A 144,179-nucleotide genomic window follows, 5' to 3' on the forward strand; every position below is an offset into this window, starting at 1 on the left:
ATACTAAAATTATATGAAACACAAAAAAGATATATAATTCACCTAGGGAATTGCTGTTAATTGAACTTTTATTTATAACTAGTCATCCATATTTTTGCACTTTGTATCTTTGTATCTTTAAAGTGTTTAAAGAGAGACGCCTGCAGAAAAGTAGCTCTGAGACTCTGTCTTTCCCTCTTCACTGCTCACACTGCACTGATCACAAATCAAGGAGCCCAAAGAGTACCAGATAAAAGAGACCCTAACAAAAACACTCCAAGACATATCATAGTTAGAATGATTGATGCTGCCAATAGAGATTATTGCAAGCAGCAAGGTCAAAGAAGGAAATCACATACAAAGGAGCTCCCCTTAGATTCACAGCAGATCTATCAGAGGAAACCCTCCAAGCCCTAAGGCAGTGGCAAGATATAGTGAAAAAAAACTCACTGAAATGAATGCTTCACCAAGAATACTCTATCCGGCTAAACTCTCACTCAAATTCGAAGAAACGGTACACTATTTTCTAGACAAACAGCAGCTCAAAAACAAACCTAAAATAAGGGCTAACGGGGCTACTGTAAGACAGGACAAACCTTACAACCACAACACACCCTTACAGAAAGATGACACAAAACTTCATAACAAGAATCTCTCTGAATGTCAACGGTCTAAATTCAGCAATTAAGAGACACAGAGTGGCAAAATGGATTCAGAGACAGAACCCAACATTCTGCTGCCTACAAGAAACTCATCTCAACAGCCAAAGCAAACACAGACTCAAAGTCAAAGGATGGAAAACAATCATGCAAGCTAAGAGCTCCCTCAAAAAAGTTGGGGTGGCCATACTAGTATCCGACAGCATTAATTTCCCGTCGAAAAAGATTAGAAGGGACAGCAAAGGCTATTTTCGCTTCATCAAGGGACACATACAACAGGAAGAAATCACACTCTTAAATGTATACACACCTAATGAGCGAACAGCTAAATATTTAAAACAACTGCTAACAGATTTTAAGGAGAACATTGCTAGCAACACAATAGTAGCTGGAGATTTCAACATCACCTTATGATCTCTGGATAGATCAACAAGAACAAAACTCAGCAAGGAAACCTTGACTTTGAAAGAAGAAATAGAAGACAGAGGGCTTATAAACCTATACAGGGCTTTCACAAGATCACAAGCATCCTGTTGTTCGTGGATCTCCTCTAGCAGGCACCAGTAATGTCTCCTTCTTCCTAGCCCTGAGATTTTAAAAGAGCCATTTCAATGCTCTTTCAGGGTTAGGAGAATGAGACCCATCATTGTTACTGGTATTTGGCATATTGAGTACGACACGGGAAGTTTGCCAGACTCTTCCATGCAGGCAGGATTCTTTTGGTGCCTGCCAGGTTCTCCAAAAGCATTTGCGGCCGCGCGCTTCCAGGAGCTGGGTTTTATAGTCTCTGCATCTTGGCCGTTGATGGGACCAACCTGGTGCTGGCAGCAGCTGATGGGTATGATGCCTAACTACTGGAAGATGAGGGGTCTGGTTGGAGAAGGCCCAGTCCCAATCCAAGTAGGCTTGGAGACCTCAGCCCCAGGACCTGCATGCCTGGGTTCCTCTGCCAGTTCCTTCATGCATGAGGCTTGTCCGGACATGTGGAGAGTGGTCTCAGCATGGCTTTGGCTGGCTCCAGAGGTCCTCAGCTGCTGGGGCTCTGCTCGGGGAAGGGGGGCAGAGAGAAACTCAACTATCACCCCTCCAAGGGGCCCGGTGAGGACAGCCAGGCATGGGGGCTGGAGACTGTATGAAATACTACTGTTAAAAAATATTGTAAAATTATCAAACAGTGGCTAAAATGAAATTTAATACTAAATATTTAAAATTTTTTTAATATTCAAATTGCTGTCTCCAATAATTGGTCATTTTACAACATGCCAACTTAACTATACCTAGTATTATTCCTTGTACTGAAATCCACTGTATCTATTTCAGTTTTTTTAGGAGGGTGGTGTTGGGTCCACTCCCACCTTGCTTAGGTGGTACTCCTGGCTTTGTGCTCGGGAGCACTCTCCAGGGAGCATATGTGGTGCCTGGGAATAAATTGCAGCTGGTGACAAGCCAGACAAATGTCTAAACAATTGTGTGCCTTCCCTGCCTCTCTTCAGGAATTTGAAACACAGTGTTTGCTTTTTCCACCCCCAAGTGCAGAGCTGTTCAGTCTTTATGGTGCTGGGGACAACCAGGCCATACAGAGAGTGCTCTAGTGCTCTGGGGGTCTCCAGTATCTAACCTTGAGGTGGTCAGGGGACTCTTAAGTCTATTTAGCTCCCAGTGTTGAGGGAGGGGCGATGTAGTGCCCATATCAAAGTCAGGTTCAGCACCTGCGAAATATGCACCACTGACTAATGAGCTATCATTGATTAAGAACCTAAAAATAAGGGTCATGCTAATCCAGTCAAGACCTATTGAAAATTAGGGTACTAAATAAATAAGGCCTCTAATAAAGTGTTTTCTGTCCAGTCCCAGTCCTCAGGAGCAGTGGCCACCAGCTCTGTGCTAGCAGCAGGGCTAATGCAACAGCCAAAGTCAGTGTCAGCTCACTGCACAGAGGTAACCGACTTCGACCTCTGGTCAACGCGGCATTCCTCAGCTTCTGCACTGCTGGCCAGATAGTTCCCAGGATGTGACTGGGGTAGTGCTAGATCTTTTCGGTCCCTGGAAATCCTCAGGAGTAGGTTTCTCAACCTGAGTGGTGAGTCTACTGGGTTTCCTTGAAGTAAACCTACTAAAACACACTCACACACTCGGTGAATGCAAGCTCTAAATAAGATAAAAGAGAATGTCTGACACATTGCTTTCTCTTCTCCTCTGCTAGTAATTCACGAAATAATCCACAAAGTAATGGGTTACGTTTACTTCTGATAAGTAGTGCCACTTATTTTGCATCAACACATTAAGAAATACACAAATTCCTTTCATCTAAAATGTAAAGAGTTTCTTTGGACTCAGTGTAAAAGTTTAGAGCAGGGTGATTTTTTCTGGGGACATCCCGTCATATTCCCATACTAGAGACCTTCAGGTCGGTTTTGTTTAAGCTTTTCCTGTCCTATAATGTCTTGTCAGTTGTTTCCTCTGGGTCAGAATCTGTCCCGTGATTGTGCTCTTCACAAATTATATTACTTTGGCTTCAAGTGTTCAGAAACAAGAGTTCTCATGACAGACAACAAAGCAGTAGTAGACAGAGAATCAATTCAATAATAGAGAGAGAATCAACTAATAGTTATCTGGGAATAAAAATAACTGAGTGACTTGGGAAGAAAAATCAGCCACTGCCAGATCGAAAGTCCGCTTCTCCCGAAAAGGAGCATAACTTGAGACCCCCATAACCATGCCACTGGACTCCGCACCAGGCTGTTTCACACGGAGCACTTCAGAGGGGGGCAGGTGAGAGCCCTCCCTGCCCCAAGAGACCCAGCTCTGACAGCCAAAATCTCCACAACCCTACCACCCTACTGCCATGACGCTCTGGGGTCATTCCCCACGTGCTCAAGTGGAGTCTCACACGTGAGTGAACATATTCCTGGAAACAGCATAAAACACCCCCTGCCCAAACTCCATAATTACCACACCACATTTGATGTGGTTCAGATAGTAGGAACAAATCATAGAGGGAAATATATATGCATATATATATTTCTTCACAGTTTCCTATATGAATAATGTTTGTAAGCATTTTCAGCAGTACTACGTAACAGACAATATGAAATATATTATTTCTGTTGTGTTTGGGACAGGGATTGGGGCTTGGGATGGAAACATCCTGAATTTGGTGGTGGTAATATGTAATGGTGGTGGGATGGGTGTTTGAATATTCACGATCACAATCATCCTGTTGATCATAGATTGCCTTGAGCAGGCACCAGTAACTTTTCCTTCGTCCTAGCCCCGAGATTCGAAAAAGTGCCACATTCAAGGCTCTTTCAGGTTTAGGGGAATGAGACCCAACATTTTTACTGGCATTTGGCATATTGGGTATGCAACGGGGAGTTTGTGAGTTTGAATATTAAATGTAATCAAATATTGTGAACTAACTTATAAAATAAAAAAAAATCTTGACTTTCTTACTGAATACATTTAGCAAGGGCTAAATTATGTACCATTGCATTTCTAACATAAAAGCTCTGCTTTAATTTTTTAATTTTTTATCTCTGTAAAATGTTTTATCAAGTATAAAACTACAAGTGCCATAAGAATTATCTTTGCAGATATTTGTAAGAATCTATTTTGGCTCTGTAAAAATACTTGCTGTTGCTGAGGTTTCTTGTGCTCTACACTACATAGATGTTCTACACTAGAACTTTGTAGAAAAAAATTTATTTCTTGTGGGTGAGGAGGCCATCTCATGTGGAAGACAGGGTAGCAGAATGCTTGCTACATGACAATGTTATGTCCCCTTCTACTCATGCAGTGCAACTCCTTCCACATGAGCGCATGCAATGGTGTTATGAAATAACATGAAAACCTGGTCACAAGGTCTCTCATGCCATTTACCAGATATTTGCAACATAGTTCTAATAATAAAATAGTAAAGGTATTTAGAAACCTGTTTTAAAAACCACCTTTTCTCAAATTCTAACACATGAACAGACAAGACAACATTGTGGTAAAGCAAAAGAGACAAAACCAAGTTTCCAGTGTGACAAAGTTTAAATCTGAAACACAGGTACAATAAATTTTGCAAAGGATCAACGATTTTACATACAATTAAATATCCTATGATACAGAGTAAACTAGGCAGAAAGTCTGCTCTGTATTGCAAATTAACCGGGATACACTCTCCAGCCTTCAAAATTTAATTTCTAGGAAGACAAATGTTAAAGGGTTTAATAAAGCATTCACTTAGATGATTATGAACAAGCAAGACTTTTGGGCCGGAGCTATAGTACAGCAGCAGGACATTTGCCTTGCATGTGGCTGGCCGGGTTGGATCTTTGGCATCCCATATGGTCCCCTGAGTAATGCCAGGAGTAATTCCTGAGTGCAGAGTCAGGAGTAACCCTGAGCAATGCCAGGTGATCCAAAAAGCTAGGAAAAACAAAACCAAAAACACATAAAAAAAAAACCACAAAAGAAAACAAAATAAAAAACCAAGACTAGTTTTGGACATAGTAACAAAGCTGACACATAATAAAATCATCTTCATATATTGCACTTTCAGGTACTTTGCAAAATAATTAGCAATATCATTTAACACTGATTACAATAGTTTCCCACAGTTCTTGCTCAATTATTTAAAAAAAATTTTATATTTATAAAGTTGTTCACAATACTTTATTACATACATTCACTATTTCAACACCAATCCTACCACCATTACACCTTCCCACCATCATTATTTCGAATTTTCCCACCCCCACCCAAGCCTGCCCCAAAGGCAGAGGCTAAATAATTGATTTTGTATTACTTATTATAAATAATAAACTTAAAATTATCCAAAGAGACTTCCTTAGAGGAAAGTGTGTGAAATTTGTTGTATCTCAACATTAAGCCCCTCTATAGGAAATGACTAACATGTTGTTATCGGTTGAGCCTTGTATACATATATATATATATATATATATATATATATATACAGATCAGTTGCCTTCTACCTTACATCTCATCAAATGTAAATCTCTGACTTCTTTATTTATTATGATGATAACTGATGCTACTTGGCTCAGTGTTTGGGTAACTCCCAGCATTATTTGGGGAACCATGTGTTGCTAAGGACAGAACCGAGGGCTCACATATGTAAAACATGCACAACAGTCCTCTTAGCCATCTCCCTGATGATCCTTCCTTATATTTATGGGAGGTGACTTGCACTAAATTTTGAGAATGGGGCGAGGTTTAGGTAAGCTTCCCAGTTTAGTGGGGTTTTTTGAGTATTAGAAATGATGCTTTCTGAAATGCTCTCATTCTTTTTCTTCTTATAGTTTGTTGTGGGACTTCTCTTTGTCTTTATTCCCCCCATCCTATTCAATTTTGTTTTTATCCTTAGGACTTTTACTTTGCATGTGGGCCCTGGTCTGGGAAGGGATCTTTGGTAGGTCACTTTCGACTGTTCATGAGGCTAGACTAGACCAACTCTTTCGAGTCTTTCTAATCCAGCCTATTTCTTATGTCATCATGACATGGGTACACCTTTTCTAGTGCCAATAACTATTCTCAAATTGGCTGGTTGTATTTTTCATTAAAGTTCCTTTTTTGAAGGGGTGGCAGACCCTATCAGATGCAGCCTTTTATTCTCCCTGGCTTCTCCTTTATTGAGACCTCTATTTACATGCAGGTTTTGTGGCCATTGGTGATTTGCTAGTATTCATTTGTAGTTTGTGGTTCCTTTTGTTATGAACTTTGCCCGAGTTTTCTTATTTCTCTAGTTCCTTTAGATAGAATAAATGCTTTTCTTTGAATGCACAAGGATATTAAACTACAAAGGGCAAAATATCGTTGTGAAAGATATAGATAGGGCTGGTGATAACCAATTTCTATATGGGGACAGTCCCTGGCATTGCCCAGGTACCTAGTGGTACTCAAGCCCTGTGCTGGAGGCCCCTGTTGGCCCTGCAGTGTGTGGTGTCAGGAAGTGTTGGGAATGAGCCCAGGCCTCCCACGTGAAAGGCATGTTCTCTGCTACTGGATCCATTTCTCCAACGCAAGAACCCATTTTTTTATTTTACCTGTTAGTCAACATTTTTTTTGACAGGGGTTGGGGTGGTATTTAGGTTTGGGGATCATATCCAGTATTGATTAAGGTTTATTACTACGATTTTTAAATTAAATCACCATGAGATACACCGTTAGAAAGCTGTTCATGGTCCAGTTTCAGTCATACAATGTTCTGACCCCCATCCCTCCTCCAGTGTAGATTTCCCACCACCAGTGTCCTCCAGTTTCTTACTGCCATCCTCAACTCCCAGCCTACCTCTATTGTAGACAGTTTTCCTCTATCTCTCTCTCTCACACACACACTATAGTTTGCAATATAAATATTGAAAGGTAATCGTATTTGTTCCTTTACCTACTTTTAGCACTCAGTTATTATCCGAGTAATCATTTACAACTATCCTTGTCATAGTGGATTCTTCTCTATCCCAACTCTAAGTACTTTCCTAAAGGGATCACTCCTAGCAGTGCTCACGATGTTGTGCTTCCATATATGGTGCTAGAGATCAAACTGGGGTTGGTTGTGTTCAAGGCCACTTTTTTTTTAATATTTCTTGACCCTCAACTTTTTAATTAATTATTTTTTGAGAGAAGGTGGGATTGCCAAGAATAGAAATCATTACTTCATACATTGCAAGCATGTATATCATGCATATATACACATGTATATCACTGAGTAACAACTAGGCTGGTAGTACAATATGAGGACCTGAGATAATTCAGACCTGTTTTGTGGACCATGTGGTATCAGGGATTGAACTGGGGTTGGGCACATATAAGGCATGCACCTTAACGTCTACTGTCCATCTGTCCCCCATCTAATCTTTTAAATTGCAATAAAATACAGCTTTAAAAAATTCCAGAATATACCTATTTCTTATATAGTAATTAAAAAATACAAATTAGTCAAATTCATATCACCCATAGTTTCAGGAATCACATATATACCACTGATATCTATTTATATCTCTATCTATCTATCTATCTATCTATCTATTACTCTTCTTACACATTTCATCCCATCTAACTTATTTCCAGACATCTTGGAAAATTTTAATTATCAATAATAAAGTATATTTTGAAAAAGTTGGAAGACTGACCAAAAGTTTAAACGCTTCTATTCATGCCAGTAGTCAAAGGTAAGACTTCCGGGTCTTCTCTTAGTTGAGGGATGTTTTTGGTTTCAGGGAACCAGGGGAAGAAACGTAAGTGAATTTTGGGTAAGTGGATATCAGGTTGACTATACGGATTCTCCTGGTAAGAGAAGCAGAGAACTCCTGGAACTGGAGGAAGCATTCAGGGAACTAGGACTAGACCCAGACTCTGCACCTTTTTGTGAACTCAGTCCACAGTAATGTGTTTATTTTCTTCTTAAACTGACTTACTCTTTCATTCCTAGTGACTCAAATCTTTTCTTCCTGATATTTCTGCTTACCTTTTTAGGTTCCCTATTAGAGAGCCTGGCAAGCTACGGAGAGTATCCTGACCACATGGAAGAGCCTAGGAAAATCCCCGAAGTGTATTTGATAAGCCAAAAACAGTAACAATAAGCCTCACAATGGAGACATTACTGGCGCCCGCTTGAGAAAATTCTCTGCTTGGGAGGACAGTGCTACAATGCTGTAGTAGATCAGTAACATGTTGTTACAGGTTGAGCATTGTGTGCTAATATATATATATATATACATATAATTATTTTTTTTATCAAGATCGGTTGCCTTCTACCTTACTTCCATCAAATGTGGTGTGCTACTCTTGGTATATCAGTGGCACACAGTATGAAATGCCCAGGAATTCTAAAATTTTAAATATGGCGCTAGAGCTGAAGTTAAATTTTTAACTGGATGGTGGTTTGCAGTTCGGAAGCATCTCTGTATCATGTTGGCTCTCTTCCAAAATTTATTTGTGAGTCTCTGGATCATGGTCATTAATGAGCTTAAAAAGGTCACTACTTTTTTTCTATTTTAAGGAGCAAACAATGAATTCCTAAGCTGGAGACTTCCTCCAGTCAGGAAGTGAGAGAAATACAGAACAGAGCTACTTCTAAATTTACTCAATAACACTAAAATTTAAACCACAAGAAAATCTCAAAAATAAACTATTCCTAAGTGTAGTCTATTTTGGTGTATAACTTTGCCTTTCAACTAAGTGAAACTGACTGAAATTAGTTAACACATAACTTTATTTTACAGCTATATAAGTCTAAACTCTCCTTCCCGCCCCCCCCCCACCATTTTTTAAATGACAATGCCGCCCATGAAACTCCAAACAGGCTTGAATTTATAAATAGCAAATTTCATGGATTGTGCTAGAAGCTCTTCTCAGACTGTCATCCCCTTTTATTTTCTTCGAATTCAAGTTTTTCTGTAGAGTTTAGTTCTGGGAATCCCTGTTTTCCAAAAGTTACCACAAAATAATATTTACTTATGTATTTCAACAGAGAATTCCTCAGAGTATATATTTTTCTCCATTAGAACACTAAACATCAAAATTGAGTCTTAACCCAGTAAAGCTGGAATCATTAAAGTTTCGTCGATTCGTCGATTGCCTCGAGCAGGCCCCAGTAACGTCTCCTTCATCCTGGCCCTGAGGTTATATTCAAGGCTCTTTAGGAGAATGAGACCCATCATTGTTACTGGTATTTGGCATATTGGGTGCGCCACGGGGAGTTTGCCAGACTCTGCCGTGTGGGCAGGCTACATTCGGTAGCCTGCCAGTTTGTCAAAGTAGGAATGAGATGTCATAATAAGATGTCGAGCGGCCGCGAATGAGGCCGCGCGGTTCCGGGAGCTGGTTTTTATAGTCTCAGAGTCTTGGCCGCTGATGGGATTACACGGCGCCAGGGGGCCAGTTGGTGGGTGTGACCCCCGCCTACTGGAATTTGGAGGATCTGGGTGGAGGATGCTCGACTCCAATCCGAGTAGGCTTGGAGATCTCGGCCCCGGAACCCACGTGGCTTTGTCCCTCTGCCGGTACCTTCAGGTGTGCGGAGAGTGGTCTCAGCATGGTGGTGGCTGGTCCTGGAGGTCTTCGGCTGCCGGGGCCCTGGCCAGGGCAGGGAGGAAAGCTCAACCCGCTCCCCTCCAAGGGGCTCCGGCGAGGAATAGCCAGGCGCGGGGGCAGGAGACTGCGCTCTTCTCCTCCGGGAGCTGGTTTTTATAGTCTCAGAGTCTTGGCCCGCTGATGGGATTACACGGCGCCAGGGGGCTAGTTGGTGGGTGTTGGTTTAAGTTGCCAAAAAAGGTTAAGTTGCCAAAAACCTGACGTGATTCTAAATATTTTAAACATTTTGGTCTACTTTCCTTTCTTCAATCTAAATTAGAAGCTACTGATACTCATGTCTTCACAGGCTGAGCTTTATTAATGATGCAGCTTTCCTTGAGGGCTTCTACTTCTGCTTTCAATCTCGCTCTAACTTTCTAGCCTTTACACACAGAAAATTGGACAAACTGACGGCACACATGTGCAAACTCACATACACACACATGCATACTCACAGTCTGTTGATTGAGTTTGCTGCTTCTCTGATCCCTCCCCACTCCAAATGGCCAGAAGACTTCAAGGTAGACCAAGAAAGATAGGGTGTTCCCCAGGGCAAGTGGAGCCCTATTGGCCTACTGAGACCATCCAGTGTCCCTTCAGACTCCCACCCCCCACCACCTTCAAATGCCCCTCTGCCCTGTCTGTCTCTTAGGGAAACAGGTCATGAAAGAGCTCTCTTGGCATCAAGTTGGCAAAGATAAATCATGAACAAGTAATTACTAAACCAAGACAGTGGTACATAAGCATTCTCAGCTTTTCTAGTTCTGAGCGAGGCATTTTCTCAGCAAACCAGGAGTCTCAAGGTGGCGGTCTTTCTGCAGCTTAAGTTGCAAAGGTGGAGGGGCTGCAGCCTGCTGAAGAGGAAGGAGGGCGGTGGGCACCACCGACAATAGGGAGGCAGGGAGAAGGTGGGAAGGGGGAGTATACCAGGGATATTGGTGCTTGGAAATGTGCACTGGTGGAGGGATTGGTGTTTGATCATTGTGTGATTCTAACCCAAACATGAAAGCTTGTACCTATCTCATGGTGATTCAATAAAATTTAAAAAAAGACACCTCTCTCTTTAGAGAGAGAAAGCCAAAAAGTATTTCTCTTATCTCATGTCTCAGATTAGCTCATTTTTACCCTATTTCTTGGGTCTAAATCAGTGTTTCAAAAAAACAAACTCAAAATCTCAAAAGCCCAAGTGTTGGAATTTTCTGTATTAGCCCTTTAAGTCCATATATTTTGAGAATAAGAAGTGTAAAGTAAGAATTTCTCAATGTTCCTTGGGCAGGGAGGGCTTTCACCCGCCCCCCTTGGGGTGCCCCAAGTGAAACAGCCTGGCTCAGAGTCTGGTGGCATGGCTATGTCAGGCGTCATGTTACTCCCTTCCAGGAGAAAAAGCTGGGACCAAGCCCTGGTAATTGAAAGCCTCCAGCCCAACTGCCACCACACTCAAGGCTGCTCCCCACATGCTCAGGCTGACTAGTGAACATATTCCTGGACCACGCGACACATCATAAGACACTCCATACCCATTCTCCATAAGTACCACACCACATTTGATGGGTGCCTACAAATAGTAGGCAAAAAATCATTTTGGGAAATATATATATGCATATATACATATTTTCTGATATATAAACGAAAGCTCATATCACTGAACCTTTAATAACATGTTAGTGATAACCTAAAGTATGTTTTAATGGCCCCTGCCAAAATAGAACAATCTTCACACTGTTTCCTCTTTGGAGACATTCTTGTAGCATTTTCAGTGGTTTTTCAAAACAGACAATAGGTAAAGGTAAAGGCCCTCCCGTTGATCATCGTTTTGTTCGAGCGCGCCCAGTAATGTCTCCATTGGAGACTTTGTTGTTACTGTGTCTGGCATATCGAATACGTCACGGGGACGTTGCCAGGCTCTGCCGTGAGGGCGAGATACTCTCGGTAGCTTGCCGGGCTCTCCGAGAGGGGTGAAGGAATCGAACTCGGGTCGGCCATGTAGGCTGCGTGCAAGGCAAACGCCCTACCACTGTGCTATCGCTCCAGACAGACAATACAAAATATATTATTTCAGTTGTGTTTTGGGCTGGAGCAATAGCAAAGCAGTTAAGGCATTTGCCTTGCATACAACTGGCCCAGCCAAGCAGGGTTCGATTCCTTCGCCCCTCTCGGAGAGGCTGGCAAGTTACCGAGAGTATCTCACCCACAAGGGTGAGATTGAATATAATATATATTCAATATTCCAGACACAGTAACAATAACTCTCACGATGGAGACGTTACTGGGCCTGCCGCTTGAGCAAATCCATGAACAACTGGAGGACCGTGACACTGTTTTGGGACAGGGACTGGGGCTTGGGATGGAAACATCCCAAATCGGGTGGTGGGAAGGTGTAATGGTGCTAGAATTGGTGTTTGAATATTATATATAATCATTTATTGTGAACTACCTTATAAAATTTAAAAAAAGTGATTGTTTTTTGCTTTTATTTTTTTTCTTTCTGGGTCACACCCGGCAATGCTCAGGGATTACTCCTTGCTCATGCACTCCGGAATTACTCCTGGCGGTGTTCGGGGGACTATATGGGATGCTGGGAATCGAACCCGGGTAGGCTATGTTGGCTGCGTACAAGGCAAACACACTACCCGCTGTGCTATCGCTCCAGGCCCAAACATTTAAAAATATAAGAATTTCTCAGCGTTCTGTGTAGGAACCTGTCAGCTAACAAGTTTCAGAGAAATGACTAAAGCAACTTGGATGATGCCAACAGAGAGGAGGAGTTCTGGTTCTCTTGCCACTAAAAAACAAACTGTCAGGGACCCCTTATGCTCTCTTCCATGGAAGCTATTAACCCCTTGCTTCCTGGGGAATGGAAATCTTGGTAAAATAACGGTGAGTTTCTGAGGATAGGTAAGAAAGATGAGTAACTCCAAAATATTTCCTCCCAGCCCCCTAAGACAGAAAAGTTGCTCACTCCTCCACAGCAGAGTAATACGAAAAGAAAGCCCCAGCTCACCAGATGAAGTGTGGTAACAGGAAAGAGAAAAAGATGGTGAGCAGGGAAATGAATACCAGATCCTTGGGAATTCCCCAAAAGAAAAAGACAAACACTACACATGGGTGACTCATTAACCCTTCCCCACACTGAGTAGGTAGGTGATCAGTCTCTCCCAGGCCCCTGAGTGAGAACCATTGTGAAAGCACTGCTCAGAACAGGCAGCACTCTGTGGGCCGCTTGGGGCCAGTCCTGGCACCTGAGAATCAACTCCATCCAGAAGGGAAACTCACTCCCCACATTCTGAAAAGGACTCAGAATCCAAACTCTCCCTGGGACAGGAGCTAAGGGCTTTCCTGGAAGTCTGTCCAGGTAAGAAGGTGTTAAGGAAGGTACCTGTTGTCAGTGAATCTCATTGATCCCTTGCCCGCCTGGCCAACTTCTCCTGGAGTCTGTGGGCTGCTAAGGAAGGCTGGTACCCTCAGGCACCTTCTATAAGGACCCAGGTCTCCTTTCACCCACCAAGCCAGGAATTCCAAGTTGTCTTAGCATCATACCAGGGCCTCCAAATGTAACAGTTCGATTAATCCATCACAGCAAAACAAACTTTAGGACATTAAGCAATGAGAGTGAATTATTTCATGTCAAGACTGACCACAACCAGGCAATCTTCTGGAACTGTAGCCAGACAGGGGCACTGAGCACTTGACATAGGAACATTCCTGAAACCACTCACTGGGGGCAAAGAGAAGAGGAGCAAATAAATGGGGCTTCTCAACTGGTTGTGTTGTGACAATACACTAAGTTACACTGAAGCAGGAGGGGTCTTAGTTGTGGTTCCTGTTGCTGGAAATCTTTGTTATGGACATATTCTTTTAGGTCCCATAGAGACATATATGAATTGACTAATTGTGTCTGTGACCCTTCCCTACTTCTCCATCTGGGTAACAGGTGGGTGTGGGTCCTTATGCTCCATTCTGAACCAAGACTTATTACTGATGACCTATTCTTCTCTGCTAGGTTCCTAGAATGAGCCACTCAGAGTTCCTGCCTCTGGCTGTCTCCTGGTTGCCTTTGCTTAGATCCCCTTCACATTTCTAACTTTGCTGTCACTATAGCAATACACCATGAGAAGGTATTTCTTAATTCAAGAGGTACAGCAGAAGCAGAGCAAAAGTACAATTTAACCCTTACATATCAAAGCAGCCTGAGACATCAATGGGAACAGTACATCACTGCTCAGACCACCTTGAACCCAGAGTTAAACCAAAAACTCACATGAAGCACTAGTAATAATGAAAAAAATTAAGAAATTTCACCATTCTTTGGACAGGGACAGAAGCCCAGAACACTTCTCAAGTGCTTCATAAATTCTGACACAGACTGACATGACCTAAAGCAACAAAATGCTCTTCATAACCACTGAACTACTAAAGCATCACAAGTGTCAATGAACATATAAAAAGACTGAGGGGAGAAACAATAAGTAATTGAACAGAAGAGGTAAAGAATACAATAGTAGGACTCAGCATTAGAATGGAAGAAGCCAAAATTGAATCAGTGACACACGTGGCGGGGGGTGGGGGGAGTATGATACAGCCAGAAGTTCAACCTGTACCTTCTGGGCGAGTGCATCAGCAGCCTGCTGTTGTCTTCATTGCTGCTGTGCCTTTGGTCGGACCCCTACAACTTTGGCCCAAGTTTGCCAGGAAAGTAAACCGCCAAAATTTACGTATTTGGGAGCCATACAGACAAACCACCGCTGGCTCAGCTATACAGGCTCATTTATTGGCCTTATTTTCAGAGACCCATAAATTTCGAAAGAGAACAAAAACCATAGTTAAGGGCGGTGGTGCACTGTTGGGTTGCAGGCGTGCCCTGCATGGCATATGCCAATTTCTCTGGAAAAGATGGAATCAAGGGCCATGATCCAGAGACACAAAAGAGTCTCGAACAGAGCAGCTCACTGCAGAGATGCCTCCAGAATTCAAGCAGACCAACTTCACTGACATGCCCAGATTTGGGGGGGGTGTTTGGCAGGAATTGTCCCTCCACTTTCCCCCTAAACCCCACTTCCCTGGCGGTTGCCAACTTTCAGAACCCAGAGAGAAGTGCAGGTAAGTGGGTTCAGAGACAACAAACTCCTGGCATCAAGGGATAGGGGATGGGCCGGTCCCTCTCTTACCCCATCCCGATGGGACCCTGGATGTCATGCCCACAAATTGCCTCTGGCTGCTACTAAAGCTTTTTAATGGCCATGATCCAGAGACACACAAAAGAATCTCGAATTGAGCAGCTTGCTGCAAAGATTTCTACACACCCTACTTATCTAGAATGTTAGAATTCCAAGACCACGCTAAGGCCCTTGTGACCACGAGACATCTTATGTGAATCATAACAAGAAATTCAAAAGGGAGCATAGGGGAGAATGTCTGCCATAGAGGCAGGGGGAGGGGTGGGAAGGTGGGGATACTGGGGACATTGGTGGTGGAAGATGTGCATTGGTGGAGGGATGGGTGTTTGATCCTTGTATGACTGAAACACAAATAGGGTAGTTTTTTAATTATCTCACAGTGATTCAATAATTTTTTTTAAAAGACAGTACACATGTCCTCATCAATAAGCAAGAGATGGAGGCCAGAAAGATAGCAAACCAGGTAGGGCACTTCCTTGCACATGACTGATCTGTTTGATCCCTTGTTCCCCATGTGGTCTGCTTAGCCAGCCAGGATTGTTCTCTGCATGCAGAGCCAGGGTAAGCCCAGAGCACCAGTGGATGTGGCCCACAAACAATTAAAAAAGAGGTCTAGAAAAGAAACATTTTAAATAAATAATGTAAGCTATTTAAATGACAACAGAAGAGAAAAATCACTGAACTATAGAATTTCTGGAAGGACAGTAAAGAAACAAATGCAATAGTGTAGTGGGTAAGGTACTTTCTTGCATGAGGCTGACTTGGATCCAATATTCAATATCACCCAGGATCCTCCAAGTCCCACCAGGAGTGACCTCTGTGTACAGAGCCAGAGCACTTAATAGCCCTGAGCACTGCTAGTGTAGACCCCAAACAAAAATTAAAATGAAAAAAATCAATAAAAAACCTCCCCAAGCAAAAGTACAGATCCAAAATGGATTTATTAACACAGAAGCAAGCCAAATTAGATCTTCAGCACCCACATGTTTTCCCAAGGCCCCTGGGTGTCACTCACAATCACTGAACCAGCAGTAAGATCTGAGCTCCTCTGGGACTGATGCAAAAAAACAATAACCTAGAAATCAAACTAATATTCACAACAAATGCAAAAAACTACATGAGTCTTATCAGTCATTTTACAAAGGAAAAGGAAAGGAATCCCGGAAATGGGAAAATACTACATGTTTATGGGTATGAAAAATTAACATTGCCCAAATGATAATGCACAAATTATACATATTTAATGCAGTTGTTCAAGATTCTGATGACATTCATCAACAATTTAGAAAAACTTTCAGTGAAATTAATACAGAATCATAAAACTCCCTGAGAACTAAAAGCAATTCTAAGAAAAAAGGAGGGAAGTATTGCTTTTCCTGGCTTAATATTGTACTATAGTAAATTTTCTCGTTATAGGGTGTATGGTTGTTAGTGAGACCCCAGAAATACCCAAAGGGGCCATGGGTGAATATTAGTTAACTGGAGGTGGTGGTGGTGGTGGGGATAGGCTAAGACTATAGGGTTAACCAATAAGATAGGAAGATATAGGAAGAATCAAGATTGAAAGGGGGCACATTAAAGATAAGGTCAGAAGCAACGTTGCAAAATATAGTAATCAAAACTGTGATCTATTGAAAAAAAAGCGAACTCTCCGGCCATGGGGTAGAATTGACAGCACACAGATATAACTCGCATATTTATTGAAAAATCTACGACAAAGTTGCTTGGTACATAAAGTCGGGCAGGCAAGTCCTCTTCAACTAACATGTGGGGAAAACTGGAAAATAAAATGTAAAAAAAGAAAAAGAAATACATATCTCGTATCCACCCAAACTTAACTCAAAGTGGATTATAGACTTTGAAATTGGACCATAATCCATACAATACATTTTTGAAAGCATATACAGACCTGTCTAGGAAAGGAACCTCATAGGTGTGTGCAATGGTTTGATTTTACTGGTAAAAGAAATAAAAATACAAAGGGGATTAAAACAAATGTACAAGTGATTACAGAACAAATGAAACTTGAGATAAAATTTTAAAACTGCCCTACTGAGTGGGAGAAAATATTTTCAAACATATAAAAAATAAAGCACCAATATCAAGATGTATAAAGCATGCAAAAGCTCAACAAAACGCAAATCATCACATCAAATAGGAGAGAAGTGAGAACCATCCACAAAGAAGACATACAAATGATCAATAAGTGTATGAAAACATGTTCAGTATCAACTATTACCAGGATATTGCAAATCAAAACAATGAGATATTATCACCCACCAGTGAAAATGTCATATGTCACAAAGAGTAGAAACAACCACTGTAGGCAGGAATGTAAAAAAGGTTCCCTCACCTCACTGGGAAACTGAACTCGTTCAACTTCTAGTTAAAACACGCCAGAGATTTCACCAAAACAATAAAAATATAATTTCCATATGTTTCAGAGATTTCACTTTTTGGCATTGACCCACTAAAAACAAAAAATATTAATTTGAAAAAATATATGTATACCTGTGTTCATCGAAGCACTAATTAGAATAGCCAGGATATGGAGACAACCCAAACATCAATGAAGGATGAATAAAGAAGTTCGGACACATGTGCACACATGCAGATGTCCACAATAGAATTTTACTAAGCTATTACAAAATAATGAAATCTCTGACTGGAGCTGGAATAAGTCAGAGGGATTAAGACAAAAGCCTTAATTTCAATAAGTAAGTTAGTTGAAATAAGTAAGAGAGATTAAGACAAAACTCATACAATCTCTCTCATGTGTGATATTGGGAGTCAAAAAACAAGGAAATAGAGAGTGCCAAATATGGCAACCCCTTAACCTTGAATTCCCAGCCTGAGATTACCATGCACTTGGGGGAGGAGTGGGATAAAACAAGAGGTGAAGCTGGAAGTAGCACATGGATAGTGGTGGAATGTCTTGGGCATTTTGGTGAGATGAAATGCAATGACTGTAATAATAAATACCGTTCCCCCAACAAAGCAGTGGTTAGAACAGTTGGTTATTATTTGTTAACAGGGAAGGCACACATGACCTGCAAAGATTAACCTTAGACCTGTCACTCATCATCCTCATTTAGGAGGACTTGAAATGCTACCGACTGAAGTAGTGATGGTTTGCAATGAGAAAAATTCTCTCTAGCTTTCACATGACTCAAACTATGCACACAGGCTTATTATTTTAACCATCTTAGACATCCATCCTAGCCAATCAGGGCGTACAAACTCAATACATCAGGATCCTTCATGAGCTCTATTGCGCATTCACTACCAAGATCTCACCACTCTACAAAGAAGTAATCATCCATAGCAAGAGAGGGGTACGGCCGGGTGATACCATTTCACCAAAACTTCTCAGTACCACCCTCGAGAACATCATGCGACGACTGGAATGGGACAGCATGGGAGTGAAGATAGATGGTCGGCAACTACACCACCTCCGCTTTGCTGATGACATCGTTCTAATAACACCAAACATCAGCCAAGCAGCACAAATGCTGAACGACTTTGACCGTGAATGTGGAAAGATCGGACTACAGCTGAATCTTACGAAGACAATGTTTATGAGAAACAGCCTTGTTCCTGACGCTCCATTCGCTCTCAACGGAACCACCATCTCCGAATGCAACAGTTATATATACCTAGGTCGAGAAATCAACATGATGAATGACCTGGCACCTGAGTTACGCAGGAGGAAGAGAGCGGCTTGGAATGCCTTCAAGAGCATTGAAGAAATAACTAAAAGGACAAAGAACCTCCAGCTACGAGCACATCTCTTTGATTCCACTGTTCTTCTTGAATTAACACGTGCCTCAGAGACCTGAACCCTACAAAAACAGGATGAGAACGCTATTCGGGTCTCTCAAAGAGGAATCGAAGGAGCTATGCTTGGAATATCACGATTCACTCAAATGAGAGATAGAATCCGGAATTCTGATCTTCGTCAACGCTCAAGAATCAGGGACGCTGTCTCATTTGCCAAGACATCAAAAATCAGATGGGCTGGACACGTAATGAGGTTTACAGACAACCGCTGGACTAGAGCCATTACTGATTGGATTCCATGGGACATCAAAAGATCACGTGGACGCCCACCTACAAGTTGGTCAGACTTCTTCGTCAAGACCCTGAATGATCGGTTTGAGGCTCTGCATATTCCTAGAACGAACAGATACCATTGGGCTACGCTAGCACGCAACCGGGATGAATGGAGACGTTACTGGCACCCGCTCGAGTAAAGCGATGAATTACGGGGATTAAGTGATTAAGTGATTAAGTGATTAAGACATCCATAAACTCCTTTGATGTTCAACCCACTTGGGAGCTAGATAGCAGTGGGTGCTGGTCTCCTGGTGTATTTAGGGCTCATTCAAGCCCGGAATGGGTGGAAGGGAACACAACAATCTATCTGGGGTCTCCACCTATAGAGTCGGAGTGCAAATAACCCAGAGCACAACCAACACAGCAGAGCCAGAGAATCAGAAATGAAATTCAAAGCAATGAAGGAAAAATATACAGGCATACTTATTTACTATACATATATAAAGCAATCAATGCATCACAATCTTCCTAAGTGCACATGGGATATTTGCTAGGACTGATCATTTGTTAGACCACAAAAAATTTCTTAGGAATTTCAAGAAGATCTAAAACATGCCAAGTAACGAATGTGAACACAATTGCAAGAAAGTAAAAATGAATCATAAAGAAAAATTAGAACTACATATATGCATGAAAATAAAAAAAAACTCTGAACAGCCAATGGTATGAGAATGAAAGTTAAGTGGAAATTAGAGGGGGAAAAATGAGACAAATAAAAAAGGAAACACATCTTTCTAAAACACGTGACATGCTGCAGCGTTAAGAGAAATTTCACAGCACTTAAGGCCTACGTCAAGCCCTGGCAGCCAAAAACCTCCAGATTTCAACCGCTGCCATGGTCACAGCTGCTCTTCACATGTTCAGGCAGAGCCTCACCCATGTCTGAACCTATTCCTCGACTGTGCGGCTGCATTTCATACCGGACACAACCCATCTTCCAAGAGTGGCACACCACATTTGATGAAGGCAACCAATTATCGAGGGATATATATCTTTACATATATATATATGTATATCACTGTTACTGTCCTCCCATTGTTCATGGATTTGCTCCAGCAGTCCAGTAACGTCTCCATTTTGTGACTTGTTGTTACTTTCTTTGGCATATCGAAGAAATCGCGGGTAGCTTGCCAGGCTTTGCCTTGTGGGCGAGATACTCTTAGTAGCTTGCAGGGCCTTTGAGAGGGACGAAGGAATTGAACCCGGGTTGGCCACATGCAAGCAAACGCCCTACCGCTTTGCTATCGCACCAGCCCAATATCTATTCAGAAAGGACTGAACCTTTAACAACATGCTCATAATCTCTTATAGAAGGGTTTAGTGGTTCCTGCGTGAAATACAACAATCTTCACACATTTTTCTCTAAAGAAACATTTTGGAGCATTTTAGCATTTTATTCATAACAAATTCGTAATGCCCGCCTGTCCTTCACCAACTACAAAACCAAGATGACTGCCCTCCGACATCATGATGGATCTATCACATCTTCCAGAAGGGCAATGGAGAAGATTATTCATGACTTCTACTCAGATCTCTTTAATAGCCACATCCACTTGCCCACATACCACATACCACATGATGGATATGTCGTTCCCAATGTTCTCCCTTCCGAAATCCAACATACCATCTCGTCGATAAAGAAACAAAGAGCACCTGGCCCAGACAAGATCAGACCTGAACACCTGAAGAACTTACCATCAGTACTCATCAATACATTGGCTCGACTCTTCACATGCTACCTGTCTGAATGCAAGGTTCCATCCCAGTGGAAAACCAGCAGGACTGTACAGCTATACAAGAAAGGAGACATCCATGACATTGGCAACTATCGCCCAATCTGCCTATTATCTGTCATCTACAAACTATTCACTCGAGTCATCCTGAATAGGATTAGCAGAACACTAGATGAAGAACAACAATGTGAAAAAGCTGGATTCCGAAAAGGATTCAGTACCATCGACCATATCCACACAATAAACAAGCTCATTGAGGTATCTCAGGAGTTCAAGATGCCGCTCTGTCTAACGTTCATTGATTTAAAAAAGGCCTTTGATTCTGTTGAGACGAAAGCGGTCATGGAAGCCCTAGCCAATCAGGGCGTACAAACTCAATACATCAGGATCCTTCGTGAGCTCTATTGCGGATTCACTACCAAGATCTCACCATTCTACAAAGAAGTAATCATCCATAGCAAGAGAGGGGTTCGGCCGGGTGATACCATTTCACCAAAACTCTTCAGTGCCACCCTCGAGAACATCATGCGACGACTGGAATGGGACAGCATGGGAGTGAAGATAGATGGTCGGCAACTACACCACCTCCGCTTTGCTGATGACATCGTTCTAATAACACCAAACATCAGCCAAGCAGCACAAATGCTGAACGACTTTGACCGTGAATGTGGAAAGATCGGACTACAGCTGAATCTTACGAAGACAATGTTTATGAGAAACAGCCTTGTTCCTGACGCTCCATTCGCTCTCAATGGAACCACCATCTCCGAATGCAATAGTTATATATACCTAGGTCGAGAAATCAACATGATGAATGACCTGGCACCTGAGTTGTGCAGGAGGAAGAGAGCGGCTTGGAATGCCTTCAAGAGCATTGAAGAAATAACTAAAAGGACAAAGAACCTCCAGCTACGAGCACATCTCTTTGATTCCACTATTCTTCCTGCATTAACATATGCCTCAGAGACCTGGACCCTACGAAAACAGGATGAGAACGCTATTCGGGTCTCTCAAAGAGGAATTGAAAGAACTATGCTTGGAATATCACGATTCACTCAAATGAGAGATAGAATCCGGAGTTCTGATCTTCGTCAACGCTCAAGAATCAGGGACGCTGTCTCATTTGCCAAGACATCAAAAATCAGATGGGCTGGACACGTAATGAGGTTTACAGACAACCGCTGGACTAGAGCCATTACTGATTGGATTCCATGGGACATCAAAAGATCAAGTGAACGCCCACCTATAAGATGGTCAGACTTCTTCGTCAAGATCCTAAATGATCGGTTTGAGGCTCTGCATGTTCCTAGAACGAACAGATACCATTGGGCTACGCTAGAACACAACCGGGATGAATGGAGATGTTACTGGCACCCGCTCAAATAAAGCGATGAATAACGGGGATTAAGTGATTAAGTGATTCATAACAAATAATGCAAAATAAATTATTTTGGTTCTGCTATGGGGCAGGGGTTGGGGTTTGGGGTGAAAACATCCGAAATATGGTAGTGGGAATGTGTAATGGTGTTGGAATTGGCGATCAAATATAAAATCTAATCAAATATTGTGAACTAATTTTTAAAAATAAAATTAAAAATAAGAAATAAGAAAATTCTCAAGTGAAAGGAAAAATTAGTTTTTTTCAACCCCTGATCTGTGTGGGACGGGCACAGAGGCCCAGCTCTGGGCAACAAAGCTGAACGGCTCCAATTTCAACAGGTACAGCCCGCCCCCAAGGGCCTGGGTTCCTCTCTGGGCACGCGCAGCTAGAAACAGCCCCTAGACAGCCGGTTTTCAACCCCTGATCTGCGTGGGACGGGCACAGAGGCCCAGCTCTGGGCAACAAAGCTGAACGGCTCCAATTCCAAACAGGAGACATTCCCAACTCCTCGCTCAGTGCCAGGGACTTTTTCCGGAGCCGCGGCCGCTAACGCGGCCGCGAAATATTTTCCCACTACATATGCCATAGGAACCATAAGCTAACTTCTTAGATGGAAACTTCTCTATTTTAGCTCAGCCACTAGAAACACAGTTGCCATTAACTCATAAGCCTGTCTTAACTCACACTGCATATCAAGCAAAATAGTAACACTGAACGTGAAGGACTAAACCACACCTCACACAATGGTAAAGCAACGCAAAAGCCCACCAAACATTCATATTGAAGAGTCTAGCCCAGATGACACCAACAATACTGTAGTGTTAGACAACCTCTCTGACAAGGAATTCAGAAGGGAGCTACTTAGGATGCTTAGGGAATTAAAAGAAACATTGGAAAGCAATGCCAATAGAAGACAAGAGGATCTGAAGGCAGAAATGAGGAAAATGCAATCAGAAATGTCAGACCTGAAAAATCTCGTAGGCGAATTGAAAAGCTCAGTGGAAGGCCTCAGCAGCAGAGTAAGAGCGGCTGAGAAAAGAATCAGTGAGCTCGAAGATGAAGTTCAGAGACTCTCCAGAAAAGAGCAGAAAATGGAAAAGAGACTCACAATTCGGGAACAGGTGGCAAGAGAAGATCGTGATGAAGCCAAGAGGGGTAACATAAGAATTATTGGAGTCCCAGAGGGACAGGAAGAAAACCTCGATGAAGAAGAAACTGTCAAAGACATCATTGCTACAACATTTCCAGAGCTGAAGAAAACTTGTGACCACATTCAGGAGGCCCGAAGGGTACCAGCTAGAAGAAATCCGAATAAAAATACCCCAAGACACATTCTGATCAAAATGACCAAAACCTTAGACAGAGACAAAATTCTGAAAGCAGCAAGATCGAAGAAAGAAATCTCTTACAAAGGAGCATCCTTAAAATTCACAGCTGATTTTTCTGATGAAACCCTCATGGCCCGAAAACAGTGGTGGGACATAGTAAAAAAACTCAATGAAATAAATGCCTCCCCAAAAATACTTTTCCCAGCAAGACTCTCATTCATAATAGAAGGAACAACACACAGTTTCACAGACAAACAACAGCTCAGGAACTTCATAGACTCAAAACCATGGTTACAAGAACAACTAAATGGGCTACTTTAAGGCAAGAAAGGCCCCTCAAATACACCAAACTTTAACAGAACAATGGGACAAAATCCCATAACAATAATCTCTCTCAATGTCAATGGGCTAAACGCACCAACTAAAAGACATAGAGTGGCAGGATGGATTAGAAAATTGAACCCAACATTCTGCTGCCTGCAAGAAACGCATCTCAATAGTCAAAGCAAACACAGACTCAGAGTCAAAGGCTGGAAAACAATCCTACAGGCAAACAGCTCCCATAAAAAAGCTGGGGTAGCCATCCTTATATCAGACCACATCGATTTCAGAGTGAGGAAGGTCATAAGAGACAGTGAAGGCCATTTCTTATTGATCAGAGGATCTGTACAACAGGAAGAACTTACAATAATAAATGTATATGCACCTAATGAGAGACCAGCAAAGTACTTAAAACAACTACTCATAGATTTGGAAAAAGACATCAATAGCAACACAATACTAGTGGGAGACTTCAACACTGCTTTGTCACCTCTTGATAGATCAACCAGACTCAAGCTTAGCAAGGACATACTTCATTTGAGGGAAACAATGGAAGAAAGGGACTTAGTAGATATATACAGGACACTTCATCCACAAAAAGCTGAATACACATTCTTCTCAAGCGTCCATGGAACATTCTCCAAGATAGACCACATGCTGAGCCACAAAACATGCCTCCATAAAATTAAGAAGGTAGAGATTGTATCAACAATCTTCTCAGACCATAATGCGCTGAAATTAGAAGTAAATCACACACAAAAACAGAAAACTAAATCAAACACCTGGAAATTAAACAGTGCACTATTGAACAACGAGTGGATTAGACAGGAAATCAAAGAGGAAATCAAAAGATTCCTAGAAACAAATGAAAATGAGAACACGAGTTACCAAAACTTATGGAACACAGCAAAGGCTGTGTTAAGAGGAAAGTTTATAGCTCTACAAGCATTCCTCAGGAAGGAGGAGCGAGCACACATAAGTAACCTAACCTCACAGCTTAAGAGCTTGGAGAAGGACCAAAAAAAGGAGCACAACCCGAACAGGAGAAAGGAAATAATAAAACTCAGAGCAGAGATTAACGAGATGGAAACCCAGAAAACAATCCGAAAGATCAATGAAACCAAGAGCTGGTTCTTCGAGAAAATTAACAAGATCGATAAGCCTCTAGCAAAACTCACAAAGAAAGGGAGAGAGAAAACCCTAATAAACCGAATCAGAAATGAAAAGGGGGTCATTACAACAGAAACCACAGAAATTCAGAGGATCCTCAGGGAGTACTTTGAGAAGCTTTATGCCACGGAACATCAAAACCTCGAGGAAATGGATAAATTCCTAGACTCCTACAGACTCCCAAGGCTGAACCAAGAAGACCTGGAATACCTGAACAGACCTATCACCATCAAGGAAATTGAAATGGTAATAAAAAGTCTCCCCAAGCACAAAAGTCCTGGCCCGGATGGATTCACTAGTGAATTCTTCCAAATCTTTAAAGAGGACTTACTCCCAATGCTCTTTAAGCTTTTCCACGAAATTGAAATATCAAAAACACTTCCAAACAGTTTCTACGAAGCAAATATCACACTGATACCAAAAGCAGACAGAGATACCACAAAGAAAGAGAATTACAGGCCGATATCCCTGATGAACACAGATGCAAAGATCCTCAACAAACTACTAGCAAATAGAATCCAACTACTCATTAAAAAGATCATACACCATGACCAAGTAGGATTCATCCCAGGGATGCAAGGATGGTTTAACATTAGGAAATCAATCAAGATAATCCACCATATCAACAAAAGAAAAGATAAAAAGCATATGATCATATCAATAGATGCAGAGAAAGCATTTGATAAGATCCAGCACCCCTTTATGATGAAAACCCTAGCCAAAATGGGTATAGAGGGGACCTTCCTCAACATAATTAAAGCCATCTACCACAAGCCTACAGCAAGCATCATCCTCAATGGGGAAAAACTGAGAGCCTTCCCTCTAAGATCAGGGACGAGACAGGGATGCCCACTCTCTCCACTGCTGTTCAATATAGTACTGGAAGTACTTGCAATAGCGATTAGGCAGGAAAAAGATATTAAGGGCATTCAGGTAGGAAAGGAAGAAATCAAGCTCTCACTATTCGCAGATGATATGATACTCTACTTAGAGAACCCAATAACTTCCACCAAAAAACTCCTAGAAACAATAGACTCGTATAGTAAAGTTGCAGGCTATAAAATCAATACCCAAAAGTCCATGGCTTTCCTATACTCAAACAGTGAGAGAGAAGAAAGCAACATGAAAAAAACAATCCCATTCACAATTGTGCCCCAGAAAATCAAGTACCTAGGAATCAGCTTAACTAAGGAAGTAAAGGACCTGTACAAAGAAAACTACAAAACGCTACTTCAGGAAATAAAAGAGGACATGAGGAAATGGAAAGATATCCCCTGCTCATGGGTTGGGAGACTTAACATTGTCAAAATGGCAATACTACCGAAAGCATTGTATAAATTCAATGCAATCCCTATAAGGATACCCATGACATTCTTCAAAGAAATGGAGCAAACACTCTTGAAATTTATATGGAACAATAAGCCCCCACGAATAGCTAAAGCAATTCTTGGGAAAAAGAAAATGGGAGGAATCAACCTCCCGAACTTCAAACTGTACTACAAAGCAGTAATAATTAAAACAGCATGGTACTGGAACAAAGGCAGAACTGCAGACCAATGGAACAGGGTTGAATACACTGACATCTCTCCTCAATCATATGCTCATCTAATCTTTGATAAAGGTGCAAGTAATGTGAAGTGGAGTAAGGAAAGCCTCTTTAATAAATTGTGTTGGCATCACTGGACGGCTACATGCAAAAAAATAGGCTCAGAACTCTGCCTAACACCATGTACAAAAGTAAGATCAAAATGGATTAAAGACCTCAACATCAGACCAGAAACCATAAGGTACATTGAAGATAAAGTTGGCAAAACCCTCCATGACATTGAAGCTAATGGTATCTTCAAAGATGCCACGCCACTGGCCGAGCAAGTGAAAACAGAGATAGATAAATGGGACTATCTTAAACTAAGAAGCTTCTGCACCTCCAAAGAAACAGTGACCAAAATACAAAGACAGTCTACAGAATGGGAAAGGATATTCACCGAATACACATCTGACAAGGGGTTGATATCCAGGATATACAAAATACTGGTTAAACTCCAAAGAAGAAAACATCCAACCCCATCCAAAAATGGGGCAATGAAATGAACAGAAACTTTCTCAAAGAAGAAATCCGAATGGCAAAAAAGCACATGAGAAAATGCTCTACATCATTAATCATCAGGGAGATGCAGATCAAAACCACAATGAGATACCATCTCACACCTCAGAAACTGGCCCACATTCAAAAGAACAAAAGCAACCGATGCTGGCGTGGATGTGGCGAGAAAGGGGCACTCCTTCACTGTTGGTGGGAATGTCCACTGGTTCAGCCCTTCTGGAAAACAGTATGGACGATTCTCAAAAAATTAGAAATTGAGCTCCCATTTGACCCAGCAATACCACTCCTGGGAATATATCCCAGAGAGGCAAAAATGTATAGTCGAAGTGACATCTGCACTTGTTTGTTCATTGCAGCACTCTTTACAATAGCCAGAAACTGGAAGAAACCTGAATGCCCAAGAACAGATGACTGGTTAAAGAAACTTTGGTACATCTACACAATGGAGTACTATGTAGCTCTTAGAAAAGATGAAGTCATGAAATTTACATACAAGTGGTACAATATGGAAAGTATCATGCTAAGCGAAATGAGTCAGAAAGAGAGGGATAGACATAGAAAGATTGCATTCATCTGGGGGATATAAAGTAACAAAGTATGAGATTAATACCCAAGAATAGCTGAGATCAGCACCAGGAGGATTACTCCATAACTTAGAGGCCAGCCGGGTATCCTAGAGGAAAGGGCTGTTCAGATAGAGAAGGGAGCACCAAATAAAGGATGTTTGGATGATCCTCCCAGGAGGGGAGATGCATGTCGAAAGTAGACTATGGACTGAACATGTTTGCCACTCAATGCCTCTTTTGCAGACCACAACACCCAAAAGGAGAGAGAGAACACAGGGGATTGCCCTGCCACAGGGACAGGGGGGATGGGGGGATGGGGGTGGGAGGGATATTATCCATGGTGGTGGAAAATGGGCACTGGTGGAGGGATGGGTATCTGATCATTGTATAATTGAAACCAAAGCACAAAAAATTGTAAATCTACAACTTTAAAATAAATAAAATAAAATAAAGGGGAAAAAAAAGAAAAAAAAAAAAGAAAGGAAAAATTAGCCAATTCACCAGGTGGTTCTGGAAGAATAAACAAAATTGACAAGAAAAAAATATCCAAAGATGAATAGCCTAAGATGCCGTGTGGGCAGGATACTCTCAGTAGATTATCGGACTCTCTGAAATATATAAATATATGTAATATTTATATATTTATTTATGGGCTGGAGCGATAGCACAGCAGTAGGGTATTTGCCTTGCACGCAGCCAACATGGCCGACCCGAGTCCGATTCCTCCAACCCTCTCAGAGAGCCCGGCAAGCTACCGAGAGTATCTCGCCTGAATGGCAGAGCCTGGGAAGCTACCTTGTATTTGATGTGCCAAACACAGTAACAACAAAGTGTCCAATGGAGACGTTACTGGGCCCGCTCAAGCAAATCGATGAACAATGGGAGGACAGTGATAAAATATTTATATATTTATATACAAATATATATTTCCTCTATCATTTGTTGCCTACTGTCTGAAACCCATCAAATATGGTGTGGTAATAATGGAAAATGAGTAGGGATGTGACCAGGAATATCTTCACTCGTATGTGAGGCTCGGCCCAAGCATGTGGAAAGCGGCCTGGAGTGTGGTGGCAGTTGGGTAGTGGAGCAAGAATATAGGTTCCAAAAGACCTAGTGATTTCACATTTGCATGTTCCTACCAAAACCCCTTAATAGAAAAGTCAAAATGATATATGCACTCCTATATTCACTGCCGTGCTAAGTACAATACTCAGAAAAACCCCAAATGGACACATAAACGGATAAAGTTGTAGTATAAACATGCACAACAGAACACTACTCAGCTACAAGAAAAGGTAAAATCTTGCAGACTCCTGCAATTTGGATGGATGGAGGGCATCCTGACAAGCAAAAGAATTCAGAGAAAGGACAAATATTGTAGGATCTCAGTGCTATATAAACAAAAGAAAGTAATTAAAAACTCCTGAATGAAAAGATGTCTTTACTTTTGATTACAAAAGAAAACCTCAGTCAAGGAAGAAGCAGACTGAAAGTGATCTGAGGACAATGGTGGGGAAAGGCACCCAGGTCGAGAGTTACTGATGACAACATGTATGACCTTAGTTGTGTGATGCACATATAACATGCAGAAAACCACATCCCATGACCGCTACACAGGGGCCTAAGTTTTCAAACACACCAACACTGGACCTTCACAACTCAGGTTGAAGAACACCCCTCATTCTGTGCCCTGGGAAAGAATCCATAAGAGTTTCCATGACTCGCTACTCCCAGGAGAGATTGGACACACTCAATAAGCTTCTGCCTTGTCTGCCCAGTTCACCATCATCCTTCCCTCTGGAATTTCTCAAGATTCTTTCCAATTGCTCTTTGCTCTCCCCTTTCTACAGCATATATTTCTCATCCTAACAAATTCTTCGTGGGATGAAGGAAACTGAATTAGTGTAGCCATGATACCAGAACCACCACCACCACCACAGGTTCCTCATATTTGATGGATCATCAAGCTCAGCTTGATCTGCTGGGCCCAAAATTTCACTAGCTGCTTCCTGAAGTAAACAATCTGAAATCCCTGTCTCTGTCATCTGGCCATACTACTGCTTTCTTGGAACTGGTAATCACCATACTTAAACTCAAACAGATCTGGGATTGCAGCATTACACCCATGTACTTGTGAGCTGACAATGGCTGGACACCTCTCCCTGGTCTCTATAAATGAAGTGTCTGTGTCCAAAAATACTACAGATGATGAACACACATTTAAGAGGTTTTTAAGGCATTACAATATACAAAAACATAGTTTCACTGTCAGTTTTGTAAGCTCAACTGAACCTTACACACCTCTGTCGATATTTGCTTAATTCTTGCATCTCCTGCCAACCAGGCTACCAATTGCACAACAATTGGATGTCAGATTATGATTGTTTCAATATTTTAAGTCACGAAAACTGTTTCATTTATTGATGAGGGAATAGTGATGGAACCTAATTATTGGTTTCTAAAACGCTTTGGGAAACAAAGGTGAAGCTTTTCTATGTATGTATTTTCTATGTATGTCAGAGCTTCCCATTTTCCCCATTTAGGAGTAACCTGACTTTTTTCATGTTCAAGGGCTAAAGTTTTCAATAAGGAAAAACTTTGTGTTTGCTTTTGCATCCTACACAAAAGGTCCACATGTAGGGCTTTGTTTGCTCTTGCTGTTTTATTACTGTTGTATTTTGGGATTCTTTTGTTTTGGTTTGAAGCCACACTGGCTGTGCTGAGGAATTCCTTTGCACTCAGGAATTACTCTGGCGGTACTCAGGGTACCATCTGGGATGAAGAGGATGGAAGCCAGGTTGGCCATATGCAAGGTAATGGCCCTCCCCTGCTGCACATTCGCTCCGACCCCAAGTAGCAGTCTGAATGGTCCCAGGAGTCCTTTACCACCCTAGCTCTCAGCGTCCAGATCCGGAACCGATCTGGCGCAGGTGTGCGGCGCTGCCACAGCCTGGGGGATACGCGCCCCCGAGACAGCTGGACAGTGCCACATACCCCTCTGTTGAGCCTGACATAGGCGTGGGTGCGACTATCCCAAAGAGGAATCATTACTCCCATAGCTTGTAGGACGTTGGCAGTTGCAGACCCCGCGAGAGATGCAGGTGCGCGTGCGTGTCCGTTACCTCTAACTGCTTAGAACTGAGCCAGGACAGCCCCAATGCGCGCGCACCTACAGGCTGCAGTGGTGCAAATGTCGGCCAGTCATGCACGAGATTGGTGGCTTTTCAGGCATAACAAGGATTCAGTTAGGGACTGCAGAAGTTCATGCTGTGGGGATGGAGTCTCCTGAACAAGAGAGAAGCCGTTTGACCAATATAAAGAAATCACTACACATGCCAGCTGGTAGAACGTACATGTACTTTTAACCAGAGTGGAAATCAGTTATGAGTTCATAAAAAGGAGATCCTTAGGGTTTTCAGTTCATAGTACATGTCTAGAAATATGTTAACAACAGAAAACCAGTTTGGTGTGGGAGAGAACATTGTACTTACAAGGCGAAGTTGAAGGGAACACCCAGCCATGCATTAAAAACACATCATTGAGCCTCTGGCAAAACTTAGCTTTGAACCACTAAAGATATTCCTCGACTCAACATTATATTTAGGAGGCAAATCATCCATAAAATGTATTGCAAATGCAAAGAAGTAAGTTTGAGCTTCGTAGCTGTTTTAACATGAAACTTCATGGCTATTCCAGGAGGGATAAGAGATTCCAGTAGAAAGAAACATTGAAAAAGCTAGTCAAACATGTTAGACAATTCTACATTACTTTCATTCCTAGGGATTGGACCCTAATGAAGGATTAGCAAAACAAACAAACAAAAAAGCAAAACCCACTGTGTTTGCTTGGGAAAACTCCTTTTAGTTTTTGACCTCCATGGGTTCACAAGTCACAAATGACTGAATATTGCAAACACAGAGTAGACCCTGTTGAAGGAGGTCAACAGGAAGAGAGGAAGGAGAGAGATTTGAGGGGCACACAACTAGACTGGTGGATAAAGTATTGAGATACAGCGAAGACCAAGCCAACCTGTGTGCTGAGAATCGGGAAACTTTGTCTTAGTGGCTGGAAGAGGCCATGTGAGCTGCTCTGCCATTGAGCAGTTTGAAGGAAAGTTATGGTTCTGGCCGTCCAATCAGAGCCCTTCATGGAATGTTTCCCCAGCCAGGCCCTCCTGGCCCTCTCCTCCCCCACTGCAGAATGTCTTGGGCCCAAGATTCTGAGGTTTGAATTCAAACTTCACCCTCACCCACTGGGATCCTGAGCGTCTGCGTGAGCAGTTCACTCTCTGATCCTGGTCCTGAGTTTTGCCGTTGTGAAGGCTGATAAACTGCAGTGGCCTCTGGCCACGTCTATGGCTATGGCGTCAGGAGGAGGTAAGCCTGTGAGGGTGTCTGTGTATGTGAGAAAGTCTCTGTCACCCTGAAATCCATTGGGTTCATAGTCACCCTGACTGGGAACACCATATTTTGAGTGGGTGAAAGAGGAGAAAGACCTGGGCTCCATAGATATCTCACCTGTACAGCAAAGGGAGCCCAGGAGAACCTGAGGGGTCTGGGAGGGCATCGTTGGAGGTGTGTCAAATTACCTGGGGGTAGGTCATTGGTATGGACAGAGGGAGGCAGCAGGCATATGGCTGCTTTATATTTGAGTGTCCTGCTGGTGGATGGGGGAACAGGGCCATTTGTCATGTGTCTGGAGGGACTGTTTTGTGGTGGCACAGGAATGCTGAGTCCATGTCTCCTCCTGTGCTCTAGAATAAGTTTAGAAGTAATTAGACTTGGGCTGAGTTCAACCTGATTTGGACAGCTCAGCACAGATGGTCCAGCCTGAGCCTTGTTGAGTGAGGCTGTCTGTGTGTACTTCTGCCATGATGCGTCCTCCCCAGAGCTGGGCTGCAAGTGACTAACTGCCACAGTCAGAGCCTGACACTTCTGCAGACTTAAACTCTCTGCTGGCTTAGCCCAGCAGCTGCCTTGGGTCAGCAGGTTGGGAGACAGCGTAGTTATGACTCAGATTCCTGAGTTATTCTGGATTGTTCTCATTTTGGTGAAGTTTGTTCTTCCATGATCTGGCATCTCATGGTGCAGCCCCAGCAAGCATTTCAGCTCTGAGGTGAAGATTGATTGAGAATTGCATACATCCCTCACAGACAAGGGATAAATGGATGTGTGAGTCTATGTGTGAGTTTGTGAGAATGAGTGTGTGTTTCTGTGTGTGTGTGTGTGTGTGTGTGTGTGTGTGATATGTGGGGTTTTCCTGAGAAAAGTCTGTGAAGGTCTGTTCCTTGAGGAGAGGTGGAGTGTACTGAGGCAGAAAGAGCATCGTCAGAGCAGTTGGAGACATCAGGGACTCTGTCCTGAGCATGATGCGCACAGGCTCTGGGTCGTCTCTAGTGCGAGTCTCTGTGTGAATTCCACCTGAGTAACGATGGTGGCAGACAATTTTCTTTCCTGGCACCTGGTTTATGCCTGATGTTAATTATCCTGTATCTGTCTCTGGGATAAAGTCTTAGATTATTTAGAAGATGTTACCAATTTTCAATCTAACATGATCAGCAGCTCCAGAACTCTGGAAACATCCCCAAGTGTCTGACTGGTGAAATCTCTGGCCATTTCCACACCTGCTGCCAACCCTGATGGAACTCTCCCAGAACACAAGAACCCTAGCCTTAGGATCTCCACGAAATATAACCCAGCTGGAGGGGAGGGATGGCCTGTGCCAGGGACACAGGGCTGAGACAGGGCACACCACCTCATTCCTTTCAAAGGGCCTGATCTAGAGATGGTTGGGCCAGTGAGGCCTTGCTTCCCCCCACACCGTCTCCCTCTCACTCCCCTCCCTCCTCTCCACAGTGTCTCCTGTGCTGCTCCCAGAGATGACCATGAACCTTGGGGTCTCCGGCTCTGCTTTCCGGGTCTTGCCCTTTCTCAATCCAGGGCTCCCCCAGCCACCACCCTGGGAGCCCATCCAGATGCCCCCTCTGGTGACCTCGGCCATTGCTCCTGGCAACCCTCTGGTACTGTCACCTTTCCCCATGATGCCTGTGGTGGCAGGAGCTGCCAGCCATGGTCCCCGCGTTCCTGAACCTTGCAAGGTCATCATCCAGGTCAGCCCTGAGGTGGGGCTTGTGGAATCAGCCCAGAACCAGCCTGTCATCCTGACACAGGCTTCACTCAACTGGGGGGGCCCAGAAGTTCCATCTGCCGTGAATGGGCATCCTGCCCCCGTCTACTTGGTGTCATCTGTGCCGGAGACCGTTATGCCTACCCCAGCTACTACTGTCACCCAGGCTGGGACAGGAGACCATCCTCCTCAGGCTCCACTGCCAGTGGCCCAGGTGGTTCCCATCATCCTCCCATCCAGTGGTGGACCACTGCCCCACTGGGTTTGTGGTGAGAGTGGTCCCGCCAACACCCGGAACCAGGCATCACCTGAAACCTCCAGCAGGCCGAGTAGCGTCTACGAGAACTTTCGGCGCTGGCAGAACTTCAAGGCCCTGACCCGGAGGTACCTTCCTCAGACTCCGGACACTGAGGCCGTTTCCTGCTTCCTCATGTAAGCCCCTCAGGTGTCCTAGACCTAATGGGAGCTTCACAGGAAGGGACTGGGGTGACCCCCAGGGTAGGGTCCATGACAGCATGACCTCAGGAATGCCACCCCGGGGTTTCGGCTCAAATCCCATAGTGACCAGTCATGCCCTAAAGCTTCAACTCAGTCTGCTCATCAGGGTTGGACCTGACCTGTGGTCTGTAGGACAGACATTCTGTTCCTAATACCAGACACAGCACAGATGCACCAGGGTTCAGACAGGCCATGACTGCTCGGCCTTGGTATCTCATGACGTATCCCCAGAGCTGAGGGATCACACCAGCATGGCCACTGAGTGGGAGGCAGAGTCAACTCTGCGCGGGGAGACCAGGCCACCATCGGGGGTCTAGGCATGGGTGTAGGGCAGCGGGGGCTCCCGGCAGATACAGACCCTGACCGAGCCTCTCCTTGCAGCCCGGTTCTGCGCACCCTGGCCCGCCTGAAGCCCACCATGAGCCTGGAGGAAGGCCTGCGCCGGGCCCTGCGGGAATGGGAGGGCACGAGCTATTTTGACCGCATGATCTACTACGACATGGCTGCCAAGTAAGTCAGTCCTGGGCAGAGAGTGGGGGTTGGGGCTGGCTGCGGGACTGGCCTTCAGGGGCTGCTCCCAGATGGCCAAGGCGTCCTTGGCATCCCCGGGAGGCCCTTTCCCTGTGGAACCTTGTCCCTCCTGGGGCCGGGACACTTCTCCCCACCCCACTCTGGGGCTCCTGACCACAGTCTGAGGGTCACAGTCCCTTATTTTCTGTGACCCTCAAAACGCTCCTTTGGGGAATAAATGGGGGCGCTGGGGTCTGTGCCCACCCATTCTCCACCCTCCTGAGCTCTTGGCCGTGAGTGTTCCCTGTCCCTGCCTCATCCAGTGTGGTCCAGACCAGCCCAACTCAATGGGGTCTGTGCTCCCCATACCAGGTTCATGGAGTTTGAGGCTGAGGAAGAGATGGAAGCGCAGAAGCTGCAGTGGATGAATGGAGTACAGGGCCTGCCAACCACTGCCCCACCCAGGCCTGAGCCTCAGGGGGCTCCAGGCCCACCGCTAGGCCAGCAGCCAGGTACCGACCCTGTTCCCCAGCTAATTTTCATAGGTCCAGGAAGGTGCTAGGGTTCCTGCCCTGCCAGGGAGCCTTCACTCTCCCGGGGACACCCAGGCCTATGCTCAGCGGCCCTCTGTTCCTGGGTTTCTCCCTCTCCCTGAACACAGCACACTGCCTGAGGGCTTCAGACTCACCTTTGAAGTGGGTTTGGAGACCCTGGCGACACGGTTGACCCCTCCTCCCTTTGAGGGTCCCCTCATCCCTCACGCCGTTATGGGATTCTATTACACACAGATGTGGACACACACTTGACCTAACACTTCCCACAGGTATCCGTCCCCATTTCTGTGCTCAGTGCTGTGTGTCTAAGGGCAATGGACGCGGGGTCCCCTCACGTCCCACTCCCCTTCTTCCTCCTCAGCCTGTGTCCCTAAGAAATCCAGACCCCGGGCTCGGGCAGCCTGCCCCAAGATGCACAAATCACAGCGGGCCCCCAAAACCAAGGCCCCCAAGGAGATCCCCCCTGAGACCATGCAGGAGAACATGGATATCATGGACGAGCAGCTAAAGGCCCCCGATACAGTCTGCGGGGCGCCCCTTGGCCGAAGGGCAGCGGGCATGAAGGAGCAGCAGGAGGAGGCCGGGACCTGCCCTGACCCGGGGCTCCTGAGCTATGTGTACGAGCTGTGCTCCCAGGAGGCCTTTGTCACCAAGGTGGGTTTTGGGCGGTGCTGTAGGGTTTGGAGGGCGCAGGGTTGCTTCTGTCCAGGGCTTGGTAGTGACATATTTCTACTTGTGTTTGTGTGTATGTGTGCACATGTGTTTCCCTGTGTACAAACAACATTGGGCCTAGTTTGTGAATTTCTGGGTTTGGTGGATGTGTGAACATCTGTGTGTTTCCATCTGTGTACTGTGTGGGCTCTGCGCAGAAACGTGTGGATACATGTACATGTGCCTAGAGGTTGAAGAGTGTGTGTCTTTGTGTCATGTGTGTACATGACAGAGACTATGTGCAACCGTCCAAGACCCTGCACTGTGCTGAGAACGGGTGTGTTTGTATCTTAATTCCTTCCTAGTCCGTATGAGAACCCTCACGCCCGCTTCCCCCTCCCAGGTCGAGGCAGTCATTCATCCCAGCTTCCTGGCGCACCTGCTCTCCCCAGAATCCCAGCTGGATCTCCTGGACCTGGCTGAGGAGCTCGAGGAGGAGGAAGGACTCACCCCCACACAGGTGAGGCACATAGGTCTCTGGGATCCATGCAGGACCCAGGGGAATAATGTGAGGGTTTCCTGTAAGGCAATGGGTAGCTGCCCACGGCAAACAGGGGGCATTTTGCATGTGATTGCTGGAAAAGAGTCCCTGCAGGGGACTCAGGGGACAGGTCCCAGGGCACTCAGAGCAGCAGGTGGGTCATGAGTCAGGGAGGGGCGCCTAGCACTGGGGCCTAGTCACTTGGTGCCCTCCCTGCCCAGGCCATGGCCAGAGGCCACCCTTTGAGTCCTCAGGGAAGATGAGGACGTGAATATGGGGTGAGGGAAAGGTTGGTGGGGGTGAGGGCCCTTAGTGGGACAGAGATCTGGGTTTTCTACTCTGGGAGGAGTCGCGGTCACTCTCTGTCCCTCCCTGCACCCCCACATGCCCACACTCTCATTCCTCCCTTCAGATTGTGGAAAAGCGTCTACAGACTGCGCTGGACAAGGAGGTCCAGAAGGCTTGTCCCCAACACCAGCTGACTCCAAAGGACTCAAGTCCATCTGAGAGTGCCGCAGGTCACTGCAACCCAACTCCTACCTGGGGCCATAAGCCAGGGGCCAGCGCTGAATCCTGTCCCCCTGAGACTGACTTTGGACACGCCTCAAGGCCTGTGCAGGCTGAGGCCACTGGGATGGCACCTCGAGCCTCTGTCCTCTCTTTGGGGAGCCTGGAATCCCCATCCCTTCAGGCAGAACAGGCCCCCTGTCCCCGCCTCGCTGCCCCTACTCTGGACAGCAGGGTCTCCCTCATTCTGGGAGAGGACCCTCCTGGCCAGGGGCCACATGGGGCTGCAGAGGGCTCCAGTGAGGAGGAGGCGGAGCTGCCCTGCGTGGCCTTCCTCCAGGCCTCTCAACACAGCCTCCTGCCCTGGGGCTTCCCCATGAGCCCTGGCTCAGACACTGGACCCCGCTGCCCGAGGGCCTGGGGGGTTTCTCAGACCCAACCCACTCAAAGAAGAGCCTGCAATCCTGCTGCCCCTGCTACTGCCCCTTCCAGGAAGCGTCCTCTGTGTGGGAGCGCAGGACTGGGCACTAGTGAGAAGAACCCCTTCCCTGGGGAGCACCCCAGGCTGTCTGGGGACTCAGCCTTGACTGTAGAGCTGGTGGGCCCTTCCCTGCCCCCAAAGAGAAGGTTCCAGCCTGCTGTAGCCCAGAGGAGTACAGTACAGGATGGGTACAGCATCCAGTAGGTCACCGGGGGGCTCCCTCCGGAGCCTGGCTGCCCCTAGCAGCCTTGTCTTCCACCTGATCTTCATCCAGCTAGGACTTCTCTGTATAATTTGGCGGGCCCAGTGGTGGGGTTGTGCTGGAGCAACCCCTTTGTGTCATTGTGTAAATAGTTAATAAATTTCATTTCATTGAAAACACTCTTGGTATCTCCTGTCGCTCATGCTCCTTGGACAATCCTGAGATGAAAACAGGTAAGGGCGTTACAGGGTTTGGGTCCTGTGAGACATTGTGCTCCCTGGAGCAGGGAGGAGTCCTCCCTACCCATTGGGAGATGTGCTCAGTTTCACCAGACCCACCCAATTCTGTGGACATAGCCGTGGCTCACGTTTGCTGCCTTTTCCTTGGAGTGCATCAAAAAGCACATCAAAGATTGAGGGCAACACGCTGGGAAAAATCACAGCATGGGAGAGAGCAACACAAAGGAGCTCTCACAGATGTGGGAGACAGACTCTTTCTATTTCTTCTCTGAGTTCGTGGGTCACACCCAACAGTGACTGCACTACAGAGCTCCTTGCTCTAGGACTCACTCCTGGTATAGCTCAGGGGACAACGTGGTGCTAGACATCAGTAGAACGAGGGCTGTGCACATGCAACACAAGCACCTTAATGTGTATACAATTTTCCCAATTCTCAACATTCAATTTGATTTGTTTTAGTGTCACACAAAATGGTTCCTGGAGCTTACTCTGGCTCTGCCCAGGAAGTACTCCTTTCTGGGCTCAGGGGACCATATGGAGTGCCAGGAATCAAATCCAGGTTGGCCATGTTCAAAGCAACTGCCCCATCATCTGTACTCCTTCTTCAGCTCCAAAATACCTTTTAAAACAATTTCACCACACTTTAAAATAGAGCTCGTGTCCTCAGAAGGTGTCCATAACCTCCTCCACTCAGCCATCACCCTTTCTCTCCCCATTGATCCTTGAGTCTTGAACCCCATATTCCTTTCTTCCTCTAGATTCCCAGAACCTGGCCATCTAGCGTTCTGTGGCCTCTTTCACTGAGAACAGCTTTTCCTGGACCACCTACATCAGCTCATGTCCACAGTTCAAACGTTAACTACAGAATCATATTCCATGTGCAGAAGGGCTACATCTGGCAATTCCTTCAATGGTTGATGAACAATGAGCTTCTTTCTACTCCCTTGTACTAGCTAACAGCAGATACGCAGATTTTAAGTGAGGTTCTCAAAGAATTTTATTGAGAACGCAAGCCTGGAAAAAACCCTCTCACTGCTGGCAGAGAACCCCAAATTTGGGATTGTGGAGTAGAGATTTGATGCACTGTGTAATGCAACCCAAGCACGAAGGTTCTGATAACTGTATTAGGGATGCAACGATTTGTGTTATCCAGAGAACATGTGTCCTCTCTTGGTGTTTTCTTTACACTAAGACAAACAGCAAGGTCCTTAACCTTTCCTTGTCTGTCCTGTCTCGACTTCTGGAACTGAGCATGGTGTCCTGAACCTGCAGTTTTCTTTATCCCTGATAGTTCAGGATCTATATAGCCTTTGGTGCTCTGTTACTTTCTGCCTATTTGGAGAGAGTTCAAAATCACAGGTAGTTCCTGTCAGGAATGGGGTGGTTTTTTTGGTACGCAAAATAATTTTTTAAATTTTATTTGGTACGCAAAATAATTTTTTAAATTTTATTTTCATAAAGCGTTGGGAGTTTAAGCAACAATGACCTGTCTGGAGAAAGCTCTGCTCTCCACTGCGGAGCACTGAGGAAGCCCTCCAGTCACAGTCAGGGAGCTGAGGGGTCCCTAGGCTCTTCCTCCTCCATGGAGCAGACCCTAGAGGGGCAGCTGGGCTGTGGAGCTGGGTTGGATGGAGGAGACTCTGAGGTGGGGGTGCTGATAAAGTACCTGAAAAGTTGGATCAAGCATCTGGAAAGCCCTGGGGACCTGGCTTTTACCTGTTAGAGCAGGAATGGCAGCTTGCTGAGACCAGCTCTTCATTCCTCTGAAGTGGGAGGGGAGTGAGGGTGGAAAAGGGTCTATCTGGGGCTTGGGAGGTATTAACACAGTTTGCTCCCAAGAAAATGCATATCTCAAAATCCCTGGAGAGGGGACCATGTTTTATGTGACCAGGATAAAGATTGAGGGGTGCATTTTCATGGGATAGGTGGAAAACAAAGGTCTCATTATCAGGCCTTGAGGATCCTGGAGCCCCGGAAGAGTCTTGCTGTTTGTGTCAAGTTCTTGGGATTGGGTTGTGTCAGACTAAAGCCATCCCAGAGCACATGCAGGTACACCTGTGGCCGTGCCTGGAAAACACTTGCAGGTGTTCCTTGAATTGTTGTTGCTTCGACAGGCTTTGGTGCCCAGTTTTCCCAGGGCCTGTGCTCTCTGTATGTGTTGTATCCAAAAGGGGCCACCTCGGATAGGCTCTGGAAATGGCAGCAGCCTCTGCAGTGGCCAAAGGGCCATGTTCCAAACCCCACAGTTGGAACAGCTCTGGTGAGGGTCCAAACTGCACATCCAGTTGTGGGCTAGGTAAGGGCTCATGCACTGGATCATGGAAGGGAAAACAAAACCCGCACCAGAGCTAGGTGAGAAGAGTTTCTGCAAACCTGTGTAGGCAGGTTCAAGCTGTGCAGGAGCTAGGGACTTACATGAGTAGATGGTCCACAACTCTGGGCCAGAGGGGTCAGGACAGGGATAGCACAGGGGCAGGTCCAAAGTCAAGGAGGGCTCATGAGAGAGCTGTGTCCAATGGGGAGGATGGGATTAGAGAGGTCATATTTTAGGGGTCAGAGGTCACAGGGATGCAGCCAGGGCTGAAGCCACTCTGGCCATGGGCATGGAGACTCGAAGCCCCTTCAGGAAGTCCCAGCCCGGCAGCCCTCGGCTCAGCAGGTGCTTGGGGCACCCGGGGCTCAGGTGAGCAGATGGGCTGTGGGCGGGGAACAGCTGGTTTGGACTGGCCCATCAGTCTCCTCTTTTTTCCTCTCTGTGTTCCCCAGTCTTCGAGCGGGCAGCCGGCCACGGCGTCCACACAGTTGAGGCACCCGGCCCACCCTGTCCAGGTCACATGGCCCACTGCCTCCCGGAGACAGTGGGAAGGTGGAGGCAGGACACTAGTACAGCCCCGCACACAAAGCTAGTGTCTGGGCCGGGGGTGGGGGTGGGGGCTGCTGAGGGCATGGGGTCTCCGGGATGCAGCTGTGACCACCTGTGGCCACCACATCCCTTCCGCGGCTTCCCACGGGGCTTGCTCACTGTGCGCTCTGCTGTCCACATTCCTGTTGCCCAGGCAGCAGACAGGGATATCAGACACCAAGCTGCCCTGTCACTCTGGGACTGGTTGACCCCTGCTTCTGCTTTCCCACTGAGAAGTGGTCAAGGGTCTACCTGAGAAGAAACAGGGACCTCCTGTTTACCACATGGCATTGGGATGGTCATCACAGTGTGCGGGAAGCCCGAGGGGTATGGATGATCTCTGGTGGCCACGAGGCCATGGAAGGCCAGTGGCCATGGCAGGCCAGCCTGCAGTACCAGAGCATTCATCCCTGTGGAGCTGTGCTCATTCATTCCCACTGGGTGTTCTCTACTGCCCACTGCTTAACAAAGTGAGTTGTTTCTCAGGTCCTAGCAGCCAGGCTGGCAGTGGGAGAGGGTTAAAATATTAGAGCCCCTGCATCTTCAAGGCTGTGTACTGGGACAATCTGTGTCCTTCTAGTCCAAGTCTTTCTGCCTGTGACCTGTCCTCTCCTGTATTGTCCTCTCTCGTCACCTGATTTTGCTCATCTTCTATCCTCATCCCTGTGCCTTTCCCCTACACAGGTCTGCCCCCTAGATGGCAGTGTTCATCCTGCCTCCCAGGAGCAATGTCAGATGGCTCTGTGTCACCTCACACCACGGCTTCTCTCAATGTCCCTGCAATCCTGGTTGTCAGAGGGAGGCTGGAACCTGGGATGCAGTGGCAGATGCTGTTGTTCTGAACGTCTCTGGCCTGGGGTCTCTGCTCACCACATGTCTATTGGTCAGCTGCATGGACACTAGATATGGAGTCCTTGACCTTGAAGAAGAACAGAGCTGCTCTCTCTCCTGGGTCTGGTTGGGTGTTCCCAGTGCTTTGGGGGGGCAGTAACCAGGATCTGGATCTTTGGTGGTACGTACAGAGGCCCACAAGCACCTGCTCTGTGCTGTTTACCACTGGAGACCCACTGTGGATAAGGTTGGCTTGACCCACCTCACTGTGTCTCCATTTAGTCAGAGAAGAAGTTCCCCCTGTGGGTGAGCAGGGCTGACACCATTGGAGTGGAGAACTCAGATGGGCAGGCTCCAGTGGGCATGGGTCAGTTTGTGGATGCGAGTGTTTGGTCACCAGCTGTGTGGGAAGGAATTTCCAGGTGAGTGAGTGGGAAGGTGGAATGTTTCGTCCCTCATGGTCAGAACACAGGACATCCTGCACGCATGGTCTCCTTTGACCAATGATTTTGTGCAGTTTCAGAACAGGTTAGTACCAAGAAGGAGTGAGAAAAAGGAGTGGTGCGAGAGCAGTTTGGTCATAAGGCGGGTCAAGAGCCAAGATGGAGCCAGGGCGCTCTGCATGTACCCAAGGAAGGTCAGGATTGTCCAGCCCCATGGAAACTGCAGCCCTCCGTGATCCTTTCCAATAGTGGGTGTGTGCTGACTTGTGATTAAAACCGCCCTGATTGCTAGAGAGAAGGTCTGACAGAAAGGGAGAGTTCTGTGCGGTGGTGCAAACAAGGCAGTGCTGGGGGTCAGATGATGGTGGAGAGGCACAAGCTGCCATATGCAGAAGATGATGACTGTCACCTTCCCTCCTGCAGGAAGTCTCATGCCCCTGAGGATTACTGGGTGTGTTGGGGAAGTACCCAGCTCTACCAGGACACCCAATAGGCCAGGAGGGTGGCTGTGAGCTGCATTATCATCCATCCAGACTTTTAGAAGCTCCACCACTTTGCAGCGGTGTTACAACTGCACCAACCTGTGAACTTCAGCTCCTATATCATCCCTGTCAGCCTTCCAACCCCTGGCATGGAGCTGCTTCTTGGAACATCTTGTTGGATAAATGCCTGGGGAAAGCTTACTGAGGACAGTGAGTGGTTATGGTGTGGGTGTGAATGGGACTAGGATTCTAGCTCATCAAAATCTCTAGTTAGCGTGGAGGCCTATGGACCTTGTGCCTCTGTGCCTTATTTCCTGAGAACTGGACTCTTCTCATTCCTCTTGTGAAAAATGTATCCTTCTGAAAGGAGGACAAGTTACTTCAAGTTACTCAGGTCGAAGACACTGAAATTCTGGGTCCTTTGCTTTTGGGAGTCAGGAATCTGGAAATCAAAGTTTCTCTGTCTTGGGTGTAAAAACTTAACTAATAAGTAAATTGATGTAGGGTTTCTCAAAAATGCTGTTTAGGTGGCCTGAGAACTCCTCTCAGTGATGTAAGACCCACCTTCTCAGTTTGAGGATACAGTGTTGTTAGGTTCTGCAGTGACAGGGTTAACCAGGCCACATCAGTGATGCTGGGGAAACCTCTAGGCCACATCTGGTTGTGCTCAAGGGCCTGTAGGGCTTTACCTTGATGCTGAAGGAACATGTCATGCAAGAGATATAACTAGCAACGATTTTGGGAGAAGCATGTATTTCACACTTCCGTTCTCTTCTAGCCCCTTGGTTCTAGTATTTCAATTTGATGTAGATCAGACATGACTTTGTCAACTCAATTTGTCTGAGTGTTCCTCTTTCTACTGTGAAATACCTTAATTTTTCCATGGCCATAGAAGGAACATGTAAAAGTAAGAAAAAAGCTCTTGGAGAACCTCGGGGAAGAACGATGAAGACCTAAAATCATTTCAGTTCCATCACCTAAGTTTTGTTCTTCTCCTTACCTGTGTCTCCTATCTGCATCTTGGATTTGTCAGGTGAATGGAGTAATAGGGTGAATACAGGGCAAAACTTTGTGGAGGTTTTCAGTAAAATGAGAAGAAGTATAAAAATTTGCATAAACATGAACTTGTTCAGAGAAGTGTGTTTATACTTTAGTGAAATATTGATGCATAATGATTAGGGAAAAGGAAATATTGATTTATCTTTTCAATTTTTTATATTTATAAAGTTGTTCAAAATAATTTATTACATTAAATATTTCAACACCAATCCCACCACCATGTACCTTCCCGCCACCATTATTTTGAATTATATCTTTAACTTTATATTTTTATATCTTTATATCTTTATGGGCTGGAGCGATAGCACAGTGGGTAGGGCGTTTGCCTTGCACACAGCCAATATGGCCGACCCGAGTTCGATTCCTCTACCCCTCTCAGAGAGCCCGTTAAGCTACCGAAAGTATCTTGCCCATATGGCAAAGCCTGGCAAGCTTCCTGTGATGTATTCGATATGCCAAACACAGTAACAAGTTTCACAATGAAGGCGTTACTGGGCCCGCTCGAGCAAATCGATGAACAACCGGAGGACCGTGGACCGTGATATCTTTATATTTATCTTTCTTTTTTTCTGTCTGTCTGTCTTTTTCTTTCTCGGTCTCACCCAGCAATGCTCAGGGGGTTGCTACTGGCTCAGCACTCAGGAATTATTTCTGGGGATGCTCAGGGGACCATATGGGATGCTGTGAATCAAACGTGGGTCGGATGCATGCAAGACAAACGCTTTACCTGCTGAGCTATTGCTCCAGCTCCCCAACTGCCTTTATTTCTAAAGTCATTATTTGGTACACTGCTTCTCTTCAAAGGTGCTACAGGCATTTCAGACAGACCATAACATCCGGAAATGGCGTACAAAAGCATTCCAGATTCTTGCCTGAATCAGTGGCAGGAACACTTCCTTCCTCGTAACCAGCCCCCAACTATACATGCACATGCACGCGCACACACACACACACACACACACACACACACACAAACACACACACATGCTCGCAGACACACTCATACTCTCACTCAGTCATAGAAGCTTATGCTGCGCTTGTCTTGAGGTCCAGGACCATGCCACAGACTTATCATTAGTCAGCCTATAGAATTTCAGACAATCAGCTTCTGACTTTTATGGGCTTAGCTGTGACCAGGTGGCCTCACCTCCAGTGCTCCCATGCCAGCCCGCCATCATAAACATCCTTCTGCCCATTACTTCCTCTCCCCGTCTCCTTTCTCTCTAGAAACTTCTTTGTTTTCACTGGGTCTGAAAGTTAGAGTTGTCATTTCTTCGTGATTGCTTGCCTTAGGAAATCACTTTTACATTTGAGCAAAATCTGTTAATTGTCTTTGGATAACTAATTAGTAGTGGTACTTTGGAATCATATGGAGTTTCTGTATTAATTTTTTAAGGACTGCATATCATTATCCCTAGCAACTACACTAATTTCATTCCCAGTACCAGAGCCCTTTTCTCCACATCCCTGCCAACAATCATTTCTTCTTGAACCATTTTCCCAACCATGAGCCATTTCCCTAGTTATAAGTAATTTTGAATTTTTTAATGTGTCTGTTCGCCATCTTTGAGGAAGTGTCTGTTTATGTCTTTTGAATAATTTTTACTGTATTTTTTCTGTTTTTTGGTTATATGAGTTAATATATTCTGGGTATTAATCCTTCCTTAGGCATGATGTTCAAAGAGCTTTTGCCTATTGCTCAGTTGCTTTTATTTGTTTGTTTGTTTATTTGTGTCCATTGTAGTTTCCTTTTCTTTATAAATGCGTTTAGTTTTATGTTGTCCCATTCTATTAGATAACATTGGGTGTCCTTGCTCCTCCTGCAGAGAGATTAGGTTTTTTGAGCTGCTCCCACAACAGTGCCCCTGAGGCATACCCAATTCCATCAAGCACCAATAATCCTATATTACTTTTCTCTTTCCTTCATGCCATTTGCAAGGATTATTTAGCAATGTCCATTTTGTATAGACACAGAAAGACAGTTGATGGCTATGCTTTGTAACATGGAAGTTAATTGGCTCCAAAATAATATTTACTCCTGGTCATCCATATTTACTTGACTTAAGCCTCAGTTTCACTTGGTTCCTAGCTCTCCAAAAGCAGGATCCTGACGACGGGATTGGATGGGCCCAGGGTAAGCTGAAAACTACCCTGGCATTGGAAAGAGACAGGCTAAGTGTATGAAGTATAATAAGTTAAGAGCATCATCAGGGAAAAGACTCTGTCATGACCCAAGAAGAAGTTACTGAATAAGGACCCTGCTGAGGTTAGGATCAACTAGCCTGGCCTGAGGACTGTGGTTTGGAATATATAGCAAGATGTCCCAGGAAGATCCAACCTTTAAGCTTAACATAGTTCTTACTGTGTTCATACAAAACTGACTAGAAATTTTATAAGAAGTTACTATGGTTGTTTAAATGGATTACTTACTAGCTGAGAAAAGGAGAAAGCAATACACCCTAAATGCAATCCCGCCCTTGTACAGCTCTCCTAGTAATCTGGAGTGCTCCTAGTTATCTGGAGTGCTGAACCCTCAGATGAGATTTTGTCCTTGAGTTAATCTCCTAGAACATCCCCTGAATGACTAGCTTTATCTCTGTTTGATGTTCTGATATTCTTCAACCCCTCCTATGTGTACCCCCATCCTTCATGATTTCTATATTACTATACTGTAAGGTGAAAGAAGGGTCTAGGAGGATGAGATTTTGTCCTTGAGTTAATCTCCTGGAACATCCCCTGAATGACTAGCTTTATCTCTGTTTGATGTTCTGATATTGTTCAACCCCTCCTATGTGTACCCCCATCCTTCATGATTTCCATATTACTATACTGTAAGGTGAAGAAGGGTCTAGGAGGATGACAAGGAATCCAAGGACGATGACTGGATGTAGAGGACTTTGAGATCTATGAGGAGACTAGGATGACAGAACTATGATGACTGGGACTACGAGCAAATGTACAACGACGGTTTTGCAGTAAGGAAAGAGATCAGACTACACTGGGGAGGAGAGAGAAATAAACTGGCTACTGACAAGTCTGGGGCCCAGTTCCCCTGTTCCCGCAATTCTTTGTCCATCTCTTGCTGTCATCTAGCTTGAAAGGTGGCTCTCGGCCACCAAACACTTGAGTCCCACATATGTGCCCACTCCTTTATTTGGAAACTCACACCATTCATGTATTCTTGATTGCTTTTCCCTCCCCACTGGAGATGTGTCTGAATGTATCCCTAATGTTGAAATCCCAGAATATACCCCCTAACTTTTCTTCTGTGTGTTTTATGATTTTATAGACAACATTTCTCTGTATGTGTTTCTCTGTGTGCTTGGGCCATTTCTCAGAAATTTCAGGGAAATTTCTGACTCTGGGGGTGAGAGTGTCATTCCTTTAGCTTTAAGGGGACCTGCAGTGTTGGATAGTGACCTTTACTCCTGCATGCAGAACATATGCTCAGCACTTTGACCCAACAGTCTCTCTGACCCAAGATCCTTATGTCCAGGCAATATCTCCAGACAGTTCTCCCTGCCCCATGCTCTATATGATTTAGTGTCCACACAACTTTATGAGGGTTTGCTGGAAGACTTCAATGCATCAAGGTATGAAAAGTTAGTGGATACAATTTCTATCTTCCTGATTCTATTGAGGTGTGTTTTGGGACCCAGCACATAGTCTATCTTGGAAAATGTTCCATGTGCACATTTGCAGAAAAGAATGTGTATTTACATTTTGGGGGATGGAAAGGCCTGTATACATCTATTAGCCCTCTCTCTTCCATTTCTTCCTTCAAAGCCTTTCTTCAAAGCCATTCTTCCTCCAAAGGCATTCTTTCATGCCTTCCTTCTGAGTTTTAATCTTGTTGATCTACCCAGAGGTGATAAGATGGTGTTGAATTCTCTAGCTACTATTGTTTTGCTACCAATATCCTCCTTAAAGTTCCCAAGAAGTTGTTTTAAGTGTTTTGGTGGTCCCTCATTGGATGTGTATATGTTTAGGAGCATGATTTTCTTCCTGCCGTACATATTCCTTGATTATTTAAAAAAATGGCCTTTCTTGTCCCCTAAAATCTTTTTCAGCCTAAAATCTTTGTTGTTGGATATTAGTATGGCCACCCTGGATTCTTTGAGGGAGTTGTTTGCTTGAAGGATTGTTTTCTATCTTTTGACTTTGAGTCTGTGTTTGCACTGGCTGTTCTGATACGTTTCCTGTAGGTAGCAGAATGTTTGGTTCAGTTTCTTAATTCATTTTGCCACTCTGTGTCTCTTAGTTGACATTGAGAAAGATTATTGTATGGGGTTTTGTGCCATCTTTCTATAGAGGTCTTTTGTGCTTGTAGGGATTTGTCTTGTCTTACAGTAGCCCCTTTAGTCCTTCTTTTAAGATTGGTTTTGAGTCTACGAAGTTCCTGAGTTGTTGTTTATTCATGAAATAGTGCATTATTCCTTTGAGTATCATTTTCCTCCTTTCCAGAGGGGCTTGAATTTTGGTGTCAGCTAAATAAATTCTCCCTATAATTTCATCTCCCTACTGAATTTTCTTCACATTATTTTCTAGGTTTAGCTCTAAAATAATCCTTTTTATTTTACTTACATTTTTATCTCTGAACTAAATATATTCTCCTGTATTTTTGTTGTCTAAAGGTATTAATGCGATGGCAGAGGAGTACTGGAAGCCAGGTGGGAGGGTAACAGGGAAGATGGTGGGTCTGTCATTGGATGGTGGAAAAGGAAGATATATTGGCTGATCGGGAATTTCTATGAGAATGATGGGAGAATGGATGGATAGATGGACAAAGGTGAATTGATAACCAAGGGATAGGAGGGTGTGTGAGTGAATGTACACGAGGAGAGAGAGGCCAAAGGAAGGGTGACTGCTGATCTGGAAGGACGGGAGAAAACTGACTCATGGAGAATGAATGGATCTTGAAAGGGGAGTTGTGCTGGTGATTGGTTCTGCTCTGTGTGTTGCATGCATTGGTGGGGGAATTTGACACTTTTTGTGTTTAATAACAGGACTGGGTATTTATTTATGGGAGAGAGATGAACAAAGTAAGATAAGTTAGGAGGCATAGGGAAACAGGAGGAGGCTTTTCTTGCTGGTGGGTAGGGGGCTGAGGCAGTGCTGAGGCTCAGCTGGGCTGAGAAATCTTGTTCTTTGGGAGTGCTAGAGAGTGGCAGAGTGAGGTGGGGGTAACTGAAATGCCAAAAGCCTCCTCTGTCCTTTGAGAGCCGGAGACTGGTAGTGAGTTGGAGGCTACAAGGACTCCTGGTGGGATTTTTAGGGAAAAGGATGATTGTCACATTCCCACTCTCCAAGATTAGCCCAGCTCTCAGGCACCAGGGAAACTGTGACAGCTCACCTCAAAGTAGGTGACTAACATAGTGGAACTGTGTTATGATTTTTGGGTCACACCCAGCGATGAACAGGGGTTACTCCTGGCTCATGCACTCAGGAATTACTCCTGGCAGTGTTCAGGGGACCATATGGGATGTGGGAATCAAACCCGGATTGGCCACATGCAAGGCAAATGCCCTACCCGCTATACTATCGCTCCGGCCCCTGGAAATGCATTATGATTTTGCTGGAAGTGAAAGTCTGAAATCGAGGTGCAGCCTCTGGTTCCTTTGGATGGTGTATGGCACATGGTCGCCTTGGCTATTCCAGCTTCCAGATGCTGGACCCATTCCTGGCCAAGTACCCCTTCTGGCATACTCAGGGAACAAATCTGAGTCTTCCTCTGTCACCACATCTGTTCTCTCACCTAAATCTCCTGCCTCCTTCAGCTGAAAGACGCTTACAGAGTGGAGTATCCTGAGTGGCAAGGGAAGAGAAACTGGGGGAGAGGAACTGGCTGGGGAGAGGGGACTGGAGTCATGGCTGGGGTGGGCAATGGACCCTCTGTTGCTGGTGTGGTGGAGGGACACTGTGTCCATGGACCGCTACCACTGTAGCAGTGGGCAGTGCTGAAAGGAGGTAAAGGGATACGCATGATACCCTTTCAGTAACAGTATTGCAAACCATACTGCCTAAAAGGGAAATGAGACGGGGTGGGGGGAGACAGACAGACAGACAGACAGGTGCTCTGGTCTGGTGTGTAGGACACTGTGTCCATGGTCCCCTATCACTGTAGCAGTGGACAGTGAGCAGTGGGCAGTGTGTGGTCTGGTGCTGGTGTGTAGGACTCTGTGTCTATGGGCCCCTATCACTATAGCAGAGGGCAGTGGGCACTCTGGTGCTGGTGTGCTAGAGGGACATTTTGTCCATGGAACCCTATCGCAATAGCATTAGAAATCATGGTACCAAATATTTTAGAAATATAAAGAATTGCTCATGGCGCCCCCAGATCTCCTGAGCATCATATGGGTAGTCTCCCCAATCCCAAGAGAGGAATCAGTCCAGTGGTTTCACATGCATACTGAGGGGCGCAAAGGCCATGTGATGCACATGCACAGTCCAGCACCACTGCCAGGGTGTGTCCTGTCCTCTTGCAGGCCCAGCAGCCAACATAGCCTTCCTTGGGAACATAGCCAAGGTGCCCTGGGCCTCTGCCCAGGCGCAGCACCCACAGAGGGGGCAGTCCTGTATGGGGCAGCAGACAGGCACCTTCTGAGGCAATAAGGCCCCAGGAGGCCCCAGATGTCTCCCAGGGTTTAGCAGCAATGTAGGGTAAACTCACAGGGTTGGTCCCTGGCACAGTGTACGTTCACTGGAGCATTCAAGAGTGACTCCTCAGTACAGAGCCAAGAGGAGCCCAAGCACTTCTGGGTGTGACTCAACTGCCCCCAAATTGTTTTAATATTTCTTTGTTTTAATATTGCTTTGGGGGAATATGTTATTCACTTCCATCTCCACTAATGTGTCCAAACACCAACCGCCACTGATTTTTGTCATGTCTAGTCTGTCCCTTTCCTCTCTACAATGTAATTTTATATAAAAATTTATATAAATTATAAATTAGCTGTTGATATTTTTTCATACATGATTATATTAGGATTCTTTATTTCCTCAGAAGGTCTTTGCTGTCTCCTTGCCGAGAGCCCTTCCTCACCAAGCACACACCTTTAAACACTGATGATTCAGCCTGCTGGAGCATGCCTAAAGGGAACTTCCCCCTGGAAGCAGCCCCATTACCTGCCTGATTTGGAACACAGTTTCTCAAGAGACCCCAGAAGCAGTGGCTCGAGCCAGGCCCCACCAAGAATGAAAGCCTTGCCTTGAGTGCAGATTCAGCTTCTCACATAAATGGAGATTTGTTATTGTTTGTTTTGTTTTGGAGTCACACTCAGTTGTGCTCAGAGCTTAGTCCTGGCTCAGAGATAACTCCTGACAGTGCTCAGGGAGCCACATAGGATACCTGAAGTGGAGCCTGGGTTCAACATGTGCACAGTAAGTGTCCTACATGCTATACTATTTCTTCAGGCCCCCACTTAGGTATTTAAAATAAACAGTTCCTTATGTTTTTACTCCAGACAGCATCCTAATGCCTGTTGGCTCTCGAAGAGAGATGTGTGTGTACACAGGACAGGAGACGTCACAGGGCAAGAGACTCAGGAAGAGGGTGTCCATCAAAATCCTAGCTTCAAGGTATCTTATCCACACCAATAATTCGGCATTGATTACAGTCAGGTGATCTATGCTTATTTAACAGTCTGTATCCAAAGGGGTTTTGCTGAGGGGATTTAATGTTCCTTTTTTATACATGTTTTTATCCTCCATTGTCAGATATAAATCAAGGGGCTAACTCAGATCTGGCTATTTCATGCTGAAGAAGATCACAATGAAAGAAGTGTGAACAGAATTAATTGATCTGGTGAGGAAAATATCCCTTCAACTGTAAACTACATTCTATCTTCAGAATCCCTGCCATGAAATTCACCTTCAGTCCAAGACATATTTTGCTTTTGCTCTTTCATTTTTGAGGGGCCACACTGGTTGATGTTCAGGGCTTACTCCTGGTGAGACCAGATGGGGTTATGGTGACTGAACCCAGATCAGTCTTTCTGCTCTAACATCTCTCCAGAAACTCCAAGACACAGTGGCAAGTTTTTATTTCTCTACTGTCATATCTTTCAAAATTCTTCAGAAGCTCCATAACTCAAAGCTGTTTCGTCCAATTATTTTAGAAAATCCTTTTAACAACCCATGCCAAAGGTTTAATCTAATCTTACCTAATAGTCTCAACTGAATAATCGCCACCTACTTAACTTCAATTTTCAACATTAAACATAGCCAAACCTATACCTTCACTATAACAGAACACTAGTCATAAGCCTAACCAAAGGCTTGACCTAACCTTATCTATTAGCCTTAAGTGAACAATCTCCCTATACTTAACTCTCATCAAGTAATTGTGGGTGGAGTGATAGCACAGTAGATAGGGCGTTTACCTTACATGTGGCTGACCCAGGTTCGATTCCTCCGTCCCTCTCAAAGAGCCCAGCAAGCTACTGAGAGTATCCTACCTGCATGGCAGAGCTTGGCAAGCTACCCATGGCATATACTATTTTCCCAAAACAGTAACAAGTCTCACAATGGAAATGTTACATATGCCCTCTCGGGCGATGAACAACTGGAGGATAGTGCTATAGTGCTTGTACTTGTACAAGTAGCCCAGTCTATATCCTTACTCTAACAGAACCCAAACCCTAATAACAGTAAACCAAAAACAGCAAAGCCTCATTCTTATAATCCCCAACCTAGAGCCTGGGCATAAACTTACCTATTAGCCCCAACTGAACAATCTCCCTAGACTTTACTTAATTTTCAGTTTTAAAAGCAGTCAAACCCTTATCAAACAAAACTTTAATCCAAACCCAAACCTGAATGCAATCCACATTCTTTTAGTAACCCACACCAAAGGCTCTGCCTAATTAGCCTCAAATGAACCAACACTCTTTCTCTAATAACCCCAACCACGTCCTAATTCACATTGCTATAATATCCCATACCAAATACTTGGCCTAAATTTACCTGTTGTCCTCAGATGAACAATTGCCCTATGTATTATTTTCTCTTTTCAACTTTAAACATAGTCAAACCAATACTTACTTTACAGCACCCTACCCTACGCTAATTCACATTGTTTTATTCTTTTTTTTTTATTGGATCACCATTAGATATAGGTACAAAGCTGTTTATGATTTGGTTTTAGTCATACAATGTTCCACACCCATCCCTTCACCAGTGCACATTTCCGACAACCAATGTCCCCAATTTCTCTCCTGTAGGAGAACATTGGTTTGCCTTTCCTTCCCAGCCACAGGGAGATTGGGGTTGTTGATTGCTCCCTTAACCTGTCGATTACCTTTGCCTCCTGATCAGACTCTGCTGACTTGTAAATATTGTTTTTCTCTCTTAATGTCCTTTGCGTAGTTAGCTACCTCAGAGCAATGGCTTTTTGTATGGACACAGGAAGACAGTTAAAAAGACATGCTTTTGTAACTTGGGAGTTGATTGACTCCAGATAATATTACCTCGTAGACATCTGCTCTCTCAACTTAAGCCTCAGTTGCCCTTACAGACTAGATCCCCCAAATCATGGCCCCAATGAGGGACTGGATGGACCCAGGGCAAGCGGTGAGTTACCCTGGCATCAACGTGGGCCTGGCCAAAGTTGCCTAACACTAAACTATAAGTTAAGAATATGGTCTTGGACAAATTCTGTCATGATCCAAAAGTAATAACTAGATTTCGGTCCTGCTGGGGTTAGGAATGATTGATCCAGCCTGAGCACTGTAGTATGAGTCTGTGGTGAGATGTCCCCAGGAGAGTTGTCCTACAAGCCTAATTGTGTCTATTACTGTGTCCTTACAGAATGGCAATGATTAGGAAGTTTGATTAAGATGTTAATTAACTTTCTGGTCTAAGGAGAGGAGAAACACACCTTAAATGCTGTTTTGCCCTGGTGGGCTTCATGTGGTCAGAAAGGCGTGAAAAACATGTTGATTGTACCTGGGATGGGGGGACACACGGTTTGGGAGGTTTGGTTGGAGAAGAGGTGGTAATAAATGTGGTTGCAGAGAGTTGATGAAAAAAGAAAGAGAGGTAGAGTCGGAGAGAGGCAGAGTTGGAGATGTGGGCAGAGCAAGAGACAGAGTTAGGAGCAAGGGTTGGAGAGAGAATTGTGGAGTGTGTTAAAGAGAGGTTGGAGAGAGTTGTGGGCAAATTCGGGAGAGATTCATGGACACAGTGGTGGATAGAGTTTGGGAGAGACAAGAGATGGAATAAGGCAACTGATTATCAACCAGCTTGGCCCTCGTTTCTCCTATGTCGGCCTCAGTCAAAGGTCATCCCAGGTGGGGAAGCGGTTCAAGAGCACTGAACAGCCAGAGAGAGCCACCAGGAGAGCCCATGAACATCTGCTAATCTGTGATCATTTCTAGAGACACCAGGGTAAAAGGAGTTTCAACAGTCAGGGAAAGGAGCTTAGGGAGGAGCCCTGGAGAGGAGAGCACAGGGAGGAGTCAAGGGCAGAAGAGCACATTGGAGCCCTGAGTGACAGCAGGGCAGGCCGCCTACCAGGTGTGGGGTAGCCTGGGAAGCAACCCACTGCTTACTACCTGTCTGAGGACAGGCAGCGGGGTCTGCCCCAGTAACCTGCGTCTGCACGGTGACCGGGATCTGCACTGTGACTGGATTCTACACTGGGTGACCGTGGGCTGCACCGGGTGACCCTGGTCTACACAGTGACCAGGGTCTACACTGGGAGACCCGCGACTGGAGCTGGACTAGAGGAAGCCGCGCTGGGACCCCTGAGTTCGACCCGCACCGCCTCCTCACTCAGGGCCGCACCCTCAGCTCCCCTCCTGCAACCGCCCGCGTGCCTGGGGTCTTGCAGAGACCCCCGCAGGATGTGCAGACACCGGAGGCCGGTCTTACTCAGTCGGGAGCGAGTGGAGTCGGAGCGACACAGCCTGGCTCACCCTGCGCCAGCAGCAGGACTGGAGGAGGCAGTGAGGGGCGGTACCAGCACTGCGCCTGCGCACTCGGAACAACGCGCCTAGCGTTTCAAGCCCAACACATGATCCCCCAATTACCACCAGAGGGCGTTGCGGAGCCAGGAGTAATCCAGACCTCCACCAGGGATTTCCCAAAATGTCACATATTTCCATTCATATTAAATTGCTTGTATTGGGAAGCTGCGGTTGGGGGGGCCGAATTTCCCTTCTAGCACTACATTCTAATGTCAGAATGTATTTTAATGACTTTTGCCACTATCGTCTAAAGCAACAGGGTTCAGGACTGGACAGATAATTCAATGGGTAGGGATCTTCCCTTGTACATGCAGACCCGAGGTCCATGTGGACCCGAGATCCATGTCTGGAATCCCATATGGTCGCTGAGTCCACCAAGAGTAATCCCTGAGCAAAGCCATGTGTGAACCAAAATCCAAACTATAAAGAGCAGGAGGTAGGATGCTTGCCTTCACGCTGCAGATCCAGTTCAGATCCACAGCACCACCTGTGTTCCATGAGAGCCAGAAAAATAGGAGCACTGTTGGACGTGGTCAAATTGACCCCCCACCCAAATACTATTGATTCAGGTGCAGCAGAAGAGGCGGCAGTGGGTTTCTATGTTCATTCGCAAATCCGGGTTCTTCAATATTTTCAAGAATGAAAATGTTAAATACTAAAGATTCTCAGGCTAGAGTGATAGCACAGTGGTAGGGCGTTTGCCTTGCACGCAGCCAACATGGCCGACCCGAGTTCGATTCCTCCAACCCTCTCGAGAGCCCGGCAAGCTACCGAGAGTATCTCCCGGCATGTCAGATCCTGGCATGCTAACGGTGGCGTATTCTATATGCCAAACACAGTAACAACAAGTCTCATGATGGAGACGTTACTGGGCCCGCTAGAGCAAATCAATGAACAACGGGAGGACAATGACCATGAAAGATTGTCAGAGTCAGAAAGTAGAAATTTTATTGATAAGTAGAAGAGAAAGGAATAGGAGAGTCCCAAAGTGGGAGGGAACTTAGTGTGGGCCTATGTCTCTTTTTGTGAGACTTTTACAGAAAAACCAGGTCTTTGTGTGACAGAGAATGCAGGGAATCTACAGGGTGGTCATGCTGGTTTATCTTTCGGGTCATCTGCCTCAGGTATTGTTCATTATCTTAGCCTTGTGACTCCTAATTCTAGGACAGGAGAATATGGTCCTGGGGATCTCCAGGAATGTTTAAGATTTGAACTTGCAGATGAGGTGGAGTAGATCAATGGGGGAAATGGAACTGCTGGTGAGGGGAACAGTGGACACGCCTCTTGTTGGCAAGGGGAAACTGAGGCTTCCTCTTTTACTATCAAATGATGACATATTCAAGAAGGTGTTTCTTGGTTACATGAAACACGTTATTAAGTTTTTCAACTTTGTTTATATCTATCTAAGTTACAGGATATATCAGTTTGGACTCATTAGTGAGTGAGAAGCAGACTGTCACTATGTATTTGGTGAATGAAAGCTCAATTGAGTCACTTAACACTCTTCTATTCTACTAGATTTTATCAGTTTTTCCTTTAACGTTTTCTCATTTATTGGTTATTATTTATCTATACAACCTCTGAAATGTAATTAATGAAAGAAACATTATGGTAGGGCTGGAGCAATAGTACAATGGGTTGAGCATTTTTCTTATATGCAACCGAACCAGGTTCGATCCCTGGCACTCCATATGTTCCCTTCAACCTGGCCAAGACTGATATGTGAGTACAGATCTGAGAGTAATTTCTGAGTTACTTCGAGGTGTGGCCCCTGAAACAAACCAAAAAAAAAGAATTTTTATGGATCAGTAATATAATGGACTGAGTGCATGCAAGAGTCTCAAGTTTAATCCCCGAACAGATCCCAGGCCCCCCAAGCACTACCAGGAATAATGTTGAAAAACAAAACAAAATAATTCCATCAAACTCAAAATTATTTATTATGATGTGGATTCTGTCTTATCTGGAATGAGAGGCTATGTGTTAGATTACATCCAGGGGATCTTCCACTGGGTGCAGTTATCACTGCACCATAGTAGAGCTCTAGCCAGAGGCAGTAGAGATTTGCTTAAACAAAGGATTATTTTGTAGACATGTGAAACGGTGATATTTATGAACAATTTCTCAGAGTGGAGCTTAATTTATCTGAGTTAGATGACCAGATACGTAAAATTTAACACAGATCAAGGTGAAACTTACCATCTCCTTTCCAAGTTCACTGCCTTAGCAGTGGTAGGTTGGTGTGTGGGTTTGAAGTAGAGCATTAATCACCTTTTGGGTTACTAATTGTTTTTTTCCATCTTTAGTGTTTTGCCTTTCTGACCCTGGCTAATTTGAATTGTATTTACTAATGTGATTGTGTAGTTTCCCCATCTTAGGGGAACATTTGCTTTTGTTTCAATATCTCAGCTGTGCTCCTGTTCTTTCCTCCACCTAAACATTTTCTAAGAAGTATAACTTCACCATAGGAATGAAGCGTTAGTTAACTCTCTCATCCTTCTAAAGGCTGTTCAATTTCTCTGACTCCTTGTAATCCATAAGTAACCCTTTGCAGTGCATCCACATAAGATATAGTTCTGAACTCTGGAGTACTGTTTGTGGCTGACTTTACAGCCATATATTTCTGCGTCAGGTGAACTTGATCTGACACCATTTAATAATATCTAAGCCATTTTGGGGGTTTGATGGTGGTGGAAGGAAGTACAGTAACGTTCTACATGCTAAACGTGAACATTAACAATTATAAAAAGCAATAATCAAATAATAACACGCATATTCGGGGTGTGTGTGTGTGTGTGTGTGTGTGTGTGTGTGTGTGTGTGTGTGTATGTATGTATGCTGATGCCCAGGCATTGTTTTAGCAGAAGAGAAGTGTTTCATTTCTGGCTGCATTTTCTCCCAGTAGCCAGAGTGAAAGTGAACAAAAAGCGGGAGTACAACTTAGCTTTCAGGATGATATGTTCATGGTTTTATCCTGTTTTAACTGTTTTAAAATGAGTCTCACTCAGTATTGTGAAAAAATCAAGTTTCTCTGATGAACTCATTCTAAGGATATTTCTTGGGGATACGGGGGCATGTATGTTGCTACTACCTCCCAAATGGGGCTCTGAAGATCTGCGACCCTTCTTGGCATTTCCTGGACAGCTGGGCATGAAGTTCATTTCAGGATGCTGTTTGGGCCCGAGAGTTTGGCGAGGCAACTCTGTTGGTAGTCAAGGGCCTCCGAGACCAGAATTTATAGGTCCCAGGGATGAAGCTGGAGATGGTTGGGGAACTTTGTGATGTCAGGGATCAAACCAAGTTTGCTTTCATGCAAGGCTTGCACCTTAATCCATGTACTGTACCCTAAACCCTATTCTAAGAATCCTTAGATTTATTAATACGATTTAAATCGTATTTTTAATTATTAAAAATACCCTTCCCCCCCTAACTTCTGAAAGTCTTATATACTGATTGGAAAAGGTAGAACATATTGAAAATTATATGAAAGTCAAAAAAGATCTATAAATCACCTAGATAATTGCTGTTAATTGAACTTTTATTTCTAACTAGTCTTCCATATTTTTGCACTTTGTAACTTTAAAGTGTTTGAAGAGAGACGCCTGCAGAAAAGTAGCTCTGAGACTCAGTCTTTTCCTCTTCACTGCTCACACTGCACTGATCTCGTCCCAAATCCAGCAACATGAAGAAACAACGCAAATCCCCACCACATGGGGAGAACAAGAAAAATAATGCAGAAGAGTCTGTCAATACTGTTCACCTAAGGGACCTCTCAGACAAAGAATTCAGATATGAAGTCTTGAAAATGTTCAATCAACTCAACCAGATAGTTGGACCGATATCCATTAACATGACAGAAAAAAATGACAAATTACGCTAGGAAATGAGAGCAGAAATGTCATGAATAAAAGATTCCGTAGATGAAGTGAAAAACTCAGTCTCGTCTCTCAACAATAGAATGACCGCAGCTGAAGAGAGAATCAGTGAGCTGGAAGATTAGCTGCACCAAGCCAACAGGCAACAACACAAAGTGGCAAGGCACCTCAAATTAGCTCTACAGAGAATCAGAGTCCTAGGAGATGATTCCAAGAGGAACAACATTAGACTCATTGGACTACCAGAAGCTCAGGGAAACAATCCCAATGAAAAAAAAACACGGTGAAACTAATCATTGCTGAAGTATTCCCAGAGCTCCACAATGCAGCCATTCAGGTTCAAGGAGCCCAAAGGGTACCAGCTAAAAGAGACCCTAACAAAAACACTACAAGACATATCATAGTTAGAATGATTGATGCTCCTGATAGAGATACAATACTGCAAACAGCAAGGTCAAAGAAGAAAATCACATAAAAAGGAGAACCCCATAGATTCACAGCAGATCCATCAGAGGAGACCCTCCAAGCCCTAAGGCAGTGGCAAGATATAGTGAAAAAAAAAACTCACTGAAATGAATACTTCACCAAGAATACTCTATCCAGCTAAACTCTCACTCAAAATTCAAGGAGTGGTACAGTATTTTCTTGACAAACAACAGCTCAGGAACTTCAGAGACTCAAAACCAAACGTAAAATAAGGGCTAAAGGGGCTACTATAATACAAGACAAACCCTACAACCACAACACATCCTTACAGAAAGATGACACAAAACTCCATAACAATAATCTCTCTCAATGTCAACGGTCTAAATTCACCACTTAAGAGACACAGAGTGGCAAAATGGGTTCAGAGACAGAACCCAACATTCTGCTGCCTACAAGAAACTCATCTCAACAGCCAGAGCAAACACAGACTCAATGTCAAAGGATGGAAAACAATCCTGCAAGCAAACAGCTCCCTCAGAAAAGCTGGGGTGGCCATACTAGTATCTGATAGCATTAATTTTGCATTGAAAACGATTAGAAGAGACAACGAAGGCTATTTTCTCTTCATCAAGGGACACAGATAACAGGAAGAAATCACACTCTTAAATGCATATGCACCTAATGAGGGAGCAGCTAAATATTTAAAACAACTGCTAACAGATTTTAAGGAGGACATTTCTAGCAACACAATAGTAGCTGGAGATTTCAACATCATCTTATCACCTCTGATAGATCAACAAGAACAAAACTCAGCAAGGAAACGTTGGCTTTGAAAGAAGAAATAGAAGAGAGAGGGCGTATAGACCTGCACAGGGCTTTCTACCCAAAAAAGAAAGAATACACATTCTTCTCCAGTGCGCATGGAACATTTTCAAAATAGAACATGTCCTAGGCCACAAAACATACCTAAATAGAATCAGGAAGATAGAAATAGTATCAACAATCTTTTCAGACCACGATGCACTGAGAATAGGAGTGAATCACACACAGATACGGAGAACCAAATCAAACACCGGAAACTAAAAAACTCAATGCTTCAAAACGAGTGGATCAGGAGGGAAGTCAAGGATGAAATCAAAAGATACTTGGAAACAAATGAGAATGAAGACACGAGCTACGAAAACTTATGGGATGCAGCAAAAACCGTTTGAAGGGGAAAATATATAGCTGTGCAAGCATATCTCAGGACAGAAGAAAAGATGCACATAAACAACCAGACTTCACAGCTCAAGATGTTAGAAAAGGATCAACAGGAGGAGCGGAAATTGTGCAGAAGGAAAGAGACTATAAAACTTGGAGCAGAAATCAACGACGTGGAAACAAACAAACAAACAAAAAAACCAAATCGAAAGATCATTGAAACCAAGAGATGGTTATTCGAGAAAATAAATAAGATAGAAAAACCACTAGCTACACTCACAAAGAAACAGAGAGAGAACCCTAATAAATCAAATTAGAAATAAGAATGGGGATATCACAACAGAAACTAAAGAAATTTAAAAGATCATCAGAGACTACTTTAAAAGTCTGTATGGCACGAAACAAGAGAACCTAGAAGAAATGGATAAATTCCTGGATTCCTATTATCCCCCAAGGCTGAATCAAGAAGATACAGTGTACCAGAATAGACCTACTCACATCAAGGAAATTGAAACTATAATCAAAATTCTTCCCAAAATCAAAAGCCCAGGTCCAGATGGATTCACTAGCCAATTTTTCCAAACATTTAAAGAGGACCTATTGTAGGTTCTTCTCAAGATTTTCCAGGAAATTGAAAAAACAGAAACTCTCCCAAACAGTTTCTATGAAGCCCATATCTCTCTAATACCAAAAGGAAACAAAGACACCACAAGAAAAAGAAAACTCAGGCCGATATTCCTGATGAACACGGATACGAAGATACTCAACAAATTAGAAGCAAATAGAATTCAACAACTCATCAAAAAGATCATACATGACCAAGTGGGATTCATCCCAGGGATGCAAGGACGGTTCAACATTCGGAAATCCGTCAACATAATCCATCATATCAATAAAAGAAAATATGAAAATCATATGATCATATCGATAGATGCAGAGAAAGCATTTGACAAGATCCAGCAACCGTTTATGACGAAAACCCTCACCAAAATGGGGATAGCGGGGACTTTCCTCAAGATATTTAAAGCCATCTACCACAAACCTACAGGAAACATCATCCTCAATGGGGAAAAACTGAGAACCTTCCCGCTAAGATCAGGGACGAGACAAAGATGCCCAATCTATCCACTACTGATGAAGATAGTACTGGAAGTACTTGCAATAGCGATTAGGCAAGATAAAAATATTAAGGGCATCCAGGTAGGGAAGGAAGAAATCAAGCTCTCACTATTTACAACTGATATGATACTGTACTTAGAGAATCCTAAAACTGCTACCAAGAAACTCCTTGAAACAATAGACTTGTATAGTAAAATTGGAGGCTATAAAATCAATACACAAAATTTCATGCTTTCCTATACGCATATAGTGAAAGAGAAGAAAGTGACATAAAGAAGACAATCCCATTCACAATTGTACCCCAGAAAATCAAGTACCTAGGAATCAGGTTAACTAGGGAAGTAAAGGACCTGTACAAAGAAAACTACAAAATGCTTCTTCAGGAAATAAAAGAGGGCATGAGGAAATGGAAAAATATCCCCTGCTCCTCTTTACAATAGCCAGAAACTGGAAGAAACCTGAGTGCTCAAGAACAGATGACTGGTTAAAGAAACTTTGGTACATCTACACAGTGGAGTACTATGTAGCTGTTAGAAAAGATGAAGTCATGAAATTTACATACGTGGTACAACATGGAAAGTATCATGCTAAGCGAAATGAGTCAGAAAGAGAGGGATAGACATAGAAAGATTGTATTCATCTGGGGGATATAAAGTAACAAAATATGAGATTAATACCCATGAATAGCTGAGATCAGCACCAGGAAGATTACTCCATAGCTTAGAGGCCAGCCAGGTATTCTAGGGGAAAGGGCAGTTCAGATAGAGAAGGGAGCACCAAATAAAGGGTGTTTGGAGGATCCTCCCAGGAGGGGAGATGCATGTTCAAAGTAGAGTAAGAACTGAACATGTTTGACACTCAATGCCTCTTCTGCAGACCACAACACCCAAAAGGAGAGAGAGAAAAAAAGGGAATGCCCTGCCACAGATTCAGGGTGGGATGGGGGGAATGGAGGTGGGAGGGATACTGGGATTCATAGTGGTGGAAAGTGGGCACTGGTGGAGGGATGGGTATTTGATCATTGTATAATCTAAACACAAGCACAAAAATTTGTAAATCTACAACTGTACCTCATGGCGTTTCACTAATAAAAATTTTTTTAAAAATCCCTTGCTCATGGATGGGGAGAATTAACATTGTCAAAATGGCAATACTTACCAAAGCACTGTAAAAATTCAATGTGATCCCTATAAGGATAGCCATGACATTCTTCAAAAAAAATGGAGCAAACAATCCTGATATTTATATGGAACAATAAGGCCCCAGGAATAGCTAAAGCAATTCTAGGGAAAAAGAAAATGGGAGGAATCAACATCCCTAACTTCAAACTCTACTACAAAGCAGTAATAATTAAGACAGCATGGTACTGGAACAAAGGCGGAGCTGTAGACCAATGCAACAAAGTTGAATAGATTTACATCTTCCCCTGTGTAAACACACAAAAAATAAAAAGGCCAGGGGTCAGACCGTTTCCCCACTCCTGGGAGGTCGATGGCAATAGTCAGGCGAAGGAAGGAAACCAGGGCCAGGCTGGTTGGTCTTAGCAGCGGTTTATTACATGGAAGAGATATATGTCATGGAGGCCCCAGGATCTCTCAAGCACGTGTGCCTTTGTTCTCTCAGCTTCTGTCCTCAGCCCCATCTTCCTAGGTTCTCTGATGCACGTGTCCCCCAGAGAGCCCTGAAATCTCCCTTATATAGATCATAGTACCTCTAAAGGGCACAATATAGTGATGTCATCAAAAGGAGTTACAGAAAGAACATTGAGGTGGCAAAACATACATTGTTTCTTTACATCTGCAGGTCAGTAAACCTGGCCTCACCTTTTACAAGCTACAAGCACTGGGATTAGCACATCAAAGAAGAGTCTGCTAGAGCTTGGAATCTAAATCTCCAAAATCAGCCAGCCTGGAGCCAGGCATCTACATCCCAAAGATCAGGCCTGGCTTAGCACCTGGGATCTGCATACCTAAGGCCATCTAGGTTCCTGTGAGATAAGAGAAACTGCCTCAATATACTGAAATCATTTACTGAAGGCAGTTTGAAGGGGAGAAAGTTCAGTCTCATCCAAAGCTAGTCAGAACACAAAGGAAAGCTGCTTCTAAGGCAGATTCTCATTTAGCAGATCAACTCCCCTAGAACAGATTTCCCTGGATGTGTTTCTCCTCTCCTTGTCCGACCAACATATAAGCATACATGATATAAATCATTTTGTATGGACAGAGTAAGAAATACTTTGAGCATATAGAATTGCTCTCCTAGGACCATCTCAATCTCAGACGGCAGTGCTCAGGCCAGGTAGCTATCCTATTCTTAGCAGCAGGGTCCTAGTCTCGTCGTTACTTTTGGATCATGATAGCATTTGCCTATGATCAATCTCTTATGTTATAGTTAAGAATCATGGCACCTTGGCCTGGCCCATCTCGATGCCAGGGTAGCACATAACTTACCAGCTTGGCCTTGGTTCCATCCAGTCCCACGTCGGGACCCTGCCCTTGGAGTGCTAGGAAGTGAGGGCATCTGAGGCTTAAGTTGAGAAGGCAGATGCCCAGGAGTGAATAATATTCAAGGCCAATTAACTCCTAAGTTACAAAGAATAATATTAACGGTCTTCCTGTATCTATACAAAAAGGACATTATATTAAAGTAAACTATTCAAAAGCCATAAGGAGAGAATATTAACTTACAGTACAAGTTCAGTGTCCTAGAAGGATGAGACCTTAAAAAGTGCTTGGGGAAGAGAGCATAGAAGTGATTACGGACAAAGAAATGGGAGTGACTCAGGAGCACTGTGATGGGTGCAACCTGATAAACCTAAGCTCCTTGTACTCCAACATTCCCCCTAGCATATTATGATCTAATTTTTAATAAGGGGACAAGGAATGTGAAGTGGAGCAGGGAAAGCCTCTTTAACAAATTGTGCTGGCAAAACTGGATGGCTATATGCAAAACAGTGGGCTCAGAACTCTACCTAACGCCATACACAAAAATAAGATCAAAATGGATTAATGACCTCAACATCAGCCCGGAATCAATAAAGTTCATTGAAGACAAAGTTGGCAAAACCCTCCATTATATGGAAGCTAATGGTATCTTCAAAGATGTCACACCACTGGCTAAGCAAGTGAAAGCAGAGATAGACAAATGGGACTATCTTAAACTAAGAAGCTTCTGCACCTCAAAAGAAACAGTGACCAAAATACAAAGACAGTCTACAGAATGGGAAAGGATATTTGCCAAATACACATCCTTCAAGGGTTTGATATCAAGGATATACAAGGTACTGATTGAACAACACAAGAAAAAAACACCCAACCCCATCAAAAAATGGGGCGAGGAAATGAACAGAATATTTCTCAAAGAAGAAATCTGAATGGCTAAAAGGCACACGAGAAAATGCTCTACATCATTAATCATCAGGGAGATGCTGATCAAAGCCACAATGAGATATCATTTCACAACACAGAGACTGGCCCACCACTAAAAGAACAAAAGCAACTGATGTTGGCTCAGATGTGGCTAGAAAGGGACCATCCTTCATTGTTGGTGGGAATGCTGAATGGTTCATCCCTTTTGGAAAACTGTATGGACGATTCTCAAAAAATTAGATTGAGCTCCCATTTGACCCAGCAATACCATTCCTGGGCATATATCCCAGAGAGGACAAAAGTACAGTCGAAGTGATGTCTGCACCTGTTTGTTCCTTCCAGCTACTGTTTACAATACTGGAATCTGGAAAAAACCTGAGTGCTGGAGAACATGACTGGTTATAGAAACTTTGGTACATCTACATATGGGATTACTATGTAGCTGTTAGAAAAGATGAAGTCATGAAATTTACAGGAGAATAAAACACAAGAATAGCCGAGATTAGTACCCGGAGGTTCACTCCATGGCTTGGAGGCCAGCCGCACATGCTAGGGGAAAAAGCAGCTCAGATATAGAAGGGAGCACCAAGTAAAGGGTGTTGGGAGGATCCTCCCAGGATGGGAGATGCATGCTCAAAATAGATTATAGACCCAATATGATTTCCACTCAATGCCTCTTTTGCAAACCATAGCACCCAAAGGAGAGATAGAACAAAAGGGAATGCCCTGCCAGAGGCTGGGTGGGATGGGGGGATGCTGGGTGGGAGGAATACTGGGATCAGTGGTGGTGGAAAATGAGCACTGGTGGAGGGATGGGTACTCGAACATTGTATAACTGAAACCCAAGTACAAAATTTTGTAAGTCTACAACTGTACCTCATGGTGTTTCACGAACAAATTTTTAAAAAATTAAATAAAAAAGCTACTCCAGCCTTACCTTCCCAATAAAAATACCAAATGCGCTGAACAAACACGATGACCTCAGTACATGTATTGCAAGCCATAATGCACAAAAGGAGAGGGAGAGAGGGAAGAAAAGTGTCTGCCATAGAGGGAAGCTGGAGGGCTGGAGGGGGTATATAGTGGCAGATAGTGGGAGGAAAACAGGGCACATTGGCCGTGGAAATGTACAATAGTAGAGGGATGGGTGTTATATCATTGTATGACTAAAATCCAATCATGAACAGCTTTGTAATGTCTGTCTCACTAATATTAAACAAAAAACTGAAAAAGAAATGAAGAAAATGAGACATTATGGGGGGGAACGTGTTGATATGTGTTAGAATTTTCTATGTATGAAACATTGCTGTTGAAAAATATTGTAATATTATCAGACAGTGGCTAAAATAAAATTTAACACTAAATATTTAAAAAAATTTTAATATTGAATTTGCTGTCTAAAATAATTGGCCATTTTACAACATGCCAACTTAACTATTTCTAATATTATTCCTTCTATTGAATTCCACTGTATCTAGTTCATTTTTTTTAGGGAAGTGGTGTTGGGTCCACTCCCACCTTGCTTAGGTGGTGCTCCTAGCTCTGTGCTTGGGAGCAATCTGCAGGAAGCATATGTGGTGCCTGGGAATCAACTGTAGCTGGTGACATGCCAGGGAAATGTCTAAACCCTTGTGTGACATTCCAGCCTGCCTTCAGGGATTTGAAACACAGTGTTTGCTTTTTCCATCCCCAAATGCAGAGCTGTTTAGTCTTTGTGGGGCTGGGGACCACCAGGCCACCCATAGAGTGTTCTAGTGCTCTTGGGGCCTCCAGCATCTCACCTTGACGTGGCCAGGGGACTCTTAATTCTATTTTGCCCCCAGTGTTGAGGGAGGGGCAAAGTAGTGCTCACATCAAAGTCAGGTTCAGCACCTGCGAAATTTGCACCACTGACCAATGAGCTGGCATTGATTAAGAACCTAAGAAATAAAGGTCCTGCTAATCCAGTCAACACCTATTGAAAATTAGGGTACCAAATAAATAAGGCCTCTAATAAAAAATTTTCTGTTCAGTCCCAGTCCTCAGGAGCAGTGGCCACCAGCTCTATGCTAGCAGCAGGGCTAATGCAACAGCCAAAGTCAGTGTCAGCTCACTGCACAGAGGTAACAGACTTCGACCTCTGGTCAACACGGCATTCCTCAGCTTCGGCACTGCTGGCCAGAGAGTTCCCAGGATGTGACTGGGGTAGTGCTAGATCTTCTTGGTCACCTGGAAATCCTCAGGACTAGCTTTCTCAACCTGAGTGGTGAGTCTGCTGGTTTTCTTGAAGTAAACCTACTAAGACACACTCACACACTTGGTGAATGCAAGCTCTAAATATGACAAAAGCAGGAATTACTGAAACATTGTTTTCTCTTCGCCTCTACTAGTAATTCATGAAATAATTCACAAAGTAATGGGTTACCTTTACTTCTGATAAATACTGCCACTTATTTGCATCAATACATTAAGAAATACACAAATTCCTTTCATCTAAAACTTAGTTTCTTTGGACTCAGCGTAAAAGTTTAGAGCAGGGTGATTTTTTCTGGGGACATCCAGTCATATTCCCATACAAGAGACCTTCAGGACCATTTAACTTAAGCTTTTCCTGTCCCTTAAAGTTTTGTCACTTGTTTTCTTTGGGTCAGAAATCTGTTCCATGATTCTGCTCTTGACAAATTATATTGCTTCGGCAGACAAGTGTTCAGAAGACAAGAGTTCTCATGACAGACAACGAAGCAGTAGTAGAGGGAGAATCAACTATTAGTTATCTGGGTATAAAAATAACTGAGTCACTTGGGAAGAAATATATCTCTGTAAGGGACAGGCCCAAAATGGACTACCACCAGAACTAATTTAGCTTAGTTTAATAGGAACCTGCATTGCAAAATAACTTGTTTTTCAAGGAACAGGTCTAGATAAGCTTTTTCAGATCCGCTTTATAGGAGCCTGCACTGCAAAATAACTGGTTTTTCTGCCTCTGACCAAGGAATTCAGATACAGGTACTTGAAGGGTGGGGGTCAGACCAGATAACCGGATGTCTCTCACAAGACCCATGTTGCAAGACCCAGGACTGCCTTAAAAATCTGTCAGTTCCTAAGCACCGACACAAAATGCTGATCTTTAAAATATAGGCTAAGAAGTGATGTACCCTTAGTTGGATAGGTTAAGAAAGCATATATTGTTACAAATCTGTTGGCTATGAAATGTGCGGGCTTTACTGTAATGGCCAGTGAAGGCCTATATAAGATCCCCTTTGAAGAGGTTCGGGGTCTTGCCTCACCTAACTGACTTGCGTGTCTGTGTAGGCGACTTGACCCTGGCTAGCCAGTCTTACAATAAACCTTGCTTGCTGTTTGCAATCTCTGGAGTTTCTTTGTCGTTAAAGGAAGATCACGATCCACGCCCTAACAATCTCCACTTTCATCAGCCACTGCCAGATCAAAAGGCTGCGTCTCCAGAAAAGGAGCATAACTTGAGACCCCCATAACCATGCCACTGGACTCCGCACCAGGCTGTTTCACACAGAGCACTTCAGAGGGGGGCAGGTGAGAGCCCTCCCCGCCCCAAGAGACCCAGCTCTGACAGCGAAAATCTCCACAACCCTACCACCCTACCGCCACGACGCTGTGGGGTCATTCCCCACATGCTCAAGATGAGTCTCACACATGACTGAACATATTCCTGGAAACAGCATAAAAACACCCCCTGCCCAGTCTCCATAATTACCACACCACATTTGATGGGGTTCAGATAGTAGCAACAAATCATCGAGGGAAATATATATGCATATATATATTTCCTCACAGTTTCCTATATGAATAATGTTTGTAAGCATTTTCAGCAGTACTACGTAACAGACAACATGAAATATATTATTTATGTTGTGTTTGGGACAGGGATTGGGGCATGGGATGGAAATATACAAAGGAGAACCCCTTAGATTCACAGCAGATCCATCAGAGGAAACCCTCCAAGCCCGAAGGCAGTGGCAAGATATAGTGAAAAAAACTCACTGAAATGAATGCTTTACCAAGAATACTCTATCCAGCTAAACTCTCGTTCAAAATTCAAGGAGAGGTACAGTATTTTCTAGACAAACAACAGCTCAGGAACTTCATAGACTCAAAACCAAACCTAAAATAAGGGCTATAGGGGCTACTATAATACAAGACAAACCCTACAACCACAACACATCCTTACAGAAAGATGACACAAAACTCCATAACAATAATCTCTCTCAATGTCAACGGTCTAAATTCACCAATTAAGAGACACAGAGGGGCAAAATGGATTCAGAGACAGAACCCAACATTCTGCTGCCTACAAGAAAGTCATCTCAATAGCCAGAGCAAACACAGACTCAATGTCAAAGGATGGAAAATAATCCTGCAAGCAAACAGCTACCTAAGAAAAGCTGGGGTGGCCATACTAGTATCCAATAATTTTGCATTGAAAAAGATTAGAAGAGACAATGAAGGCTATTTTCTCTTCATCAAGGGACACAGACAATAGGAAGAAATCACACTCTTAAATGTACATGCACCTAATGAGGGAACAGCTAAATATTTAAAACAACTGCTAACAGATTTTAAGGAGGACATTTCTAGCAACACAATAGTAGCTGGAGATTTCAACATCATCTTATCACATCTGGATAGATCAACAAGAACAAAACTAAGCAAGGAAACGTTGGTTTTGAAAGAAGAAATAGAAGAGAGAGGGCGTATAGACCTGCACAGGGCTTTCTACCGAAAAAAGAAAGAATACACATTCCTCTCCAGTGCGCACGTAACATTTTCCAAAATCGACCATGTCCTAGGCTACAAAACATACCTAAATAGAATCAGGAAGATAGAAATAGTATCAACAATCTTTTCAGACCACGATGCACTGAGAATAGGAGTGAATCACACACAGATACGGAGAACTAAATCAAACACCTGGAATGTAAAAAAACTCAATGCTTCAAAATGAGTCGATCAGGAGGGAAGTCAAGGATGAAATCAAAAGATACTTGGAAACAAATGAGAATGAAGACACGAGCTACCAAAACTTATGGGATGCAGCAAAAACCGTTTGAAGGGGAAAATTTATAGCTCTGCAAGCATATCTCAGGACAGAAGAAAGGATGCACATAAACAACCTGACTTCACAGCTCAAGATGTTAGAAAAGGATCAACAGGAGGAGCGGAAATTGTGCAGAAGGAAAGAGACTATAAAACTTGGAGCAGAAATCAACGACGTGGAAACAAAAAAAAAAAACCAATTTGAAAGATAAATGAAACCAAGAGCTGGTTATTCGAAAAAATAAATAAGATAGATAAACCACTAGCAGCAATCACAAAGAAACAGAGAGGGAACACTAATAAATCCAATCAGAAATAAGAATGGGGATATCACAACAGAAACCAAAGAATTTCAAGAGATCATCAGAGACTACTTTAAAAGTCTGTATGGCACGAAACAAGAGAACCTAGAAGAAATGGATAAATTCCTGGATTCCTATTATCCCCCAAGGCTGAATCAAGAAGATACAGTGTACCAGAATAGACCTACTCACATCAAGGAAATTGAAACTGTAATCAAAAGTCTTCCCAAAAACAAAAGCCCAGATCCAGATGGATTTACTAGCCAATTTTTCCAAACATTTAAAGAGGACTTATTGCAGGTTCTTCTCAAGATTTTCCAGGAAATTGAAAAAACAGAAACTCTCCCAAATAGTTTCTATGAAGCCCACATCTCTCTAATACCAAAAGGAAACTAAGACACCACAAGAAAAAGAAAACTCAGGCCGATATATCTGATGAGCATGGATTCGAAGATTCTCAACAAAATAGTAGCAAATAGAATTCAACAACTCTTCAGAAAGATCATACACCATGAGCAAGTGGGATTCATCCCGGCGATGCAAGGATGGTTTAACATTCAGAAATCCGTCAACATAATCCATCATATCAATAAAAGAAAAGATGAAAATCATATGATCATATCAATAGATGCAGAGAAAGCATTTGACAAGATCCAGCAATCGTTTATGATAAAAACCCTCACCAAAATGGGGATAGAGGGGACTTTCCTCAATATAGTTAAAGCCATCTACCACCATCCTACAGGAAACATCATCCTCAATGGGGAAAAACTGAGAACCTTCCCCCTAAGATCATGGATGAGACAAAGTTGCCGACTCTCTCCACTACTGTTCAAGATAGTACTGGAAGTACTTGCAATAGCGATTAGGCAAGATAAAAATATTAAAGGCATCCAGGTAGGGAAGGAAAAAATCAAGCTCTCACTATTCATTCACAGATGATATGATACTCTACTTAAAGAATCCTAAAACCTCTACCAAGAAAGTTTTTGAAACAATAGACTTGTATAGTAAAGTTGGAGGCTATAAAATCAATGCACAAAAATTCATGGCTTTCACGCAAATAGTGAAAGAGAAGAAAGTGACATAAAGAAAACAATCCCATTCACAATTGTATCCCAGAAAAGCAAGTACCCAGGAATCACGTTAACTAGGGAAGAAAAGGACCTGTACAAAGAAAACTACAAAATGCTTCTTCAGGAAATGAGAGGACATGAGGAAATGGAAAAATATCCCCTGCTCCTCTTTACGATAGCCAGAAACTGGAAGAAACCTGAGTGCCCAAGAACAGATGACTGGTTAAAGAAACTTTGGTACATCTACACAACGGAGTACTATGTAGCTGTTAGAAAAGATGAAGTCATGAAATTTACATACGTGGTACAACATGGAAAGTATCATGCTAAGCGAAATGACTCAGAAAGAGAGGGATAGACATAGAAAGATTGCATTCATCTGGGGGATATAAAGTAACAAAATATGAGATTAATACGCATGAATAGCTGAGATCAGCACCAGGAGGATTATTCCATAGCTTAGAGGTCAGCCAGGTATTCTAGGGGAAAGGGCAGCTCAGATAGAGAAGGGAGCACCAAATAAAGGGTGTTTGGAGGATCCTCCCAGGAGGGGAGATGCATGTTCAAAGTAGACTATGGACTAAACATGGTTGCCACTTAATGCCTATTTTGCAGACCACAACACCCAAAAGGAGAGAGAGAACAAAAGGGAATGCCCTGCCACAGAGGCAGGGTGGGATGAGGAGGATGGGGGTGGGAGGGATATTATCCATGGTGGTGGAAAATGGGCACTGGTGGAGGGATGGGTATTTGATCATTGTATAATCTAAACACAAGCACAAAAATTTGTAAATCTACAACTGTACCTCATGGCGTTTCACTAATAAAAATTCAAAAAAAAACATCCCCTGCTCATGGATGGGGAGAATTAACATTGTCAAAATGGCAATACTTACCAAAGCACTGTAAAATGTCAATGCGATCCCTATAAGGATATCCATGACATTCTTCCAAAAAATGGAGCAAACAATCCTGATATTTATATGCAACAATAAGACCCAAAGAATAGCTAAAGCAATTCCTGGGAAAAAGAAAATGGGAGGAATCAACATCCCTAACTTCAAACTCTACTACAAAGCAGTAATAATTGAAACAGCATGGTACTGGAAAAAAGGCAGAGCTGTAGAACAATGCAACAAATCTGAATAGACTGTTATCTTCCCCCAAGCATATGATGATCTAATTTTTAATAAGGGGACAAGAAATGTGAAGTGGAGTATGGAAAGACTCTTTAACAAATTGTGTTGGCAAAACTGGATGGCTACATGCAAAACAGTGGACTCAGAACTCTACCTTACGCCATATACAAAAATAAGATCAAAATAGATTAATGAACTCAACATCAGACCGGAATAAAGTTCATTGAAGACAAAGTTGGCAAAACCCTCCATTATATGGAAGCTAATGGTATCTTCAAAGATGTCACACCACTGGCCAAGCAAGTGAAAACAGAGATAGACAAATGGGACTATCTTAAACTAAGAAGCTTCTGCACCTCAAAAGAAACAGTGACCAAAATACAAAGACAGTCTACAGAATGGGAAAGGATATTCGCTGAATACACATCTTACAAGGGGTTGATATCAAGGATATATAAGGTACTGGTTGAACAACACAAGAAAAAAACACCCAACCCCATCAAAAAATGGGGTGAGAAAATGAACAGAAACATTCGCAAAGAAGAAATCCGAATGGCTAAAAGGCACACGAGAAAATGCTCTACGTCATTAGTTATCAGGGAGATGCAAATTTAAACAACAATGAGATATCATTTCACAACACAGAGACTGGCCCACATCTAAAAGAAAAAAAGCAACTGATGTTGGCTCAGATGTGGCTAGAAAGGAACCGTCCTTCATTGTTGTTGGGAATGCTGAATGTTCATCCCTTTTGGAAAACTGTATGGACGATTCTCCAAAAATTAGATTGAGCTCCCATTTGACCCAGCAATACCATTCCTAGGCATATATCCCAGAGAGAAAAAAGTATAGTCGAAGTGATGTCTGCACTTGATTGTTCAGTCCAGCTAGTGTTTACAATACTAGCATCTGGAAAAAAACCTGAGTGCTGGAGAACATGACTGGTTAAAGAAACTTTGGTACATCTACATATGGGAGTACTATGTAGCTGTTAGAAAAGATGAAGTCATGAAATTTACAGGGGACTAAAACACAAGAATAGCCGAGAGATTAGTACCAGGAGGTTCACTCCATGGCTTGGAGGCCAGCCGCACATGCTGGGGGAAAAGGCAACTCAGATATAGAAGGGAGCACCAAGTAAAGGGTGTTGGGAAGATCCTCCAAGGATGGGCTATGCATGATGAAACTAGATTATAGACCCAATATGATTTCCACTCAATGCCTCTTTTGCAAACCACAGCACCCAAAAGGAGAGATAGAACAAAAGGAAATGACCTGCCAGAGGCTGGGTGGGATGGGGGGATGGTGTGTGGGGGGAATACTGTGATAAATGGTGGTGGAAAATGAGCACTGGTGGAGGTTTGGGTACTCGAACATTGTATAACTGAAACCCAAGTACAAAATTTTGTAAGTCTACAAATGTACCTCATGGTGTTTCACTAACAAATTTAACAAAAATTTAAATAAAAAAGCTACTCCAGCCGTACCTTCCCAATAAAAATACCAAATGCGCTGAACAAACACGATGACCTCAGTACATGTATTGCAAACCATAATGCACAAAAGGAGAGGGAGAGAGAGAAGAAAAGTGTCTGCAATAGAGGGATGCTGGAGGGCTGGAGGAGGTATATATTGGCAGACAGTGGGAGGAAAACAGGGCACTTTGGTGGTGGAAATGTATAATGGTAGAGGGATGGGTGTTATATCATTGTATGACTAAAATTCAATCATGAACAGCTTTGTAATGTCTGTCTCACTAATACTAAACAAAAAACTGAAAAAGAGAAATGAATAAAACGAGACATTATGGGGGAGGGATGTGTTGATATGTGTTAGAATTTTCTATGTATGAAACATTGCTCTTGAAAAATATTGTAAAATTATCAAAGAGTGGCTAAAATAAAATTTAACACTGAATTTAAAAATTTTTAATATTGAATTTGCTTTCTAATATAATTGGTCATTTCACAACATGCCAACTTAACTATACCTAGTATTATTCCTTGTATTGAATTCCTCTGTATCTATTTCAGTTTTTTTAGGTGGGTGGTGTTGGGTCCACTCCCATCTTGCTTAGGTGGTACTCCTGGCTGTGTGCTTGGGAGCACTCTCCAGGGAGCATATGTGGTGCCTGGGAATCAACTGCAGTTGGTGACATGCCAGGGAAAAGTCTAAACCCTTGTGTGACACTGCAGCCTGCTTTCGGGGATTTGAAACACAGTGTTTGCTTTTTCCACGTCCAAGTGCAGAGCTGTTCAGTCTTTATGGTGCTGGGGACACCAGGCCACCCAGAGAGTGCTCTAGTGCTCTTGGGGCCTCCAGCATCTCACCTTGAGGTGGCCAGGGGACTCTTAAATCTATTTAGCTCCCAGTGTTGAGGGAGGGGTGATGTAGTGCCCACATCAAAGTCAGGTTCAGCACCTGCGAAATATGCACCACTGACCAATGAGCTAGCATTGATTAAGAACCTAAGAAATAAGGGTCATGCTAATCCAGTCAACACCTATTGAAAATTAGGGTACCAAATAAATAAGGCCTCTAATAAAGCATTTTCTGTCCAGTCCCAATCCTCAGGAGCAGTGGCCACCAGCTCTGTGCTAGCAGCAGGGCTAATGCAACAGCCAAAGTCAGTGTCAGCTCACTGCACAGAGGTAACAGACTTCGACCTCTGGTCAACACGGCATTCCTCAGCTTCGGCACTGCTGGCCAGATAGTTCCCAGGATGTGACTGGGGTAGCGCTAGATCTTTTCGGTCACCTGGAAATCCTCAGGAGTAGCTTTCTCAACCTGAGTGGTGAGTCTGCTGGTTTTCTTGAAGTAAACCTACTAAGACACACTCACACACTTGGTGAATGCAAGCTCTAAATATGACAAAAAGGGAAATTACCGAAACATTGTTTTCTCTTCTCCTCTGCTAGTAATTCATGAAATAATCCACAAAGTTTACTTCTGATAAATAGTGCCACTTATTTGCATCAACACATTAAGAAATACACAAATTCCTTTCATCTAAAACTTAGTTTCTTTGGACTCAGCGTAAAAGTTTAGAGCAGGGTGATTTTTTCTGGGGACATCCCGTCATATTCCCGTACAAGAGACCTTCAGGACAGTTTCGTTTAACCTTTTCCTGTTCCTTAAAGTCTTGTCACTTGTTTCCTTTGGGTCAGAATCTGTTCCATGATTGTGCTCTTGACAAATTATATTACTTCGGCAGACAAGTGTTCAGAAGACAAGAGTTCTCATGACAGACAACGAAGCAGTAGTAGAGGGAGAATCAAATATTAGTTATCTGGGTATAAAAATAACTGAGTCACTTGGGAAGAAAAATATCTCCACTTTCATCAGCCACTGCCAGATCGAAAGGCTGCTTCTCCCGCAAAGGAGCATAACTTGAGACCCCCCATAACCATGCCACTGGACTCCGCACCAGGCTGTTTCACACAGAGAACTTCAGAGAGGGGCAGGTAAGAGCCCTCCCCGCCCCAAGAGACCCAGCTCTGACAGCCAAAATCTCCACAACCCTACCACCCTACCGCCACGACGCTGTGGGGTCATTCCCCATGTGCTCAAGCTCAGTCTCACACATGACTGAACATATTCCTGGAAACAGCATAAAACACCCCCTGCCCAGTCTCCATAATTACCACACCACATTTGATGGGGTTCAGATAGTAGCAACAAATCATCGAGGGAAATATATATGCATATATATATTTCTTCACAGTTTCCTATATGAATAATGTTTGTAAGCATTTTCAGCAGTACTACATAACAGACAATATGAAATATATTATTTCTGTTGTGTTTGGGACAGGGATTGGGGCATAGGATGGAAATATCCTTAATTTGGTGGTGGTAAGATGTAATGGTGGTGGGATGGGTGTTTGAATATTCACGATCACCATCATCCTGTTGTTCATAGATTGCCTCGAGCAGGCACCAGTAACTTCTCATTTGTCCTAGCCCTGAGATTCGAAAAAGTGCCACATTCAAGGCCCTTTCAGGTTTAGGGGAATGAGGCCCATCATTCTTACTGGTATTTGGCATATTCGGTATGCCACCTGGAGTTTGCCAGTTTGAATATTAAATGTAATCAAATATTGTGAACTAACATATAAAATAAAAAAGAATCTCCACTTTCTTACTGAACACATTTAGCAAGGGCTAAATTATGTACCATTGTATTTCTAACATAAAAAGCTCTGCTTTAGTTTTTTAATTTTTTATCTGTTTAAACTGTTTTATCAAGTATAAAACTACAAGTACCATAAGAATGATCTTTGCAGATATTTGTAAGAATCTCTTTTGGCTCTGTAAAAATACTTGCCGTTGCTAAGGTTTCTTGTGCTCTACACTACATAGATGTCCTACACTAGAACTTTGTAGAAAAAAATTTATTTCTTGTGGGTGAGTAGGCCATCTAATGTCGAAGACAGGGTAGCAGAATGCTTGCCACAGGACAATGTTGTGTCCCCTTCTACTCATGCAGTGCAACTCCTTCCACATGAGCGCATGCAATGCTGTTATGAAATAACATGAAAACCTGGTCATGTTATGACCAGGCACTTTAAGGTCTCTCATGCCATTTACCATATATTTGCAACATAGTTCTAATAGTAAAATAGTAAAGGTATTTAGAAACCTGCTTTAAAAACCACCTTTTCTCAAATTCTAACACACGCACAGACAAGACAACATTGTGGTAAAGCAAAAGAGACAAAACCAGGTTTCCAATGTGACAAATCTTAAATCTGAAACAGAGGTACAATAAATTTTGCAAAGGATCAACGATTTTACTTACAATTAAATATCTTATAATACAGAGTAAACTAGGCAGAAAGTCTGCTCTGTATTGCAAATTAACCGGGATACACTCTCCAGCCTTCAAAATTTAATTTCTAGGAAGACAAATGTTAAAGGGTTTAATAAAGCATTCACTTAGATGATTATGAACAAGCAAGACTTTTGGGCCGGAGCTATAGTACAGCAGCAGGACATTTGCCTTGCATGTGGCTGCCCGGGTTGGATCTTTGGCATCCCATATGGTCCCCTGAGCAATGCCGGGAGTAATTCCTGAGTGCAGAGTCAGGAGTAACCCTGAGCAATGCCAGGTGATCCAAAAAGCTAGGAAAAGCAAAACCAAAAACACATAAAAAAAAAAAACCACAAAAGAAAACAAAAAACCAAGACTAGTTTTGGACATGGTAACAAAGCTGACACATAATAAAATCATCTTCATATATTGCACTTTTAGGTACTTTGCAAAATAATTAGTAATATCATTTAACACTGATTACAATAGTTTCCCACAGTTCTTGCTCAATTATTTAAAAAAATTATATTTATAAAGTTGTTCACAATACTTTATTACATACATTCACTATTTCAACACCAATCCCATCACCATTACACCTTCCCACTATCATTATTTCGAATTTTCCCAACCCCACCCAAGCCTGCCCCAAAGGCAATGGCTAAATAATTGATTTTATATTGCTTATTATAAATAATAGACTTAAAATTATCCAAAAAGACTTCCTTAGAGGAAAGTGTGTGAGATTTGTTGTATCTCACCAGCAGCCATTAAGCCCCGTGTAGGAAATCACTAACATGTTGTTACAGGTTGTGCCCTGTATATATATATATATATATATATATATATATATATATATATATACACACACACACACACAGATCAGTTGCCTTCTACCTTACATCCCATCAAATGTAAATTTCTGACTTCTTTATTTATTGGGACGATAACTGATGCTACTTGGCTCAGTGTTTGGGTAACTCCCAGCAGTGGTTGTGGAATCGTGTGTTGCTAAGGACAGAACTGAGGGCTCACATATGTAAAACATGCACAACAGTCCTCTGAGCCATCTCCCTGATGCTCCTTCCTTATATTTATTGGAGGTGACTTGCACTAAATTTTGAGAATGGGGCGAGGTTTAGGTAGGCTTCCCAGTTCAGTGGGTATTTTGAGTATTAGAAATGATGCTTTCTGAAATGCTCTCATTCTTTTTCTTCATATAGTTTGTTGTGGGCCTTCTCTTTGTCTTTATTCCTCCCATCCTATTCAATTTTGTTTTTATCCTCAGGACTTTTACTTTGCATGTGGGCCCTGGCCCTGGATCTTTGGTAGGTCACTTTCGACTGTTCATGAGGCTAGACAAGACCAACTCTTTCGAGTCTTTCTAATCCTGCCTATTTCTTATGTCATCATGAGATGGGTACACTTGTTCCAGTGCCAATAACTATTCTCTAATTTGCTGGTTGTATTTTTCATTAAAGTTCCTTTTTTGAAGGGGTGGCAGACCCTATCAGATGCAGCCTTTTATTCTCTCTGGCTTCTCCTTTATTGAGACCTCTATTTACATGCAGATTTTGTGGCCATTCGTGATTTGCTAGTATTCATTTGTAGTTTGTGGTTCCTTTTGTTATGAACTTTGGCCCGTTTCCTTATTTTTCTAGTTCCTTTAGATAGAATAAATGCTTTTCTTTAAATGCACAAAGAAATGAAACTACAAAAGGCAAAATAACTTTGTGAAAGATATAGGTAGGGCTGGTGATAGCCAGTTTCTTTATGGGGACCGTCCCCTGCATTGCCCAAGTAACTATTGGTAATCAAGCCCTGTGCTGGAGGTACCTGTTGGCCCTGCAGTGTGTGGTGTCAGGAGGTGTTGGGAATGAGCCCAGGCCTCCCACGTGCAAGGCATGTTCTCTACTACTGGATCCATTTCTCCAACGAAAGAACTCATTTTTGTATTTTACCTGTTAGTCAACATTTTTTTTTGACAGTGGTTGGGGTGGTATTTGGGTTTTGGGATCATATCGAGTGTGCTTAAGATTTACTACTATGATTTTTAAATTCAATCACCATGAGATACAAAGTTACAAAGCAGTTCATGATCCAGTTTCAATCATACAATGTTCTGACCCCCATCCCTCCACCAGTGTAAATTTCCCACCACCAGTGTTCCCCATTTTTTTACCACACCATTAACTCCCAGCCTATTGTAGACAGTCTCTCCCTCTCTCCCTCTCTCTCTCTCTCTCTCTCTCTCTCTCTCCCTCTCTCTTTCTCTCTCACACACACATTATGCTTTGCAATATAAATATTGAGAGGTTATCGTATTTGTTCCTTTTCCTACTTTTAGCACTCAGTTCTTATCTGAGTAATCATTTACAACTATCGTTGTCATAGTGGATCCTTTTCTATCCCAACTCTAGGTACTTTCCTCAAGGGATCACTCCTGGCAGTGCTCACAATGTTGTGCTTCCATATATGGTGTTAGGGATCAAACTGGGGTTGGTTGTGTTCAACGCAAATGCCCTATCTACTTTTTTTAATATGCCTGACCGGCCCCTCAACTTCTTAATTAATTGTTTTTTGAGAGAAGCTGGGATTGCCAAGAATAGAACTCAGTACCTCATACATTGCAAGTATGTATATCATGCATATATACTCATGTATATCACTGAGTAACAAGTAGGCTGGTAGTACAATATGAGGACCTGAGATAATTCAGCCCTGTTTTGGGGACCATGTGGTATCGGGGATCGAACTGGGGTTGGGCACATATAAGGCATGCACCTTAACGTCTACTGTCCATCTGTCCCCCATCTAATCTTTTAAATTGCAATAAAATACAGCTTTAAAAACTTGCAGAATATACCTATTTCTTATATAGTAATTAAAAAATACAAATTAGTCAAATTCATATCACCCATAGTTTCAGGAATCACATATATACCACTGATATCTATTTATATCTCTATCTATCTATCTATCTATCTATTTCTCTTCTTGCACATTTCTTCCCAGCTAACTGATTTCCAGACATCTTGGAAAATTTTAATTATCAATAACAAAGTATATTTTGAAAAAGTTGGAAGACTGACCAAAAGTTTAAACGCTTCTATTCATGTCAGTAGTCAAAGGTAAGACTTCCGGGTCTTCTCTTAGTTGAGGGATGTTTTTGGTTTCAGGGAACCAGGGGAAGAAACGTAAATGAATTTTGGGTAAGTGGATATCAAGTTGACTATACGGATTCTCCTGGTAAGAAAAGCAGAGAAGTCCTGGAACTGGAGGAAGCATTCAGGGAACTAGGACTAGACCCAGACTCTGCACCTTTTTGTGAACTCAGTCCACAGTAATGTGTTTATTTTCTTCTTAACTGAGTTAATCTTTCTTTCCTAGTGACTCAAATCTTTTCTTCCTGATATTTCTGCTTACCTTTCTAGGTTCCCTATTAGAGAGCCTGGCAAGCTATCGAGATTATCCTGACCACATGGAAGAGCCTAGGAAACTCCGCGAGGTGTATTTGATAAGCCAAAAACAGTAACAATAAGTCTCACAATGGAGACATTACTGGCGCCCGCTTGAGAAAATTCTCTGCTTGGGAGGACAGTGCTACAATGCTGTAGTAGATCAGTAACATGTTGTTACAGGTTGAGCATTGTGTGCTAATATATATATATATATATATATATAATTATTTTTTTATGAAGATCGATTATCTTCTACCTGAAATTCATCAAATGTGGTGTGCTACTCTTGGTATATCAGTGGCATACAGTATGAAATGTCCAGGAAATCTAAAATTTTAAATATGGCACTAGAGCTGAAGTTAAATTTTTAACTGGATGGTGGTTTGCAGTTCGGAAGCATCTCTGTATCATGTTGGCTCTCTTCCAAAATTTATTTGTGAGTCTCTGGATCCTGGTCATTAATGAGCTAAAAAGGTCACTACTTTTTTTCTGTTTTAATTAGCAAACAATGAATTCCTGAGCTGGAGACTTCCTCCAGTCAGAAGGGGAGAGAAGTACAGAACAGAGCTACTTCTAAATTTACTCAATAACACTAAAATTTAAACAACAAGAAAATCTCAAAAAGAAACTATTCCTAAGTGTGGTCAATTTTGGTGTATACATTTGCCTTTCAACTAAGTAAAACTGACTGAAATTAGTTAACACATAACTATATTTTATAGCTATATAATTCTAAACTCTCCCCCAAAAGGCAATGCCTCCCATGAAACTCCAAGCAGGTCTGAATTTATAAATAGCAAATGTCATGTATTGTGCTAGAAAATCTTCTCAGACTCTCACCCCCTTTTATTTTCTTCCAATTCAAATTTTTCTTCAGAGTTTAGTTCTGGAAGCCCTGTTTTCCAAAAGTTACCACAAAATAATAGCTACTTATTTATTTCAACACAGAAGTCCTCAGAGTATATATTTTTCTCCATTAGAACACTAAACATCAAAGTTGAGTCTTAATCCAGTAAAACTGGAATCATTAAAGTTTAAGTTGCCAAAAATCTGACGTGATTCTAAATATTTTAAACATTTTGGTCTACTTTCCTTTATTCAATCTAAATTAGAAACTACTGATACTCATGTCTTCACAGGCTGAGCTTTATTAATGATGCAGCTTTCCTTGAGGGCTTCTACTTCTGCTTTCAATCTCGCTCTTTCAAGCCTTTTACAAACAGACCGTTGGACAAACTGACTGCAAACATGTGCAAACTAACATGCACACACATGTATACTCACAGTCCATTGATTGAGTTTGCTATTTCTCTGATCCCTCCTCCCACCCCCCCCCGCCCCAAATGGCCAGAGGACTTCAGGGTAGACCAAGAAAGACAGGGTGTTCCCCAGGGCAAATGGAGCCCTATTGGCCTACTGAGATCATCTAGTGTCCCTTCAGACACCCTCCACCTACAAATGCCCCTCTGCCCTGTCTGTCTCTTAGAGAAACAGTTCAGAAAAGAGCTCTCTTGGCATCAAATTGGCAAAGAGAAATTATGAATAAGTGACTACCACTACAGTGGTACATAAGCATTCTCAGCTTTTCTAGTTCTGAGAGAGGCATTTTCTCAGCAAACAAGGAGACTCCAGGTGGTTGTCTTTCTGCAGCTTAAGTGCAAAGGCGGAGGTTCTGCAGACTGCTGAAAAGGAAGGAGGGCAGTGCACCACTGACACCATGGAGGCAGTGAGAGGGTGGGAAGGGGTGTATACCAGGGATATTGGTGCTGGGAAATGTGCACTGGTAGAGGGATGGGTGTTTGATCATTGTGTGATTGTAATCCAAACATGAAAGCTTGTACCTATCTCATGGTGATTCAATAAAATTTAAAGAAAAAAGGCACCTCTCTCTTCAGAGAGAGAAAGCCAAAAAGTAATTCTCTTATCTCATGTCTCAGATTAGCTCATTTTTACCCTATTTCTTGGGTCTGTATCAGTCTTTTAAACAAAACAAACTCAAAAGCTCACAAGCTCAAGTGTTGGAATCTTCTGTTTTAGCCCTTTATGTCCATATATTTTGAGAATAAGAAGTGTAAAATAAGACTTTCTCAATGTTCTTTGGGCAGGGAGGGCTTTCACCCGCCCCCCTTGGGGCGTCTGGAGTGAAGCAGTCTGGCGCAGAGTCTGGTGGCTTGGCTATGTCAGGCGTCATGGTCATGTTACTCCCTTCCGGGAGAAAAAGCTGGACCCAAGCCCCGACAACTGAAAGCCTCCAACCCAACTGCCACCACACTCAAGGCTGATCCCCACATGCTCAGGCCGACTAGTGAATGTATTCCTGGACGAGCGACACATCATAAGACATTCCCTACCCGTTCTCCATAAGTACCACACCACATTTGATGGGGTACAAATAGGAAACAAAATCATAGAGGGAAATATATACGCATATATACATATTTTCAGATATATAAACGAAAGCTCATATCACTGAACCTCTAATAACATGTTAGTGATATCCTAAAGTATGTTTTAATGGCCCCTGACAAAATAGAACAATCTTCACACTGTTTCCTCTTTGGAGACTTTTTTTGTAGCATTTTCAGTGGTTTTTCAAAACAGACAATACAAAATATATTATTTCAGTTGTGTTTTGGGCTGGAGAGATAGCACAGCAGGTAGGGCGTTTGCCTTGCACACAGCCGGCCCAGCCAAGCAGGGTTCGATTTCTCTGCCCCTCTCGGAGAGGCTGGCAAGCTACCGAGAGTATCTTGCCCACAGGGGTGAGATTGAATATAATATATATTCAATATTCCAGACACAGTAACAATAACTCTCACGATGGAGACGTTACTGGGCCCTCCGTTTGAGCAAATCAATGAACAATGGGAGGACCGTGACCCTGTTTTGGGACAAGGACTGGGGCTTGGGATGGAAACATCCCAAATTGGGTGGCGGGAAGGTGTAACGGTGGTAGAATTTGTGTTTGAATATTAAATATAATCATTTATTGTGAACTACCTTACAAAATTAAAAAAAAATGTTTGCTTTTTGTTCTTTTTTTCTTTTTGGGTCACACCTGGCAATGCTCAGGGATTACTCCTGGCTCATGTACTCAGGAATTACTCCTGACGGTGCTCAGGGGACCATATGGGATGCTGGGAATCGAACCCGGGTAGGCCATGTTGGCTGCATACAAAGCAAATGCCCTACCTGCTGTGCTATCGCTCCAGGCCCAAACATTTTTAAAAAGGAAAAGAATTTCTCAGTGTTCCGTGTAGGAACCTGTCAGCTAACAAGTTTCAGAGAAATGACTAAAGCAACTTGGATGATGCCAACAGAGAGGAGGAGTTCTGGTTCTCTTGCCACTAAAAAACAAACTGTCAGGGACCCCTTATGCTCTCTTCCACGGAAGCTATTAACGCCTTGCTTCCTGGGGAATGGACATTTTGGTAAAATAACGGTGAGTTTCTGAGGATAGATAAGAAAGACGAGTAACTCCAAAATATTTCCTCCCAGCCGTCTAAGACAGAAAAGTTGCTCACTCCTCCACACGCAGAGTAATATGAAAAGAAAGTCTCAGCTCACCAGATGGAGTGGGGTAACAGGAAAGAGAAAAAGATGGTAAGCAGGAAAATGAATACCAGATCCTTGGGAATTCCCCAAAAGAAAAAGACAAACACTACACATGGGTGACTGATTAACCCTTCCCCACACTGAGTAGGTAGGTGATCAGTCTCTCCCAGGCCCCTGAGTGAGAACCATTGTGAAAGCACTGTTCAGAACAGGCAGCACTCTGTGGGCCGCTTGGGTCCAGTCCCGGCACCTGAGAATCAAACTCCGTCCAGAAGGGAAACTCACTCCCCACATTCTGAAAAGGACTCAGAATCCAAACTCTCCCTGGGACAGGAGCTAAGGGCTTTCCTGGAAGTCTGTCCAGGTAAGAAGGTGTTAGGGAAGGTACCTGTTGTCAGTGAATCTCATTGATCCCTTGCCCGCCTGGCCAACTTCTTCTGGAGTCTGTGGGTTGCTAAGGAAGGCTGGTACCCTTAGACACCTTCTATTAGGATCCAGGTTTCATTTCAGCCACAAAGCCAGGAATTCCAAGTTGTCTTAGCATCATACCAGGGCCTTCAAATGTAACAGTTCGATTAATCCATCACAGCAAAACAAACTTTAGGACATTAAGCAATGAGAGTGAATTATTTCATGTCAAAACTGACTGCAACCAGGCAATCTTCTAGAACTGTAGCCAGACAGGGGCACTGAGCACTTAAAATAGGAACATTCCTGAAACCACTCACTGGGGGCAAAGAGAAAAGGAGCAAATAAATGGGGCTTCTCAATTGGTTGTGTTGTGACAATACACCAAATTACACTGAAGCAGGAGGGGTCTTAGTTGTGGTTCCTGTTGCTGGAAATCTTTGTTATGGACACATTGTTTTAGGTCCCATAGAGACATCTATTGATTGACTAATTGTTTCTGTGACCCTTCCCTACTTCTCCACCCGAGTAACAGGTGGGTTTGGGTCCTTTTGGTCCATTCTGAACCAAGACTTATTACTGATGACCTATTCTTCTCTGCTAGGTTCCTAGAATGAGCCACTCAGAGTTCCTGCCTCTGGCTGTCTCCTGGTTGCCTTTGCTTAGCTCCCGCTCACATTTCTAACTTTTCTGTCACCATAGCAATACACCATGAGAAGGTATTTCTTAATTCAGGTGGTACAGCAGAAGTAGAGCAAAAGTACAATTTAACCCTTACATATCAAAGTAGCCTGATACACCAATGGAAACAGTACATCACTGCTCAGACCACCTTGAACCCAGGGTTAAACCCAAAACTCACATGAAGCACTAGTAATAATGAAAAAGTTAAGAAATTTCACCATTCTTTGGACAGGGACATAAGCCCAGAACACTTCTCAAGTGCTTCATAAATTCTGACACTGAGTGACATGACCTAAAGCAACAAAATGCTCTATATAACCACTGAACTACTAAAGTATCACAAGAGTCAATGAACCTACAATAAGACCGAGGGGAGAAACAATAAGTAATTGAAGAGAAGAGGTAAAGAATAAAATAGTAGGACTCAGCATTAGAATGGAACGAGCCAAAATTGAATCAGTGACACACTTGGCGGTGGGTGGGGGAGTATGATTCTGAGAGCAGGTCAACCTGTTCCTTCAGGGCGAGCGCATCAGCAGCCTGCTGGTGTCTTCAATGCTGCTGTGCCTTTGGTCGGACCCCAACAACTTGGTCCAAGTTTACCAGGAAAGTAAACCGACAAAAGTTACATATGTGGGAGCCACACAGACAAACCCCTGCTGGCTCAGCTATACAGGCTCATTTATTGGCCTTATTTTCAGAGACTCATAAATTTCGAAAGAGAACAAAAGCCATAGTTAAGGCCGGTGGTACACTGTGGGAGAGCAGGTGTGCCCTGCATGGCATATGCCAATTTCTCTAGAAAAGATGGAACCAAGGGCCATGATCTAGAGACACAAAAGAGTCTCAAACAGAGCAGCTCACTGCAGAGATGCCTCCAGAATTCAAGCCAGACCAACTTCACCGACATGCCCAGATTTTGGGGGCGGGGAAGACATTGTCCCTCCACCTGCCCCCTAAACCCCACCTCCCTGGTTGTTGCCAACTTTCAGAACCCAGAGAGAAGTGCAGGTAAGCGGGTTCAGAGACAACAAACTCCTGGCATCAATGGATAGGGGATGGGATGTTGCCTCTCTTCCCCTATCCCCAAGGGACCCTGGATGTCACGCCCAGAAACTGCCTCTGGCTGCTACTTAAGCTCCATAATGGCCATGATCCAGAGACACACAAAAGAATTTCTGAATCGAGCAACTTGCTGCAGAGATTTCTACACATCCTACTTATGTAGAATTTTAGAATTCCAGGAGCACGCTGCCGCTCCTTGACCACGCGACATCTTATTCGAATCATAAGAAGCAATACAAAAGAGAGTATAGGGGAGATTGTCTGTCATAGAGGCAGGGGGAGGGGTGGGACGGTAGGGATACCCGGGACATTGGTGGTGGAAGACGTGCATTGGTGGAGGGATGGGTGTTTGATCATTGTATAACTGAAACACAAATAGGGTAGTTTTGTAATTATCTCACAGTGATTCAATAAAAATTTTTTTTTAAAGACAGTACACATGTCCTTATCAATAAGCAAGAGATGGAGGACAGAAAGCTAGCAAATCAGGTAGGGTACTTACTTGCACATGACTGATCTGTATGATCTCTTGTTCCCCATGTGGTCTGCTTAGCCAGCCAGGATTCTTCTCTGCATGCAGATCCAGGGTAAGCCCAGAGCACCAGTGGATGTGGCCCGCACACAAATAAAAAAGAGGTCTAGAAAAGAAAATTTTTAAATAAATTATGTAAGCTATTTAACTGACATCAGAAGAGAAAAATCACTGAATTATAGAATTGAGAGAAGGGCAGTAAAGAAACAAATGCAATAGTGTAGTGGGTAAGGTACTTTCTTGCATGAGGCTGACTTGGATCCATTATTCAATATCACCCAGAATCCTCCAACTCCCACCAGGGGTGACCTCTGTGTACAGAGCCAGGAGTAAGCCCTGAGCACTGCTAGTGTAGACCCCCCCCAAGGTAAAGGTAAAGGCCCTCCCGTTGATCGTCGATTTGCTCGAGCGGGCCCAGTAATGTCTCCATTGGTGACTTTGTTGTTACTGTGTCTGGCATATCGAATACTCTCGGTATCTTGCCGGGCTCTCCGAGAGGGGCGGAGGAATTGAACTCAGGTCGACCATGTTGGCCGCGTGTAAGGCGAACGCCCTACCCGCTGTGCTATCGCTCCAGCCCGTAGACCCCCCAAAAAAATTAAAATGAAAAAAAATCAGTAAAAAACCTCCCCAAGCAAAAGTACAGATCCAAAATGGATTCACTAACACTCAGCCAATCCAAATTAGATCCTCAGCACTCCTATGTTTTCCCAAGACCTGTGGGTGTCACTCACGATCACTGAGGCAGCAGTAAGACCTGAGCTCCTATGGGAGTGATGCAAAAAAAACAATAACCGAAAAATCAAACTAATATTCACAACAAATGTAAAAAATTACGTGAGTATTATTAGTCATTTTACAAAGGAAAATAAAAGGACTCTGGAAATGGGAAAACACTACATGTTTGTGGATATAAAAAATTAACATTTCCCAAATGATAATACCCAAATTATACATATTTCATGCAGTTGTTCAAGATTCTGATGACATTCATCAACAATTTAAAAAAATTTTTAGTGAAATTAACACAGAATCATAAAACTCCCTGAGAACTAAAAGCAATTGCAAGAAAAAGGAGGGAAGGAATGCATTTCCTGACTTAATATTGTGCTATAGTAAATTTTCCCATTATAAGGATGTATAGTTGTCAGTGAGACCCCAGAAATACTCAAAGGGGGCATGGGTGAAAATTAGTTAACTGGAGGTGGTGGTGGTGGTGGGCATAGCATGAGAGTATAGGGTTAACCAATAAGATAGGGAGATATAGGAAGAATCAAGATTGGAAGGGGGGCACATTAAAGGAATGGTCAAAAACAATGTTGCAAAACATAGTATTCAAAATTATGATCTATTCAAAGAAAAGCAAACTCTCAGGACCATGGGGTAGAATTGACAGCACACAGATATAACACAGATATATACACAGATATTTATTGAAAGTCTATGACAGAGTTTCTGGGTACATAAAGTGGGGCAGGCAAGTCCTCTTCAACTAACATGTTGGGAAAACTGGAAAATAAAATGTAAAAAAAGAGAAATATGTATCTCATATCCCCCCAAATGTAATTCAAAGTGGATTATAGACATTGAACTTGGTCCATAATCCATACAATACAATTATGAAAGCATATGCAGACCTGTCTAGGAAAGGAACCTCATGGGTGTGTGCAATGGTTTGACTTCTCTGGTAAAAGAAATAAAAATACAAAGAGGATTAAAGCAAATGTACAAGTGTTTACAGAACAAAAGAAACTTGGGATAAAATTTTCAAACTGCCCTACTTAGTGGGAGAAAATATTTTCAAACATATAACAAATGAAGGACCAATATCAAGATGTATAAAGCATGCAAAAGCTCAAAAAAACACAAATCATCACATCAAAACAGGAGAGAAGTGAGACCCATCCACAAAGAGGACATACAAATTATCAATAAGTGTATGAAAACATGTTTAGTATCAACTATTACCAGGAAGTTGCAAATCAAAACAATGAGATATTATCACACACCATTGAGAATGGCATATGTCACAAAGAGTAGAAACAACCACTATTGGCAGGAATGTTAATAAGGTTCCCTCACGGGGGAAACAATCTGGTTCAACTTCTAGGGAAAACACTCCAGAGATTTCACCAAAACAATAAAAATATAATTTCTATATGATTCAGAGATTTCACTTGTTGGCATTGTTCCCCTAAAAACAAAAAAAAAATCTGAATTTGGAAAAATATATGTATACCTGTGTTCATGGAAGCACTGATTAGAATAGCCAAGATATGGAGACAATGCAAACATCAATGATGGGTGAATAAAGAAGTTAGGACACACGTGCACACATGCAGATGTACACAATTGAATTTTACTAAGGTATTACTAAATAATGAAATCTCTGACTGGAGCTGGAATAAGTAACATGGATTAAGACAAAAACCTTAATTTCAATAAGTAAGTTAGTTGAAATAAGTAAGATGTATTAAGACAAAGCTCACAGGATCTCACTCATCTGTGATAATTGGGAGTCAGAAAACAAGGAAAGAGAGAGTGTCAAATATGGCAACCCCTTGGCTTGAATTGCAAACCTGAGATTACCATGCACTTGAGGGTGGAGTGGGACATAACAAGAGGTAGCACATGGATAGAGGTGGAAAATCTTGGGCACTTGAGTGGGGTGAACTGCAATGACTGTAATAATAAACACTGTTCCCCAAGAAAGCAATGGTTAGAACTGTTGGTTATTAATTCTATGCTAACAGGGAAGGCACACATGACCTGCAAAGATTAACCTTAGACCTGTCACTCATCATCCTCATTTAGGAGGACTTGAAATGTTCTTGACTGAAGTAGTGATGGTTTCCAATGAGAAAAATTCTCTCTTGCTTTCACATGACTCAAACTTTGCACACAGCCTTATTATTTTAACCATCTTAGACATCCATAAACTCCTTTGGTGTTCAACCCACTTGGGAGCTAGATGGCAGTGGGTGCTGGTCTCCTGGTGTATTTAGGGCTCATTCAAGCCCGGAATGGGTGGAAGGGAATACAACAATCTATCTGGGGTCTCCACCTATAGAGTTGGAGTGCAAATAACCCGGAGCACTATCAACACAGTAGAGCCAGAGAATGAGAAATCAAATTCAAAGCAATGAAGGAAAAATATACATGCATACATATTTACTACATATATATATGTATATATATAGCATTCAATGCATCACAATCTTTTCAAGTGCACATGGTTACATTTGCTAGGACTGATCATTTGTTAGACTACAAAAATTTTCTTAGCAATATCAAGAAGATCTAAAACATGCCAAGTAGCCAATGTGAACACAATGGCAAGAAAGAAATTAATCATAAAGAAAACTTAGAACTACTTATATGCATGGAAATAAAACAACTCTGAACAGCCAATGGTACAAGAAAGAAAGTTAACTGGAAATTAGAGGAGAAAAAATGAGACAAATGAAAATGGAAACACAACTTTCTAAAACAAGTGACATGCTGCAGAGTTAAGAGAAATTTCACAGCATTAAAGGCCTGCGTCATCCCCTGATGTAGGATAACACTCTTTTGTCCTTCCTCAGGTAGCTTAGGTTTGTCAGGTCACACCCATCTAAGGACACTGAACTTGTAAGCAATGTCCTTTCTGTGTGGACACAGGAAGACAGTTAATATTATGCTTTGTAACTTGGGAGTTGATTGACTCCAAATAATATTTACTCCTGGGCATCTGATTTCTTGACTCAGTTGCCCTTAGTTCCTAGCACCCCAAGAGCAGGGTCCCGATGAGGGATTGAATGGACCTAGGGCAAGCGGTGAGCTACCCTGGCACCGAAATGGGCCAGGCCAAAGCGCCACGATACTCAACTATAAGTTGAGGGCATGATCATGGACAAATGCTGTCATGATCCAAAAGTAAGTAATGACGAGACTAGGACCCTGCTGGAGCTAGGAAGATTAACCTGGCGTGAGGACTGCAGAATGTATAGTGAGATGTTCTCAGGAAGAACCAAACTAAGTTTATATCTCTTACTGTGCTCATACAGAATGACATTGCTAGAAATAGTAGAAATAGATTTATTACAACTATTTAAGTAGATTACTAACTGAGGGAAGAACACACCCTTGTTGGGATCCCACCCTTGAGCAGATCTCCTAGTAATCTGGAGTAATCTCTTTAGATGAGATTTTATCCTTAATCTCCTGGAGCAGTGGTCTTACCTCTCTTTGTTGATTTGTCAGTATTCAACCCACCTTTATGTCACCGCCTTACGTGATTGCTATATAAACTAAGACTGTAAACTCAGAGAGGAGAGTCAGAGCAAGAGGGGCTCAAGCTTGAGAGAAAGAACAGCCATCCTGATCCAGGCACACACAGGACTCAAGAGCACTGAACGAAGGCAGTGAGAAAGGGCCATCCAGTGAGCCCGTGAACACACAACCTTCAGCGTGATAAGATTTTACACCCTGGCAGCCAAAATCCTCCAGAACTCAACTGCTGCCATGTTCACAGCCGTTCTTCACATGTTCAGGCCAAGGCTCACCTATGAGTGAACGTATTCCTGGACCATGCGGCTGCGTCTCATACCTGACCCCACCCATTTTCCAAGAGTGGCACACCACATTTGATGGGGTTTAAAGGAGAAGGCAACCAATCCTATGCTTCCTGTTCATTGATATCGACTTGCTCCAGCAGGCCCAATAACGACTCCATTTTGAGACTTGTTGTTACTGTGTTTGGCATATTAAAATGTCACGGGTAATTTGCCAGGGTTTTCAGTGCCGGCGAGATACTCTGGGTAGCTTGCTGGGCTCCCTGAGAGGGAAGGAGGAATTGAACCCAGGTTGGCCTTGTTGGCCACATGCAAGGCAAACGCCCTACCGCTGTGCTATCACTCCAGCCCAATATATATGCACACAATGTTCAACATTTTACAATATGCTCATAATCTCTTATAGAAGGGCTTAGTGGGTCCTGCGTGAAATGCAACAATCTTCACACAGTTTTCTCTAAGGAAACATTTTCGAGCATTTTCATCATTTTATTCAGAACAAACAATACAAAAGAAATCATGTTGGTTCTGCTTTGGGGCATGGGTTGGGGTTTGGGTGAAAACATCTGAAATATGGTAGTGGGAAGGTGTAATGATATTGGGATTGGTGATCAAATATTAAATGTAATCAAAGATCGCCTTACAAGCGGCCAACATGGCCGACCCGAGTTCGATTCCTCCGCCCCTCTCGGAGAGCCCGGCAAGCTACCGAGAGTATTTGATATGCCAGACACAGTAACAACAAAGTCTCCAATGGAGACGTTACTGGGCCTGCTCAAGCATTGTGAACTACTTTATAAAAATAAAATTTAAAAAAAGAAATAAGAAAATTCTCAAATGAAAGGGAAAATTAGCCAAGCCACCAATTGATGCTGGTATAGTAAATAAAATTGACAAAAAAATAAGTAGCCTACAATGCTACAACTTGCAAAGGAAACATTTAAACCAACATTAAAATACAAAGAAGAACACAGCTACTGTGAACAATGGTACACCAACAAATCTAAACAAGATTGACTCAGGATAAAAATACATAAAATAAAACCAGAAATAAACAAATGGGCCTACATCTGAAAGCTTATGCATGGCAAAAAAAAATCAGACTTCTTAAAAATCCAAATCAGACTTTCTTAAAATTGAAACACTTCCTACGAAATGGGAGAAAACATTTGCAAACCATGCTTTTCGTAAAGGCTTAAATATTACATACACATAAAGCGTTATAAAGCTCAACCAGAAAAACTCAACAATTACATAAAATTGGAGATGAGCATCCATTTTCCGAAAATGGCTAAGAAAAGCCAGCAGACATCTGAAAAGATATTACTAGTCACTTGTTATCTAAGAAATGCAAAGCAAAAATTAAAAAGCAATGAATTTCAAGTCACAAGAATCAGAAAGATATATATATCTTAGCTAAATATATATCTAAAAATAACTGATATATATACATATATGTGTGTGAGTGTATATATATACATATATGTGTGTGTGTATATATATATATATATATATATATATATATATCTGGAAACAACCAGTACTGAGAAGGGGTGGTGTAAAAGGGGTGCTATTTCATTCACAGTCTGTGGGAACAACATTTGGCTGAACCTCTGTGGAAAAGTTTGGAAACTTCTCTAAAAGCAAGAATCACTCTATCACTGTCATCCTGTTGTTCAACAATTTACTTGATGAGCTCAATGAAGTCAGGTGCCAGCAATGTCTCCATTCATCCAAGCCCTGAGATTTTAGCAGCCTTTCCTTACTTGTCTTTCCCAATGATTGGAGGTTCTTTCAGGGTCAGGGAAATAAGACTCATTATTTTAATAATTTTGGCATATCGAATACACCATGAGTAGTTTGCCCGGCTGTCCAGTATGGGGAGAATACTCTCGGGAGATTGCTGGACTGTCTGAGATATATATATATATATATATATATATATATATATATAAATTCCCTCTATGATTTGTTACCTATTGTCTGAAACTATATATAAATATATATATTTATATATATAAATATATATATATATATATTTCCTCTATGATTTGTTACCTACTGTCTGAAACCCATCATATTGGTGCTGTAATTATAGAAAATGGGTAGGGATGTGGCCAGGAATATGTTCACTCAGATGTGAGGCTCGGCCCAAGTGTGTGGAAAGCGGCCTGGAGTTGGGTAGTGGAGCAAGAATATAGGTTCCAAAAGACCTAGTGATTTCACATTTGCATGTTCCCACCAAAACCCCTTAATAGAAAACTCAAAATGATATATGCACTCCTGTATTCACTGCAGTGCTAAGTACAATACTCAGAAAAACCCCAAATGGACACATAAACGGATAAAGTTGTAGTATAAACACAAACAACAGAACCCTACTCAGCTACAAGAAAAGGTAAAATCTTGCAGACTCCTGCAATTTGGATGGATGGAGGGCATCCTGACGAGCAAAATAATTCAGAGCAAGGACAAATACTGTATGATCTCAGCGTGCTATTTAAACAAAAGAAGGTAATTTAAAAATCCTAAATGAAGAGAAAGTCTTGACTTTTGATTACACTAAGAAATCCTCAGTCAAGGAAGAAGCAGACTGAAGGTGATCTGAGGACAATGGTGGGGAAAGGCACCCACGTCGAGAGTTACTGATGACAACATATATGACCTTAGTTGTGCCATGCACGTATAACATGCTGAAAACCACATGCCATGACCACTACATATGTGCCTATCTTTGCAAACACACCAACACTGGACCTTCACTCCTCAGGTACACAAAGCAACTTAAACTCCCGAAGTTGCTCATGGGGAAAATGAAGGACACCCTTCATTCTGTGTCCTTGGGAAAGAATTCATAAGAGCTTCCATGACTGGCTACTCCCAGGACAGAGTGGAAACGCTCAGTGAGCTGCTGCCTTGTCTGCCCAGTACACCGTCTTCCTTTCCTCTGGGATTTCTCAAGATTCTTTCCAATTGCATTTGCCCTTTCTCCAGCAGATATTTATCATCCTAACAAATTCTTTGTGGGATGAAGGAAACTGAATTAGTGTTGCCATAATACCAGAACCACCACTACCACAGGTCCCTCATATTTAATGGGTCACCATGTTCAGCTTGCTCTGCTGGGCCCAAAATTTCACTGGCTGCTTACTGAAGTAAACAACCTGAAATGCGTGTTTCTGCCACTTGGCCATCCTACTGGTTTCTTGGAACTGGTTATCACGATGCTTCAACTCAAACAGATCTGGGATGGCAGCATTACACCCATGTACTTGTGAGCTGACAATGGCTGGAACACTTCTACCTGTTCTCTGTAAATGAAGTGTCTGTGTCCAAAAGTACTACAGATAATGAACACACATTTTAAATATTTTAAGGCATTAAAATGTACAAAAATAAAGTTTCACTGTCAATTTTGTAAGCTAAACTGAGCCTTTACCTATCTTTGTTGATATTTGCTTTGTTCTTGCATCTCCTGCTAACCTGGCTATCAATTGCACAACAATTGGACGTCATATTATGATTGATCCATTATTTTAAGTCATGAAAACTGTTTCATTTATTAACGAGGGTATAGTGACGGAAACTAATTGCTGGTTCCTAAAACGTTTTGGGAAACAAAGGAAAAGCTTTTCTATGTATTCATTTTCTATTTGTGTTAGAGATTTTCCCCATTTACGACGGACCTGACTTTCTTCAAGTTCAAGGGCTAATGTTTTCAATAAGAAAAAACTTCGTTTGCTTTTGTATCATACAAAAAAGGTCCACAAAGTAGTAGGGTTAGTTTGCTTCTGCTGTTTTATTGCTGTTGTGTTTTGGGATTCTTTTGTTTTGGTTTTAAGCTACACTGACTGTGCTCAGTAATTGCTCTGCACTCAGGAATTACTCTGGCAGTACTCAGGGTACCATCTGGGATTACGGGGATGGAAGCCATATTGGTCATATGCAAGGCAATGGCCCTGCCCACTGCACTATCGCTCGGACCCCAAGTAGCAGTTTGAATGGTCCCAGGATTCCTTTACCTCCCTCGCGCTCAGCATCCGGATCCGGAAAGGACATGGCGCAGGTGTGCGGTGGTGCCCACAGCCTGGGGGAGATGCGCCCCTGCAGACAGCTGGACAGGGCCACACACCTCTCTGTTGAATCTGATAGAGGCATGGGTGCAAATATCCCAAAGGGGAATCATTACACCCATAGCCTGTAGGACGTTGGTGGTTGCAGACCCCGCGCGAAATGCAGGTGCGCATGCGTGTCCGTTACCTCTAACTGCTTAGAACTGACCCAGGACAGCCCCAGTGCGCGCGCACCTACGGGCCGTGGTGGGTGCAAACTTCCGCCAGTCACGCACGCACAAGAGCCTCCAGAATTATAGGTGGCTTTTCAGGACACAGCAAGGAAGCAAACATAAAGTCTTGCCTGAAGCCTGAGGACAAAGTTCAAGCTCAAAATCCATCTCATGAGAAATCCCTGGCTGAAAATCAAGTATAGTTTCTTCATAACAGAATTGGAAGTTTCAAGAAATTTCTCGAGTCCTCGTTCCCTGTGTCCAACATTGTTTGGGGAAGGATGTTCTTGATTTTGATAGAATTCTTATGACCTGGATATCCCTGTTGAACCAATGTACAGTGACATAGCAGCTGCTGGGAAGCATCCGGAGATTGGTGTCTGCAAAGGCAGCTTGCCACGCTGCTTAGGATGGAATGATCTGACGGCTACTGGCTGAGCAGGTCATTCCCTCCATAGAGGCCAAACAGTGCAATGAATGTTGTATTATAAATGCATATTCCCAAATCCTTTCAGACTGAGATTTTGGGGAGATCTTATAAATCGTTCCAAAACTAGACTGAAAAATTATTTTCTTATAAACACTGAAGAAAAGAGTGTAGAGGAAATTTGAATCAGGTTTTCCCAGCCACGGATGAAAATATGCAGAAGGTAACTTTGTTGCTGATCTGAACATTGAAGTCAGTTGCACTTCCATTCTGCTCCACTTCCTAATTCAGACCTCCCTATTCCATTCGCCACTGAATTGCCAGACACTGTAAGGATTTAGTTAGGGTCTGCAGAATTTCATGCTGTGGGGATGGAGTCTCCTGAAAAAGAGAGAAGCCGTTTGACGAATATAAAAAAAATCACTACACATGCCAGCTGGTAGAACATACATGTGCTTTTAACCAGAGTGGAAACCAATAGTGAGTTCATAAAAAATGAGATTCTTTGGGGTTTCAGTACATAGTACATATCTAGAATTATGTTAACAACAGAAAACTACTTTGGTGTGGGAGAGAATTGTACTGACCAGAGAAAGTAGAAGGGAACACCCAGCACTGCATTAAACACACATCATTGACTTTTGTCAAAGCTTAGCTTTGAACCATTAAAAATATTCCTCGATTCAACGTTTTATTTAGGAGGCAAATCATCCATAAAATATATTGCAAATACAAAGAAAGTAAGTTTGAGTTTGGAAGCTGTTCCAACTTGAGGTTTCGTGGCTATTCTACGAAGGATAAGAGCTTCCAGTAGAACAAAACTTTGAAAAAGCTAGTCAAACATGTTAGACAAATCTACATTACTTTCAGTCCTAGGGACTGGACCCTAAGAAGGATCAGCAAAACAAACAAACAAAAAAGCAAAACCCACAGCATTTGCTGAGGAAAACTCCGTTCAAATTGTGACCTACAGGGGTTCACAGGTCACTAATGACTGAATTTTCCAAAGAAAGAGTAGACTCTGTTGAAGGAGGTCATCAGGGAGAGAGGAAGGAGAAAGATTTGAGGGGCACACAACTAGACTGGTGGATAAAGTATTGAGATACAGCGAAGACCATGCCAACCTGTGTGCTGAGAATTGGGAAACTGTCTAAATTGCTGGAAGAGGCCATGTGAGCTGTGCTGCCACTGACAAGTTTGAAGGAAAGTTCTTGTTCTGATCCTCCAATGAGATCCCTTCATGGAATGTTGCCCCAGCCAGGCCCTCCTGGCCCTCCCCCTGTACCATCTCCCTCTCACTCCTCCTCCCTCCTGTCCGCAGTGTCTCCTGTGCTGCTCCCAGAGATGACCATGAATCTTGGGGTCTTCGGCTCTGCTTTCAGGGTCTCGCCCTTTCTCAATCCAGGGCTCCCCCAGCCACCACCCTGGGAACCGATCCAGATGCCCCCTCTGGTGACCTCGGCCATTGCTCCTGGCAACCCTCTGGTGCTGTCACCTTTCCCCATGATGCCTGTGGTGGCAGGAGCTGCTGGCCATGGACCCCATGTCCCTGGACCTTGCAAGGTCATCATCTAGGTCAGCCCTGAGGCAGCGCTTGTGGAGTCAGCCCAGAACCAGCCTGTCATCCTGACACAGGCTCCACTCAACTGTGGGGCCGCAGAGGCTCCATCTTCCATGGCCGGTCATCCTGCACCCCTCTACTTGGTATTGTCTGTGCTGGAGACCGTTATTCCAACTCCAGCTACTATTGTCACCCAGGCTGGAACGAGAGACCATCCTCCTCAGGTTCCACTGCCAGTGGCCCAGGTGGCTCCCATCATGCTCCCATGCAGCGGTGGACCACACTCCCAGTGGGTTTGTGGGTAGAGTGGTCTGGCCACCACCCGAAACCAGGCATTGCCAAAAACCTCCAGCAGTCCCAATAGCGTCTATGAGAACTTCCGGCGCTGGCAGAGCTTCAAGGCCCTGACCCGGCAGTACATTCCTCAGACTCTGGACACTGAGGCCCTTTCCTGCTTCCTTATGTGAGTCCCTCAGGTGATCTAGAACTAATGGTAGCTTCCCAGAAGGTACTGGTGTGACCCCCAGCGTAGGGTCCATGGGAGAGAATGTCCTCAGGAATGCCATCCCAGAGTTCTGGCTCAAAAGCCTGTAGTGACCAGCCATGCCTTAAAGCCTCAGCTCAGTCCCCTATCAGGGTTGGTCCTGACCTATGGAATGAAGGACAGACATTCTGTTCCTAAGACCAGACACAGCACAGATGCACCAAGGTTCAGACAGGCATGACTGCTCGGCCTCGGCGTCTCATGACTTATCCCCAGAGCTGAGGCTTGACACTAGAATAGCCACCAGTCTGGGGTGTAGGAGGCGAGTCAACTCTGGGAGGGGAGGGGAGACCAGGCCGTCATCGGGGGTCAAGGAATGGGTGTGGGGCAGCGGGGGCTCCCACCAGACGCAGACCCTGACCAAGCCTGTCTTTGCAGCCCAGGGCTGCGCACCTTGGCCTGCCTGAAGCCCACCATGGGCCTGGAGGAAGGCCTGCGCCGTGCCTTGCGGGAATGGCATGGCACGAGCAACTTTGACCGCATAATCTACTACGACGTGGCTGCCAAGTGAGTCAGTTCTGGGCAGTGAGTGGGAGTTGGGGCTGGCTGCGAGCCGGGGCTTCAGGGGCTACTCCCAGATGGCCAGGGGGGCCCTGGTATCCCCAGAAGGCCCGTCCCCTGCAGAAACTTGTCCTACCCGGGGCTGGGACAATTCTGCCCACCATGCTCTGGGGCTCCTGACCACAGTCTAAGGGTCACAGTCCCTTATTTTCTATGACCCTCAAAGGGCTGATATGGGGAATCACTGGAGGTGCTGGGGTTTGTGCCCATCCATTCTCCATCCTCCCGAGGGCTTTTCCATGAGCATCCCCTGTCCTGCCTCATCCCACGTGCTCCAAGCCAACCCGACTCAGTGGGGCCTGTACTCCCCACACCAGGTTCATGGAGTTTGAGGCTGAGGAAGAAACGGAGGCACAGAAGCTGCAGTCGAAGAATGGAGTGCAGGGCAAGCCACCCCCTGCCCCACCCAGGCCTGAGCCTCAGGGTGCTACAGGTCAACCACTAGGCCAGCAGCCAGATACAGACCCTGTTCCCCAGCTAATGGTCACAGGCCTGGGAAGGCCCTAGGGTTCCTGCCCTTCCAGGGAGCCTTCACTCTCCCATGTACCCCTAGGCCTATGCTCAGCGGCTCCCTGTCCCTGGCTTTCTCCCTCTTCCTGCACACCCCATGCTGCCTGAGGGTGTCGGACTCACTTTTGAAGTGGGGTTGGAGACCCTGGGGACACTGTGGGCCTCTCCTCCCATTGAGGTTATCCTCATCCCTCACGCAGTCACGGGATTATAGTACAACAGATGTAGGCACTCACCTGACCCAGTCCACAGGTACCCATCCGCAACTCTGTGCTCAGTGCTATGTGCCTGAGGGCATGGACCTGGGTTCCCTCACATCCCTCTCTTCTTCCTTCCTCCTCAGCCTGTGTCCCTAAGAAGGCCGTAACCCGAGCTCCGGCAGCCCAACCCAAGACACACAAACCACAGCGGGCCCCCAAGACCAAGGCCCCCAAGGAGATCCCCCCTGAGGCCGTGCAGGAGTACATGGACATCATGGACGAGCTGCTGAAGGCCCCCGACACAGTCAGGAGGGCACCCCTCGGGTGACGGGCAGTGGGCACGAAGGAGCAGCAGGAGGAGGCCAGAACCTGCCCTAAGCCGTGACTCCTGAGCTACGTGGACGAGCTGTGCTCCCAGGAGGCCTTTGTCACCAAGGTGGGGGACTGGGCTCTGCTGTGGGGTGGGGAGGGCGCAGGACTGCTTCTGTCCAGGGCTTGGTAGTGACGTGTGCTCTTTGCTTTGAGACCACCTGTGCTTGCATTTTTCTACTTGTGTTTGTGTGCATATGTTCACGTGTGTCTCTCTGTACAAACATTGGCCCTTGTTTGTGAATTTCTGGGTTTGGCCGATGTGTGAACATCTCTGTGTGTCTCCATTTGTGTGTACTGTGTGAGCTCTGTGCAGAAACGTAAGAGGATACATGTACATGTTCCTAGAGGTCGAAGAGTGTGTGTCTTTGTGTCATGTGTGTATATGCATCCATGTGTATTTACATGTGCTTCTCTGTGAGAGTAGGTGAATAGTCCATGTGCCTTTGTGAGTGCGGATTGTATGGGCCTGTGTGTGTGAGAGTGTGAGCGCTCCCGGCTTGTGTCTGTGTGAGAATTTGTGCAGCCGTCCAAGCCCCTGCACTGTGTTGGGAACGGGTGTGTTTGCTTCCTCATTCCCATTGGTCCTTATGAGGACCCTCACTTCCGCTTCCCCCTTCCAGGTCGAGGCGGTCATTCATCCCAGCTTCCTGGAGCACCTGCTCTCCCCAGAATCCCAGCTGGATCTCCTGGCCCTGGTTGAGGAGTTGGAGGAGGAGGAAGGTCTCACCCACACACAGGTGAGGCAGATGCGTCTCTGGGGTCCATGCAGGGCCCAGGGGAAAAAATGTGAGGGTTTCCTGCAAGGCAGTGGGCAGCTACCCAGGGCAAGGTCCTTAATCTTTCCTTGTCTGTCCCGTCTCGACTTCTGGAACTGAGCATGGTGTCCTGAAACTGCAGTTTTCTTTATCCCTGATAGTTCAGGATCTATATTGCCTTTGGTGCTCTGTTACTTTCTGCCTATTTGGAGACAGTTCAAAATCACAGGTAGTTCCTGTCAGGAATGGTTTTTTTTTTTTTGGTACGCAAAATAATTTTTTAAATTTTATTTTCATAAAGTTATTCACAATAATGGATTACATTCAATATTTCAATCCCACCACCATTACACCATCCCAACACCATTATTTCTAAGCTTACCACCACCACCTCTCAAGCGTGCCTAAGAGACTGATACTTTATTTTGTATAGCTTATTATGAATAGCATGAGAAGTCACATGGCCACAAAAGTGGCTGCACGCCCTGGAATTCTAAAATATTAAATAATTAGTGTCCGAAGAAATCTCTGCAGCTGCTTCTGGATTCTGAGATTCATTTTTGAGTCTCTGGATCATGACCATTACTGAGCTTAAATGGCACAAGGAGAAAGGCAGTTCATGGGCGTGATAAAGAGGCTAGGAGATGGGAAGGAGCAGCTGTCCCTGATCCCTTGAGGACTAGAGTCAGCAGTCACTGGTCTCACATACCTGGGTTTTCCATTGGGCTCTGGATTCGTAAGGGGCAGGTGGAAGTACAACACCTGCCCCTGTCTGAGGAAACCCGGTGAAATCGGCCTGGTGCAAGATCAGGAGAAATCGCTTCAGCAAGCTTCCTGGTTCCGAGATTCATTTCTTGTTGGGAATGTTTTAGGGGAAACTTGAGGCTCCTCCACAGCACCGGAAGCGTCTGGTGTGAAGTGGCTCAACATGCCTGATCATGCATTTGGTCCCTAGAAGCAAGAACAGTTCCTGGGCACCACACCAGTTTTGTTCTACTCTCTCTAAAACTGTGATCAGTGTGGTAGAAATGAAGTATGTCCAGACTCTGTGGCACAGCTGAAACAAGGTGGTCAGACCTTTCTACTGTTCCTGCATGCTCCCTTATGGGCACACAAAGTCCAGCATCCAGACTTCAGAGCAGATCAGCTGCCCTGTAGGGGACCCAGATACAGCAGCGGGGCCTGTGCTCATTCCCATAGACTAGACCATAAACTCCAGGTTGTTCCTATTGGCGAGCTCCTTGACACCTGGCCCCACCCCAGCAAGCGCTGGGAGTTTAAACAACACTGACCTGTCTGGAGAAAGCTCTGCTCTCCACTGGGGAGCACTGAGGAAGCCCAGCAGTCACAGTCAGGGAGCTGAGGGGTCCCTGGGCTCTTCCTCCTCCATGGAGCAGACCCTAGAGGGGCAGCCGAGCTGTGGAGCTGGGTTGGATGGAGGAGACTCTGGGGTGGTGGTGCTGATAAAGGACCTGAAAAGTTGGATCAAGCATCTGGAAAGCCCTGGGGACCTGGCTTTTACCTGTTAGAGCAGGGATGGCAGCTTGCTGAGACCAGCTCTTCATTCCTCTGAAGTGGGACGGGAGTGAGGGTGGAAAAGGGTCTATCTGGGGTTTGGGAGGTATTAACACAGTCTGCTCCCAAGAAAATGCACATCACAAAATCCCTGGAGAGGGGACCATGTTTTATGTGACCAGGATAAAGATTGAGGGGTGCATTTTCATGGGATAGGTGGAAAACAAAGGTCTCATTATCAGGCCTTGAGGATCCTGGAGCCCCAGAAGAGTCTCGCTGTTTGTGTCAAGTTCTTGGGATTGGGTTGTGTCAGACTAAAGCCATCCCAGAGCACATACAGGCACACCTGTGGCCGTGCCTGGAAAACACTTGCAGGTGTTCCTTGCATTGTTGGTGCTTCGACAGGCTTTGGTGCCCTCTTTGCCCAGGTCCTGTTCTCTCTGTATGTGTTGTCTCCAAAAGGGGCCACCTGGGATAGGCTCCGGAAACGGCAGCAGTCTCTGCACTGGCCAAAGGGCCATGTTCCAAACCCCACAGTTGGAACAGCTCTGGTGAGGGTCCAAACTGCACATCCAGTTGTGGGCTAGGTAAGGGCTCAGGCACTGGATCATGGAAGGGAAAACAAAACCCGCACCAGAGCTAGGTGAGAAGAGTTTCTGCAAACCTGTGTAGGCAGGTTCAAGCTGTGCAGGGGCTAGGGACTTACATGAGGAGATAGTCCACAACTCTGGGCCAGAGGGCTCAGGACAGGGATAGCACAGGGGCAGGTCCAAAGTCAAGGAGGGCTCAGGAGAGAGCTGAGTCCAGTGGGAAGGATGGGATTAGAGAGGTCATATTTTAGGGGTCAGAGGTCAGAGGGGTGCAGCCAGGGCTGAAGCCACTCTGGCCATGGGCATGGAGACTGGAAACCCCTGGCAGGAAAAACCAGCCCCGCAGCCCTTGGCTCAGCAGGTGCTTGGGGCACCCGGGGCTCAGGTGAGCAGATGGGCTGTGGGCGGGGAACAGCCGGGCTGGACTGGCCCATCAGTCTCCTCTTTTCTCCTCTCTGTGTTCCCCAGTCTTCGAGCGGGCAGCCGGCCACGGCGTCCTTACAGTTGGTGCACCCGGAACACCCTGTCCAGGTCACATGGCCCACTGCCCCTCCCGGAGACAGTGGGGAGGTGGAGGCAGGACACTAATACAGCCCCGCACACAAAGCTAGTGTCTGGGCCGGGGGTGGGGGTGAGGGTTGCTGAGGGCATGGGTTTTTCCGGGATGCAGCTGTGACCAGCTGTGGCCACCTTATCCCTTCCGCGGCTTCCCACGGAGCTTGCTCACTGTGTGCTTTGCTGTCCACGTTCCTGTTGCCCAGGCAGCAGACAGGGATATCAGACACCAAGATGCCCTCTCACTCTGGGACTGGTTGACCCCTGCTTCTGCTTTCCCACTGAGAAGTGGTCAAGGGTCTACTGGAGAGGAAATGGGGACCTCCTGTTTACCACATGGCATCGGGATGGTCATCACAGTGTGCGGGAAGCCCGAGGGGTATGGATGATCTCTGGTGGCCACGAGGCTGTGGAAGGCCAGTGGCCATGGCAGGCCAGCCTGCAGTACCAGAGCATTCATCCCTGTGGAGCTGTGCTCATTCATTCCCACTGGGTGTTCTCTACCGCCCCCTGCTTTACAAAGTGAGTTGTTTCTCAGGTCCTAGAGCCAGGCTGGCAGTGGGAGAGGGTTAAAATATTAGAGCCCCTGCATCTTCAAGGCTGTGTGCTGGGACAATCTGTGTCCTTCTAGTCCAAGTCTTTCTGCCTGTGACCTGTCCTCTCCTGTATTGTCCTCTCTCCTCACCTGATTTTGCTCATCTTCTTATCCTCATCCCTGTGCCTTACCCTGAAACAGGTCTGCCCCTGAGACGGCAGTGTTCATCCTGCCTCCCAGGTGCAATGCCAGCTGGCTCTGTGTCACCTCACACGACGGTTTCTCTCAATGTCCCTGCAATCCTGGTTGTCAGAGGGAGGCTGGAACCTGGGATGTAGTGGCAGATGCTGGTATTCTGTACGTCTCTGGCCTGGGGTCTCTGCTCACCACATGTCTATTGGTCAGCTGCATGGACACTAGATATGGAGTCCCTGACCTTGAAGAAGAACAGAGCTGCTCTCTGTTCTGGGTCTGGTTGGGTGTTCCCAGTGGTTTGGGGGGGCAGTAACCAGGAGCTGGATCTTTGGTACGTACAGAGGCCCACAAGCACCTGCTCTGTGCTGTGTACCACTGGAGACCCACTGTGGATAAGGTTGGCTTGACCCACCTCACTGTGTCTCCATTTAGTCAGAGAAGAAGTTCCCCCTGTGGGTGAGCAGGGCTGACACCATTGGAGTGGAGAACTCAGATGGGCAGGCTCCAGTGGGCATGGGTCAGTTTGTGGATGCGAGAGTTTGGTCACCGGCTTTGTGGGAAGGAATTTCCAGGTGAGTGAGTGGGAAGGTGGAATGTTTCGTCCCTCATGGTCAGAACACAGGACATCCTGCACGCATGGTCTCCTTTGACCAATGATTTTGTGCAGTTTCAGAACAGGTGAGTACCAAGAAGGAGTGAAAGAAAGGAGTGGTGCGAGAGCAGTTTGGTCATAAGGCGGGTCAAGAGCCAAGATGGAGCCAGGGCGCTCTGCATGTACCCAAGGAAGGTCAGGATTGTCCAGCTCCATGGGACCTGCATCCCTCCGTGATCCTTTCCAATAGTGGGTGTGTGCTGACTTGTGATTAAAACCGCCCTGATTGCTAGAGAGAAGGTCTGACAGAAAGGGAGGGTTCTGTGCGGTGGTGCAGACAAGGCAGTGCTGGGGGTCAGATGATGGTGGAGAGGCACAAGCTGCCATATGCAGAAGATGATGACTGTCACCTTCCCTCCTGCAGGAAGTCTCATGCCCCTGAGGATTACTGGGTGTGTTGGGGAAGTACCCAGCTCTACCAGGACACCCAATAGGCCAGGAGCGTGGCTGTGAGCTGCATTATCATCCATCCAGACTTTTAGAAGCTCCACCATTTTGCAGCGGTGTTACAACTGCACCAACCTGTGAACTTCAGCTCCTATATCATCCCTGTCTGCATTCAAACCGCTGTCATGGAGCTGCTTCTTGGCACATCTTGTTGGATAAGTGCCTGGGGAAAGCTTACTGAGGACAGTGAGTGGTTATGGTGTGGGTGTGAATGGGAATAGGATTCTAGCTCATCAAAATCTCTAGTTAGCGTGGAGGCCTACGGACCTTGTGCTTCTGTGCCTTATTTCCTGAGAACTGGACTCTTCTCATTCCTCTTGTGAAAAATGTATCCTTCTGAAAGGAGGACAAGTTACTTCAAGTTACTCAGGTCGAAGACACTGAAGTTCTGGGTCCTTTGCTTTGGGGAGTTAGGAATCTGGAAATTAAAGTTTCTCTGTCTTGGGTGTAAAAACTTAACTAATAAGTGAATTGATTTAGGGTTTCTCAAAAATGCTGTTTAGGTGGCCTGAGAACTCCTCTCAGTGATGTATGGCCCAACTTCTCAGTTTGAGGATCCAGTGTTGTTAGGTTCTGCAGTGACAGGGTTAACCAGGCCACCTCAGTGAAAACTGGGGGAAACCTCTAGGCCACATCTGGTTGTGCTCAAGGGCCTGTAGGGCTTTATCTTGATGCTCAAGGAACATGTCATGCCAGAGATATAACTAGCAACGATTTTGGGAGAAGTATGTATTTCACACTTCTGTTCTCTTCTAGCCCCTTGGTTCTAGTATTTCAATTTGATGTAGATCAGACATGACTTTATCAACTCAATTTGTCTGAGTATTCCTCTTTCTACTGTGAAATACCTTAATTTTTCCATGGCCATAGAAGGAACATGTAAAAGTAAGAAAAAAGCTCTTGGAGAACCTCGGGGAAGAACGATGAAGACCTAAAATCATCTCAGTTCCATCACCTAAGTTTTGTTCTTCTCCTCACCTGTGTCTCCTATCTGCATCTTGGATTTGTCAGGTGAATGGTGTAATAGGGTGAATACAGGGTAAAACTTTGTGGAGGTTTTCAGTGAAATGAGAAGTATAAAAATTTGCATAAACATGAACTTGTTCAGAGAAGTGTGTTTATACCTTAGTGAAATATTGATGCATAATAATTAGGGAAAAGGAAATATTTATTTGCCTTTTAAATTTTTTATATTTATAAAGTTGTTCACAATAATTTATTACATTAAATATTTCAACACCAATCCCACCACCATGTACCTTCCCGCCACCATTATTTTGAATTATATCTTTAACTTTATATTTTTATATCTTTATATCTTTATGGGCTGGAGCGATATCACAGCGGGTAGGGTGTTTGCCTTGCACACAGCCAATATGGCCGACCCGAGTTTGATTCCTCTGCCCCTCTCAGAGAGCCCGGTAAGCTACCTAAAGTCTCTTGCCCGCATGGCAAAGCCTGGAAAGCTTCCTGTGACGTATTCGATATGCCAAACACAGTAACATGTTTCACAATGAAGGCATTACTTGGCCCGCTCGAGCAAATCGAAGAACAACTGGAGGGCCGTGGACCATGATATCTTTATATTTCTCTTTCTTTTTTTCTGTCTGTCTGTCTTTTTCTCTTTTGGTCTCACCCAGCAATGCTCAGGGGGTTGCTACTGGCTCTGCATTCAGGAATTATTTCTTGGGATGCTCAGGGGACCATATGGGATGCTGGGAATTGAACTTGGGTCAGTCGCATGCAAGACAAACGCTTTACCTGCTGTGCTATTGCTCCAGCTCCCCAACTGCCTTTATTTCTAAAGTCATTATTTGGTACACTGCTTCTCTTCAAAGGTGCTACAGGCATTTCAGACAGACCATATCTTACGGAAATGGGGTACAAAAGCATTCCAGATTCTTGCCTGAATCAGTGGCAGGAACACTTCCTTCCTCGTAACCAGCCCCCAACTATACATGCACATGCACGCACACACACACACACACACACACAAACACACACACATGCTCACAGACACACTCATACTCTCACTCAGTCATACAAGCTTATACTGCGTTTGTCTTGAGGTCCAGGAGCATGCCACAGACTTATCATTAGTCAGCCTATAGAATTTCAGACAATCAGCTTCTGACTTTTATGGGCTTAGCTGTGACCAGGTGGCCTCACCTCCAGTGCTCCCATACCAGCCCGCCATCACAAACATCCTTCTGCCCATTACTTCCTCTCCCCTTCTCTTTTCTCTCTAGAAACTTCTTTGTTTTCACTGGGTCTGCAAGTTAGAGTTGTCATTTCTTCGTGATTGCTTGCCTTAGGAAATCACTTTTACATTTGAGCAAAATCTGTTAATTGTCTTTGGATAACTAATTAGTAGTGGTACTTTAGAATCATATGGAGTTTCTGTATTAATTTTTTAAGGACTGCATATCGTTATCCCTAGCAACTACAATAATTTCATTCCCAGTACCAGAGCCCTTTTCTCCACATCCTTGCCAACAATCATTTCTTCTTCAACCATTTTCCCAACTATGAGCCATTTCCCTAGTTATAAGTAATTTTGAATTTCTTAACGTGTCTGTGCGCCATCTATGAGGAAGTGTCTGTTTATGTCTTTTGAATAATTTTTATTGTGATTTTTTCTGTTTTTTGGTTATATGAGTTAATATATTCTGGTTATTAATCCTTCGTTAGGCATGATGATCAAACAGCTTTTGCCTATTGCTCAGTTGCTTTTATTTGTTTGTTTGTTTATTTGTGTCCATTGTAGTTTCCTTTTCTTTGTAAATGCGTTTTAGTTTTATGTTGTCCCATTCTATTGGATAACATTGGGTGTCCTTGCTCCTCCTGCAGAGAGATTAGGTTTTTTGAGCTGCTCCCACAACAGTGCCCCTGAGGCATACCCAATTCCATCAAGCACCAATAATCCTATATTACTTTTCTCTTTCCTTCATGCCATTTGCAAGGATTATTTAGCAATGTCCATTTTGTATAGACACAGAAAGACAGTTGATGGCTATGCTTTGTAACATGGAAGTTAATTGGCTCCAAAATAATATTTACTCCTGGTCATCCATATTTACTTGACTTAAGCCTCAGTTTCACTTGGTTCCTAGCTCTCCAAAAGCAGGATCCTGACGAAGGGACTGGATGGGCCCAGGGTAAGCTGAAAACTACCCTGGCATTGGAAAGAGACAGGCTAAGTGTATGAAGTATAATAAGTTAAGAGCATCATCAGGGAAAAGACTCTGTCATGACCCAAGAAGAAGTTACTGAATAAGGACCCTGCTGAGGTTAGGATCAACTAGCCTGGCCTGAGGACTGTGGTTTGGAATATATAGCAAGATGTCCCAGGAAGATTCAACCTTTAAGCTTAATATAGTTCTTACTGTGTTCATACAAAACTGACTAGAAATTTTATAAGAAGTTACTATGGTTGTTTAAATGGATTACTTACTAGCTGAGGAAAGGAGAAAGCAATACACCCTAAATGCAATCCCGCCCTTGTACAGATCTCCTAGTAATCTGGAGTGCTCCTAGTTATCTGGAGTGCTGAACCCTCAGATGAGATTTTGTCCTTGAGTTAATCTCCTAGAACATCCCCTGAATGACTAGCTTTATCTCTGTTTGATGTTCTGATATTGTTCAACCCCACCTATGTGTATCCCCATCCTTCATGATTTCTATATTACTATACTGTAAGTGGAAAGAAGGGTCTAGGAGGATGACAAGGAATCCAAGGACGATGACTGGAAGTATAGGACTTTGAGATCTATGAGGAGACTAGTATGATGGAACTATGATAACTGGGACTACGAGCAAAAGTACAACGATGGTTTTGCAGTAAGGAGAGAGATCAGACTACATTGGGGAGGAGAGAGAAACTGGCTACTGACAATTCTGGGGTCCAGTTCCCCTGTTCCTTCAATCCTTTCTCCATCTCTTGCTGTCATCTAGCCTGAAAGGTGGCTCTCGGCCACCAAACACTTGAGTCCCACATGTGTGCCCACTCCTTTATTTGGAAACTCACACCATTCATGTATTCTTGATTGCTTTTCCCTCCCCATTGGAGATGTGTCTGAATGTATCCCTAATGTTGAAATCCCAGAATATAGACCCCTAACTTTTCTTCTGTGTGTTTTATGACTTTATAGACAATATTTCTCTGTATGTGTTTCTCTGTGTGTTTGGGCCATTTCTCAGAAATTTCATGGAAATTTCTGACTCTGGGGGTGAGGGTTTCACTCCTTTAGCTTTAAGGGGACCTGCAGTGTTGGATAGTGACCTTTACTCCTGCATGCAGAACATATGCTCAGCACTTTGACCCAACTATCTCTCTGACCCAAGATCCTTATGTCCAGGCAATATCTTCAGACAGTTATCCCTGCCCCATGCTCTATATGATTTAGTGTCCACACAACTTTATGAGGGTTTGCTGTAAGACTTCAATGCATCATGGTATGAAAAGTTAGTGGATACAATTTCTATCTTCCTGATTTTATTGAGGTGTGTTTTGGGACCCAGCACATAGTCTATCTTGGAAAATGTTCCATGTGCACATTTGCAGAAAAGAATGTGTATTTACATTTTGGGGGATGGAAAGGCCTGTATACATCTATTAGCCCTCTCTCTTTCATTTCTTCCTTCAAAGCCTTTCTTCAAAGCCATTCTTCCTCCAAAGGCATTCTTCCATGTCTTCCTTCTGAGTTTTAATCTTGTTGATCTACCCAGAGGTGATAAGATGGTGTTGAATTCTCTAGCTACTATTGTTTTGCTACCAATATCCTCCTTTAAGTTTCCAAGAAGTTCTTTTAAGTGTTTTGGTGGTCCCTCATTGGATGCGTATATGTTTAGGAGCATGATTTTATTCCTGCTGTACATATTCCTTGATTATTAAAAAAATGGCCTTTGTTGTCCCCTAAAATCTTTTTCAGCCTAAAATCTTTGTTGTTGGATATTAGTATGGCCAACCTGGATTCTTTGAGGGAGTTGTTTGCTTGAAGGATTGTTTTCTATCTTTTGACTTTGAGTTTGTGTTTGCACTGGCTGTTCAGATACGTTTCCTGTAGGTAGCAGAATGTTTGGTTCAGTTTCTTAATTCATTTTGCCACTCTGTGTCTCTTAGTTGACATTGAGAAAGATTATTGTATGGGGTTTTGTGCCATCTTTCTGTAGAGGTCTGTTGTGCTTGTAGGGATTTGTCTTGTCTTACAGTAGCCCCTTTAGTTCTTCTTTTAAGATTGGTTTTGAGTCTACGAAGTTCCTGAGTTGTTGTTTATTCATGAAATAGTGCATTATTCCTTTGAGTATCATTTTCCTCCTTTCCTGAGGGGCTTGAATTTTGGTATCAGATAAATAAATTCTCCCTATAATTTCATCTCCCTACTGAATTTTCTTCACATTATTTTCTAGGTTTAGCTCTAAAATAATCCTTTTTATTTTACTTACCTTTTTATCTCTGAACTAAATATATTCTCCTGTATTTTTGTTGTCTAAAGGTATTAATGCGATGGCAGAGGAGTACTGGAAGCCAGGTGGGAGGGTAACAGGGAAGATGGTGGGTCTGTCATTGGATGGTGGAAAGGGAAGATATATTGGCTGATCGGGGATTTCTATGAGAATGATGGGAGAATGGATGGATAGATGGACAAAGGTGAATGAATAACCAGGGGATAGGAGGGTGTGTGAGTGAATGTACACGAGGAGAGAGAGGCCAACGGAAGGGTGACTGCTGATCTGGAAGGACGGGAAAAAACTGACTCATGGAGAAAGAATGGATCTTGAAAGGGGAGTTGTGCTGGTGATTGGTTCTGCTCTGTGTGTTGCATGCATTGGTGGGGGAATTTGACATTTTTTTGTGTTTAATAATAGGGTTGGGTATTTGTTTATGGGAGAGAGATGAACAAAGTAAGATAAGTTAGGAGGCATAGGGAATCAGGAGGAGGATTTTCTTGCTGGTGGGTAGGGGGCTGAGGCGGTGCTGAGGCTCAGCTGGGCTGAGAAATCTTGTTCTTTGGGAATGCTAGAGAGTGGCAGAGTGAGGTGGGGGTAACTGAAATGCCGAAAGCCTCCTCTGTCCTTTAAGAGCCGGAGACTGGTAGTGAGTTGGAGGCTACAAGGACTCCTGGTGGGATTTTTAGGGAAAACGATGATTGTCACATTCCCACTCTCCAAGATTAGCCCAGCTCTCAGGCACCAGGGAAACTGTGACAGCTCACCTCAAAATAGGTGACTAATATAGTGGAACTGTGTTATGATTTTTGGGTCACACCCAGCGATGAATAGGGTTGGGTAGCCAGGGGTTACTCCTGGCTCATGCACTCAGGAATTACTCCTGGCAGTGTTCAAGGGACCATATGGGATGTGGGAATCAAACCCAGATTGGCCACATGCCAGGCAAATGCCCTACCCGCTATACTATCGATCCAGCCCCTAGAAATGCATTATGATGTCGCTGGAAGTAAAAGTCTGAAATCGAGGTACAGCCTCTGATTCCTTTGGATGGTGTATGGCACATGGTCGCCTTGGCTATTCCAGCTTCCAGATGCTGGACCCATTCCTGGCCCAGTACCCCTTCTGGCATACTCAGGGAACAAATCTGAGTCTTCCTCTGTCACCAGATCTGTTCTCTCACCTAAATCTCCTGCCTCCTTCAGCTGAAGGACGCTTACAGAGTGGAGTATCCTGAGTGGCAAGGGAAGAGAATCTGGGGGAGAGGAACTGGCTGGGGAGAGGGGACTGGAGCCATGGCTGGGGTGGGCAATGGACCCTCTGGTGCTGGTGTGGTGGAGGGACACTGTCCATGGACCGCTACCACTCTAGCAGTGGGCAGTGCTGAAAGGAGGTAAAGGGATACGCATGATACCCTTTCAGTAACAGTATTGCAAACCATACTGCCTAAAAATGAAATGAGAGGGGGTGGGGGTAGAGAGACAGACAGACAGACAGACATGCGCTCTGGTCTGGTGTGTAGGACACTGTGTCCATGGTCCCCTATCACTGTAGCAGTGGACAGTGAGCAGTGGGTAGTGGGTGCTCTGGTGCTGGTGTGTAGGACTCTGTGTCTATGGGCCCCTATCACTATAGCAGAGGGCAGTGGGCACTCTGGTGCTGGTGTGCTAGAGGGACACTTTATCCATGGAACCCTATCGCAATAGCATTAGAAATCATGGTACCAAATATTTTAGAAATATAAAGAATTGCTCATGGCGCCCCCAGATCTCCTGAGCATCATATGGGTAGTCTCCCCAACCCCAAGAGAGGAACCAGTCCAGTGGTTGCACATGCATACTGAGGGGCGCAAAGGCCATGTGCTGCCAGACACACGCCCAGCCCAGCACCACTGCCAGCGGGTGTCCTGTCCTCTTGCAGGCCCAGCAGCCAACATAGCCTTCCTGGGGAACATAGCCGAGGTGCCCCGGGCCTCTGCCCAGGCCCAGCACCCACAGAGGGGCAGTCCTGTATGGGGCAGAAGACAGGCACCTTCTGAGGCAATAAGGCCCCAGGAGGCTCCAGATGTCTCCCAGGGTTTAGCAGCAGTGTAGGGTAAACTCACAGGGTTGGTCCCCGGCACAGTGTACGTTCACTGGAGCATTCAAGAGTGACTCCTCAGTACAGAGCCAAGAGGAGCCCAAGCACTTCTGGGTGTGACTCAACTGCCCCCAAATTGTTTTAATATTTCTTTGTTTTAATATTGCTTTGGGGGTATATGTTATTCACTTCCATCTCCACTAATGTGTCCAAACACCAACTGCCACTGATTTTTATCATGTCTAGTCTGTCCCTTCCCTCTCTATAATGTAATTTTATATAAATTTAAATTCACTAAATATTTTAAGAAACACATTTTATGCTTAACTTTTCATAAATAGTAGCACTATAGCACTGTCCTCCCGTTGTTCATCGATTGGCTTGAGCGGGCACTAGTAATGACTCACAACAAATTGTGAGGCTTGTTGTTACTGTTTTTGGCATTTTGAATACAGCACGGGTAGCTTGGCAGGCTATGCCATGCAGGCGAGATACTCTCGGTAGCTTGCCGGGTTCTCCTAGAGGGGCAGAGGAATCGAACCTAGGTCGCCCGCATGCAAGGCAAACACCCTACCCGCTGTGCTATCGCTCCAGCCCTCATTAATAGTAATAAGTGCAAATAATTAAAATGTTTAACACTGAAGAGTTGTTTTCCTACTCTTTCTCAATTATTAGAGTTGTAAGTAGTTTTGAAAAACTACGTAGTAGTCTAATTCCCTGAGAATCTATAAGATCCTGAGTTTCAAATATCTTGTCACTGAAAATAAAGAATGGCTTTCAGACACCGGTTCTACAGGTACCTGGACCATCACGATCACAATCACCATCAGCCTGTTGTTTGTCGATTGCCTTGAGCAGGCACCAGTAATGTCTCCTTTCTAGCCATGAGATTTTAAAAAGCCATATTCTGTGCTCTTTCAGGGGTAGGAGAATGAGACCTATCTTTTTTCTGGTATTTGGCATATTGAGTATGACACGGGAAGTTTGCCAGACTCTACCATGTGAGCAGGACACCCTCAGTTGCCTGCTCGGTTCTCCAAAGTAAGAACGAGACAATAAGTTTAGTGGCCACGTGCTTCCAGGAGCTGGGTTTTTATAGTCTCTGGGTCTTAGCCATTGATGTTTTTTCATACATGATTATATTAGGATTCTTTATTTCCTCAGAAGGTCTTTGCTGTCTCCTTGCAGAGAGCCCTTCCTCACCAAGCACACACCTTTAAACACTGATGATTCAGCCTGCTGGAGCATGCCTACTCAGGGCTGTTAGGGAACTTCCCCCTGGAAGCAGCCCCATCACCTGCCTGATTTAGAACACAGTTTCTCAAGAGACCACAGAAGCAGTGGCTCGAGCTAGGCCCCACCAAGAATGAAAGCCTTGCCCTGAGTGCAGATTCAGCCTCTCACATAAATGGTGATTTCTTACTGTTTGTTTTGTTTTGGAGTCACACTCAGTTGTGCTCAGAGCTTAGTCCTGGCTCAGAGATAACTCCTGACAGTGCTCAGGGAGCCACATAGGATACCTGAAGTGGAGCCTGGGTTGACCATGTGCACGGTAAGTGTCCTACGTGCTATACTATTTCTTCAGGCCCGCACTTAGGTATTTAAAATAAACAGTTCTTTCTGCTGTTTTATACTCCAGACAGCATCCTAATGCCTGTTGGCTCTCGAAGAGAAATGTGTGTGCACACAGGACAGGAGACGTCGCAGGGCTAGAGTCTCAGGAAGAGGACGTCCATCAAAATCCTAGTTTCAAGGTATCTTATCCACACCAATAATTCTGCATTGATTACAGTCAGGTGATCTATGCTTATTTAACAGTCTGTATCCAAAGGGGTTTTGCTAAGGGGGTTTAATGTTCCTTTTTTATACATGTTTTTATCCTCCATTGTCAGATATAAATTAAGGGGCTGACTCAGATCTGGCTATTTCATGCTTGAAGAAGATCACAATGAAAGAAGTGTGAACAGAATTAATTGATCTGGTGAGGAAAATATCCCTTCAACTGTAAACTACATTCTATCTTCAGAATCCCTGCCGTGAAATTCACCTTCAGTCCAAGACATATTTTGCTTTTGCTCTTTCATTTTGGAGGGGCCACACTGGCTTGTGTTCAGGGCTTACTCCTGGTGAGACCAGATGGGGTTCTGGCGACTGAGCCCAGATCAGCTCTACCATCTCTCCAGAAACTCCAAGACATAGTGGCAAGTTTTTGTTTCTCTACTGTCATATCTTTGTAAATTCTTGAGAAGCTCCATAACTCAAAGCTGTTTTGTCCAATTATTTTTAGAAAATCCTTTTAACAGCCCATACGAACGGTTTAATCTAATCTTTCCTAATAGTCTCAACTAAACAATCGCCACCTACTTAACTTCAATTTTCAACATTAAACACAGACAAACCTATACCTTCACTATAACAGAACACTAGTCATAAACCTAACCAAAGACTTGCCCTAACCTTATCTATTAGCCTTAAGCGAACAATCTCCCCATACTTTACTCTCATCAAGTAATTGTGGGTGGAATGATAGCACAGTAGATAGGGCGTTTGCCTTGCACGTGGCTGACCCAGGTTTGATTCCTCCGTCCCTCACAAAAGCCCAGCAAGGTACTGAGAGTATCCTACCCGCTTGGCAGAGCTTGGCAAGCTACGCATGACGTACTCTATTTTCCCAAAACAGTAACAAGTCTCACAATGGAGATGTTACTTGTGCCCTCTTGAGCGATGAATAACGGGAAGACAGTGCTACAGTGCTTGTACTTGTACAAGTAGCCCAGTCCTTATCCTTACTCAAACAGAACCCAAACCCTAATAACAGTAAACCAAAAACAGCAAAGCCACGTTCTTATAATACCCAACCTAAAGGCTGGGCATTAATTTACCTATTATCCTCAACTGAACAATCTTCCTAGACTTTACTTCATTTTCAGTTTTAAAAGCAGTCAAACGCTTATCAAACAAAACTTTAATCCAAACCCAAACCTGAATGCAATCCACATTCTTTTAGCAACCCACACCAAAGGCTCTGCCTAATTAGCCTCAAATGAACCAACACTCTTTCTCTAATAACCCCAATCACGTCCTAATTAACATTGTTATAATATCCCATATCAAATACTTGGCCTAAATTTACCTGTTGTCCTCAGATGAACAATTGCCCTATGTATTATTTTCTCTTTTCAATTTTAAACATAGTCAAACCAATACTTACTTTACAGAACCCTACCCTACCCCAATTCACACTGTTTTATTCTTTATTTTTTTTGGATCACCATTATATGTTGGTACAAAGCTGTTCATGATTTGGTTTCAGTCATACAATGTTCCACACCCATCTCTTCACCAGTGCACATTTCCGACAACCAATGTCCCCAATTTCTCTCCTGTAGAAGAACATTGGTTTGCCTTTCCTTCCCAGCCACAGGGAGCTTGGGGTTGTTGATTGCTCCCCCAACCTGTCAATTACCTTTTCCTCCTGATCAGACTCTGCTGACTTGTAAATATTGTTTTTCTGTCTTAATGTCCTTTGCATAGTTAGCTACCTCAGAGCAATTGCTTTTTGTATGGACAGAGGAAGACAGTTAAAAAGACATGCTTTTGTAACTTGGGAGTTGATTGACTCCAGATAATATTACCTCGTAGACATCTGCTCTCTCAACTTAAGCCTCAGTTGCCCTTACTGCCTACATCCCCCAAATCAGGGCCCCGATGAGGGACTGGATGGACCCAGGGCAAGCGGTGAGCTACCCTGGCATCAAAATGGGCCTGGCCAAAGTTGCCTAATACTAAACTATAAGTTAAGAATATGGTCATGGACAAATTCTGTCATGATCCAAAAGTAATAACTAGATTTGGGTCCTGTTGGGGTTAGGAATGATTGATCCAGCCTGAGCACTGTAGTCTGAGTCTGTGGTGAGATGTCCCCAAAGAGAGTTGTCCTACAAGTCTAATTGTGTCTATTCCTGTGTCGATACAGAATGGCAATTATTAGGAAGTTGAAATAAGATGTTAATTAACTTTCTGGTCTAAAGAGGGGAGAAACACACCTTAAGTGCTGTTTTGCCCTGGTGGGCTACAGGTGGTCAGAAAGGCATGAAGAATATGTTAATTATACCTGGGTGGGGGGAGGAACAGTTTGGGAGGCTTGGTTTGAGAAGAGGTGGTAAAAAATGTGGTTGCAGAGAGTTGGTGAAAAAAGAAAGAGAGGTAGAGTTGGAGAGAGGCAGAGTTGGAGATGTGGGCAGAGCAAGAGACAGAGTTAGCAAGCAAGGGTTGGAGAGAGAATTGTGGAGTGTGTTACAGAGAGGCTAGAGAGATTTGGGGGCAAATTGGGGAGAGAGTCATGGCCAAAGGGGGGAGAGAGTGGTGGATAGAGTTTGGGCGAGACAAGAGATGGAATAAGGCAACTGATTATCAACCAGCTTGGCCCTCGTTTCTCCTCTGTCGGCCTCAGTCAAAGGTCATCCCAGGTGGGGAAGCGGTTCAAGAGCACTGAACAGCCAGAGAGAGCCACCAGGAGAGCCCATGAACATCCCCTAATCTGTGATCATTCCTAGAGACACAAGGGTAAAAGAAGTTTCAACAATCAGGGAAAGGAGCTTAGGGAGGAGCCCAGGAGAGGAGAGCACAGGGAGGAGTCCAGGGCAGGAGAGCACATTGGAGCCCTGAGTGACAGCAGGGCAGGCCGCCCACCAGGTGCGGGGTAGCCTGGGAAGCAACCCACTGCTCACTGCCTGCCTGAGGACGGGCAGCGGGTCTGCACCAATAACCGGCGTCTGCACAGTGACTGGGATCTGCACCTTGACTGGAGTTTACACTGCGCGACAGGGGTCTGCACCGGGAGACCCGCGGCTGGAGCCGGACAGGAGGGAGCCGCGCTGGGACCCCTGAGTTCGACCCAGCACCGCCTCCTCACTCAGGGCCGCACCCTCGGCTCCCCTCCTGCAACCCCCCGCGTGCCTGGGGTCTTGCAGAGACCCCCTCAGGATGTGCAGACACCTGAGGCCGGTCACACTCAGACGGGAGCGACCGGAGCCGGAGCGACAAAGCCCGGCTCGCCCTGCACCAGCAAGGGGACTGGACTTGGCGCTGAGGGTGCTGTACGTGCACTGCGCCTTTGCACTCGGAACACCGCGCTCACCGTGTCAAGCCCAACACATGATCCCCCAAGCACCACCAGGGGGCGATGCGGAGCCAGGATAATCCAGACCTCCACTAGGGATTTCCCAAAATGTCACATATTTCCACTCATATTAAATTGCCTGTACTGGGGGGCGGCGGTTGCGGGGCCGAATTTCCCTTCTAGCACTACATTCTAAAGTCAGAATGTATTTTAATTACTTTTGCCACTATGGTCTAAAGCAACAGGGTTCAGGACTGGACAAATAGTTCAATGGGTAGGGATCTTCCCTTGCACATGCGGACCCGAGGTCCATGTGGACCCAACATCCATGCCTGGAATCCCATATGGTCGCTGAGTCCACCAAGAGTAATCCCTGAGCAAAGCCAGGTGTGAACCAAAATCCAAATAATAAAGAGCAGGAGGTAGGATGCTTGCCTTCATGCTGCAGATCCAGTTCAGATCCACAGCAACACATGTGTTCCAAGAGAGGCAGAAAAATAGGAAGACTGTTGGACGTGGTCAAATTGACCCCCCACCCAAATACTATTGATGCAGGTGCAGCAGAATTGGCAGCAGTAGGTTTCTATGTTCATTCGCGAATCCAGGTTCTTCAATATTTTCAAGAATGAAAATATTAAGTACTAAAGATTCTCAGGCTGGAGTGATAGCACAGTGGGTAGGGCGTTTGTTTTACCCACAGCTAGCATGGCTCACCAGAGTTCGATTCCTCTGCAACTCTCCAGAGCCCGGAAAGCTACTAAGAGTATCTCGCCTGCCCGACAGAGCCTGGCAAGCTAACCGTGGCATATTTAATATGCCAAACACAGTAACAACAAGTCTCATGATGGAGACGTTATTGGGCCCGCTAGAGCAAATCAATGAACAACGGGAAGACCATGACCGTGAAAGATTGTCAGAGTTAGAAAGTAGAAAAGTTTATTGATAAATAGAAGAGAGAGGAATAGGTGATTCCCAGAGTGGGAGAGAACTTAGTGTGGGCCTATGGCTCTTTTTGTGAGACTTTTACAGAAAAAACAGGTCTTTGTGTAACACAGAATGCAGGGAATCTACAGGGTGGTCATGCTGGTTTATCTTTCGGGTCATCTGCCTCAGGTATTGTTCCTTATCTTAGCATTGTGATTCCTAATTCTAGGACAGGAGAATATGGTCCTGGGGAGCTCCAGGAATGTTTAAGATTTGGCCTTGCAGATGAGGTGGAGTAGATCAATGGGGGAAATGGAACTGCTGGTGAGGGGAAACAGTGGAGACGCCACTTGTTGGCAAGGGGAAACTGAGGCTTCCTCTTTCACAATCAAATGATGTTATATTCATGAAGGCGTTACTTGGTTACATGAAACACGTTATTAAGTTTTTCAACTTTCTTTATATCTAAGTTACAGGATATATCAGTTTGGACTCATTAGTGAGTGAGAAGCAGACTGTCACTATGTATTTGGTGAATGAAAGCTCAATTGAGTCACTTAACACTCTTCTATTCTACTAGATTTTATCAGTTTTTCCTTTAACGTTTTCTCGTTTATTGGTTATTATTTATCTATACAACCTCTGAAATGTAATTAATGAAAGAAACATTATGGTAGGGCTGGAGCAATAGTACAATGGGTTGAGCACTTGTCTTATATGCAACCGAATCAGGTTCGATCCCTAGCAGAACATATGGTCCCATCAACCTGTCCAAGACTGATATGTGAGCACATATCTGAGAGTAATTCCTGAGTACTCCCAGGTGTGGCCCCCAAAACAAACCAAACTAAAAGAATTTTTATGGATCAGTAATATAATGGACTGAGTGCATGCAAGAGTCTCAAGTTTAATCCCTGAAGAGATCCCAGGCCCCGAAAGCACTACCAGGAATAATGTTGAAAAACAAAACAAAAAAATTCCATCAAACTTGAAATTATTTATTATGATGTGGATTCTGTCTTATCTGGAATGAGAGGCTGTGTGTTAGATTACATCCTAGGGATCTTCACTGGGTGGAGTTATCACTGCACCATAGTAGAGCTCTAGCCAGAGACAGTAGAGATTTGCTTAAACAAAGGATTATTTTGTAGACATGTGAAACGGTGATATATCTGAACAATTTCTCAGAGTGGAGCTTAATTTATCTGAGTTAGATGACCAGATACGTAAAATTTAACACAGAGCAAGGTGAAACTTACCATCTCCTTTTCAAGTTCACTGCGTTAGCAGTGGTAGGTTGCTGAGTGGGTTTGAAGTAGAACATTAATCACCTTTTGGGTTACTAATTGTTTTTTTCCGTCTTTAGTGTTTTGCCTTTCTGACCCTGGCTAATTTGAACTGTATTTACTGATGTGATTGTGTAGTTTCCCCATCTTAGGGGAACATTTGCTTTTGTTTCAATATCTCAGTCGTGCTCCTGTTCTTTCCTTCACCTAAACATTTTCTAAGAAGTGTAACTTCACCATTGGAATGAAGTGTTAGTTATCTATCTCATCCTTCTGGAGGCTTTTCAATTTTTCTGACTCCTTCTAATCCATAAGTACCCCTTTGCAGTGCATCCACATAATATATAGTTCTGAACTCTGGAGTACTGTTTGTGGCTGACTTTACAGCCATATAGCTCTGTGTCACGTGAACTTGATCTGGTACCATTTAATAATTTCTAAGCCATTTTGGGGGTTTGATGGTGGTGGAAGGAAGTACAGTACCTTTATACACGCTAAACATGAACATTAACAATTATAAAAAGCAATAATCAAGTAACAATACCCATATTTGGGGTGTGTGTGTGTGTGTGTGTGTGTGTGTGTGTGTGTGTGTGTATGTGCTGATGACCAGGCATTGTTTTAGCAGAAGAGAAGTGTTTCATTTCTGGCTGCATTTTCTCCCAGTGGCCAGAGTGAAAGTGAACAAATGTGGGAGTACAACTTAAGTTTCAGGATGATATGTTCATGGTTTTATCCTGTTTTAACTGTATTAAAATGAGTCTCACTCAGTACTGTGAAACAATCAAGTTTCTCTGATGAACTCATTCTAAGGATATTTCGTGGGGATATGGGGGCATGTATGTTGCTACTACCTCCCAAATGGGGCTCTGAAGATCTGGGACCCTTCTTGGCATTTCCTGGACAGCTGGGCATGAAGTTCATTTCAGGATGCTGCTTGGGCCCTGAGAGTTTGGCCAGGCAACCCTGTTGGTTGTCAAGGGCCTCCGAGACAAGAATTTACAGGTCCCAGGGATGAAGCTGGAGATGGTTGGGGGACTTTGTGATGTCAGGAATCAAACCAAGTTTGCTTTCATGCAAGGCTTGCACCTTAATCCATGTACTGTACCCTAAACCCTATTCTAAGAATCCTTAGATTTATTTATATGATTTAAATCATAGTTTTAATTATTCAAAATAACCCCCCCCCCCCACCCCCGGAGCGATAGCACAGCGGGTAGGGCATTTGCCTTGCAGGCAGCCAACATGGCCGACCCGAGTTCGATTCCTCCGCCCCTCTCAGAGAGCCTGGCAATTTACTGAGAGTATCTCCCCCGCACAGCAGATCCTGGCAAGCTCCCTGTGACATATTCGATATGGCAAACACAGTAACAACAAAGTATCCAATGGAGAAGTTACTGGGCCCGCTCGAGCAAATAGATGATCAACGGGAGGGCCTTTACCTTTACCTTTACCAACCTCCCCACACCCCAAAGTCTTATATACTGATTGGAAAAGCTAGAATATACTGAAAATTATATAAAAGATAAAAAAGATCTATAAATCACCTAGATAATTGCTGTTAATTGAACTTTTATTTCTAACTAGTCTTCCATATTTTTGCGCTTTGTATCTTTAAAGTGTTTAAAGAGAGACGCCTGCAGAAAATTGGCTCTGCCACCCTGCCTTTCCCTCTTCACCACTCACACTGCACTGATCTCATCCCAAACCCAGAAACATGAAGAAACAACGCAAATCCCCACCACATGGGGAGCACAACAAAAAGAATGCAGAAGAATCTGTCGATACTGTTCACCTAAGGGACCTCTCAGACAAAGAATTCAGATACGAAGTCATGAAAATGTTCGATCAACTCAATCAGACAGTTAGACAGATATCCTGTAACATGATAGAAAAAATTGACAAATTACGCTAGGAAATGAGAGCAGAAATGTCACGAATAAAAGATTCCGTAGATGAAATGAAAAACTCAGTCTCTTCTCTCAACAATACAATGACCGCAGGAGAAGAGAGAATCAGTGAGCTGGAAGATCAGCTGCACCAAGCCAACAGGCAACAACACACAGTGGCAAGGCACCTCAAATTAGCTCTACAGAGAATCAGAGTCCTAGGAGATGATTCCAAGAGGAACAACATTAGAATCATTGGACTAACAGAAGCTCAGGGAAACAATCCCAATGAAAAAAACACGGTGAAACAAATCATTGCTGATCTATTCCCAGAGCTCCACAATGCAGTCATTCAGGTTCAAGGAGCCCAGAGGGTACCAGCTAAAAGAGACCCTAACAAAAGCACTCCAATACATATCATAGTTAGAATGATTGATGCTCCTGATTGAGATACAATACTGCAAACAGCAAGGTCAAAGAAGAAAATCACATACAAAGGAGCATCCCTTAGATTCACAGCAGATGCATCAGAGGAAACGCTTCAAGCCCGAAGGCAGTGGCAAGATATAGTGAAAAAAACTCACTGAAATGAATGCTTCACCAAGAATACTCTATCCAGCTAAACTCTCACTCAAAATTCCAGGAGTGGTACAGTATTTTCTAGACAAACAGCAGCTCAGGAACTTCATAGACTCAAAAGCAAACCTAAAGTAAGGGCTAAAGGGGCTACTATAAGACAAGACAAACCCTACAACCACAACACACCCTTACAGAAAGATGACACAAAACTCCATAACAATAATCTCTCTCAATGTCAACGGTCTAAATTCACCAATTAAGAGACACAGAGTGGCAAAATGGATTCAGAGACAGAACCCAACATTCTGCTTCCTACAAGAAACTCATCTCAACAGCCAGAGCAAACACAGACTCAATGTCAAAGGATGGAAAACAATCCTGCAAGCAAACAGTTCCCTCAGAAAAGCTGGGGTGGCCATACTAGTATCTGATAGCATTAATTTTGCATTGAAAAAGATTAGAAGAGACAACGAAGGCTATTTTCTCTTCATCAAGGGACACGGACAACAGGAAGAAATCACACTCTTAAATGCATATGCACCTAATGAGGGAGCAGCTAAATATTTAAAACAACTGCTAACAGATTTTAAGGAGGACATTTCTAGCAACACAATAGTAGCTGGAGATTTCAACATCATCTTATCACCTCTGATAGATCAACAAGAACAAAACTCAGCAAGGAAACGTTGGCTTTGAAAGAAGAAATAGAAGAGAGAGGGCGTATAGACCTGCACAGGGCTTTGCACCCCAAAAAGAAAGAATACACATTCTTCTCCAGTGCGCATGGAACATTTTCCAAAATAGACCATGTCCGAGGCCACAAAACATACCTAAATAGAATCAGGAAGATAGAAATAGTATCAACAATCTTTTCAGATCACGATGCACTGAGAATAGGAGTGAATCACACACAGATAGGGAGAACCAAATCAAACACTTGGAAATTAAAAAACTCAATGCTTCAAAACGAGTGGATCAGGAGGGAAGTCAAGGATGAAATCAAAGGATACATGGAAACAATTGAGAATGAAGACACGAGCTACCAAAACTTATGGGAAGCTGCAAAAACCGTTTGAAGGGGAAAATTTATAGCTCTGCAAGCATATCTCAGGACAGAAGAAAGGATGCACATAAACAACCTGACTTCACAGCTCAAGATCTTAGAAGAGGATCAACAGAAGGAGCACAAATTGTGCAGAAGGAAAGACACTATAAAACTTGGAGCAGAAATCAAAGACGTGGAAACCCAAAAAAAAAAAGCAATTCAAAAGATCAATGAAACCAAGAGCTGGTTATTCAAGAAAATAAATAAGATAGATAAACCACTAGCAACACTCACAAAGAAACAGAGAGAGAACCCTAATAAATCGAATCAGAAATAAGAATGGGGATATCCCAACAGAAACCAAAGAAATTCAAAAGATCATCAGAGACTACTTTGAATGTCTTTATGCCACGAAAAAAGAGAACCTAGAAGAAATGGATAAATTCCTGGATTCCTATTATCCCCCAAGGCTGAATCAAGAAGATATGGTGTACCAGAATAGACCTATTCACATCAAGGAAATTGAAACTGTAATCAAAAGTCTTCCCAAAAACAATAGCCCAGGTCCAGATGGATTCCCTAGCTAATTTTTCCAAACATTTAAAGAGGACCAATTGTAGGTTATTCTCAAGACTTTCCAGGAAATTGAAAAAACAGAAACTCTCCCAAACAGTTTCTATGAAGCCCATATCTCTCTAATACCAAAAGGAAACAAAGACACGACAAGAAAAATAAAACTCAGGCCGATATTCCTGATGAACACGGATACGAAGATTCTCAACAAAATAGTACCAAATAGAATTCAACAACTCATCAGAAAGATCATACACCATGACCAAGTGCGATTCATCCCAGGGATGCAAGGATGGTTCAAAGTTCGGAAATCTGTCAACATAATCCATCATATCAATAAAAGAAAAGATGAAAATCATATGATCATATCAATAGATGCAGAGAAAGCATTTGACAAGATCCAGCAACCGTTTATGATGAAAACCCTCACCAAAATTGGGATAGAGGGGACTTTTCTCAATATAGTTAAAGCTGTCTACCACAAAACTACAGGAAACATCATCCTCAATGGGGAAAAACTGAGAACCTTCCCCCTAAGATCAGGGACGAGACAAAGATGCCCACTCTCTCCACTACTGTTCAATATAGTACTGGAACTACTTGCAATATCAATTAATCAAGAAAAAGATATTAAGCGCATCCAGGTAGGGAAGGAAGAAATCAAGCTCTCACTATTCGCAGATGGTATGATACTATACTTAGAGAATCCTAAAACCTCTACCAAGAAACTCCTTGAAACAACAGACTTGTATAGTAAAGTTGGAGGCTATAAAATTAATACACAAAAATTCATGGCTTTCCTATATGCAAATAGTGAAAAGAGAAGAAAGTGACATAAAGAAAACAATCCCATTCACAATTGTACCCCAGGAAATCAAGTACCTAGGAATCAGGTTAACTAGGGAATTAAAGGACCTGTACAAAGAAAACTACAAAATGCTTCTTCAGGAAATAAAAGAGGGCATGAGGAAATGGAAAAATATCCCCTGCTCCTCTTTACAATTGCCAGAAACTGGAAGAAACCTGAGTGCTCAAGAACAGATGACTGGTTAAAGAAACTTTGGTACATCTACACAATGGAGTTCTATGTAGCTATTAGAAAAGATGAAGTCATGAAATTTACAAACGTGGTACAACATGGAAAGTATCATGCTAAGCGAAATGAGTCAGAAAGAGAGGGATAGATATAGAAAGATTGCATTCATCTGGGGGATATAAAGTAACAAAATATGAGATTAATACCCATGAATAGCTGAGATCAGCACCAGGAGGATTATTCCATAGCTTAGAGGACAGCCAGGTATTCTAGGCGAAAGGGCAGTTCAGATAGAAAAGGGAGCACCAAATAAAGGGTGTTTGGAGGATCCTCCCAGGAGGGGAGATGCATGTTAAAAGTAGACTATGGAATGAACATGTTTGCCACTCAATGCCTCTTTTGCAGACCAGAACACCCAAAAGGAGAGAGAGAACAAAAGGGAATGCCCTGCCACAGAGGAAGGGTGGAAGGGGGGGGGATATTATCCATGGTGGTGGAAAATTGGCACTGGTGTAGGGATGGGTATTTGATCATTGTATGACCAAAACCCAAGCACAAAGATTTGTAAACCTACAACTGTACCTCATGGTATTTCAGTAATAAAATATATATATATATAAATTTTTAAAAAAAGGAAAAAATATTGTTTCTTTGTAAACTGCTAAGTTTGTTTAGTGAATGGATATGTTGAATGCTATGTTGAATGCTCTTTCTGCATAGAAACTGTGAACATAAAACTGACTTGTCAAAATGAACTGTGTAGAAAGAAACTTCACTTTGCTAGAAGATTCACTTTGTCTTGATTTATATAGAGATGGTTTGAAATGTAAATTCAAAGGAATGAGATGTAATTTTTCTTTTCCTCTACTGTCTTTGTAATTTTTAAACTTAGAAACTCTATATTATTATATTGGTGTCGTAAATGAGTTAAAATGTGAATGGAAAAGATAAGAACAAAAGACGAGAATAAAAAAATAATAAATGACAGTATCCTGAACTTTATGGTCTACATTTACTATTTTACTTAAAATTAATTATCTAAGAAAATTATTCGCATAAAACCGTAATCCACATATTGAGGTCCTACAGTATTTATAAAGTTGTTCACAATAATTGATTACATTTAATATTTGAACATCAATTTCACCACCATTACACCTTCCCATAGCTATATTTCAAGTGTTTCCATCCCAAACCCCAAACCCTGCCCCCAAAGCAGAACCTAAGTAATTTATTTTGTATTTCTTGTTATGAATAATCCACTAAAATGATCCAAAAAAGTTTTCTTAGAGAAACTGTAGCAACGTCCACCAGTTGTCCATCGATTTGCTCAAGCGGGCCCAGTAATGTCTCTATTGTGACACTTGTTGTTACTGTGTTTGGCATATCAAATAGGCCACGGGTAGCTTGCCAAACTTTGCCATGTGGGCGAGATGCTCTCGGTAGCTTGCCAGGCTCTCCGAGAACAAAGATAAATAGTATTATTTAGTATTATTTAGGAGTGAACATTTCATTTGAGCAAATCTTTGAGAACCTAGGAATTATTGAAAGTAAATAAAACAATAGTTTACACTTGATCCCCTTAGTACTGTGAATCACTTAAAATATAGCTCAGTTTAAAAAATTAAATTTTTTCCTATTATTTTGTACTATATCTGATGATGACAAACTTGATTCTGATTTTTCTGCCCCTAAAATAAACCTGAAAATTGAGTTACATGGCATAGTAATTTAATTTAAAGTTTAAATATTTATTTTTTTACTTGTTTTTTAATTTTTATTAGTGAAACACCATGAGGTACAGTTGTAGAAGTACAAATTTTTGTGCTTGGATTTCAGTTATACAATGATTGAGTACCCATCTCTCCATCAGTGCCCATTCTCCACCTCCAGTACTCCCAGTATCCCTCCCACCACCCCATCCCCCCATCCCATACCACCCCTGTGGCATTCCCTTTTGTTTTCTCTCTCCTTTGGGGTATTGTGGTTTGCAAAAGAAGCATTGAGTGGCAATCATGTTTGGTCTAGAGTCTACTTTCAGCATGCTTCTCCCATCCTGGGAGGATCCTCCCAACACCCATTATTTGGTGCTCCCTTCTCTATCTGAGCTGCCTTTTCCATTTTCCCCCAGCACGTGCGGCTGGCCTCCAAGTCATGGAGTGAACCTCCTGGTACTTATCTCGGCTATTCTTGGTTGTTAGTCTCTTATTTTGTTACTTTATATTCCCAGATAAACGCAATCTTTCTATGTCTGTCCTTCTCTTTTTGACTCATTTCGCTTAGCCTTGGAGTGTTTTTATTCGGGTCTCTTTTAGCTGGCACTCTTCTGGCTCCTTGGATCTGGATGTCTGCATTCTTTAACTTTGGGAACTGTTCAGCAAGATTTCTAAGAGTTTCATTGTATTGGTGGTGCTGTTTCTGTGCTGGTGATAGAGCCCAGGCCCATGTACATGAGGAGCAGATTCTTCATCGTTCAGCTGCTTCACCCCTCCCCCCACAACTCAGTTTAAATTTATTTGAAGAAATTCATCTATATAGTAATATTTAGAATTGAGCAAGTAAAAATGTGAACAATTAAAGAGCTTTTTTAAAAATTTTATAGTACTTCAGTGCTTCTTGAATGAGTTCATATGATGAAATAAAATCTGAAAGATAGCAAATTCAAACCTGATGGATGTTTTTACAACAACACAAGAAAATAGTAAGCTTCCTTAATTTTTTTTTAATTTTTAAGAATACAAATAAATTTCTTGGCACTTAATGATTTTTTGAATTAAAGACCTGCTGTAAGTTATAATTTGATATATAGCTGGAAATAGAGTGACTTACTTTTCTTTAAAAAAATTTTAAATTGACAGGGCCAGAGAGACAGTACAGCAGAAAGGGAGCTTGCTTTGCAGGCTTCTGACATGGGTCCATCTATGGTCCCTTAAACCCTCAGAAGTGATCCCTGAGCACAGAGCCAGGAAGAAGCCCTGAGCACAGCTAGCTGTGGGACCAAAACAAAACAAGACAAAACCAAAAAAATTGACTTGTGGTAAGTTAATTCTAATTTACAATTAGTATTACTGAAGTATCATTTACTTATAAGGTAAGGTAAAGGCCCTCCCGTTGACCATCGATTTGCTTGAGCGGGCCCAGTAACGTCCCCATTGGAGACTTTGTTGTTACTGTGTCTGGCATATCGAATACTCTCGGTAGCTTGCTGGGCTCTCCGAGAGGGGCGGAGGAATTGAACTCGGGTCGGCCATGTTGGCCGCGTGTAAGGCAGATGCCCTACCCGCTGTGCTATCGCTCCAGCCCTTTGAATTGCTCAATTCTATATCACATTTTGTTATATAGCATTATCAACATAAGATAATATCAGACACATTAAAACTGCATTATCAAACTTGTTTTTGAAAACCTAAAAATGTCAAGGAAGTCTATATGTTGCAATCCCTTTAGAAAATCCAAGCCTATAGTTACTCCTCTAAATTTTTTCCTTATTTCTAGAGCTAACAGTTGACTTATTAAAACTACTATTTAGGATTTAAATTACTAATTGGATTTAAATTACTATTTGGTCATTTAAATTGTCATTGTCATTGTCCTCCAGTTGTTCATCAATTTGCTCAACCAGGCCCAGTAACGTCTCCATTGTGAGACTTTGTTGTTACTGTGTTTGACATATCGAATATGTCACGGGTAGCTTGCCAGGCTTTGCTGTGCGGGCGAAATACTCTCGGTAGCTTGCAAGGCTCTCTGAGAGTGGCAGAGGAATCGAACTCGGGTCAGCCATGTTGGCTGCGTGCAAGGCAAATGCCCCACCCGCTGTGCTATCACTCCAGCCCTGGGTAATTTAAATATTACCCAAAACGTTACCAAAAATATTTCAATGATTTCATAGAGCTATGTTATGTTTATTCTAATAAAACTCATTCCTTTGCTTATTTTCCAAAGAGAATGATAAAATTATTGTATTAATTCAAAAAGGGTTGAATATAAGTAAATGTGTAGGTAATGTTCAGTTGGCATTGAATATTTAGAGAAAAAATAATATAAAAATATTTAATGCTATTGGTTTGAGCATATTAAATATATGGGTTTTTTTTATTTGAATATGGGAATTCTGCTGGTAGAACAATTCTTGAAGGAAATTTTGCTCTCCAAGTTACAGATGTAATCATGGAAGCATATTGGAAGATATAGGCTAAAAATGAAGCAATAAAAAGAACTATGTTAAAAACAAATAATAAACTAACAATAAAGAAGCCATCTTCTCTGCCAAATTGTAGTCCCTGAAAACTAAAAAGGCCAGGAAGGCATCTGGGACTCTGGTTTGAATTCAGGGGCGCCATTTTGCTCCCCAGGTCAGGATTGAACCCCACCTATGAAGAGCGACGTCGTGGAATGAAGAGGAACAGCCATGTATTTCTTCACCTCTCCATAATCATAGACATACACAGACATTCTAACTACGACAATGCACTAGAAACAACTTCAAATTACAACAGTCACAATGGTAAAGCAATGCAGAAACCCACTAAACTTAGATCAGATTCTAGCCCAGATGAACCAACCAGTAGCAATGAGCTATATAACCTCTCTGATAAAGAATTTAGAATGAGATTGATGAAGATCCATAGGAAACTCAAAGAAACAATGGAGTGCACCGCCAATGAAACACAAGAGGATATGAGAGCAGAAACAAGGAAAATACAAATGAAAACACAAGCATAAATGCCAGATCTAAAACCTGGAAGATGAAATGAAAAACTTACTGGGAAACCTCCTCATTAACAGAGTAACAGCTTATGAACACAGAATCAGTGAACTCCAAGATGAGGTGCAGGAAATCTCCAGAAGACACCAGAAGATAGAAAATAGCCTCAAAATAAACCAATAGATGACAGGAGAACTTTGGGGTGAATTCAACAACAATGTAAGAATCCTTGAGTTCCCAGAGGGACAGGGGAAAAAACCCTATGTAGAAGCAACTGTCAAGGCCATCATTTATGAGTTCCCATAGCTGAACAGCACATGCACCCAGATCCAGGGGGCCCAACGGGTGCCAGCTAAAAGAAATAAAAATGAAAATACCATGAGATGCATCTAAATCAGAATGCTGAAAATGATAGTGATAGAATACTGAAAGAAAACATCACAAAAGGACATCACTTACAAAGGAGCATCCTTAATATGTACAACCAACTTATTGGATTAAATCTTCCATGCTTGAAGATAGTGGTGAAATACAGTGAATAAAATTCAATGAAACAAATGCCTCACCAAGAATACTTTACCCGCCAGATTCTCATTCAGATTTTGAAGGAACAAAACACAACTTCACAGCTAAACTTCATAGACTTAAAGCCATTTAGATGGGTCACTTTAAGATAAGACAACCCCCACAGACATAGCAAATTCTTACAAAAAGATGGCACAACACCCCCCCCCCCAACAAAAATCTCTCTCAAAGTCAGTGGGCTAAATATACCAATTAAGAGAAACAGAATGGTAGGATGGATTAAAAAATTGAAACCAACACTCTGTTGTCTGCAAGAAACATATTTAAACAGCAAACATAGACTCAAAGTCAAAGGCTAGAAAACAATTGTTAAGGATATCACTTGATCACTTGACTTCCTGTTACTCATCGATTTGCTTGAGTGGACACCAGTAACATCTCCATTTGTCCCTGTCATGAGCTGGTGTAGCCCAATGGCATCTGTTCATTCTAGGAACATGAAGAGCCTCAAACAGATCATTCAGGGTCTTGATGAAGAAGTCTGACCATCTTGTAGGTGGGCGGCCACGCAATCTTTTGACGTCCCGTGGAATCCAGTCGGTAATGGCTCTAGTCCAGTGGCAGTCTCCAAATCTCATTACATGTCCACCCATCTGATTTTCGACGCCTTGGCAAACAAAACAGCATCCCTGATTCTTGACCCTCGAAGGAGGTCGGAACTCCAAATTCTTTCTCTCATTTGAGTGAAAAGTGACACTCCAAGCATAGCTCTTTTGATTCCTCTTTGGAAGACCCGAATAGCATTCTCATCCTGTTTTCGTAGGGCCCAGGTCTCTGAGGCATATGTTAATGCAGGAAGAACAGTGGAATTGAAGAGATGTGCCCAGAGCTGGAAATTCTTTGTCCTCTTAGTTATTTCTTTGATGTTCTTGAAGGCGTTCTAAGCCGCTCTCTTCCTCCTGAGCAACTCAGGTGCCAGGTCATTCGTCATGTTGACTTCTCGACATAGGTACACATAACTGTTGCATTTGGAGATGGTCGTTCCGTTGAGAGCGATTGGAACATCAGGAACAAGACTGTTTTTCACAACACTGTCTTCGTGAGATTCAGCTGTAGACTGACCTTTCCACACTCATGGTCAAAGTTGACCAGCATTTGTGCCACTTGGCTAATGTTTGGTATTATTTAGAACGATGTCATCAGCAAAGCAGAGGTGATATATTTGCCGACCATCTATCTTCACTCCCAATCTTTCCCATTCCAGTCATAGCATGGCATTTCTGGGGGTGGCACTGAAGAGTTTCGGTGAAATGGTATCACCCTGCTGAACCCCTCTCTTGACATAGATGATCACTTCTTTGTAGAACTGTGAGATCCTGGTAGTGAATCCGTACTACAGCTCACAGAGGACCCTGATTGATGTATTGAGTTTGAATGCCCTGATTGGCTAGGGCTTCAATGACTGCTTCGGTCTCAATAGAATCAAAGGCCTTCTTTAAATCAATAAACGTTAGGTAGAGCGGCATCTTGAACTCCCGAGAAACCTCAATGAGCTTGGTTATCGTGTGGATGTGGTCAATTGTGCTGAATCCTTTGCGGAACTTGGCTTGCTCGCATGGTTGTCCTTCATCTAGTGTTCTGTCAATCCTATTCAGGATGACTCAAGTGAACAGCTTGTAGATGACAGACAATAGGGCAGAACATGCGACAAAAGAGGCATCAGAAGTGTCGGTGACCTTGTCAACACGAACTTGGCCACAGCATTAATTCTTTCGAATGCCTTACAACCTGAATAGGACAATTACACTTGAACAGATGCGGCTCACTGCCGGCAGTTTCTATCTTCGTTGTAAACGCATCAACATCCAATTATGATGAAGGAGTAATTGAGAAGTCCTACATGCAGTTGGAGAAGTTCTATAAAGAAGACCACACCTTCTACAAGATCATTGTTGGTGATTTTAATGCCAAGATAGGACCGAGAAGTTCAGCTGAAGAACTCCACATTGGGACCCATGGCCTAGAATTGAACGAACAGGGTGAGAGACTGTCTGACTTTATTGTGTCGACCAAGACAAAGACTATCCAGGGTAACTCACAGTTCCAGAAGGCTGATTCTAAACGTTGGACATGAGAGTAAAGACCAAGTTACCAGAAATTGTGGGATGTAGCTAAAACAGTTATAAGAGGAATATTTAGTAAGAATTCTCTAAGAATTCATCAGGAATGAAGACCCACATATTCAGCTTAACTTCTCACTTTAAGATCTTGATAAATGACCATCAAAAGGAGCTTAAACCAGGTGGCAGGAAGGAAATAAAAAAAAAACAGTAAAAATGAACGAGCTGGAATCACAAAAGATAATCAAAAAAAATCAATGAAACCAAGAACTTGTTCTTGAAAAAAAGACAATAAACTGCTATCAAGACTTACAAAGAAAGAGAGAGAACCCCAATAAACTGAGAAATGAAGGGGGGACATCACAACAGAAACCACAGAAATTCAAAGAATCATCAGAGATTGTTTTGAGAATCTTCATGCAACAAAACAAGAGAAACTTGAACAACCAGATAAATTCTTGTATTCCTATAAACTCCCAAGCCTATACCAAATTTGGAATGCCTGAACAAACCTATTACTATTGAAGAAATTGAAATGGTAATCAAATTCTTTCCAGAAACAAAAGCCCAGGCCAAGATGCATTCACTGGTGAATACTTTCAAAATTTTAAAGAGGACCTACTGTCAATCTTTATAAAGTTCCTCCAGAAATTTGAAGAAATAGAAACACTCCCAAACAATTTCTATGAGAAAAATATCACCCTCATAACAAAAGCACAGATATTAAAAAAAGTCAGAAAGAGAGAGAGAGAGAGAGAAAGAGAAAATTATAGTCTGATATCCCTGATGAACATAACTGCAAAGATCCTTAACAAAATACTAACAAATCAAATCTAGCAGGTCATCAAAAAGATCATACACCATGACCAAGTAGGACTCCTCCCAAGGATGCAAAACTGATATAACATTTGCGATTCAATCAACATAATACACCATATCAATAAAAGAAAAGATAACAATCATATAATGACATCAATCGACGCAGAGAAAGCATTTGACAAGATCCAGTACCCATTCATGATAAAAACCCTCAACAAAATGGAAGTTGAAAGAAATTTTCTCAATATAATCAGTCATCTCACATAAGCCCACAGCAAGTATTATAGATGGCAAAAAACTAAAAACCTCTAAGATTAGTTACAAGACAAGATTGCCCAATCTCACCACTCCTATTCAATATACTACTGGAAGTACTGCTCATAGCAGTTAGGCAAAAAACAAAAAAAAATTCAAGGGCATCCAGATATGAAAGAAAGAAGTCAAGATTGAACTATTTGCAGAAAATAGGATACCACATTTAGAAAATTCTAAAGATTCTACAAAAAAAAAACTCCTAGAAGAAGCCATCTGCTGAAATTCTCAACTCTTTGGGAGGTAAGCAGTTAAAAAGAGCTTTGAATATTTTTAATTAAATCATTAAATTGTTAGTGATTAATACCCTCTGAATTACTCATTATAATTTTGACATTTTTATTTTTTTTTGCATTCCTAAATAAAATATGTAAACAGTAACACTACCAATGTGTCTGAGTCCTTTTGCCCATCTTACCTCCTATCTGCCTCTTCTTCCTTTCCTTCCCTGTCCTTCTCAAGTTCTTTTCCTTCCCTTCCTTCTCAGGTCTATAATCCAGAGTAATCTAGGTGTTCCTCCTTTGATACCTTGCATTATCTCTCTTCTGGAGCTTCCATTCAGAGACTGGGGAAGTTCTGAGCTCTCTTCTACAAGCTACTTTTCTACTTCCTCTTCATCCTCTTATCTAATATTTTCTTGGCATCTATTGATATGATTTTTAATTTTTTTGTGTTGATGTAGAGCATTGCATTGATTAACTTGAGAATGTTAAATAACTTTTGGAGTTATGTTTTGTGATTTTACGTGTGGTCTATCATGGAGCATGCCCTATGTGCATTGGAGAAGAATGTGTATACACACATACATATATATGTGTGTGTATATATTTGTATAATATATGCATATATACTAAGTTCCTCTCTTCTGTTTCTCTCTTCAATTCCAGTCAATTCCAGTATTTCCTCTTTTAGTTTTAGCCTAGCTGATTTATCAAGTGGAGACAGAGTGGTGTTGAAATCTCTAACTATTATTGTGCTGTCATCAATGTCCTTCAAGTCTATTGGTCATTTTATGAATTTTAAATGTGTTTAGGAGTATGTGAGTTCTTTCTGATGTTCATATCCCTTCATCACTGAGAAATGGCCTTCTCGGTCTCTTAAAACCTTTTAATACTATAGTCAATGTTGTCTGATATCAGTATGGCCACCCAGCCTTTTTTGGGGCTTGTGTGCTTGAAATATTGTCTTCCAATCTTTGACTTTGAATCTGTTTGCCCTTACTGCTTAAATTTAATTCTTGCAAGCAGCAGAAGGTTGGACTCAATTTTTTAATCCATCCTGACACTTGGTGTTTCTTAATTGGTACATTTAGGCCTCTGACATTGAGTGTGATTATTGCGTTGGAGTTTGTACCGTCTTTTTGTAGAAATTTGGTCTAGTTGTGAGATTTCTCTCATCTCTGGTACCCCTTTTCATTCTCTTTTTACAGCAGTTTTGAGTCATAAAGTTCCTGAACTGTTTCTTATCCTGAAGTTGTGTATAGTTCCTTCAAATCTGAATGAGAGTCTGGCTGGGTAAAGTTGTTCATTGAGTTTAATTATCTCCCACCATTGTCTTGGGGCCTCATGTAAGAAATCTTCTGTCATTTGTACCAACACTCCTTTGCATGTTATTTTTTTCTTTAATCTTTAAGTGCTCTATACCTATCTAAGACATTCATCATTCTGAGTAGTTTGTATTTTGAGTATTTTTAGTTGGATTTCTTTTATCTGGTACCCTTCAAGTCTCTTGGATCTGGGTGCTTGCCCCCTCCAGCTCTGGGAACTTCTCAGCAGTGATGTTTCTGACTGTTACATCTTCACAAGAGTTGCCTTCCTGTCCCTCTGGGACAATGATTATTTTTATGTTGTTCCTCTTGAATTAATTCCAGAGTTATCTTATCAACTGATCCTTCCACCAGTTCCCATTCTCCACCACCAATGTTCCCAGCATCCCCCCCATAATCCCCACCCCACCCCCCACTCCTGCCTCTGTGGCAGGTGGAGAGTACCTTTTACTCTCTCTCCTTTAGGGTGTTGTGGTCTGCAATCCAGGTATTAAGTAGCCATAATGTTTGGTCTATAGTCTAGGAAGATGTGTGCTTAAAGTGGGTAAAGGATCAAATATGATGGCCTCTCAGTATCTATACTGCAAAACATAATGCTCAAAAGGGGAAGGAGAGAGAGATGGGGGAGGTAAAAGAGAGAGAGGGAAAGAGAGAAGGGATAGAGGGGAGAGAGAGAGAGAGAGAGGGAGGGAGGGAGGGAGGGAGGACTGGGGACACTGGTGCACTGGTGGGAAATGTACACTGGTGGAGGGACAGGTGTTTGAACATTTTATGACTGAAACCAGATCATGAAAACTTTGTAACCGTGTATCTTAAGGTGATTCAATTTTAAAAAAAAGAGCTGGAATCCCCAAAACAATCCAAATGATCAATGAAATCAAGTGCTGGTTCTTTGAAAAAATGAACTAGATCAATAAACCATTGACAAGACTCTCAAAGAGAGAGAGGGAGAACCCTAATAAACTGAATCAGAAATGAAAGAGGTAACATCACAACAGAAACTATGGAAATTCAAATCAGAGATTACTTTGAGAATCTTTATGCCGCGAAATAAGAGAACTTTAAAGAAATGGATAAATTCCTGGACTCCGATACTCTCCCAAGGCTGAACCAAGATTTGGAAGAGGGAGGGAGTGAGAGAAATGGAGACAGACAGACAGACAGGATGGATTTGCATATGGAGAGCTGTAACTCTTTCCCACTTTCATCCTTTCTCTTCATTTAACCAACCTTGTTTGACTTCTCAGGATTTTTTTTTGAGAATTATGAGGGCCTTTTTCAGTTAGAAAAACAAGATCTTCTAAGGCACAGATTCCCCTCACTCTGGAACTTTTTGCAAGCTACTTGCTGTTTTGTACCTCTATAAAATGGAGGATAATGTAGAATTCATTGAGTTGCTTTGGGATAGAGATTTTAAAAAATGATTAAGCTCCATTTTAAACTACTATTTGTCTAATATAACAATTTAAACTTTGAATTTATTAAAAACAAACCTTGATTCACAAGTACACTGAGCCTTAAGTCCACTAACCATGAATACGAAATGCATTCAAAGTACCATATCAGAGACAGCTCAACGAGACTGAGCACATGCTCTGTTATGTAGAAGACTCTGGATTGGGTTGGATACTTGGCACCTTAAAATCCCTCAAGCACCCCCAGGAGCAACTCCAAGTACAGAGCCTGGAGCAGCCAGCCCCTGCACACTACCACACAAGCAAAAAGCACCATATCAAGTACTGGGGAAATCATAATGGATGGCAACATCCCTGTCTTCCAAGGGTTTACAACCTAATGGAAGATATATGTGCAATTAAATTACTCAAGGGCAGAAATGAGGGCTGTAAAAGGACTATGACAAAGTGGTGGAGAGGATATTCTGATCAAACCCTCCGAAGGCTAAATGCTGAGGACTTACTCTGAAAGGATTTCAATTTAAGGCCTGCCAAAGAGAACAAAAGGCAGATTCCAAGAGCAGAGGATACATGTTATCAAGATGCTTGAGTAAGTGGATGAGGGAAATACTGAGCAATGGTGAATCAGAGATGTGGGTGCGAGTCCAAAGGAAACTAAGCCTGAAGAGTAATCCTAGAGAGTCTGGACTTATCTGGAAGGGCAGTAGGAGGGACTTGGCCCTGTGAGCTCCAGGTACACTTGCAGTGCTTCTGAAAGGAGGGAGTGATTGCAATATCCTCTTAAGAGGCAGACACTGGGGCAAGAAAGACAACCTCTTAGAATACCGTGAATGCTATGAGGGGATGGCGAGATTTCAATGTAAAAACACAGGTTTCAGGGAGAGAGGAAGACATGCATCTCTGTCTGCTAGATCAATGCAAGTCAAACAAGCACCTCCGTCCCACACTTAAGAATAGGTACTTAAGTGTGGATGCTGGTGGTGGGAAATGTGCATTGGTGGAGGATGGGTTGTTCAATCATTGTATGACTGAAGCTCAATCATGAAAGTTTTGTAACAGTATCTCATACTGATTCAATAAAAAAAAAAGTTAAATTAAAAAAATTGGAAATGAGAGCATGGCAGGTAGGACCCGTGTCCTGACCTGGGTTCGATCCCTGAGCACTACCAGGAGTGATTCCTAAGTGCAGCACCAGAAGTAACCCCAAAACAAAACAGGACTGGAAATGTGGACCATCAGGGACACGCACGTCCATTCCTACCTGGTGCATAAGCACTCAGAGCAAAGTCAGAATGCACAGCACAGAGAAAGCTTCCTGGGCCTCCCCTTGCAGTGCTGTGAAGGGAACATCTTCACATCTAAGGTCTTCTAGAAGTAGCTAAAGGGTTCACTCTCCAGAACTGTCAAAATTAACAATGATAAATATTTTTTGCATACCTCAAGGAACTTAGTAAGTAAAGTAAAGTAAAGGCCCTCCCGTTGATCATCGATTTGCTCGAGCGGGCCCAGTAACGTCTCCATTGGAGACTTTGTTGTTACTGTGTCTGGCATATCGAATACGTCACGGGGAGCTTGCCAGACTCTGCCATGCGGGCGAGATACTCTCGGTAGATTGCTGAACTCTCTGAGAGGGGTGGAGGAATCGGACTCGGGTCCGCCATGTTGACTGCGTGAAAGGCAAAAAGTAAGGAAAATAGAAATGAAAAAAGATCATGTAAAAGATCAGTGAAATCACTACTCACAATGAGAAAGACAAATACAGGATGATCTCACTTATATATGGTATTCAAAGAAATACACCACAAGGAGAGAAATGTCAAAGACAAACCCATAGACTCTAACTCCCAAACTGAGCACACCAAGAGGCAGGGCAGGGTTGAAAGGTCCAGGGGACTATGGCTGAGGGATACTGTCACTTTGGTGGACACAGGGTGGTGACATTATACCCCTAAAACATTTTAAAATGGAGGGCTTGACGCGTAGCACAGTGGCTAAGATGCTTGCCTGTAGGTATATGGTCAAATGAGTTCAAATTCCATGTTGCCACATGTGCCAAGAATGTTCTTGGCACCCAAACCACTGTCACATGTTGTGACTAATAACCATGAACCCAAACACCACAGTCAGAATGTGTGAGCCCTGGGAACTTCAAACAGAGCATCACAGTGACTACTCACCCTGTGAGCCCTGCAGCTAGAGCCCACATGCCTCAGCCAGAGGCGCATGCCAGCAAGCAGAGATGCATGCACCACAGCCACAGGAGCACAAACCCAAGAGCCTGCAGCCTAACACTCGACCTGCTAGGAGCACCCCAGCAGAGTGAGTGATTTATCCTGACATATGATGCCCCATCAGCACCCCAGCAGATTCTGTGAGCCCTGCACCCTGCCCGCAACCCCTGCCAGCATCACAGTGAGAACTGCGAGTGCCACAATAAAGCTGCATGTGGACCCCACATGGCAGATCAACAGCAACAAGGGGGAAGGTCAGGAGAGGGAATAAGAGTGTGTTTATAGAACCTCGGTGCCTGAGAACAGATGACTGGATAAAGAAACTCTGGCACATCTACCCCATGGAATACTATGCAGCTGTTAGGAAAAATGAAGCACGGAATTTTCATGTAAATGGATGGACACGGAGAGTATCATGCTGAGTGAAAAGAGTCAGAAGGAGAGGGACTGACATAGAATGACTGCACTCATTTGTGGAATTTAAAAAAAAAAAACAGTATGAGACTAACACCTGAGGACAGTAGAAACAAGGGCCAGGAGGACAGGTTATGGTTGCAAGTTGGCTTCAAGTGCTGGGGAGAAGGCAGTTTGGATAAAAAAGGAACCACTATGACAAAGACAGTTGGAAGTGATCACTCTGAATAAGAATTGAATAAGAACTGCTGAAAGCAAGTAAAGGAACAAGCATGATGACCTCTCAGAATCTGTACTGCAAACCATAGTGACCAAAGGAGAGAAAAAAGGAAAGTGCTTGCCATAGAGAGAGGCTGGGCGTGGTTTGAGGGAAACTGGGGATACTAGTAGTGGGAAATATGCACTGGTGAAGGAATGGGTGTTGGAGCATTGCATGACTGAAACACAGTCATGAACAATTTTGTAACTATCTCATGATGATTCAATTAATATAAAAATTATTTAACACACATACACACACACACATTTGAGGCCACATCCAATTGTGCTCCAGGTTTACTCCTGGTTCCATGCCCAGGGATCACTCCTGTTTTGCGCAGGGGACCATATTTAGTGTCAGGGATCAAACCCAGGTAGGCCACAGGCAAGACAGGCACCATCCCTGCTGAACTATGTCTCCTGTCTTCTCTAAAACAAAGACAAGTGTGCCAGGGGTTGGAGTGAGCTCGATGGATTGAGTGCATGCTGTGCATGCAGGCCAAAGCTTCACGGTTCCCTGAGCAATACCACCAGCAACTCCAGTGTACAGAGCCTGTGGTAACTGAGTATCTCTAGGTGTGGGACAAAAATCAGGGGGAGAAAGAGAGAGAAAAAGTGAGAAAGAGAGAGGAGAGAGAGAGAGAAGAGGGGGGAGAGAGAAAAGAGATAAAGGGACAAGAGAGGAGGGGGAGAGAGGAGGAGGAGAGAGAACACAGGGGAGAGAGAGAAGACAGGGGAGAGTGAGAGGGGGGAGAGAGAAGAGAAGGGAGAGGGGGTGAGAGAAAGAGATGGAGAGGGAGAAAGAGGACAGACAAGAGAGAAAGAGAAAGAGAAGAGGGGTGGGGGAGAGAGAGACAGAGAGAGAGAGAATGTGAGAAGAGAGAGCAGAGAGACAGCGCAGTGTACCCAAACTGCTCTAGAATCAGAACTATTAATGGTTTAGTGACAGGCCGTCCGAGGCAGATCAATGGACCATAGGGGCACAGGCCGGTCTTTGGAAGTGCAGACACCAGTACTGACCTCTGTCCAGTCAGTTCCATTCACAGCTCTGGACACTCAGCATGTGCACCTGAATGAGGTCCACACTAAGCTGCTCTGTGGGCCTGGCTCCCGAATGAGGAACCATACTGCAAAGACTCCTGCTGGTGCCTTGGCTTGAGGGAGCATCCAGGACATGCCTCGGCAGCAGGCAGGAATGAGGCCTTGGTCACTCGTCCCTCTCACCCACACACAGCACAGGGAGTCACCAGTACTTCCCGACACTGTGAGGTCCTATGGGTGTACAATGGCTACATACACGGCCAGGATCCTGCTCTTCAGAGGTAAAATCTTGCAGGACTGGAGAGAGAGTACTGGGACAGAGGCACTTGCCTGTGCACAGCTGACCCCAATCCAACCCCCAGGAAGGCCTATGGCTTCCAAGATTTCCAGGAGTGATCCTTGAGTACAGAGCCAGAGGTGAACCCCGAGTACCACCAGGTGTGCCCAAACCTTCCACCCTCCAATTTTTTTTAAGTAGCAGTATGTAAGTACTATTCAAATTATCATCCTATTTAATGTCATGTTACACTCGGCACAAGGGAAATAAGTGATGGTGCCCTAAGAATCTATAACAGGAGCTTTCTCCGAAATCAGTCAAGGAGGGCTTCCTGAGGAAGTGGCAGGGCCGCTAACATGTGAAGGATGAACAGGGTTAACTCTGTGGGAAAGGGAAGGAGACATCTGGCCACTGATAAGAACAATAAACCTGACTGAGGGTGAGGGTAGGTGGAGAGAGAGCACAGAGGGTCTGGCTCTTGAAACTTCCCACTGGTTTCGGGTCAAGACCAAACAACCCCATGGCCACTCCTGTCCCTGGCCACTCTGTGCTCTGCGTATCCACCACATCCACTGTCCCTCTCACTCTCCTTACAGCCACACTTGCACTCCATAGGGCCAGTTTTGTTTGGTTTTGGGCCACACCTGGTGATGCTCAGAGGTTGCTCCTGGTTTGCAATCAGGAATCACTCCTGGCGGTGCTCAGGAGACCAGAAGGGATGCTGGAGATTGAATCCAGACCAGCTGCATATAAGGCAGGTGCCTTATCGCTCCAGGTGGGGCTATTTTTTTGAGGGGGGCTGCACAGTTGGCTGTGCTCTGAGCTTTCTCCTGGCTCTTGCACACAAGAATCATTCCTGGTGGGACTTGCAGAACTATATGGGGTTCCATACTTGAATTTCAAAGATCTTTCTTGTTTTGTTGTGCTTGTTTCTGCTTTTGGGCTACACCTAGCTGTCTCTGGCTCAGTCATCAGGGCTCACACGCTCAAGGGACCATATAGGGAGCTGGCGATCAAACCTGGGCTGGCTGTATGCAAGGCAAGTGCCTTCTCCACTGTGCTGCCTCTCCAGCCCCTCAAATCTCTTCCTGGCTTTGCGGTGGGTGCCACAGTGTGGTGGTGGCAGGAGGAAGGGACCAAGAAGAGGTGGAAAACTCGCTCACACACAAGGCACAGGAGCTTCTGCCTCTGCCCACAGGGTGTCATGGTTTTGGAGAAAAGGCGAGGGCCACTGCCAATGAATGTAGAGGAGCTCTTGGGAACTGAGCTGGCTTTGGGAGCACCTTCCTCCGAATCACCTTGGGGACCCAGGAACTCTGTCCAAGGGATGCTGCAGGGGTGTCTGTGAGGGCAAGGCATGGGCTGGAAACAGACAGCAGCCATTACCTGGTCATCCAGGGGGATCCCGTTGCTCATCTTCACTCGATTTCCCTCCGGGTGATAGTCATCTGCATCATAGAATTTCCACCCGAGCTTGGAAACAAAACGAAAGGAGTATGTAGCGGGCAGGGTGTCTCAGGCGACTGCCGCCACGAGGGCCCACACAGCAGCTCCGTGCATCCCCCCAGTTGCAGGGGAGCATCCCCGGCCTCCCCCCCGCCCCCCTCCCTCAGGAAAGAAAAGGGGTTTGAAGCTCAGCAGTGTGCTGTGGGGCTCACCCATCATTATCTGTAATCACCCGATGGGAAACCAAACCGCAGCAGTGAGTGGCACTCTGTACTTGTTCGTGCTTACAGATCAGCCTGCCTTCGGGTCAGGGAAGGGAGAGAACAGTAGGAGACCAGTAGGGTGTGCGACTGAGGGACAGAAAGGCGGGTTACCTCGGATGCCAGCAGGGCACCCACGCTCCATCTGTGGAGAGGATACAGATGTTCAAATGACCACGCCCTCCCAACCAGCCCATCTGAGGGTGCCCCCCAGAACTCAGATCAAAGTATACTGATGACAATCTGCAAGTGGTTGTGATGCCTTGTTGGTTTTGGGTTTTGGTGATCCCCGGAGGTGCTCTAAGGTTACTCCTGGCTCTGTGCTCAGGGGCCGCTCCCAGTAGATGCTTGGGAAACAATGGGGTTCAGGAGCCTGACCCTGAGTTTCCGGCATGCAAGGCATGTACTTCAGCCCACTGCATTATTGCTCCTACCCCAAAAGTGATGCTCTTGACCATGGAATCTAGAGTATGGTTTTCGTTTTCTCCAGGAGTTTAAAGAAAGACATCATTACCCACGTGCCGCTAACCTCTCCCCCGAAACATACCATCAAATTTCATTAAACTCCTTAAGTGTTTTGGCCCCTGCTTAATAGATGCCTCCCAAGTGGTGCTCAGAAGACCTGAGAGCCCTTCTGGTGGTTCTTGGCCCACATGGCCAGGGGTCTTGTGCAAAAGCCAGAGACTGTGGTACTGCTCAGCCCTGCCATGCTTGGCCTCACCCAGGCCACAGAGGTGCTCAGAAACCTCCAGGGCTGCACCAGATGGTGCACAGGAGACCACGAGGCACTGCAGTACAGAGTGCTGGGCATGCACCCTGACTACTGTCCCAGCTCCAGCCCCTAGGTGTTTATTTTCTAAGGGAAAAAAAAAACTGAATTCCTGAAGTGCTGAAAACTCTCCTGAGGATGCTAGGAGGGATGTGAAGGGGATTAACCTCCTCTAACTCCTACAAGGTGGAAAGCACAGCACTTCCTCAGGGCTCAGGGGGACATGCTTGAGCAGAGAGACAGGACAACAGTAAGGCCCTGCAGGTTCAACCCCCAGCAACCCATCTGGTTCCTGCCAGGAGTGATCCCTAAGCACAGAGCCAGGAGTAAGCTCTAGGCACAGTTGGGGGGGGGGCTCCCAAAACAAAAATGAAGAAATAAATAGATGAGACGCACTCTTAATGGACACAAGAGACAGGCCAGCCCTTCAGACTGGATGTCCAGGGATCTCTGCTCCGAGTATCTGATAAGGATCTGTTCCCCCTAAAAGGCAGCACAGGTGGTGGGAAGGCCTCGGGGCTCTGAATCTGACATCTGGCAGGTTCTCTATTCTGTCATTACAGGACTAAGATCCTGTGCAAGGTGAAATTATTTTCTCACCAGCAAAATGAGAGAACTGAGCCACAGTACCCATTCCCCATCCGCTCATTTCATTTAGCCAGCACTGACTGAGCTACCAACTGGCCGCCAGAGGCTTGGTCTGTGCCATGGAAGATGGACAGAGAAGGCAGCCAATGAGAAATGAAATCCTTTCTGGCTTTCAATTTCTAAGGTGTTGCACAAATACCATTTACCACCATCACAATTTACATATCCGCTTAATATTTATCAGACCTGGTCTCCCAAATTTTATATACCAGTCACAGTCACAGTCACAGTCACAGTCCTCCCGTTGTTCATCGATTTGCTCAAGCAGGCCCAGTAATATTGCGAGACTTGTTACTGTGTTTGGCATATAGAATATGTCACGGGGAGCTTGCCAGGCTTTGCCGTGCGGGCGAGATACTCCCAGTAGCTTTCCGGGCTCTCCAAGAGGAGTGGAGGAATCGAACTCGGGTCAGCCATGTTGGCCCTTGTAAGGCAAACACCCTACCGCTATGCTATTGCTCCAGCCCTTTATATA

At 43.7% G+C, this 144,179-nt stretch overlaps 1 protein-coding gene across 1 annotated transcript; it reads left to right on the forward strand.

The window, feature by feature from the left end:
* Positions 1-31,972: 31,972 nt before the first annotated feature.
* Positions 31,973-98,561, forward strand: LOC130031205 (NUT family member 2G-like). The gene is made up of 9 exons (XM_056122473.1): positions 31,973-31,977; positions 33,979-34,170; positions 34,618-34,746; positions 35,119-35,251; positions 35,727-35,954; positions 36,355-36,456; positions 36,905-36,952; positions 97,812-97,969; positions 98,429-98,561. Exons 1-9 carry the CDS (start codon positions 31,973-31,975, stop codon positions 98,559-98,561), a joined length of 1,128 nt encoding a protein of 375 aa, XP_055978448.1.
* Positions 98,562-144,179: the final 45,618 nt, after the last annotated feature.

Source organism: Sorex fumeus, unplaced genomic scaffold (assembly GCF_029834395.1).
Source record: "Sorex fumeus unplaced genomic scaffold, SorFum_2.1 ptg000046l, whole genome shotgun sequence".
Classification (NCBI taxonomy): domain Eukaryota; kingdom Metazoa; phylum Chordata; class Mammalia; order Eulipotyphla; family Soricidae; genus Sorex; species Sorex fumeus.

Excerpts from the sequence above, each read along its gene's own strand:
- LOC130031205 (XM_056122473.1), top strand. Across the intron at positions 36,457-36,904 it reads AGCTCGAGGAGGAGGAAGGA|ATTGTGGAAAAGCGTCTACA; the intron begins CTCACCCCCACA and ends TCCTCCCTTCAG. Across the intron at positions 97,970-98,428 it reads GCCCTTTCCTGCTTCCTTAT|CCCAGGGCTGCGCACCTTGG; the intron begins GTGAGTCCCTCA and ends CTGTCTTTGCAG.